Genomic DNA, 144,179 nt, shown 5'->3' with positions numbered 1-144,179 from the left:
ATATTGGAGTGTTAATAATTCACTGCAGGTGATAGATTCTTTAACAATGGTTTCAGCTAAAAGAATTGAGTCTTTCGATTTTGCGACAATGTATACTAATTTATCACTTAATGTAGTGTTTGATAATTTAAAAACTGTTATCAAGAAATCTTTCCTCTTATCTAGTAAAAGGTTCTTAAAAATAGACACTTATAATAAAAAAGCTATATGGACAAAGTGCTTTAATACTACAGTTAACTTGAGATGTTACAGCTTGGATTTGATTTTTGAGTTATTAGAATTGGTTTTATACAATACTTATATAAGATTTGGTGGTGATTTGTACAGGCAAATTGTGGGAATTCCCATGGGGGGGGGGAATGCCAGCCCATTTATAGCTGACTTGTTCTTAAGTCAACTAGAATATAAATATATGATGGATAAGAATAATCCAATTAATTTAAAACATGTTTTGTCAAATAATAAAAGATATTTAGATGATATTTTGGTCTTAAATTGTAAGGATTTCATTGATATTTCTAAAAATATATATCCATCAGAGCTTATTCTTGAACCTAGTCATGGTGCTGGTCATAAAGATCATTTCTTAGATTTAAATATTAATATTTGTGATAATAATAAATTAAGTTTTAAAATGTATAATAAAACGGATGATTTTGATTTTGAAGTGATTAGTTTCCCATTCCCTGAAAGTAATATACACTCAAATATCACATATTCAGCGCTTTTCTCACAGTTACTTCGTTATGCAAGGATTTGTAGTAATTATATTGATTTTAAAAATAGATGTAAAATCTTAAGCCAAAAATTGATATCAAGAGGTTTTTCTGCAAATAAATTAACTTGGAAATTTAAAACATTTAGTTTTCATTATAACGAACTTTTAAATAAATATCAAAAGAATTATCTAGAAATACTTAAAGAAATTTTCAACTAATTTCGGAGGTTCGAGAAATGTTGTTGCAGCGCCATTTATTTTGAATTGTGTTTCTAATTGAGCGGATTTTTTTTTTTAAATTAGCCACATGGTAAAGATGAATTCTAAAATTGTTTAGTTCATTCAGGTTTTTTGCAATGTGTTAATATTTGTGATTTGGTAAAATTTATTATATTTAGTTTACCTATTATTGCTAAAAAGAGGGATATATTAACAGGATAAGCTTGTTTTGGTGTTACTTGGTTGTTTTACATTTTCTGTTTTTTTTTCTTTCATAGGCATGTATTTTGGGGGTGATACCTGACACGGGGATGCCATGGATATTCTGTGGTAGCCACAACACTTGGCTGGGTAGAGAATTTAAAGTGGCGAAACCCTATATAGGCCAGTGTATTCTCCTGATGAGCCCTTGTGTTGGGTTGTTGCCTCTGAATTATTTGTCTTTATTATTTTTTCTATTGTTTGGTAAATGACGACTTATACTTATTGACGACATGACTGCCTGTCCATGGATTATTCTTTATGGTTGATTGTGTATGGCTATGCTGTTTGACCTATGTGATTGTATGGATGAGTAGGGTTAAGGCCTCATTCAAGTGCTGGTCTATACACTAATTTAGGAAAACAGTCTTCCTTTTCTCCTTCTGTCTCTCTTTCTTTTTTTTTGCCATGGATATTCTGTGGTAGCCACAACACTTGGCTTGGTAGAGAATTTAAAGTGGCAAAACCCTATATAGGCCAGTATATTCTCCTGATGAGCCCTTGTGTTGGGTTGTTGCCTCTGAATTATTTGTCTTTATTATTTTTTCTATTGTTTGGTAAATGATGACTTATACTTATTGACGACATGACTGCCTGTCCATGGATTATTCTTTATGGTTGATTGTGTATGGCTATGCTGTTTGACCTATGTGATTGTATGGATGAGTAGGGTTAAGGCCTCATTCAAGTGCTCGTCTATATTAATCACTAATTTAGGAAAACAGTCTTCCTTTTCTCCTTCTATCTCTCTTTTTTTTTTTTTTTTATGTATGTGCTATTGCATTGGTGATTTCTCTTTTCATGATATATATATATATATATATATATATATATATATATATATATATATATATGCTTGAATTGAATAAATCTCAGCTTGCAAATAATTAGTTTCATTACTCTTCTACCGCACCTCGTATATATTTTCGTTACTTAGTAGCTTGGTATATTTTCCGAGCCTGGAGATCTCATTTAAATGAATTTGGAATATTTCCAAATCATCAATTGGCAACCTTGGAGATTATGAACAGACACGTCCATATCATTATGTTAAGCCAGGGCTTATTAAACTATGGGTCATGACCCCATTTAGGGTCGCCTAGCAAAATTATGGGATCGCAAGTGATAAAACTACAATTTAACAAAAAATGTTTTTAACTTGTAAAAGTATTGTTATAGAAAAAATATCAACCATCGTAGATAAATAGATAATAAAATCTTCTGGTTCGGAAAGACTGTTTATGCAAGCATTTCTATTCCGATCATTATACTATCTTGTATAAATTTAGTATGAGTCAGAAGATGTTATAGAAATTTATAAAAAAATGTAAATTTATCTTTTTCAATCTCTTAAAACCGAAATAATCCTGATAAATATTATCAATAAAATTTCTAAGTGTTATTTCGAAGAAACTATAGAAATATTTCGTGTTATTTTCATTTAGCCATTGTATGATTGCGAACGAAGTGCTTGTTATTCCGAATTAGTCAATTTAACCCTTTCGCGACCGACGGGACCATACAGTCCCGGCATGTAAAAATCCTTTGGGTGCTTCTTAATTGATTGATAGCACCAGAATTGAACGATGTGTTCAGGATGCTGTTAAGGTCATAACTTTTATTAAGAGCCATGCCCTTAGCAGTCGCTTATTTTCAAATCTGTAAGGATGCAGATTCCAACTACACAACTTTGTTATTATATGCAAAAGTAAGATGGTTGTCAAGAGGTCAAAGTTCAAAAAGATTATCAAACAGTCCGTGGTAACGAACTGTAGTAAGGAGCGACCCGGCTCAATAGTAAACGAAACTCCAAAAATGGAATTTTGATGCTAAAAGATACATCAAAAGAATCGGCTTTTAATGTTGATTTTAAATATATAAGTCTCGTCAAATTTAGTCTTTGTCATCAAAAGTTACGAGCCTGAGAAAATTTGCCATATTTCGGAAAATACGGGGTAAACACCCACTAAAAGTCACAGGATCTTAACAAAAATCACACCGTCGCATTCAGAATATCAGAGAACCCTATAGCGAAAATTTCTAGCTCCTATCTACAAAAACGTGGAATTTCATATTTTTTGCCAGAAGACAGATCACGGGTGCGTGTTTATTTGTTTGTTTTTTGTTTTTTTTCCCCAGGGGTCATATTATCGACCAAGCGGTACTAGAATGTCGAAAGATGGCTTATTCTAACAGAATTGAAAAGTTCTAGTGCCCTTTTTAAGTGACCAAAAAAAAAATTTGAGGGCACCTAGGCCACCCCCACGCTCATTTTCCCCCCCAAAGTCAACGAATCAAAATTTTGAGATAGCCATTTTGTTACGCATAATCGAAAACCATAATAACTATGTCTTTAGGGATGACTTACTCCCTCACATCTCCCTGGGGGAAGGGCTGCAAGTTACAAGCTTTAACCGGTGTTTAGATACAGTAATGGTTATTGGGAAGTGTACAGACGTTTTCAGGGGGTTTTTTTGGTTTGGGGGGTGAGCGTAGGGGGCTATGTAGGAGGATCTTTCCTTGGAGGAATATGCCATGGGGGAAGAGAAATTGAATGAAAAGGGCGCAGGATTTTCTAGCATTACTATAATCTTTTGTTATCTTTCTTTCTTCATTAACAACATTAACTTCATTTAACAACATTATTTAAAAAACGATCAGTTGTTTCAGAAAAATATAGTTTTTTCTTAACTTTACTTAAGGAGTAACATTAAAACTTAATACTAACAGTTAATAATACGTATTTAAAAGGGCTACCTCTCCTCAATAGCTCGCTTATACACTATTTCTTTTTTATATTTAAAGATAGTCATTTTATTATTGGAAGAGGTGAATTAGTTATTTAGGACTTGATAATCTTTCTTCAAAATGCAAAATCATGCGTCAGGTCCTGCATGAATTCGACTTGAGAGTTGGGGTTACGTGGGGGGATCTTTCTATGGGGGAATTTTGTACGAGGGAAGAGAATTTCCATGAAGGGGGGAAGCGTATTTTCTAGTGATATTTTATAAAAAAAAGTGAGAATTTTTTTTTTTCAACTGAAAATCATGAGGAGCATTAAAACTTGGATGAACATAAAAGATTACGTATAAAAGGGGGTTCGTCTCCTCAACACTACCTTGCTCTTTACGCTAAAGTATTTTTTTGTTGTTTCGACTAGTTTTGGTACATTTGGTACAAACATTTGGTACAAAATTCAAGCTTTAGTGTAAAGAGAGAAATATTGACGAATGGGGTGAACCGCGTCATATAGTAAATAAACATATAACACATATAGAAGTTCGTTACATAAGTTAATTCGTAATTTACGTATATTTATTACTTACAATTAATAATTAATTGTTCATGAATTAATTATTGCGGAGAGACAAAATAAAACATGCATTAATTCAAAAATTCTTAAAGGGAAAGTAAGGAACAACATTAGAACTTAAAACGAACAAAATTACTCCGTAGATGAAAGAGGTTGTCCCCTGCGCAACTCCTCGCTCTTTACACTAAAGTTTTTTTTTATTGTTTCAAAAAGTAGAGCTGGAAAATAAAAACATGCATTAATTCAAAAACAATCAGAAATTAAATTAAAAAAAACAAGTTTTTTATACTGCAAGTAAGGAGCGACGGTAAAACTTAAAACGAACAGAAATTACTTCGTACATGAAAGGGGCTGCTCCCTCCTCAACGTCCTGCTCTTTACGCTAAAGTTTTTTACTGTTTTAAAAAGTTGAATTGGGAGAAAGAGTCAAGCTTTAGCGTAAAGAGCGGGGCGTTGAGGAGGGAGCAGCCCCTTTCATATACGAAGTAATTTCTGTTCGTTTTAAGTTTTACGGTCGCTCCTTACTAGCAGTTTAAAAAACTTGTTTTTTTTTATTTAATTGTTATTAAAGGACGAGATTGAAATATATTTAACTGAACGAAAATGTGCATTTGCTTTTTTTTCAAAATGTCTTGTGACTATCTAAGCTCTGTTATTTGTCAGATATTTTTGCGAAATTAAACGATCTTAACTTGTCTCTTCAAAGAAAAAAATTGCGATATATTTACTTCAAACGATAAAATTGAAAGTTTTATTAAAAAGATCAGCATTTGGAAAAGTAGGGTCGAAAAAAATTCGTTTGAAATGTTTTCCAGTGTCGACAATTTTGTAAATGAGAAAATTCATTGCAAAACTTTTATTGCAAAAACTATTTTAGATCACTTAAAAGCGCTAGAAATACAGTTCCGGACATATTTTATATCCAATATTGACTTACAAAAAATAGTTTGGATTCAAAAGCCGATTTGAATTGGTTTAAGTGACCACTTAAAGCTCAAAAGCAATTTGCTGAGGTTCCGTGTGACTCAGACTTAAACTACAATTCCAAATAAAGCCCCTGACTGAATTCTAGATCAGAACTAGAACTGAATTTCCCACAATCGCTGATATGGCGTTAAATTTACTTCCGCCATTCAACACCACATATTTATATGGAGTTACTTTCTCAGCTTTAACACACATTAAATCCCAATATCGTTCAGTGATAAAGAATGTTCAAAAGATCTTACGTCCAGCAGTTTCAAACATTACACCAAGATTTGATTTGTTATGCACTAAAAAACAGGCACATCCATCTCATTAAATTTTTAACGTAAACTTTAATTTAATATTTACCACGCAACTACTTGGATATATTGGAGAGAATCAAGACGGTCAGAATCTACTTTTGTTTTTGAAACTGTAGTAAAAACATTTCTATAACATTTTGTGCAAATTTCAATTTTAGATTTTTATATGTTTCAAAACGAATTCTAAATTTATATATTTTTATATGCATAAGTATATTGTTACCTAATAAACATATCGTCAAAAACTATTAATTTATTTTCTTTTATATTTATTGGGGTCTTTAAGAAACTCGCAATCATAAATGGGGTTGGGAATTGCAAAATTTTAAGAAGCTCTGCGTTAAACCCTTGGTTTTACGGAATCAGTATATGTATACTTTCATACTATAGTACAACAGCCAGAATTTTAGGAGGGTGAAACTCTATATCAAAAGAAGCAAAGGTTTTCAGGGTTTTAGACTTCATCCCCCCAATTTTTTTCTAGCAAATATGTTGTGGATGCAATTTTTTACGAGTCTTGTCATATTGCCCAATGTTTTAACTTGCCTATTTTGTAAGTCTTTTTATTATTTTTGGTTAATTTTTAACTATTTGTAAACATGTTCTCATTTGGTTGCGGGCCCAACAAGATTATCAACAAAAAATTTGACCAAGACTGTATCTATTAATGTTCCCAAGTCTCCTGCCAATAGCAATATTTACAGAATACTTTTTCATTTTTATATATTTCAAAGAGTAATCTGTACGAAAAATATGGTTCTACTCTACTTTCTAGTGGTTTCTATCTGGTTTCTCTGCTTTCTGCTACTCTACTTTCTGCTGCGTTCTACTCTGCTTTCTTAATATTAAGAGAAAGGCTGAGATGGCTAGGACACGTTCTATTGATGAAGGATGGCATATTGGCAAAGATCATCCTTTTCGGCCAACCATCTAAGGCCAAACGAAATAAGGTAATTCCCGCATTGGGTGGGAGGACATTGTTAGGAACGATTTAAGGGAATTGAATATTATTGGAAAGGTATAAAGAGGAAGGCTTTAAATAGATTGTGGTGGAGAAGGAGTATGTGTAGCTGTGGTGGCCTCAGGCGGCTTTGTGCTGCAGCGAGTATTTAACAGTAGTATTAGCAGCTTTTTCCATATTATCTTTTTCAATTCTTGTGTTCCTACCAGTTCTTCCTTATTATCTGGTCCCCAGTATTTAACAGCTACTGAGATTTCTAGTCTTACTTTGCCTACTCATATAAATGAAAGTTGACAATTTAAAATCTCAACAAAAAATTGTTTTAAGTACAAAAATGGTTTGCCAATGAATGTAAAGCTTTGAATAGATTGGAATAGAGAAGAAGTATGCGTGGCCTTGTTGGCTTAGTTGGCTTTGTGCTGCAACTAGTATTTATTTGCAGTAGTTTTTCCACATTATACCAGAGCATATTATTGAGCAACAAAGTCACTAACAATAAATGTATTGAGAGAGAAATTGAGAATGTCCTATGGACGTTTTTCTTGAGTTAAAGGTTAATTTGACAAAAAAAACAAAAACAAAAAAAAACGCTTGGTTGGCTTTATAACTCGTTCTTTGCTACCCATGTATATTTTCTGGTGTCATTATAGAAGTTCTTACCACGTCAGAACGTCAACAAATTCGGTCTGTTTTTTTTTTTTAATTTTGTAAGTATTTTCTTCGTGTTTCTATTTGATTTCAGGACAGTTACCGAACGTTACGGAGTTTTTGAGGCATGTGATAGGATGGATGTTTGACTACCCATGCGATTGCATAATTATTGTCATACTACAATGGGATTCAAACACGTAGTAGAGTCTTTCAATGGCCAGTAAATTCACAACTGGCAGGCCATCGTGTGACGGTTTGTCCATAAAAATATGGTCTTAATGTTTACTAAAATAACTTTAATGAATTCTAAATTACAAGCTAGCCTTCTCATCTGATAATTTACTGCAGGAATAGATGAAAACACAAACTTTAAAGTACCAACGAAACATACATATTTACATAAGGTGTACAAGCAGTTTTGTCAATTAATATAATGTCATAGTGTCAGATAACATAATTTAAATATATTCCAAATTACATGCAAACCTTTTATTGGGACAATTCACAGTTAGAATGACGAAAGTGTAAAGTTCAATAAATATAAACAAGACCATATTAGCATTAACTTGATCATGGGCTTGGTCAATTAATATAATATCCTAATGTCAAATAATTTTAATATTTTCTTAATTACAAACTAGCTTTTTCATCTGACAATTCTCTGCCAAGACTATTAATTGACAAAACCGTTGATGTACCTAATCCAAATATTTAGTTTTCTTTGGTGTTTTATCTTTGGCCTGTTACAAAGAAAACTATATATTTGGATTAAGTGCATCAACGGTTTTGTCAATTAATAGTATTTAATTAAGAATTATCTATTTGGTTTCACCAGATGTCTCACTCCTAGAAAAATACATGGGCCGAAGTGTTGCTCAATTACACTTACAATCAAACAAAACTAACCCCTTTTCATATACGGAGTAATTTCTGATCGTTTTAAGTTTTAATATCGCTCCTTACTTTCATTTAAAAAAACTTTTTTTTTTATCTGATTTATGGACGTTTTTTAATTAATGCATGTTTTGATCTTGGCTCTCTGCACATAAATAATTAAAACGAAATTTGCATATTTATGTTTTTTTCATTTTTCTATAACATTAGACCAATATGTATTTCCGTCCTATATATTTTTTTTTGTAAATTGGATTGAGTCTTTCCAAAATGTCTAAAAAAGGCACACAAATAGCATAATATTGTAACACAGTTGAGCCTATTGCATAATACCTTAATGAATTCTAAAATATTTCAAAATGTTGACTGTACAAAATTTTCAAATTGGTAAAACTTGAAAAGCTTTTCTTTACCTTAAATTTCTTTAAAGCAGAGGGGTTCATTCAGTAACAGTCTTAAGCCTCATCAACTGGAGGCAAGGTGTACAAAAATTACAGTTGCGACAATTTGTTTAGTCAATTAAGGACCTTAGGAGTGTAAAAACAAAAAATAAAGTAAATATAATTTCAGATGTAAGAAAAGCTGGAGGGGTAGCTGTTCCTCCTCCCTTCCCAGGCCTTAAAACTCATACTCAGTTCACCACCTTTCTTGGAATTTTACCCCTTTGAGTTTCATAACACGGTATAGTATCCCCTTTTTGAAATTTTAAATCATTTCAAGAAATGCTAAGTTTTCTAAATTACTAGCTTAACTGTTTATTTAAAAAGAGGTACTTCTATAGTATTTTTTTTCTTCTAATAATAAAGTGCCTTTGAGAGTAAGTTTTTTTCAACCATTACGGAAACCATTCAACTAACCTCTAATTTCAACATGATTTTTATTTTTGAATTTTAAAATGCATTAGTGGTCAAATAATTTTTTAAAGAACAAAATCTTTAAAACTGGAAAAGTATGTTTCGCTTTTCTTTTCAAACTCTAAAGGACAGTTTATTCCGCTGAAACAGTAAACGATACTATATCTTTCAAACAGTTCGTAGTAACGAACTGTAAGTAAAGAAAGACCCGACTCAATAGTAATCGAAACTCTAAAAAACAGAATGCTGATACATTAGATACATCAAAAACTCAGATTCTTTTTCTGGTTTTAAATATATAAGTTTCATCAAGTTTAGTCCTACCCATCAAAAGTTACGAGCCTGAGAAAATTTGACTTATTTTCGAGAAAAGGGGAAATACCACTTAAAAGCTATAGAATCTCAATGAAAATCACACCATCAGATTCAGTGTATTAGAAAAACCTACTGCAGAGGTTTCAAACTCCTATCTGCACAAGGAATTTTGTATTTTTTGCCAGAAAAACGATTATGTATACGTATCATTTTACTTTTTTGTTGTTGTTTTTTTTTCCAAGAGGGAATCTTATCGATCCATTGGTCCTAGAATTTTGCGAGAGGGTTCATTCAACAAAAATTAAAAGTTCTATGCTCTTTTTAAGTGACCAAAAAAATTAGAGGGCAAAAACGTCCCCTCCCAAACTCATTTTTTTCCCAAAGTCGCCGGATCAAAGTTTTGAGATAGATATTTTATTCAGCATAGTCAAAATACCTAATAACTATGTTTCTGAGGATGACTTAATCCCCCATAGTCCCTAGGGGAAGGACTGCAACCTATAAACTTTGCCCATTGTTTACGTATATTATTGGCTATTGGGAATTGATAAAGACATTTTCACGGTAATCTCTACTGGTGGGGGGGAGTAGGGGAGGGCTTTACGTGGGATAATTTTTCCAGGGAGGATTTTTTCATAGGGGGAGGGAAATTTCTACGAAGGGGGTGCTGGATATCCCAGCATTATTTAAAAACAATGAGAAATTAAATTTAAAAAACAAGTTTTTTCAACTGAAAGTAAGGAGTAACATTAAAACTTAAAACGAACAGAAATTATTACGTATGTGGAGGGGTTCATCCCTTCGTCAATACTTCCCTGTTTACGCTAAAGTATTTTAATAATTTCAAAAGAGCTCTTTATTCTAATAAAACGGCCTTTGTGATTCAGTGGTCATTCTTAAAGAATTGGAACAAAATTCGAACTTTAGCGTAAAGAGCGAGGTATTGACGAGGGGGTAAACCCCCCATGTTGCGTATTTTGAGGAAGTTCACAACCTCATCAATGCCTCGCGCTTTACGCTAAAGTTCGAATTTTGCAAAATAATGTCCGATATAAGCAATAACTTGTTTGTGTATTTTGTTTGTGTATTTGAACCTCATCACTTAATTTTACCTTAAGCAGCTAAATATATATGATTTTAATGTGATAATAAATCAAAGATAGCGTATGTCTTCGGCTTGTGGTTGTTATTAAATAATAAAAAAAAAACAATTTTCTCCTACTGAAAGTAAGGAGTAACATTAAAACGAACATAAATTATCAAGTATATCTTTTAAGGATCTTTTCTTTCATTCATTTTCGTCATTTGAGAATTGCTTAATTTTTGACTCTTATTTTCATTAAAAATAGTTGCGACCTCTTTGACCGTTCTATCACTATGCAATATAAAATTAGTTCCGCAAATATCGCTAATTTAAGTTACCTGGGAGAAACTTTCCATGGAGAAATTTCTCGTAGGGGAAAGGAATTTTCAATGGAGTGGATTTTTGATTTCCCGAACTCATTTGAAAAACGATCAGTAGTTAAATAAAAAGAAGTTTTTTTCAACTGAAAGCAAAAAGCAACATTAAAATTGAAAAGGAACAGAAAATATTACGTATATGAGATGGGTTGCCTCGCCTTAGTAGCTGCCTCTTACGCTAATTTTCTTTTGAACTTTTAGAAAAGGTTGTTATTCTACTTAAATAGCCTTTATGATTCAGGAGTCATTTTTAAACAACTGAAGCAAAAAACAAAATTTAGGTTATTATAAGGTTATTATTAGTTTAAAAACAGTGAAATCAATATGCCAAATTTGTTTCAATTATTCGTGTGCGGTGAGCCAATTTCAAAACCTTTGTTAAGTCAAAAATTTTCAGAAATTTTACTGAACAGCAAGTTTTTTTAAGTGAAAGTAAGGAGGACCATTAAAGTCAAAACGAATATAAATTATTCCGTATATGAAAAGGACTGTCCCCTCCTAAACGCACCGCTCTTTACGCTAAAGTATTTATTGATTTATAAGGAAGAGTTGTGAAAAAGAGTCAAATTTTAGCGTAAAGTGCGGGGAGTAGAGGATGGGATAACCCCTTTCATATATGGAATAATTTCCATTTCTTTTAAGTTTTAATGTCGCTTTTTACTTTCAGCTTAAAAAAAAACTTGTTTATTTACTTAATCACTCTTAAAATCGATTTTTCCTTCTGATATGGTGAAGTTGTTAAATCAAACAACAGACAAACGCATCCTTTCAGTAAAGTAAAATATAATTTTACCTCAATAAAAGTAGGGGGGTCTCCATAATCTCCATAGTTTTTCTGTGGAAAATTATCTTGTCAGAAAATTCTAAGTTGTTGTTCGCAACTTAAAATATAATTAAGAAACGAAAATTTCCGGTTTGTCTATGAGCAGTGATGCTTTTTTTTTTTATCCAGCGTCAAAACAAGATTTTGGGGCGCTTCTTTCTCAGCTTTGGAGTGATTCAACCGCCTGTGAAGAAGGCAACAGTGTACCCAGTTACGCTATACGTAAACTATTATGAGTACTCTGTTTTATTTGTCAGTTTTTTCTGCAACGAAAGTGGAAACCTCACGCTATTTTATAGACAAAAAGATAATTAAGAACATTCTAGCTAAGAAATTTTTATCAGTGTAATGCGATTCAAAAAAGACAACTAATGCATTCAGTAATGTTATGCTCTGAGGAACGAAAGCCTTGCAGATTTTTTTTTTCAGATAGTAAAGAGCAAACAGTTGATGGGAGTGGTATCCCTTTCATATTTAGGATTTGTCTGAATGCTACGTTAGAAACGAAAAGAAATTAAATATGAAAAACAGATTTTTAAATGAAAGAAAGGGTTACATCAGGTAAAGAAAGCAAACAAAAATTATCCTGCATATGCACCCCAGCCCTCTTTTCAGTTAAATTGGATTTTTTTTTTTTTCACCTCATACTTTCGTTTGAAAAATGCTCTAGTAAAAAAGCTTGAAGCAAAATGGTTGAGCAAAACAAAACGTGTATCTTTCAACAATAAAATTTTCAGTTCAGATGTTTGTAAGAGAATAAGATAATTTGTGGTAATGAACCTCAAGTAAGGAGCGACTCGACAAACAGTAACCAAAACTCTAAGAATTGAAATTTTGATAACAATTGATGCTTCAAAAGAATAGGCTTTAATTGTTTTCTAAATATGTGAAACTCATTAAGTTTAGCGTTGTCCGTCAAAAGCTACGAGCCTGAGAAAATTTCAATAGTTTTCGAAAAAAAAGAAGGATCATCCCAAAGAAATCAACGAATCTTATTGGAAATTGAATCATCAGATTCAGCGCATCAGAGAACCCTACTTTAAAGGTGTCAGGCTCTCATCAGCAAAAAAGTGAAATTTTGCAATTTTGTTTTTGCCAGAAGAAAGTTCGTGGATGCTAGTTTATTTATTTATTTTTTGGGTTTTTCCTGAGGGTAAGTATATCGAAACAATGGTCCTAAAACGTCGTGAGAGGGCTCATTGGAACGAAAATTAAGGGCTCTAGGGCCTTTTTTAACTGATCGATAAAAGTGGAGGGGAGCTAGTTCTTCTCTTACACCCCTTTTCCCAAAAGCCATCCAATCAAAATTTTTGAAATAGCCATTTTTTCAGCATAGTTAAAATAGTCAATAACCTCTGGGAATGACATGACACACCACAGCCTCTGGAGAATTGGTTGTAAGTTATGAAATTCGTCCATTGTCTGCGTATAGTATTTGTTATTGGGATGTGTACAAATATTTTTTGGGGAGGGGGAATTATCTGCAGGGCTCCATGAGAAAATTTTCCAAGGGGAGGGAAGTTTTAAGGGCCAGAATCGGCCAGAATGTCTATTACGCGCGTGGGGGGCTTGGAAGGGCAAAGCGCCCCCACAAACTAGGTGTTGGTGTGGCGCGAAGCGCCACATCAACAGATAGTAAACAATAAAACATAGAAAAGGATCCTTTTCTAATTTAGGCGAAGATACTTAGAAAGAGGTCAGCAACATTTTTTTTTAAGGGGCTTTAAATATAGGTTTTATTTCACACTTTCTTCTATAGATCTGCAATTTTGTCAAGGTTGTAGCATCTACCGCAACTTAGTAAAGAGCCAGATCTGTGATGTATTACATAAAGAGTCCAAGGGGCGTATTATCTTTCATATCGTTCATATCCTCTATTAAATATTGAGAAATTTTGGAACGCTAAAGGATATTAAAAGAATTTAGATGTGTGGTTTTTTTAATTTTTCGAACGTCGTGTTATTATTGCAATTTCTGCCTCAATGCTGCAAAACATTTCGAACACCTCATAATTGTGTTGCAAGACCTCAGGCAAAGTGTGGAAAGTGTGGACCTCAGGCAAGATAGATGAATATGACATTGCATTTTGAAAAGCTCCGCAGAACTCTTTCCTGGGGCCAAAAAGGAGGGTTTCTGCTTGTCCACGAGCAAGAGCCTATGGTGTGCTAAGTGAAGTGGTATTATATAGCCTAGGTCAGAGAGGAGTATCTGAAGTTTTGCAGCCAAGATTTTGTTTCATCAAACCATTTTTCTACTTTCGAGAGGAAAGCTCCGTTCTAGCAGGCAGGCACCACTTTCAAATTGAAGATGGACTAAAATCTATAAGTGTTAAGTATGTGCGGCAGTTACCCGACCCCACAACCAATATATCTTCTTTGAGTGATAAATAGAAAAATTTGCAGAAGCAAAATTGTGGCATTTTCCCACGGGTCCGAAAATGCTGCCTTCTATTGTTTCTACCCATTTCTGTTCGCGATTTCAGCTGAGTTCATCATTCAGTTTTTCGGACTTTGGATTGCGGTAGAGAAATGTTATCAAATTTGCCTAATAAACCTTAGAAGTTCTCTCATTGCTAAGGAAATTGGAGCTTATCCTTTGCTCCTTTCTAAGTGGTGACGTTAGAAAGTTGGCCAACGGAAAAAAAGAGCTAAGAGCTAATATGGCACTTGTGACGAGGCATGAAGAGCTAAAAGCCAAGAGATCATATGGTATGAGCTGTAACAAAATTCTATGAATCAATAGGTTGATTTGAAAGGAAAATAAGAAAATTTATGCCGGTCAGGATTTAAAAAAAAAGCTCTGAGTCACGATGTCCTTCTAAATATCAAAATTCATTAAGATCCAATCACCCAATTATATGTTATAAATAACTAATTTCTTCTAATTTTTCCTCTTCCTTTAGCCCCCCAGATGGTCGAATCTGGGAAAAAGACTTTACAAAGTCAATTTGTGCAGCTCCCTGACACGCCTACAAATATTTTATCGTACTAGCACGTCCAGAAGCACCAAACTCGCCAAATCACTGAACCCCTCCCCCTAACTCCCCAAAAGAGAGTGAATCCAGTACGGTTCCGTGAATCACATATCAAGAACATTTGTTTTTTCTATCCACCAAGCTTCATCCCAATTCCTCCACTCAAAGTGTTTGCCAAGATTTCCCCCTCCAACTCCCCCCAATGTCAAAAAATCTGGTCGGAACTTAAAATAAGAGCTCTGAGACATGAATTCCTTCCAAATAGGAAGTTTCATTAAGGTCCGATCACCTATTCGTAAGATAAAAATTCCCCAATTTTCACGTTTTCCAAGAATTCCAGTTTCCCCCTCCAATCCCCCCAATGTCACAGTATCTGGTCGGAATTTTTAATTAGAGCTTTAAAGCCCAAGATCCTTCTAACTATCAAACTTCATTAAGATCTGGTCACCCTTTCGTAAGTTACAAATACATAAATTTTCAAAATTACCCCCCCCCAACTCCACCAAAGAGAGCAGATCCGGTCCGGTTATGTCAGTCACGTATCTTAGACAGGTTTTTAATCTTCCCATCCGGTTTCATCCTGATTTCACCGCTCTAAGTATTTTCAAAGATTCCCTGTACCCCCCAACTGCCCCCCCCCAATGACGCTAGATCTGGTAGAGATTTAAAATAAGAGATACGAGTTACGAGGTACTTCTAAATATGAAATTTCATTAAGTTCCGATCACTCCTTCGTAAGTTGAAAATACGTCATTTTTTCTAATTTTTCAGAATTAACCCCCCTCCTCCAATGGAGCAGATCCATTCCAATTATGAAAATCACGTATCTAAGACTTCTACCAGATTTCCCAACCAGATCACGATTTTCATCGTGATCCCTCCAACCTAAGCATTTTCCATCATTTTAGGTCCTTCCACCCCAAACTCCCCCCAATGTCACCACATCCAGTCGAAACTTAAAATAAAAGCTTTGACGCACGATGTCCATCTAAATATCAAATTTTATTGAGATCCCATCACCTGTTCGTAAGTTAACGATACCTCTTTTTTTAATTTTTCAGAATTAACCCCCCCCCCCCAACTACCCCAAAGAGAGCGGATCCGTTCCGGTTATGTCAGTCATGTATCTAGGACTTGTGCTTATTTTTCCCACCAAGTCTCATCCTGATCCCTCGACTTTAAGTGTTTTCCAAGTTTTAGGTTTCCCCCTCCCAACTCCCCCCCCCAATGTCACCAGATCCAGTTGGGATTTAAAAAAAGAGCTCTGAGACACGATATCCTTCTAAATATCAAATTTTATTGAGATCCGATCACCCGTTCGTAAGTTAAAAATACCTCATTTTTCTAATTTTTCAAAATTACCCCCCCCCCCCAACTACCCCAAAGAGAGCGAATCCATTCCGGTTATTTCAATCACATATCTAGGATTTGTGCTTATTTTTCCCACCAAGTTTCATTCCGATCCCTCCACTCTAAGTGTTTTCCAAGTTTTAGGTTTCCCCTCCCATATCCCCCCCCCCGAATGTCACCAGATCTGGTCGGGATTTAAAATATGAGCTCTGAGACAAGATATCCTTCTATATATCAAATTTCATTGAGATCCAATCGCCCGTTCGTAAGTTAAAAATACCTCTTTTTTTAAATTTTCAGAATTACCCCCCCCCCCCCCTCCCAACTATCCCCAAAGAAAGCGGATCCATTTCGGTTATGTCAGTCATGTATCTAGGACTTGTGCTTATTTTTCCCACCGAGTGTCATCCCGATCCCTCCGCTCTAAGTATGTTCCAAGTTTTAGGTTCCCCCTCTCTACACCCCCCTCCCCCCCCTCCAAAAGTCACCAGATCCAGTCGGGATTTAAAATAAGAGCTCTGAGACACGATATCCTTCTAAGTATCAAATTTCATTGAGATCCAATCACCTGTTCGTAAGTTAAAAATACCTCTTTTTTTAAATTTTCAGAATTACCCCCCCCCCCTCCCAACTACCCCAAAGAGAGCGGATCCGTTCCGATTATGTCAATCATGTATCTAAGACTTGTTCTTATTTTTCCCACCAAGCTTCATCCCGATCCCACCACTCTAACTGTTTTCCAAGTTTTAGGTTTCCCCCTCCCAACTTCTCCACCCCCATGTCACCAGATCTGGTCGGAATTTATAATAAGAGCTCTTAGACACGATATCCTTTTCTTATCAAGAAAATCCTTCCAAATATCAAGTTTCATTGAGATCCGATCACCCGTTCGTAAGTTAAAAATACTTCATTTTTTAATTTTTCAGAAATTTTTCAGAATATAAGAATATAAAAGTTTGTTACGTAAGTTAATTCTTAAGTTACGTATATTTTTTACTAATAAAAAAATTCGTTAAAAATTAAAATTTATAGTTGCCTTTTTATGTAACTGAAAAATTACATGGCAACTAGGCCTCCTTCCCCATCCCTTATTATTCAAAATTGTCTGATCAATACTAAGAGAAAGCCATTTAGCCAAAAAAGGAATTAATATGCAAATTTCATTTTAATAGTTTATGTGTGAAGAGCCAAAATCAAACTTGCATTAATTCAAAAACGTTCAGAAATTACATAAAAAACTAGTTTTTTTTAACTGAAAGTAAAAAGCAACATTAAAACTTAAAACGAACAGAAATTACTCTGTATATGAAATGGGTTGTCCCCTCCGCAATCCCTCGCTCTTTACGCTAAAGTTTGACTATTTGCCACAATTCTGCTTTTAAAACAGTTAGAAGCTTTAGCGTAAAGAGCGAGGGATTGCGTAGGGGACAACCCATCACAAATACGGAGTAATTTCTGTTCGTTTTAAGTTTTAATGTTGCTCCTTACTTTCAGTTAAAAAAAACTAGTTTTTTTTATGTAATAATTATCTAAGGGTATATCTAAAATCCTTTTAGGTTTTGTACTTTAAGGCTGTAGTTTTCCTTAAAGAACTTCCTTTTTCCCAAATATTTTCTGAAACTTATTTTTTCTGTTTATAATTAAAATCCTTTTACTTCTGGTTAACATTGGGAAAATTTGAAAGTTTTATTTCAGTTTTTCTGCCTTAATATCAAAATGATGGATTGCAATAAAAGTTTTGATATAAATTGATTATTCAGTCAAAGTTTTTCGATCAATATTAGTTTAGCGTAATGGAATTTATTAAAAGCCTTAGCAATAAAATTATGGGTGCTTAGAAAAGAGTATCATTAGTAATCTAAACTGAAAATCTGTGTAATTTTTAGTCCTTTACATGGCTGAAGGCATCCTAATCCCCATCCTGTTGACATCCGTAAATATATGCTTAATTTAATCTACTATTTCATGAAAAGAAACTTTATATTATATTCTGTGATTGAAAAGAAATTTTGAACTAAAAAAACTTTCATTTATTGAAAATAAATCTGTTTCATTATCTAAAAAAGACGTAACAAATCCATTCAACTAGAATCCCTTAAGGTTTTTTTTTTCCAGAAGCAACCCAGATTCCATTAGGGTTCCCTTATCCCAGAAGCTATATTTGGGATGAATAGAAATCCTGAAACTTTAAAGCAGAATAGCTTGAAAAAAAAATTTCAGTTTTCTGCGCTAAAAATGTACTAAAATTTCAAAAATTCATTATTCTCGGCAAGTTCTCTATGGTCTGGTCTACTTACAATGAAATTATCATATCGATTGGAGAAAAATAATGTTTGGTACATATTTATGGCTTCAAGAATCGATTCTGGCCACTCTAGTTTTAAGTATAGTTTTTTTCGTTTAGGTTTAATTATTTAGTATACATGTCTAAGAAAATGGTAGCTGATCGGAGGAAAACAAATTTGACTAATTTTGGGCATTACGATTCGATACAATAAGTTTATCGAATAGCTTTGATGTTCATTGTCATTAGGAAATATTTTTTTTGTCTTTGATGTTTTTTTGTTTTTATCTCAATGCCATGTGAGCCTAAGCAACCCGGGGAAAAAACCGGGTTTCAGCTGTCAGATATGAATAGAGCATGTCTTCAAAATATTGTTTTCAGTAAGGTTTAACTGACCCTGTCTACATGCCTCTTAAACTACAAACCTATCAGAGACTTACAAAATTCTGGCCACTTTTGGGGTATCACAAACCATTGCCTTACCTTAGACCTTAGATCCTCCTGTGCCACCAGAGGCACCCAGGGCATCCACGAAGAGCCGCCAGTCATCCCGCATGTGCGCCGCTGCCCAAACATCTTTCCACTGGGGCTGGATCGTCGTGTGGATGTTAAACAAATCCCGTTGGTAGGTGCGACGCAGCGTGTTCCTGGGTCGACCTCTCCTGGGAGTTCCCTGGGGTTGCCACTCTAGGATCTGCCTAGGGATCCTGTCTTCCTTCATACGGATCACGTGCCCAAGGTAACGCCATCTACGTTGCCGGATGACGTCTGTGACCCTGGGCTGGCCTGAGATAGAGCGGACTATCTGGTTTGTGACTTAATCCCTCCAGTCGATGTTCAGGATCCTCCGAAGGCAATTGTTTTCGAAGGCTATGATCCGTCTTTCTTGTTGCTGATTCAACTTCCAGCACTCACTGATGTAGAGAAGTCCAGAAAGGATGTTGCTGTTAAATAGCCTCAATTTCAGCTTCAGGGAATACTTTTTTGATCGCCATACTGGCTTTAGTAGGTTAAAAGCTCCTGTGGCTTGCCCAATCCTCTGCTGCACTTCTCGCTCACTTGATCCTGAATTCTCCACAGTATTGCCGAGGTACCTGAACTCCACGACCTGCTCGATGGTTGAACCTCTGCATTTCATGTCCAGAGGGGAATCTGTTGTTGCCATACTCTTTGTCTTCTCCGTGTTGATCTTGAGTCCAAGTCGGCTAGCATTTTCACGGATAGTATTAAGAAGATCCTGGATTTTGGCCTTGTTCCTCTCCATCAAGGCAATATCGTCAGCAAAATCCAGGTTGGCTAGCTTTTTGGCTTCTCCAATTTGGATGCCAAATCCTGTACAATCATGAAGTACGTAATCAATAACGAGGACAAAGAGTAACGGAGAAAGGACACAACCCTGTTTTACGCCGGACATGATACGGAAATATATAGTGTTCCCATCTTGGGCTCGAACACAACATTCTGTGTTTTCATACAATGCAACAATTAGAGACACTATTTTTCGGGGATTCCATAGTACCGCAGTATTTTCCAAAGCGAGTCTCGGTCGATGGAGTCGAACGCTTTTTCGAAGTTCACGAAAATCAGGTACATTTTTGTCTCCATTCATTGGACTCCTCGATCATCATTCGTAGCACATAGATGAGGTCAGTGCAGGAAGGGGACGGCCGGAAGCCATGCTGTTCCTCACGCAAGTGACTATCAAGGGCTGTCTGAATGCGCCGGAGAATAATCTGTGCGAAGAGTTTACCCGGAGTCGAAATGAGACTAATGCCCCTCCAGTTGTCACATTTTGTAGCGTCACCTTTCTTAAAAAGTTTGATGAGCGTACTTTTTGTCCAATCATCAGGTACTTTCTCAGACTTCCAAATGCTAGCAAAGAGTGTCAGCCACACAGTCATACATATGCTAAGTGATGCTTTTATCATCTCAACTGATATCCTGTCTGTACCTGCAGCTCTACCATTTTTCAGCTTGCAGGCTGCTTGACTGATTTCTAGATCAGACGGTTCTTCGGTGCTGATTTGGAGGTTCAAACAGGGGGTTACGGGGATGTCAGGCGGATCCAGAGGGTGGGGTCTGTTCAGAACCTTTTCGAAATGCGAGGCCCATACTTCGGCGATTTCCGATGGGTCTGTAACAGTTTTGCCACTCGCATCCTTGACTGGTCCGTTTACGTTTCGGCTTTTCCCCACGATTTCGTTAGTAATCTTGTATACGGCTCTGGAGTCACCTCGTTTTGCCGCTTCCTCCGCCATGGCAGCTTTTTCCTCCAGAAGGTTGCGCTTGCCCCCCCTTGCACTTCTTTTGACTAGTTTATCCAGATCTATGTACAGTTGATTCTTTAGGACTGTGTCGTTGTATTCACCACCATTAAGAAGCTGCTGTTTTAGGTTGCGTCGGTCACCAATCAGGTTCCATGTCCTCTCGGATAGCCATTGGTCTTTGGGCCTCTTGACATACCCAACCGTAGCAGCAGCCGTTTGGCTGTAAACCTCCTTGATGGTGTTCCAGGTCGACTCCAGGCTGGCGTCAGTGTCATCATCTAGGGCGAGGGCTTTGAACATGTTAGAGAGTGTAAGGGCAAACACAGTTCGTATTACCGGAGTGGAAAGCTTTGCGGAGTCGAAGGCGGGGTTTGTCTTGGGACTGGTCTTCGGTGCAGCCTTTAACTTCAATGATATCCTTGCTATCATTAGGGCGTGATCGGATGCCACGTCAGCTCCTCTAAAGGCTCTCACATCTTGTAGACTAGGCTTCCATTTTCTATTTATCAGAAGGTGGTCGATTTGGTTGTGCGTTCTCCCGTCTGGGGAGTTCCAGGAATATTTGTGGATTGTTTTGTGTGCAAACATAGTACCCCCAATTATTAGGTCATTTGTCAGTGCAAAGTCCACTAGTAGCGTTCCGTTCTCGTTTATTTCGCCGAGTCCTTCGCTTCCCAGGACCTCTGGGCAGTAAGACTTATCATTCCCCACTTTGGCGTTGAAGTCACCGGCGAAGCAGATTAAGTCATGACTAGGAATGTCTTTTGCCACAGCTTGAAGGGTGTTGTAAAAGCTGTCCTTCGTCACGTCATCTGCGTCGTTAGTCGGTGCATAGCTCGCTACTAGGGTTAGTTTTGCGTTGTTACCAGTGAATCGGGCTGTGATGATCCTTTCGTTAATGGGGGTCCATTTCGTCAGCGCTTTTGAGGCTGGTTTGGAGAGGATTATGGCTACACCTGCTTCTTGATTTTTCTCAAGGCCACTGTGCAGGATAGTATACCCCATATTCAGGTTCTGTCTTCCTGCTCCAGTCCAACGGACCTCAGAGAGGGCTAGAATATCCAAGCCATAATTATCCATTTCTTTCAGAACCTGTTCAGTTTTTGATAGTTGGGTCATGGTTCTTACATTCCAGAAACCGAGTTTAATAGGACAATTGGGTTTCAAAAGCGTGTCCGGGGGCGGTCCAAGGTCGTCGTCGTAGGGGTGTCCGGGGATGGTCCATCGTCGGTATCACGTTGGGCAATCATATCACACAAATTGGGAAAAAAACTTTGGCTCACTTTGGATGTTTCTGTAGCATAACTTTTTTCTAGGGGCAGGCTGCTAGGCCACCGCCAAACCCTCCTCCTTTATTCAGGCTTGGGACTGGCTGTAACTTCTTACAGGCAGCGAAAATTAATTTCAAATATATATCTTCTATGCAGGGTCCATCTATCCAAGAAACTTATGAGCATCCTTTTAAAGCTAATTGGAGAGAAAAAATTTAAGGCTCAATATCTGTGCATCCCAAATCTTTTAGTATTTTGGTACGGAATAATCAAAGGAATTCAAAGTAGGGTAACTGGGTTGAATAAGAGGTATCAAGGATCTTAGATTATCGGAATAAGAGCTTTGAGCCTACTTCTGAGTGAAACAGTTATTTAAAAAAAAATAGTTTTCTGCAAGCAAAAGTTTCTTTTACCCACTAGCTTAGGGATATAAGTTTTAAACTTTCAAGAATGACCATTGGTCATTTTTCGTACGAACGAAAAGGAGACAAAATAATTTGCACCATTATCGCTTTCTCCGGTCATGAAGTTTTGAGGCCTCATATCCTCCGAAAGTCTTAGCTCGATTGTTCTAGCAGTTTCTAGGATATTAAACATACGTTATTTTGATAGTCTCGGTGAATGTGCTTTCTTTTGATTTACTTCACTACTTCACCGTATGTAGATTTGGCGTTTAACTTGGGCCATTAATACTATGTTTCTTTGGTAGATTGGAAATAAAATTCCCTTGCTCCACATCTACTCCCACTAAAAAAGCAAGAAAGCCCCTTGTATTCTTCCTCTGTGACACTACAAAAGTTTTAGCTCAAGGCTCATCTATCTTTCCCAAGATGTCCCATATATGTCATTTTGATGGCCCACATACATAGTTTATTTTTATATACATTCGACCCTTCTGGAGTCAAAATTTGAGATTCACATGGTATCCTAATATTCTTCACAAATTTCTAATCAATCCACCAAGATTTGAGGTTTACACAACCGCTAAACATTCTATGATATTTTTTAGCTTTATCTCTACAGTTTTCCCCAGGATATTATATTTACACTGTTTTTTTTTCACCTCGCAAAACATAACGTCTTTTGATTTACCTTGTCTGATTTACCCATTGAATATCACAGTGAAAAAACGTTTAGGTGGATTGAGAAAATGCATTTTTACTGCAAAAAATATTTGATGGATGAGAGACAAAAATAGTTTAGATGCCTTCAATCTTATGTTTTGGGGAAGGGGGGAAGCCTACCTCCCTCCCAAAAAGTTTTGAAATCTCTTGGCTCCGGCCTCTTGTCTCGTTCTCCCCAACAGTGCTTGAAAGTTTCAACCTCATCCCCCAGACCGCTGCCAATATAATGTCGATATGCTATTTCGATGACCTGGATACACATAGAGTTTTTTATCAACTTCTTTCCCTCCCCAGGTTGAAATTTGAAATATACTTTGCCCTTCCCTTTATATATACACTGCCTGGAAGTTTCATCTGAATCCCCAAAGCTACTCACGAGACGTTGCAGATAGTTTGAAAATTCGGGTGCACCTAGAGCCTTTTGATTTCTCGTATCTACCCGTGTCGACTACCAATAATGTTTCCAGATAATGCTCTTATTAGACTCTTAGAATCTTGGCCCTAGCGAACGTTCTCTAACAGTGCTGTGAACAATGGTAAAATTACTTATTTAGGGTCAATGCCCCCCCCCCCTAGAGCAGTGGAGTTGTTTTGACGCCAGAGGCATGCTAATTGAACCTTTCAACGTTTCAGAACAAAATAACTATATCATGAATTGGATCTAATTTGACTAGATTTACGTGTAGGCCGAGCAGCCAATACAAGTATGGAAGGTTGACTGATTCCCCTCAAACCACTTTTGACCCTATAATAGAGCAATTTCCAATCAAATAATTTCTGGACGTTTTTTAATTAATGCATTTTTTTTTATCTTGGCTCTCCACGCATAAATAATTAAAACAAAATTTGCATTTTTTTGGGGGGGGGGGCTAAATGGCTTTTTCATAGCTTTAATCGTAAGATTTTGAAAAAAAGGAGCGAGAGAGGAGGTCTAGTTGCCCTCCGATTTTTTGATTACTTAAAAAGGCAACTATAACTTTTAATTTTTTACGAACGTTTTCATAAGTAAAAAATATACATAACTTACGAATTAACTTACTTAGCGAACTTCTATATTCGTATGCTTTTATTGCGTATATGAGGGGGCTCACCCCTCGTCGATACCTCGCTCTTTACACTAAAGCTTAAATTTTGTCCCAATTCCTTAAGAATTACCCCTGAATCACAAAGGCCGTAGAATAAATAGTTGAAATTACTAAAAATACTTTAGCGTAAAGAGCGAGGTATTACGAGGAGGTAAACCCCTCATATGCGTAATAATTTCTTTTCGTTTTAAGTTTTAATGCTGCTCCTCACTTTCAGTAGAAAAAAATTTTTATATTTATTTTTTCATTGTTTTTATTTTAAATAATGCTTGAAAATCCTGCGTCCCCTCCATTGAAAGTCTCCTCCCCAATAAAACGTTCCTCCATTGAAAGATCCTCCCACGTAACCACCCTTCAACTCTCCCCCCAAACCAAAAAAATCTCCCAGAAAACGTCTTTACACTTCTCAGTAACCATTACTATATGTAAACACAGGTCAAAGTTTGTAACTTGCAGCCCCTCCCATGGCGACTGTGGGGGAGTAAGTCGTCCCCAACGACATAGTTATTAGGTTATTCGACTATGGTGAATAAAATGGCTATCTCAGAATTTTGATTCGGTGACTTTGGGGGAAAAATGAGCGTGGGAGGGGGGCCTAGGTGCCCTCCAATTTTTTTGGTCACTTAAAAAGGGCACTAGAACTTATAATTTCCGTTAGAATGAGCCCTTTTGCGACATTCTAGGACCACTGAGTCGATACGATGACCCATGGGAAAAAAAACAAAAAAAAAACAAAAAAAAAAAACAAATAAACACGCATCCGTGATTTGTCTTCCGGCAAAAAATGCTAAATTCCACATTTTTGTAGATAGGGGCTTGAAACTTCTACAGTAAGGTTCTCTGATACGCTGAATCTGATGGTGTGATTTTCGTTAAGATCGTATGACGTTTATGGGGTATTTCTCCCTATTTTATAAAAAGGGGCAAATCTTCTCAGGGTCGTAACTTTTGATGGGTAAGACTAATTTTGATGAAAATTATATATTTAAAATCAGCATTAAAATGTGATTCTTTTGATGTAACTATTGGCATAAAAATTCCATTTTTTAGAGTTTTGGTTACTATTGAGCCGGGTCGCTCCTTACTACAGTTCGTTACCACGAACTGTTTGATACTGCTTAAATTTAACGTCATTTTAATTAACTACGCCATAAAAACATGACAAAGTACAATCTTTGAAAGTAATTAGTATCCATTAGCGCCTGCTGTACAAACGATGCCAGGAATAAGAGGGCGTGCTAAGGAAAGCATTTTTGCGTATCTTTATGATTTACAATACTTCCGCTGCGACCTAACCTTCCATTAGTGTTATCCTGTTTAAAGCAAAGTTGAAACCATAAAAAAATGACATTTTAAATTATTTATTTGCTGGTCTCCAATGAATAGAAATGCATGATTTTTAAGACTTATATCGAAAAATTGCTTAACTATATGAGAATAAGTGAATAGGTTTAAGCATTAGTATATCATATGATACTATAGCCTAACTTCAAAATGATCATAACATTGTTTTAAGTCATTAAAATTTATTCTGCTTTTTTGTTTGAATTATGTACACTTTATTTTGAATAGCGATATAATAGTAACTTTTGCATGAGAAAGTTTTATTCCAATTTCTTTCAGGACAGTAGCAAGGCTGAAATCTTTCACTTAAGGAGATACAAACAATCATCAATGTGTCTTAATCTAAACAACAATACTAATAACAATAGCAGTCAAAAGGAGTGGCGCGTGCTAATAGCAGGTCAACAGTAACTTTAAGAAAAGAGTAAGTTTTAATAAAAATATTTAAATCACAAGAACTGGCTTTTTATGGCAATTCCAAATATATAAAATTAGTTAAATTTAAAGTTACCCAGAAAATTTACAAGCTTGAGAAAATGAAAATGATTATCCAAACAGGAGGAAAACATGCCCATAACGGTGAGCAATCTTGGTGGTAATTACACTATAAAATGCGGCACATCAGAGAGCCATATTGCAATGATTATAAACCCTTGCCTACAGGAAATTGATTTTCTTTTCTCGAGAAGGAATACCTGCACGTGTCTTCATTTCTTCGAATGTTTTTTCTCTCTAGATTTTCATCTTGAAAATCTGGGAATTGATGAGCCTATGACTCATTCTAGAATTTCAATCCTCTGTCCTAATCAATATTTGGAGGAGTACACTTTTTTCAGGAGTATTATCAGAACTCTAAAAAGGGAGTTTCAATTACAATTCATACAAAAACAAAATCTACCATTTAAGCTGATTTCATATTCAGTATAAATGATATATTCTGCAAATGACAGATATACAAAATATATCAAATTTTAAGGTTGTTTTCTTCCTCAACAGTTATTAGTTCAGCAAGATTTGTATAACTTTAGATATAAGAGTACGGCTTCTGCCGTCTAAACCTTCTAAAGTCAAAGCATCATTTACGCTTTACTGAAAGCAAGTTGTATTTTGGGCAGTGTTTTTAATAATCATAACGTCAGGAACAACATAAAAATAAGAAAGGATCAGAGTGTGTTTTGATTTAGCTCAACATCCCCCTAAACATTCCCAGAAAGTTTTACCTTTAGCCTCAGTAGTAGTATTCGTAGTAATTGTAGTAATAGTAGCGGAAGTAGCAGCAGTAGTAGAAGTAACAGCATGCAAGAAATACTTTTTGGTTAGTTCAACATCCTTCTCAACAACCCCTGAAAGTTTCAACTCAATACTCTGAGATTTTCCTGAGAAATTGCCCGTTCATTCTTTTGTTAACCTAAATACACACGATTTGTTTTGATTTAGCTCGTTATACCTCCAAATATCCCCTGAAAATCTCATCTTTATACCCTTGGCTTCAGTAGGAGTACTAGCCGGAGCAGTCGTAATAGTGGCAAAGGTGGTAACTACGATATAGTGCCTTTAATTTATAGCTGAATATCTCCCTCAACCTGCCTTGAAATCCTCAACTTAATACTCTGAGCCGTTCCTAAGATATTGCTTCTATGGCCTTTTGAAAACCTGCATTCATATAATATGTTTTGATTTAGTTGGAACTCCTTCTAAACTTTGCCTAAAAGTATCATTAAAATTTTATTAGCCACACTAGTTGGATTAATCGTCGCAGTAGCAGTAATGTACACTTAGCACCTTTTGTTAAGTTCAAAGTTTTCTTCAGCATACCCTGAAAGTTTCAACTTAATAATCTAAGCCGTTACTGAGATATTACAGGTACATCTTTTAGACAATCCGCTTGCTCATTGTGTGCTTTGATTTGGTTCAGCATCCCCCTAAGCATCCCTGAAAGGTTCACATAAATATCTTTACCTTCAATAATAGCAATGGTCGACGCAGTAGAAGCAGCAAAATTTGCAGTAGTATGCACTTTTTTTATATCCCCCTGGGCACATACTGAAACACTCAACTTATTTTCGTTGTCACTTACTAGGACTTGGCTAATACACACTTTTGTTAACAGTAGTGTAGCCATAAAGCTTCCTAACAGACCCATAGGTGCTACTCTTTTCTTCTTTAATTGTTTAACGGCAGAGGTATTTCTTCCAGTTGCCACAGTAGCTTCTCAAGTCTCCATGAACGTACAGTCCTGATAGAGGGTGTAATTTTCTTCAAACTGGTCTTAGTAGTCCCTTAAAGCCATGAGGCTTTCTACGGCCAAAATAGGGCCACTGTTCAGCGACCAGCATAGGGGGTATCCTTCTCATCAAAATTAATCATAGAAAGACCCACAAATACATAGAGTTTCTATATGATTATTTAAAATATTTGTCTAAGGAATTACAGGTCCGACGGTTTAAACATAAGGGAAATAGTTCAAATCAATATGTTGATTATCGATGAGTGATCGAATCCCTCATCCTATGGCTTCCATTTAGTCCAGAAGGTGCATACCTTTTGCTAAAGAAACTCAAAGTCGTTGTTAAATGCATTAGGGAATTTAGAATTACGAACGATCATTGCTCGTTTAGAGTTTACCTTTGCCAAGCCCTTGACAAAGTGCAATCATTTTGAAACCTACTAATATATCACCCCAGACGGTATTATTCTACTAGACTTGGCACGATAGACCCAAATTAAATAATCAATGTATTTAAGTCAGATTTAAACATATCCAAATACACAGCCTATTGCATATCCTCGGATTTCCTTGCTCATATTACAAGCGTTAGTAATATTATTGTCATGCATTCTACACTGTACATATCGAACAATTATTAAAGTCAATGGGAAATCTATTACTCATAACCAAAATGGAATGCATGATTTGCCGACCAAAAACTGTAGCTTTCATGAACTGTTGTATCTTGTTTTCCAATGTCATGGTAATACTCACAATAAATTTTGCAGCATTTACGTGGACAAACCTTGACTGAATGACTTCATTGTGGAAAATATACATTCTTACCTGCATAATATAGATTTCAGTGCCCTATGAATAAAGTGTTCTAATAATGTTTGTAAATTTCTTTATTAATAAAAATGTATGTTAAAAATAGCTTTTTTTATTTTCTTTAGATTCCTTTTTCTACATGTAGGTGGTCATCATATTCGGCAATAGCTAGTAGTGGTATATTATTTAGATTCACATTTTACTGATATTGTAGAGAAAATTCAGGAACAACGTTGTAGTCTATGATATTTTGTCCATTTACAATGTAAAATTCACTTGTATCAATTTGCTTATTCGAAGCAATGTCACGCACCAAATTCTCAAATGAAGAGTCACACTCCGTAACTGCCAAATAATACAGCTTATAATCATAATAGCCATTGTCATCACAACGATGACGTTGAAACCACACTCTCTTGTTGTTCTAACAATCGAAGCTTAGACCAGGCTCTTCCTCCCAAAACAGTTCAAAGCCACGGCGATACCAGTCTTTTAGAAGGAAACTAAAATCTCTTTTAGATTTTTTTTCCTTTCACAACAGTGCATATATTTCCCCACTGATAGCACTTATCATAGTGACAGTCTTTTATATAGTCTTTTACATAGTGACTTTCTTTTTGCTGCAATAATTTATTAGTGTTGTCATTTTTATTTATGTTTGTATTGTGGATAAAATAAAACTTACCTTCCTACCACATACTTTTTAATACAGGAATTCCGATCCTTAACTTGAACTGCATATCCTCTATGTAACCTACACGGATTGCATAATCTAAATTTTCATAATATTTATCATAATATTTCTCACAGGGTGACCAGCAGCCTAATGTATATAAGCATACAGGAGTTGTTTAGAACATTTTTCGCTGTTGACTCTCACATTGCTGATCAGAAACTGACTGGTCTCCAAGAAAGAATGTTCCTACATCAACTAGTCTACTGAATATGATGCTACTTGTTCCCTAGAGAAAGAGAGAGGGAAGCAAATAAAAGTCTAGGCAATTCTCAAAACACATTTACAATGTAAGTTTGTTCTGTTTTGATCAGCAAATCAATGAATTAATTGAATGCCTCTTGATCTCCGGCACGTAAGTCTCAGACAATAATCCAAGGCTGGAGGGTCCTAATTCAGAATATCATCGATCATACTTTTACTGTAGATTCTGTTTAGTGATGACAACCTTTGAAAATGATCATTTAGATTCAACAATTTTTCCAAAGTGTCAAGATTCCGTATGATCTTCTGTTCGTCCACTTCATTCATTCTAGTGACACACATTAGAAGCTAACTAACACTCTGAAATATTCTTTTACATCAAGAACTCTTTTAAGATGATCACCCATTATCTCCCTAGATGGGGGATGAGTGGACGAGCGATAACCATCTAAAATACCTAACAAGAAAAAACAATATCGATGTAGAAGCATTTTTATTTTTAAATTGTAACCATAAAATAATGTGTACATCTCACTCCTTTTTCACATGCTGATTCAAGTCATTGTCGTCAATATATTTCAAATTACGTTTAAAATATCTTGTAGCTTAGGCATATGTGCTATATTAACTTTTGCCGCAAAATATAATTGTTTCTCCAACTTGTATTTGCTCAATCATATCACATATCTTGCAAACATCTCATCTTATTCCAGGGTTAGCCCTTGCAATTTCTAGCGTAATATTGGGGGGTTCTTGCCGTAGTAGCACTACTGCCAAACCCGCCATCAGCTTCGAATTGTGTAAAACCACTCATTGTCAATTGTAAATTATATCTTTCAAATAAAGCTTGAAGAAAAATATAATCACACTGTTATCGCTCCGAAGTTTATTTCCTTACTATTATAAGATACATGTAAAATTATACCTTATGTTTACAAAGATTCCGCAATGAAAATCATTATATCGATCAAACCTATGAAACCGATCGGAACACATCAAAGCATAACAAAAGGATTTACATTAGCATACGACATTGCCATAGAGCTTAAAGGTCATCCCATCGACAATCAATATAACGTCCGGCTGTATTTTCTTAGTCACTTGTATTCATGGAGACATGAGGTCTTTTAAATCCCCTCAAACCTGTTCCAGTAATATTTGCCAGAAATGACCAATTGAGCCATGGAGCGACTGTAGTACCTATATCGGCTGTAGATAGGGGGTGTTTGGAAGTATAGAGGTCCCGCAGGAGGACGATCGTAAATGTTACGACTATAGGGAATAGATGGCAGCAGTAGGAGGTCCGTAATTCCTGTTGACCCATTACTACTTTCGGTTAGCCCTTCCTTAGATATTACAGAAATGTCCTTTTGACAATCTGTGGGCATATAGTGTTTTTTGATTTAGTTCAATTTTCCCTCTAAAGTTTGCTCAATTCGACGTTTACTGCAATTTCTTCAGATTAAAAGTAGTCACTACGGAAGCAGCAGCTGAAATAGCAGAAGTACTAATGATATAAGCAGTGGAAGTAGCAGGAGTTGTACTACTAGTAGCAGTAGTGTTCAACACTTCCCTCAATACTCTCTGAAATTTTCACCTGAAGCCACTTGGTTTTTTTGAACAATAAAGGTCAAATACCCTTTTTCCCAATAACAAATAATATAGATAAACAAAGTGCAAATTTCACAACTTACAGTTCTTGTCCTGAGGGCCGTGGGGGGGGGGGGGTTGACATCCCCATAGACATGGTTGTTGGACCTTAAAACTATGCTAAACAAAATGACTTGCTCAGGATATGGGTTGGATTTGTATTGGGAATTAATGGGCGTTAAGGCCTGGTTTCCCTTCAATTCCTTTTATCTTTTAAAAAAGGCATAAGAACTTTCAATTTTCGATCAAATCAGCTCTTTCCAAAGTTTCTAGGACAATTTTTTTTTATACGAAGCGCTTTGGTAAAAAAAATATAATTGTGCACACATCGCTCTTTACCTAGGCAGTGCTATTGCGCTACCTATGCTTGAAGGACTTAAAATTTGTCTACTTTAGTGATGTCGTAAAAAGCATATTTCTGTTAATACCACGAAGATACTCATTACTTAAAACAAAAAATCTCCTGCTGGACTCCTTAAAACAAAACAAAAACCTGGGGTAACGGTAAACCAACCAAAAATGTGGTTGCACGTCAACCTAACCGTGAAAATTGAAGTTAGGATGCTAATTATCCGTTAAAAGTTCAAACAAACAAACAGTGTCTACGATAGCTCTATACTTTTTATTTTTATCAAATTCTTAATCTTGTCTCTTATTGAAAGTAATGTATGCTTAAAAAATAAACAGCAAGATTTCTAAGGACGGCCGATGAATTGGCTTTGCAACTCCGTTTTAGTGTCAAGAAAGAAAGAACAGACTTTTAAGATGTATTAGGGAAATTACAAATGGTGGCACAATTTTTGAGTTTTGTAGGTGATGTTTGAGGAATCTCTAATCCTAAGGTAGAACTGGTGCTTCCCGGATATTACTATTACCGTCAACCTTACATGTTGGACATTTAAAAAATGCAGAATTATCACAACAATTGATCGTTTACGCTTGTCAGGAATGATGAAAACACGAGAGTGGAAATACAGCTGAAATATTCACTTTATTCCCATAAATTTAAGATCCAAAAGGGTAGCTAATTTTTATATTTCAACTTTTTTTCTCCGTCTTAAATTTTGTCGATTTGTTTAGTTTTTTGCTGGGTTGAAAAATTTGTGTGAAACTGGCATGTGGTTAATATTCCAGAAATAGGAAAAACGTCATAACGTTTCACGAGACACGTGATTTGAGGTAAAAACTCATATGTTGCCCTTGAGCAAATCTCTAGCTTATAGCTATTAGGTAGATAGGTAAACCTTGATATATAATTCTATATGAGGTCAATTAATCTTCATTCGAAATCCCCATTCTCCTCTGAAAGATATATAAGCTCCCCCTTGAGGTCAATAACGCTTACTTTGGGAACATTTGATTTCTCAGATTGAATTTATCCAAGTAAAGAGAACAACACTGCATATAGGGAACTAAGTTCTACAGTTCATAGGATGGGCTGGAATGGCCACTGGATAGTAAAGGGCAACAGAAAACAAGCAAATATATATATATATATTTATATAATACGTCCCGACCGACATATTGGCCAGCCCATATTATCGGGCCCATATGGGGGTCAGTGTCATTTTCGGATATTGGGATCAATATCGGATACCAGCCTTTTTTTTTGTGCGCAACCTATCCTGAAGATGGCGCCAGATTCCCTCAAATATATTTTGCCTGTCCAGTCCTTAGGGGCAGAACACCTGGAAAGTCTGACCATGGTGGAGAAAGCAGCAGAAGTGAAGCAAATGGAGTCAAGGCATATTTGCTGTCATTAATTGTCAATGCATACCTGGTGCTGGAATGTTCAAAATATGGTGAGTTCAAGAACGCACAACTTCTACCAAAACAACTAAAAAGAATACAATATACCGTATATTTTCTGTTTAATGAATGTTCACTTGTGTGGGTAAAAGATCCAAGATTTAATCCGTTAAAACTATGATTTCCTGTCAGGGGCGCAGCTAAGGGGGGAGGGGTGTCGTAAGGTGGGAGGGAAGGCGGAGTTCCATGGTTTTGGCGTCACGTGCCTATACCTATACTCCCCTACTTATATTGCAAATTAAGCTTATGTGTCCGTATTTGTCAGCATAGTGGACGATTTTGTCGATACACTCTTTAAATCCCTTCTCCAAACAGAGTCAGATCCAGCATCTTCTTTAGGGGGGGGGGCATAATAGGTTCCTCGGAAAAACATGAAAACAAAGAAATGCCTAAAATTTAAAGGGAACCTTGGCAACTATGCGTCGTAAGTATGTAGTGGAAATGGTCGTAAATCTAATCCAAAACCTTGAGAGGGTTAAAGTTCTAATAAATCTGTTGAAATTGAAATGGTATAAATTTATTGATGCAAAAATAGTAAGTTATAGAAACCATCCCGCCATGAAAAAAAGCTGTTCACCGTCTATAAAAAAATGATATATAATATTTTCTGCATAATTTTTGTCTTTACAGTTCTGACCACTATTAAATAAAAAAAATAAGTTTTTTCAACTGAAAGTAAGGAGCGACATTAAAACTTAAAACGAACAGAAATTAATTCGTATATGATAGGGCTGCTTCCTCATCAACACCCCGCTCTTTACGCTAAAGTTTTACTCTTTCTCTTAATTCTATTTTTAAAACAGTAAGAAACTTTAGCGTAATGAGCGGGGTGTTGATGAAACGATGAAATTTCTGTTCGTTTTAAGTTTTAATGTCGCTCCTTACTTTCAGTTGAAAAAACTAGTTTTTTTATATTTAATTTCTGAACGTTTTTGAATCAATGCATGTTTTTTTTTTGGCTAAATGGCTTTCTCATAATTTTGATCGAATGATTTTGAGAAAAAAAGAGCGGGGGAGGAAGCCTAGTTGCCCTCCAATATTTTGGTTAATTAAAAAGGCAACTAGAACTTTTAATTTTTTACGAATCTTTTTATTAGTAAAAGATATACGTAACTTATAAATTAGCTTACGTAAAGAAATTTTATTCTCATGTTTTTATTACATATATGAGAGGGTTCGCTTCCTCGTCAGTACCTTTCTCTTTACACTAAATCTTAAATTTTGTCCCAATTCGTTAAGAATGACCCCTGAATCACAAAAGCCGTAGAATAAATAGTTGACATTACTAAAAAAAACTTTAGCGTAAAGAGCGAGGTATTAGGAGGGGGTGAGCCCCTCATATGGGTAATGATTTCTGTTCGTTTTAAGTTTTAATGTCGCTCCTTACTTTCAGTTGAAAAAACTAGTTTTTTTATATTTAATTTCTGAACGTTTTTGAATCAATGCATGTTTTTTTTTTGGCTAAATGGCTTTCTCATAATTTTGATCGAATGATTTTGAGAAAAAAAGAGCGGGGGAGGAAGCCTAGTTGCCCTCCAATATTTTGGTTAATTAAAAAGGCAACTAGAACTTTTAATTTTTTACGAATCTTTTTATTAGTAAAAGATATACGTAACTTATAAATTAGCTTACGTAAAGAAATTTTATTCTCATGTTTTTATTACATATATGAGAGGGTTCGCTTCCTCGTCAGTACCTTTCTCTTTACACTAAATCTTAAATTTTGTCCCAATTCGTTAAGAATGACCCCTGAATCACAAAAGCCGTAGAATAAATAGTTGACATTACTAAAAAAAACTTTAGCGTAAAGAGCGAGGTATTAGGAGGGGGTGAGCCCCTCATATGGGTAATGATTTCTGTTCGTTTTAAGTTTTAATGCTGCTCCTTACTTCCAGCTGAAAAAAAATTTCATATTTATTTTTTCATTGTTTTTTTTTTAGTAATGCTAGTAAATCTTGCGCTCCCTTCATGGAAATTTTCTTCCCCCATGACAAATTCCTCGATGTAAAGCTCCCCCAGCATATCTCCCTCTTCTCAAAACCTCCTCCAACCAAAATATCCTCCTGAAAACGCCTGTACACTTCCCAATAACCATTACTATATGTAAGTACTGGTCAAAGTTTGTAACTTGTAGCCCCTCCCACGGGGACTGTGGGGGAGTAAGTCGTCCCCAAAGACATAGTTATAAGGTTTTTCGACTACGCTGAATAAAATGGCAATCTCAGAATTTTGATCCGTTGACTTTGGAAAAATAATTAGCGTGGGAGGGGGCCTAGGTGCCCTCCAATTTTTTGGTCACTTAAAAAGAGCACTAAAACTTTTCATTTCCGTTGGAATGAGCTCTATTGCAATATTCTAGGACAACTGGGTCAATACGATCACCCCTGGAAAAAAAACAAAAAAACAAAAGAACAAACAAATAAACACAAACAAAAACATACAAAATCCCATAATTTTTGTAGATAGGAGCTTGAAACTTCTACAGTAAGGTTCTCTGATACGCTGAATTCTGATGGTGAATCGTTAAGATTCTATGACTTTTAGGGGGTGTTTCCCCCTGTTTTCTAGAATAACTCAAATTTTCTCAGGCTCGTAACTTTTGATGGGTATAACTAAACTTAATTAAACTTATATATTTAAAATCAGAATTGAAATGCAATTCTTTTGATGTAGCTGTTGGTATCAAAATTCCATTTTTTAGAGTTTCGGTTACTATTGAGCCGGGTCGCTCCTTACTACAGTTGGTTACCACAAACTGTTTGATAGTGAGTGAGTTAATCTTTTTATTGTCAAAAAAAAAATTATCTTGAACAATTTTTTATCGTCATGAACTCTTTGTGATTATTTGTATAGGTCAAGCCACCTAGCATATCGCCTAACTTTGTGGCATCGCTTAGTAACTATGGTAGTAATGGAGATTAGGGAATGATGACAAAGATACAACTTGTATATTCGTAAAAGATGTATTAACCGTTAAATACTAGTTCTTTTAAGAATGTAACAAGAAAAACAAGAATTTTTTTTGTTATAATGTAACCGATATAAATGCATAGAAAACATTTAAAACGAGGCTTTTAAGTATAGGCAATAAAGTATTAACTAATCACTGTTTCTTTTGAAAATAGTGTTTTAACAAACAGTGTCAACTTTGGCGAAATCTCAAAAATTTACTAATCAAAATTCTACGTTTCATACCAATATAGCTATTCTTACCATGTTTTAAAGTTCGATATATTTCGCTTAAATTACAGAATTCACAAAAAAGTCGATTTCTCAATTTCACTCCCACCATATCTAGTTATTACACGGTCGTTTTCTACCTTAATATTTAGGTGAATGTTTATGATGGCTAGTCCTGTCAGTTTAGAGTCATCTCAGTTTAGAGGTCTTCGTTAGTAGTTCCTCTTCTATTCATCCAAAAATAATAATCGTGGAAGTATGATTGGATGGAATGTATCAAAGCAAGTATAAAAATCCTCAGCCGTATATAAAACAGTTTATGCAATTTTATGGACAAATATATACAACCCCTATACAAGAACATAACTATATTTTGTGATTGGTTGATATTGAGAAGCCGAGAAATTCTGTAGTAATATTTTAGCTGCATTCCACTTCCGTGGTTAACTCGAGTTGTATGAATATCCAATTGTTATTGTCATTTTATTAGTAAACGTTTGGAAAAAAAATCGATGCCATTCTTTTTATTCAAAATCAGGATTCAGAGACCGATCTATACCAGCTAGATAAAAAAATAAACACATAGTTATTTGCCTTCTTTTATAAACCATTTTTCGAAAATTTGTTTTTCTTAAATGATTACTCCGACCTTGGAAGGAGTATTTCGACTCATATGCTTAGTCTTAAGAATATACTTATACGAACTTTTACTAAAGTTTTAAGGAGTTTGGCCTTTATTTTAATTTTTTAGGATGAGCAGAGGAGGTGATATTTCATATAATACAAGGCTTTAATTAGATGAAAATAGGCAGTAAAGTGGCCACCACTTCTTCATCAAAATCCAAAACTTAAATTTTTTTGCACTTCTCATTCATTTACTTTCCATTATATAAATCCCCTAAAAAACAACATTGTTGAAAAAAACCACCCTGCTTTGTAAAAAAAAAAAAAAAACCAAAAACCCGAAACAGACAGCCAAAAAAGTAAGAATATCAATTTCTTCCCGTCAGTGTCATAGCAAGGCTGGAAAAAAAATTGACAGTAAAATGAAGTGGATATTTTGCTTTTCAGTCCTGTTGTGACTACACAATCCTGAAGTATCCTTTCGACAGCCTACATTGTTAATGCGAAATGAAGATTTTTGCCTCCCCTTTGGCTTTTGTGGTAATACGGACAGATTCCCTTGATAAACCTAAATTTAAATAAGTAATTTTTGGCGGTATGCGATATTAGTAAAATCTAACAGAGACCGCACAAAGTGACAAAAAATTACTTCAAACTTGTTTGCAAATAGAAACAGTCTTAATAATTAGAAACCTATTAAAACCTCAACTACTAAAAATAATTTACAAAAGAAAATAACTTTCATCCCAACCCAAACCAGAGCAAACAGTTCCAACCACAAATCCATTGCCTCTTTAGGGGGCGTGCGCCCCCACGCACCCCCTGGATCCGCCACTGCCTCCGAACTTAAAACCCTAACTGCATCCCTGTTCCCAGCGTGCCTAGCATCGACTCGTTAGTAAGAGACCATATCATATGAATATAAAGTTTTCACATTAATATGTGAATGATTAAAATAAGAACACCCGCTATTGAAATTTGGGTTTCAATTGATCAATTTCAATAATCATCTTGCACTTCTTTCTATCAGTTTTTCATGTATTTGTGTTTATGTAGCTTAACCGGCTTAAAATAATTTTACTGTGTCTAAACACCATATCATCTAAGAATTGTCTTGCTTTGATTTAATTTTTTTTTGTCACCTGCAAAATATCCGTCATTTCGTATACACACTTATACGTAAACGTTAAAGTAGATATTTTATTTAGAAGGATCAACAATTTTTTTCATGTTGATTCTATATATTTTTTTTATATATGGTGTTGGAAATTATTTTGACTTCTACCAAAGAGAAATAAAAGTACGCTTCAAAAGGCTGGCTTCTACATTTACATGTAGGGTTTTGCTGGTCTTAGGCAGGTCTTACAGAATCTTCTGGGAGGAGGACTCTTCAAGAAAAATGCCCTTATCTTGTATACTAACAAGTATTAAAGCTCAAACATAACATCTAAGTATTTAAAACCTAGTAAGCTAAACCCCACTTTTCTTAGCAATTTGGCCCCACATCATTGGATGCAAAGGGAAACTGCTTATGGCCACAGTGTGAGTGGTGAGGGAGAACAAACCAAAACAAAACCTCCACTGTTGGTTGAAAACTGCTGAAAATATTCATTGGTGCCGTAAAGCTTGCTAAACTTTTCGGTAGCTACATCAGCAGCACTGTCCATGTGAAGTCATCTTCTTCACAAGTGTATTCAACAAAAAGACTGGACATCTTAAACAAAGCACTGAACGTTTTAGCATCATATTTTTACAGACTTCTAAAAGTAACATTGTAGGTTACGATCAATAAGTCTACATAATGTAATTAGATTATTAGAGAAAAATCTACATATTGAGTTTGAATGAATATATTTGAGAAGGATTTAAGTAGAATTAAGGAATTCACGGTATGAGTAAGGAATTCATTGGACTAGGGTGGAGAGGGAAGGTGCTCACTGGTGTTGGCATCAGGCATCTTAGTTCTACAACAAGTTGTTGGTAGTAGTAATAGTAGTATTTGATAATTAGCCTTACTGGAATAAATCTTTGGTTATGATCCAAATTTAAAAATAAATACTAAAAAATAAAACTAAATGTAGGCCAAACCAAAAAGCGCCTTAGGTTATTAAAAAAATTGAGATAAACAAAGCAGAACAGGATAAGATAGTTCCTGTACAGTAAAAATTTATACTAAGGAAAACACCGTGCCTCAAACTAAAAATTTGAACTTACTATACTGAATACCTTAAGAATATTTGAATCCTAATGTTCAAATAAATAAAAGCTGATCTGTCTACAAGAGTGCTAAAGGAGCAAGGAGACAAATAAATTTACACGGAAAAAAAAAAAAAAAACTGACTTCAGCTAATGATGCAATATGGTTCATACACCCTATCGTATTGGTTTACACGTGGTCGCCCATTCATAAAACCGCAAAAGACCATCAAGCTCCAAAATATTTAACTGTCTCTTCAGTTCTTTATATACTGGTCAGCTTGTCATGAGTTGTTATATTGGCTTTTATGTTGGGGCAAAATGAAAGGATGCACCTGTAATCAAGTCGCATAAAAACGTAAATTTTAAACTTCTATAGGTTATTTTGACAATATTTGAGTTGCTATTTTCCCCTTTGAGAGAAACTTTGCAAATTTCGAGAAACAAAATTGGTTCAGATTATGATAGATTATGACTTATAATTTGGTTATGATTTTACCCATTAGCTCTATTGTTAAAATTGCAAGTTTTCCAATATACTGATGAAATAATTAAGAGAGGTAGGGTAGCCATGTCAGCTATATTTAGAAACCCGACGATAATGGGGATCAAAAACCTAAAAATGCATAAAAGAATATTTAACACAAAAATTTTACCCGTGATAGAATATGGAGCAGAGATATGGGGTGGAGAAACGGTGCAGCACCTGGAGTCCCTTCAGCTCCAGTATTATAAAAGAGTGTTTGGTCTACATCAGACAACTCATTCACAGATTCTGAAAGGTGATATGGGCCTGTTTTCTTTAAAGCTACGTAGGTATATTTTAATGCTTAGATTCTGGCTGAAGTTAACTAAGAGTAATGAAGATAGACTAGTAAGAGCGGCATATGAAGAGATGTTGAAATGTGGTTTAAAAACCTCGTGGCCATCCCAAATTAAATCATTACTAGAAAAAGTAAGAATGCCTTATTTATGGAATAATGGTCTTTGCCCTCGTGATGTACCAACAAATTTAGAAAGCCAGGTACGATTTATATTAGAGTGTCAGGAAATTCAGTATTGGCAAGGGCTGGTTTTTGATTCTACAACCCTGCAACATTATAATCAGGCAAAACCTAGTTTTGGGGAGGAACTTTATTTTAAATTTAACTTACCGGCTATGATTCTACGTCGTTGGATTCAGCTTAGGGCCAATTGTCTTCCAATCCAGAACAGGCAAAAAACGTTCGACAAAAATAAAATGATAGTTGGTCCTGATAGGCGGTATGTTTGTCCCCTTTGTAAAGATGATGATGAAGACTTGGATCATTTTCTCCGGAAATGCCCGGTGCTCTTGGATTTACGGGAAATTTATTTGCATGGGGTTAATTTGATGCTTCCGGATATTCTACAAAATAGTAACCCAACCACAATATTTCGAGTGGGAGTATATATAGATAAATCTTTAATAAGAAGAAAAAGTTTTATATGATTAATTTATTTTGTAGTTAGATTAGGTACTTTTTGCGTTGAATTCTGTTTTTTGTGCGTGTTCGTACAGTTGTTAATTTCCTTGGTTGTTTGTTATTTATTTATATTTTTGTGTATATGGCCCACGGGTTTTTGAAATACACTTATCTATCTATCTGTCTATACTGTTGAAATAAAACGAATTCTAAATTCCTATTGCAGCAAGAACCGTGTACAAAAATTCATTTTGCCAGGGGAGACCAACATTTTTGGGAGGCCGTAGTTCAGAAAGTGACAAATACGGTGAATTAAGCAATCTATATACATACAGGGGCATAACCAAAATAGAGGGGTAAGAGGTTTAGGCCCTCTTCCACAGAGTTCTCCAGGGGGAACGCATATCCTTAATACTAAACAAAATTAGGTACTTTGACAAACTGGATTGTCTAGTTTGAATTTTTGTCACATAATTGATGAAAAGTCATAGATTTGCTGGTTTAAAATGCGGGTTTGAATCATTTCTGAGACCATAAAAGTCTTTTTTCTTCCTTTTTTGGCTTGACCTATTTTTGTAAATCAGCTAGCTCCACCTCCGGTAAAATAATAAACTTTCAGATTTCGTTTTTGATCTATATAGTTTGAATTTTTCTTGACTTAATCAGAGGCGGAGTGGAGGGGCAGGTCCATCCTAGAAAGCAATTGAACCCTTCCTCCTACAAAATGTTTCAGCAAATTACTAAGAATTAATAACACAATGAAGCTAATTCTACCTTTCGCTGTTAAGGATAAATTATGAGAGAGAGAATAATTGCAATGTCCTTTTTCAAAATTTTCGAAGTTCAAAAATAATAGGCAACTCTCGTTAAGCTACCAAGAAAACTATGACACGCTGCAAAAGAAAACTCAAAATTCTTTTCTGAAAAATTCATTTACGAAAAACAAATTTTTTGCTTGTTTGGTAAAAAAAAATTATGATTGGCTTGCATATTCATCAATTGAAGATAATGTAGTTGCAAAGATCATGCTTCAAATATTAGGTTAGGGTAAATTCCTTGGTATTCATCCAAACAAATGCACTGTACGATAAAGAGAGGAAAATAGAGGGGGCTGTAAAATAGAGGGAAGAGGACTAAGACTTAAAAAAAAGTTATGTGAACGTGCCTGCTTGCAAGTGACTATCTGCAAAATCATGGCTTTTCTCTGAGAAAGTGGACTGTTTTCCTGAGTGTATAAAACCAGAAACTTGATTATTGTTCGTTTTCTTCTTTTTTTTTTCACTGCCAAAAAGCCTGTGAAATATCTTCACACTCAAAAACAAAGGACGAATCTTCCATTGGAAACAAAAATAAATTTTTTAAGCTATTCGTAGGAACCGTTTACCTTTAAGATTTGGGTAAATAAATGGCTTTAAAGTTAAGGTTTGTTCCTGATTAGCTTTATTAATTTGGAATGAAGAGAAGGATATTAGTTAAGTACTCATTGGGTATAAGGCTCTTGAGATATATTATGTCATATTGACGTCTTTTCTCCCTAATGCCTATAAAGTAAATGCGTCTTTGTAAAGACGAGAGTGAATAGCTTACTCCCACGATGTCATGCGTACTAGGACTCTTAAAAGCCTGGGAAGTAATTTTCAAAGAAATCGTGACGGACCCCTCTTTGTTTATGGCATGATTATGTGTCTACAATCACTTGTAACCTTAATATTTTTCTTTTATAGCTAATAATTAGGTTTTCTTTTTTTACTTCTCGACAGTCATAAGCCAATCACAACTATTTGTACTGTAACCCCTTTTCTTATTGCTTAAGTCGAATAGAAAACAATTACAATCACAAATACAATGTCGTTTGCAAACATGGTTAAATTATCTAACTAATTAATGTCATTTCAGGGAGGACTCAGCAGTTTGTTTCCTAACTTATTCATACAGAACATGCACCTGCACGGAGTCGGCGCTTAGAGCAAATCGCAGGTCCAGCATTTTCCGGAAAAGTAATTTCCAGAGTAATACCAGCAATGGATTAGAACGCACAACACAGCGTAAACTAAGGATACAAATGAAATTAGGATTAGTATGATTCTTAAAAAGTTATCTGAAAATGGGTAGTGTGGTGAAATGGTTAATTGTATATACAATGATGGCAATGGGTAGTGCATGCCCAGATGTTTGTGTTTGTAAATGGAAAGGTGGAAAGCAAACCGTTGAATGTGTTAACAAAAACTTGCTTGCAATACCAAGTGGGATGGATTCTGGATCACAAGTGTTAGACATGTCTGGAAATACATTGCAAATGCTGCAAAGATCTCTGTTTATGAAACTTGGATTAATAAATCTGCAGAAGATATATTTGGCAAGATCAAGAATTGGCCACTTAGATGATTTGACTTTTCAGGTAAGAAGTCCATGATGACAAATTTTAAGTTTAAGTACACAATTTTTTGTGCAATTAGCCTGAGCATTGTTGGTATTTTGGTAAATCTTGTTATGTGTTTAAAGATGTAGCTCGCGGATGGCTAAGCCGCTAATAGATTTAGCATAGGTATTACTTTGAACCTTGAAAGAGATGGCTAAACTTTTAAACTTTCTGAATATTTCGATAGTGGATCAACTAAAACTTGAGTTTATGTTAGAGAGTGACCTAGTGAAACCAGCTAGGCATACGCACTTTTTATACAAGGGTTTTTATTTGTAATCTATACCCCAGATTGCAGATGAAAATGTATTTATTTTTTTTTTGTGAGGGTCTGATTATTAAGAGAGTTCAGGCGCAAATTATGACGTTTTAAATTGTCTATGGTAACTGGCCTATTTAGAAAAAACGAAAGTTTGATATAAAGTTTGACATAAGCTATGCCAATGGTTTTAGTACTCAAAATACCACGTTTTGTATCACTTATATGTATTTTTAATGCACATAAAATTAAAAACAGAACACAGAAGATAACTGGTCTGCACACATGTAATTTTCAGGTGTGTTTTTGTTTATTGCTGTTTCAACATAAACAGTGTATTTTGGAATGATCTTACTACTCGTTTTAGCCCTTTGTACTACCGAGTTCAATTTATTATCTGATTAAATAAAAAACACAAGTTTATTTTAGCGGAAAGTAAGGAGCGACATTAAAACTTAAAACGACCAGAAATTACTCCGTATATGAAAGGGGCTGTTCCCTCCTCAGCGGCCCGCTCCTTAGGCTAAAGTTTGACTCTTTATCTCAACTCTACTTTTTAAAACAGTAAAAAACTTTAGCGTAAAGACCGGGTTGCTGAGGAGAGAACAGCCCCTTTCATATACGGAGTAATTTCTGTTCGTTTTAAGTTTTAATGTCGCTCCTTACTTTCAGTTAAAAAAATTGTTTTTTTTTATTTTATTTCTGAATGTTTTTTAATCATTGCCTGTTTTGATTTTGGCTTTCCGCACATAAATAATCAAAATCCGCATAATTAATCAAATTTTAATTTAAAAATTAAATTTCTTTTGGCTAAATGGCTTTCTCATAGTTTTGATAGGACGATTTTGAGAAAAACAGGAGCGGGGGAGTAGGCATAGTTATCTTCTAATTTTTCGGTTACTTAAAAAGGAAACTAGAACTTTTGATTTCAAGGACATTTTTATCAGTAAAAATATACATAACTTACGAATTAACTTACGTAACGAACTTTTATATTCGTATGTTTTTATTACGTATATGAGGGCGCTCTCCCCTCGTCAATACCTCACTCTTTACGCTAAAGCTTAAAGGTTGTCCCAATTCCTAAAGAATGACCCCTGAATCAGAAAGGTGGTAGAATAAATAGTTGAAATTAATAAAATTACTTTAGTGTAAAGAGCGAGGTATTAGGAGGAGGTGAACCTCTCATATGAGAAATGATTTCTGTTCGTTTTAAGTTTTAATGCTGCTCCTTACTTTCAATTGAAAAACTTTTTCGTATCTATTTTTCATTGGTTTTTGTAAATGCTAAGAAATCCTGTTTTAATGTCGCTCCTTACTTGATGGAAATTCTCTTCCCCCATGACAAATTCCTCCATGGAAACTCCCCCCGCATAACCCTTACCCTCAACCCCTCCCCTCAACCAAAAAATCCCCCTGAAAGTGTCTGTGCACTTCCCAGTAACCATAACTATATGTAAACACTGGTCAAAGTTTGTAGCTTGCAGCCCTCCCACGGGGACTGTGGGGCAGTAAGTCGTCCCCAAAGACAAAGTAATTAGGTTTTTCGACTATGCTGAATAAAATGGCTATCTCAGAATTTTGATCCGGTGAATTTAGAAAAACTTAGCATGAGAGGGGGCCTAGGTACCCTCCAATTTTGTTGGTCACTTGAAAAGGGCACTAAAACTTTTAATTTCCGTTAGAATGAGCCCTCTCGCGATATTCTATGACCACTTGGTCGATACGATTACCCCTGGGAAAAAGAAAAGAAAAAAAAAACAAAACAAAACCAATAAACACACATCCGTGATCTGTCTTTGGCAAAAAATACACAATTCCACATTTTTGTAGATAGGAGATGGAAACTTCTATTGTAGGGTTCTCTGAACTTCTATTGTAGGGTCCTCAAAAAAATTTCAGAATTAAATAAATTACTATGTAGTTTTCTTATATTAGTTATAATAAACATTGTACAAATTAAGTATTATATCATATAAATTTGTTCGTTTTGTGGAGTTAGGGGTGGTCTCAATACTTAATTTATATGTTAATTAAGTAATAACACACTGATAATTTAAATTAAGTACTAAGTATAGATGATAAACATGCTGGTATTTAGAATGGTGAAATATATATTCATTTTCAAACCTCTGGCTGTATGAGAACAAAAATAAATGTTAAGTCTCCTTTACGTTAGTGTGTCGTAGCGATGCGTTGCAATCGTGTGCCGTAAGTAGTTTCTCACACCAATGCGAGAAACTTTCCTTTTGGACGCTTCGAACATACTTCTTTTCTACTTCTTCTACTAAATCTTTGTCGCTTTTTTCTTTATCAATGCTTCCAAAGTGTATAAAATACTTGACCGAGACGAAGATTTTGTTTGAATTTTTGCTTCATTACTTGCTCTAGAGCAGGAAGTCAGAAAAAGAAGAAAACATAAGATCAAAGAGCTATTGGGCCGGACCAATATTCAGAGAAGACAGCCACATATCCACGGGTTATATAACTCTGGTTGCTGAGATGCTGGAAACAGATGAAGAAAATAAGTTATTCTCTTTTACTCAGTTCACATGAGCTGAATTATGACCTAGCTTTGCGTTAACCTGCACCTAGGATGTCAATGACATCTTTGCGCTCACATTTCTACGCTATGTGGAGTGTTAACTTATATTCTGAAAGCTATTTATATATGTTTGTCCTTATGATACCTAAAATGTTCAACTGGTGAAGAACTGGAGGTGATAATAGCTCAGTTTCTATCTAAATGTCATATGCCTAAGTGTGTGATTGCCGTAGACGGGAAAAATATCGGAATTTAGTCACCATATATGTCTGCAATGACATCTAAAACTGCAACTGCAAATTCCAAATACAAAAATCTTAACATGTACTTGCTAACAGAACGCAAGAATTAATGTTGGTTCTATTCGTTGGCAGTGTTAGGCCTTTTTCACATTGACACTTTGACTTTCCAAACTGGGCTCCGCAAGTTTTGTTTTACACTTGTAACAGTTTAACTAAATGCTTCAGTAGGGAAATAAAACGCTACGGAGAATATAATCAAGCCTTTTTCTTGTGTTCCATTAGCTCATATACATCAAGAACATTTTGTTTGAATTATTTACTATGGAAGTTTTGAAAAATCGATTGGCAAATTTAATACAAGAGCAATCTGGATTGAATAATAAAAAGCACCCTTATTATCACAATAAGAACTGTCAAATAAAGCACGAGGGTTAATCTATGATTTTATCAAAAAGGAATTCAGCAAAAGTGAGGCTGGTGAGACTAACTACAAAATTAGTTATCTTTTAGTTTTCAGCTTACTTTTAACTGCAGCCTTTCACATGATTGACAGCGACACAACTCATAAACAATATAATTTATCGAATGAAGCTAATAAAGAGAGAACACCACAATCAAGTTGAACCACTCATATCTAGCTAAATCCAAAGCGTTCAAGGTAATATAATCTCCACAATAATGTATCTAGTTAAACAAACTCGCCCTTGAATTCTTGGATGGGCTAAAATGTCAAAGAAAATTACCCATCCAATTCACCTATAAATAAAGATATTTGGCAGTTTCACAGTTTACCTGGAAAACACCTATACCTACAGTATGTCCTCAATGCTGGATCTGCCCTCTATCCTCCAGTAGTCTTGAATTCATGGTCCTTATATTCTTAACAGGAACCTCTAATTCAGAAGAACGTTCTTCATTCTTCTCCGAACACCCGTTTAACCTTACTGTAAAAACAAAGACTACAAAAGAAACCTAGCAGAGTCTCTTGACCATCTAGTCTAAAAACACGCTTGATTAATTCGTATTAACCATGCTTTATACACTCACTTTTTGCAACAGACTTTAGTTGACAGCAATTGCGAGAAACGACTGTATGCCAGAAGTGAGATTGTTTGATAAGATTAACTCTGATTTTTTGGAAAACAGTTTAAATTCATTGGGCAAAGGAAACGATCTATTCTTCATCCATTGAGATTCACATATGTAGGCTACTAATTCAAGTACTAGTCCAAGAGATCCTGAAAGTTTATCCACTAATTTGTTGAGTTAGGGGTAAAGCTAAAAACTTGGAAGACTTTCTCGGGGAGATCACAGCAGAGGCGCCATTTGGAAGGGGGGGGGGGGGGGTCGGGGGGGGCAATTGCCCACCACAGATTTTTCAGGGGGGCCAAGCTTCCACCACAAAGGGCCCTTTGCCGGCCATAATAATCCATTATGTCCAACATAATCCATTCTGTCCAATTGATTTGAAATTACTGCACGCCTATTACTTTCACCGACGTATTGTTTACTTAAATAAGAAAGTTTCTCACTGAGGAGGGCCAGCCTTTAGTCTGGTTGAATTTTACACTTTCAGTTTAATCACTTAACCTCGTTGATTATGATCTTTGACGTTATAATTAATCTTAGAGGTCAGTGTGGCTGAGTTCCACATTGGGTTACAGTACGTTTCCATGCAACACACGGGTGCTGAAAATGAGTTTTTACTTGGAATATTGAATTGATATAATTCCAAAACTCGCATTTTTTCTTATGTGAAAGTTGAGGGGGGCCCAAAATGGAATTCATGCCCACCCCAAGATTTGGCCCAAATGGCGCCTCTGGACCACAGATGAACTTGTGGATGTTTCATTATTTTGCTCGGCCACTTTTTGAGTTAACAAAAAGCTGTCGTTCTATAACTTCACCATAAACTTGGTAGTGAAATGAGTAAGGTAAATTTTGGCAAGTAGTAGACACAATAAGCTAAATTACGTTAGTGTTTCAGCTGAAGCTAATTAGCCTCTACTTTGTCTTCTTATAACTAACTTGAAACTTCACCAAATGAACTAAGCTGCAGGAGTGTTCAGTTTCTTAGCTTCTCTTTTATTATTCCTCTATACGCGCTAAATATTTATTTAGCCGAGATAAGAAGCTATTTCTCGCTTAAATTCCATCATTTCAAGTTATGTTCTATCAGTTAGTTGAGCTATTGAAGCACATAGTTTTGCCTTGTCATGCTCAGCCTACCTGACAGGTCTCTTATGGAAAGTGGAGCCTATTTAGAAAAGTTTTATAACACTGTATCCGAGGACACATTTTTTTTCTTATATATATATATATATATATATATATATATATATATATATATATATATATATATATATATATATATATATATATATATATATATATATATATATATGTATATATATATATATGTATATATATATATATATATATAAATATATATATATATATATATATATATATATATATATATATATATATATATATATATATATATATATATATATATATATATATATATATATATATATATATATATGTTTGCTTGAAAAAAAAATGGTCACGAATGAGTGTTTATTTGTTCAAGTCAGTTTTTGCTCCTCTTTTTTTTTTGGGGGGGGGGGGGTTATACTATTGAAACAGTGATCGTAAAATCTTTAAATAGGGCTCATTTGAACTATCATTTGAAGCATTTTTCAGTGAAAACACACAAAAAAAGAAAATTTTATACATAGGGGGGAGGTGAAAATCTAGGGGACAAATGACTGCTAGATTGGCGGCAATACCTACCAAGGGTCATCAAACAGTACGTGGTAACGAATTGTAGTAAGGAGCGATCCTGCTCAATAGTAACCGAAACTCTAAAAAATGGAATTTTGATACCAATAATTACATAAAAAGAATCGCATTTTAATGCTGATTTTAGATATATAAGTTTCATCAAGTTTAGTTTTACCCATCAAAAGTAATGAGCCTGAGAAAATTTCACTTATTTTAGAAAATAGGAGGAAACACCCACTAAAAGTCATAGAATCTTAACGAAAATCACACCATCAGATTTAACGTATCAGCGAACCCTACTGTAGAAGTTTCAAGCTCTTATCTACAAAAATGTGAAATTCTGTATTTTTTCCCAGAAGACAGATCACTGATGTGTGTTAGTTTGTTTGTTGTTTTTTCCCCCAAGGGTGATCGTGTCGACCCACCCTCCTAGTTTTTTATTGTTTTAAAAAGTAGAGTTGCCAGAAAGTCAAACTTTAGCGTAAAGAGCGAGGTGTTGAGGAGGGGACAGCCCCTTTCATATACGGAATAATTTCCGTTCTTTTTTAGTTTTAATGTCGCTCCTTACTTGCAGTAAAAAAAAATGTTTTTTTCTATTTAATATTAACATAAGACAAAACCTAGAAAATTGCCAGCCTATTTAAATAAAATTAGAGCCAATCCCTTCAATCACTAACGCTAAATTTCCAGTATTGGTCTATTTAAATTTGTTGTTTAGCTTAATAAATTAATTAGTTAAGTGATTTACATTAGCTAATGAATTCAAGTGTCAAAGAAGTAAAAGAAAAATTACATTTAGCAAGAGTGATAAAAGTACATAAAATTCTGGTGGGAATTATTTTTCGCTCTGATAATTAAGATTAATAATATTTATGGTAAAAAATCATATCAAAACGCTTATGACAAATAGATAATTTAGAAATTAACAGAATTTACCAGCAGAGCCTAATTATTTCATTAATTACTGAGTAGTGTATAACTATTAATTTACTGTAAGATTTTAGTTGAATGTTTCTATTTAAATTGATTGGAATATATAAGTTAATGAACAAAATGTCTCTCGTATATAAGGTCTAACTTCTCTAGAACCTACTACGTTCCCTTGTCCGTGGGATTGAAACAAGAAACTAAGATAAGTATCAACTATTAGTTAAGATATATCTTATTCTCTTAATTGGGACATAAAACAACGAACTCAATTAAATTAGGGACATCTTAATGTTTTGTCAATTCTCTCCTATCCTCCGAGTGGTAGTCCAAGTTAACTAATTGAACTGAATGCCATTCGACAAGAAAAATGGATACTATTAGAAAAACTTCCTTTCGAAAACCGGGATCTTTAGGAACGCCTTCGACAATATAAATATTAGGATTCTGGGATGATGACAATTTTCTTATTTTCCAAAGGAAAATCAGAGTATGCTCTTTTAGCGTGTCACAAATCATTAAGTTTTTTTTTAAAGCAACTACACACTTGAATAAAAAAAACGAATCATTTCCGAAAGAATAACTTAACATTCCTGAAGGAAAGCAGTCGAAAAGGAATTCAAAGCATTTTCAGAGCCACTCCCCCTAGGAAACAGAACATCCATAAAAAGTGCTATAATTTGGGAATTAAAAAAAGCGGTTTATGACTAACAACAAGAAATTTGGTAAAAGATATTTTTCTGAATAATTACAAAGTCAATTGTAACTTGAATCATAGATCTAACTCTGGAGTTTAAAGGGGATGTAGCCCCATGGTAGAAAAAATCCTCTGAATCTAGCTTTATTTGTTCTCTCTGAAATATTTTTTATATTCAAGGTTAACTTAAGGGCAAAGAGTAACAATTAAATGAATATCGTGTGTTTGTTCTGTATCCTATACAGTATGTTTTTATTATAAATTATATTGGTTGATATGTTGCCTTATCTACTACCACTTAATTACTTCAAAGACAATATCAAACAGCTCATGGTAACGAACTGTAAGTAAGGAGCGATGCGGCTCAATAGTAACCAAAACTCTAACAAACACAGCCTTGGTAATAATGGATGCGTCAAAAGATTCGAGTCATTTTTGATTTCTCTTTTGAACTTAAAAACAAACTTTTTATTCTAATTAAACGACCCTTGTGTTTCATTAGTAATTCTTAAATAATTGAAATAAAAAGCTTAACTGTAGCGAAAAGAGGGAGATATGGAGGAAGGGGCATACCCTTCATATTTGTAATTAATTCTACTCGCTTTATGTTTTAATGTTCCTCCCTACTTTCAATTGAAAACACTTTTTTTTTATTTAATAAAAAAAGGAACAACCAAACCGTCAAGTGGAATTATACTAATATTTTACTAGTTTTATCTTTGATTTTGACATAGAGATAATGATGGCAATGAAATACGTTTCATGTTTATTGCCATGTTTTCTCTTCCTAATTATTGTTATTTTCGCCTCATACGTTAGCAATTTCACTAATCAGTATTTGCTTTGCAATTTAAATTGCTCTTCAGTATAAGTAGTGCACAAATTGCCCACATCCTACACCATCAGTTATTTTACCTTTTTTTCAAGTTTCACTTTCGAAAATGTTACTATACATACTGTGGACCTTTGCCTAATTATAAAATGGACCCCATGGCGTTGCAAGGTCTTGTGATACTCGGGGTGGGATTTTAAATTGTCACCCCCAAAAAAAACATCTAAACATTGTTGAGTCATATTGTTTACGGTGGAAACATACCATTAAAAGAAGCTATTTGAAGTGTTTAAATTAAGGAGCGAAAGGAAAAGTAAATTGCGTGCTGTACAATATTGGTATGTAAACATTTTAATGTAAATAAGTTACATAAATTTAAGAGAAATACAACATTTATATACATATTAATATTATTATTAAAGTATCAAACAACACCATTTTAATTCGTGGCTTACATTAAGTAAGGCAAAATGGGCAGGGGCTTTTATTATAAACATTTTAAGAGGAACTACAAGAATAGCTCTACCTTTCGTATTTTACTATAGGCCTATCCATGTTTTTTTATATTTTGACTTAAACATCCAGGTGATTGAATGATATATACCTATATATATATATATATATATATATATATATATATATATATATATATATATATATATATATATATATATATATATATATATATATATATATATATATAATATATATATATATATATATATATATATATATATATATATATATATATATATATATGTATATATATATATATATATATATATATATATATATATATATATATATATATATATATATATATATATATATATATATATATATATATGTATTATCTGAACAAATTTAACAAAATGTTCTGTATTTAAAACCTATGTTTTTATGCAGAAGTTCTATTTTCTAACTTTACTTTTCTGCTAACTTAGGAATAGCCTCATCAAACTCTATTTTATTACTGTCTTCAATAGATAGCATGACTAAGCTCGATAGTCGAGCTTGGCTTACTGTAGATCTGAAATAACTTTTAATAAGCTTAAGTTTAGAAAAGCTCCTCTCGCAAGAAGCAACAGAGATACACAATGTCAGGTAAAATCTTAATGCTAAAATTAGATTAGGAATAGTCTTGAAGCTCATATTCAAGTATAAACTACAGTGGTCTCAAAGAAATCCACTTCAGAGCAACTTCTTTAGGAACGTTTGCCACTTGTAAAAATCTCCTCAGACGTGGGATTTCGTTTAACATGTCTCCTGGAGACATCTCTTCATAATTCTCAACTAAATAGCCCACTAAGTTTAGCCCTTCAGTTAATAAATTCTTTAGCAAGTTCCTGGTCTCCAAGATAGCAAATCAAAGTGATATCTTTTCCATGCTTTGGCAACGCGTGTTGATTTCTCGTTTAAACGTATCAATGCACTCTAATATCGATATTTTTAGTTCTTCTTCCAAAGTTAGAGGCTCGCGTGCAGCTTTTTCTCCGGGCATCAGTTTCTTTCTTTTAATATTTCTTCGTTTGGCTAGGGGAATGCCCACCTCATCACAAATAGCTTTCGCAAATTTCATTGCCTTTTCCGCAAGACCATCTCTACTATCATTCAAAAAGGCCTTCTTCTAGGACCTAAAAGGAACAAAAATAAGAAATCCCACATTGAAGTCAACAAATTTTGAGCTGATCCTCTAGTGTCGAGAGTTTCTGAAGATTCAAAAAGTTTCTCAATGCGATCGATAATCTACTTAAAGCATGTAAACACTGGCTTAACAGCTTCATAGTGAGCACTTCACCTGGTTTCTGCAAGTCATTTGACCGTAACTTCCACATTTGCCAAAAGGACATTCTATCTGAGTATTGAGCATGAGAAAAAAACATACAATCTTTCCAAAGTACCGAAAAACATCACATAGGAAGGAAATGTAGTAAAAGAGCACACTCCGCAAAGATTTAGTGAATGGTTGGCACAAGGTACAAACAATGCTTTAGGATTAATCTCACGAATCCTAGCTTGTACTCCTGAATTTACTCCAGTTATTGTTGGAGCCTTGTCGTAGCCCTGCCCTCAGCACATTGCTATATGCAAACCAGTTTCTTCAATTGCTTTTAAAATATCCTATGTAGTGGCCATGGCTCTTTTTCCTGTAGGCTGATTATAGCCTAGAAAATTGCTCCTTTACTTCAACTTTCTTGTTCTCAACGTAACAAATTACACAGGATATAGTAAAAAATAGCCTAAAATTACTCCTTTACTTCAACTTTCTTGTACTCAACGAATTACTTCACTCATTTGATAAATATGCGAGGCATCGTGTGTGCTGTCAAACATTATACTAAAATACTTTGTCTTTTGAAATCATTTCATATGTTTTCCCTTACCATACCAATAAGAAGTAAGATGAACTCATTTTAAGAAATAGGGGACAAATAGCTTGTCAATACCTTTTGTGTGTTTGACTGCTTTGAAAGTTCTAGTTAGGTCAAGTGCTCTCTGGGTACAGGATCATGCTTTGATATCGGTTAAATCAGCTCTAAGAAATGACCTTTGTTTTCTTATATCACATTTTTCCTGTGTCCGCGAAATGGGAGATTTTGACCAGCTAAGAACAAAGTGGAATCTAACAGTCCTTTTAAAATGACTCCATTTTCGTTTTTCTGTTTGAGGAGCTGCGTGGTTTGTTGTACCAATTTTTTTTATTGGCATTTAGATTTAGATACAAGGTTTTCCACTTTCTATTGCAACTGTCATGTTGATCAGAGGTTTCATGATTCCAAACTTTTGGATTAAGTTTCCACCAAACTTTAAAACAAGTTACAAATCTAGATGTGTTTGGGTTATTCAAACTTTCGTTTGTAGCAAATAGTCTACAACGAAAGCAGAACACGGTGTGGGTTGTGGTGGAATATGTCATTCAGGTTCTCCTAATCTTCTCACCGTTTGGTTGGTTTGTATAGAACCAATCGGGACTAAATATTCTGTTTGTACCCATTGTATGTGTTCTATCTAGTAAGTGAAACAAAAGATCCATTTTCGTTATGTAACGTTTCACTCCCTCTTTTAGCTAAGTCAACTCTTAGTTCATCCGGAACATGTAAAGGCCAGTCGGATATGTCTGAGTACAAAACGTCACAGCTACACACTTCTTCATTTTCAACGGCTTCTGCCTCAGCATCATTATCATCTGCGTTCTCTTTGCCTGAATCTGCATCTTCGTTTATTTTTGCTCCTCTTTCGTCTTCTCTTAATTCTTTTCCTCCATCCTTAAAAGCAATGTCAGTTAGTTCGTTAATCCCAACTCCATCTCCAATCTCGGGTTTAGATAGTTTAGCAGTAGCAGTATATGCTTCACTATCGTCTAAAACTTCAATATTAATTGTTGATGTAGGTTGCACGAACCTTAGTGTCGAGCTGGGCACAGACAGATTTTCCAAAATTTCGGACTCTTGCTTTTTCCTCCGCTCGGACGATTAAGTCGCTTAATTTTGCATCCGAAATATGAAATATTGTGTCATATACTCATGTACACACTTAACGGGTCGTGAGAGACGTTAGGATAGATACGTACATCTCGTGAAAAGAGCTGTTTTATAAGAGATACATCACCTGGTAAAAAAAAAAAATATCAAAAACAAAAACTGCTCCTTTTGGTTTTGTACTTGTTCTTTTTTAGTTTTGGTTCCTGTTGGGTCGAGTTACTTAAAGTTTATTACGTCGAACTGTTTGATCAATCATCAAACACAGATATCAGGTAGCAGAGTAAGAAATAAAGACCAGCCGTTTGGGAAAAAAATAAGTCTGAAAATAATATAAAACTTTACAAGAAAGCAATCTGGAAATAATAGCCAATTTTTTACCTCCGGCTATAACATACAATTTTTTATGAATCATGTTTTTGGATCGCTTCCGTTTTAATTAAACTATTCCTTGAATTTGAATATAATCTATAGATAAATTTTGTCTCATTAAGAGGGGCAGAGGGGAGGGGCTGCGATTTTTGCGGTAAGAAGATACTATTTAGGAAAAATTTGAGTGACAAATCCAATTCTACCACAATTTTTTTTTCTGTCGTTTTTGTCTCAAGATTAGCCTTCATACAGGGTTAATAATTGCTCAAGCATTAGAAGTTATGGAGGTGGGCTTATGTATCTAAAAAATTTCCAATGCCCTAATTTGAGCATAATATCTATTTGGTAAAATTTCATTTACTTACATAACAACTTTCCTAGACCGTAAAAAGATCCTACACTGCAGTTGAATCTCTTAATCAAGCATGGACGCTCGCCAAAAATATTGCAGGGGAGAGGGCATCAGAATAGCAATGGTGAGGGGAGGAGGAGGGGATTACTTTTGAAGATAAAAGTTTATTGGTAATATAGGATTCTCAAGGAAAAAAGAAAAGCACTTAATTTTTACATACCAAATAAAGCAAAATTTAACAAATTTTTAAATGGTGAAGAGTCCTGGCAAAATGATTAATTCCTTTACTCAGTACTAATGTATTATACCGCCAACATTCAAGAAGTGTAGTTTGGTTAATCCTAATGAAAAATACCAAAATATCATGAAAATATAATACTTTGGAAACACGTTTGGGCAATATAATTGTACATTAGGGGTGGGTGGGTGTTCACCAAAACTTTAACCCTCAGCCCCCCTCCTAATTAATGTGCAAATATATAGCCCAAATTATATATTTCCAATGTTTTCTGTCACCCGCCACTGAACATAAGATAATTGTTTCTTAATACAGACAGATAAAACCGGTTGGATCTCGAGTTTTACACAGCGAGAACTTGAGTGTTGACAGTATAATACATAAGTTCCCTTTAATCTATCATGCATTCAATTATTATATTAATTTTAGGATTAATATATTATGCCCAAAACCTAGAGTAAAAGAAAATAAGGCTTAAACTAAATTGTAGAAAATAAAAGAAAAAGGTATCTTCTTAAATGGTCCATTCAACTTCTGCGTAACACGACTGTTATATTTTGAAAGAGAATAAAAAGGTCTCGAGTAGTATGTTTATCTAATTTATAGCTCGATAATGAAAGAATCTCCAAATTAATCATGAAACCCTCTCCCCCTCTTTGCATAGGTACCATAATTTCCCTTCTTCATTGTAGAATAATTTTTTCAATCTAACTCTCTTATATTTTCAGACCTTTGAAAATTAAACAGAATAGCAAAAGAAAGTAAAATTTACACTCACTGTCCAGCTGTCTAAAATAACTCTCTTTGCATCGATGCTCAGAATTACACTGAGCGTTAACGTGTTCAAATGAAATTCTTTACCACGAGTCACAACAGAATTTTGATGAAATGAAATAATCTTATAAACATTGTTCGTTTACTAGCATAGGAAGAAAGGTCAATAATTCAATGACCTATGTCTGGTTTTTGATGTGTAGTAAATAATTGATACAAAAACTTTGGAAAGCAGTGAAAAAATTATGTCAAGCTAAGTGAAATTGATAGTTACTAGGTTTTGATTGTCACTAGTGATAAATCACTTGGAGTGGCAACCCTGAAAGAAAGGGGATTTTTGGAGAACTAATCTTTTTCGAGAAGACAGATATTTGGGGAAATTCCAAAAAACTTGGGATAGTGGAAGCACTGGTATTTTAAGACAAAATCTGCCAACAAATTTTACTAGACCATGCAAACTGTCAAGTAGCATTACTACTACGCTACCCCACTTTTTGCACGGCAAAGCACAACTTGTGTTTTGACAGTTTTTCTTTGAGACAAAATTATTTTTCTATATGAAAATGGTGTTTTCAGACAAATCTGCCAACAAATTTGAAAACTGCCAAGTAGGTACTAGTTACTACTTTGCTTTGGGTAACTAAAAGATTGATCAGATGGACAGCTTCACTTACCTTGGTAGTATTATTAGTAAAGACTGTGGGAGCAGTGACGATGCTAAAAGTAGTATATCCAAGGCTCAGGGTGTTTTTTTACAGTTGAAAAAAGTTTGGGTAAATAGGAAGATAAGTCTGCAAACCAAGATTAAAATATTGGAAACTACAGTGATGACAGTTGCCAAATATGGCTCTAAAGCATGGGTGCTCTGAAAAGTGGATGAAGAAATGCTATACGTTCCCCTGGGAAATTGTCCACGGATAGTTCTGGGTAACCGGTTAACTGACCGTATTTCAAACAGTAGGCTGTAAGATAAGCGTGGTTCACTCCCGCTTTTTAGGGTTAAATTGAGATAAAGGTTGGGATGGCTAGGGCACGTTCTGCGGACGAAGGATGATAGAATGCCGAAGATTACCATTTTTGGCCAACCGTCTTGGGCCAAACGGAAAGCAGGACGTCCGCGGTTGGGGTGGGAGGAGGTCATAAAGAAAGATGTAAAGGAAATGGGAACTTCTTGGGAGGATGTAAAGAAGGGGTTTTTGAATATTTTGGGATGGAAGACGAGCTTACGTCACTGTGTTGGTCTCGGTCGGCTTGGTGCTGCGGTGAGTTGTTAGTAGTGTTATTAGTAGAATCAAAACATGAATAACAAAGGAAGCAAGATAATCCAATTGATAGAAAATGCGGCATATCATAAAACAAGAAATTAATTGTTCTAGTGCTTTCTTTTCGCTTTGTATATATTCTAGGGTTATAAACGAGACCATTTGGGGGGAATGGTATGGCGTAGTGTCATAAACGCCTAAAAATATATTAAGAAAGAGTATAAAATAAGGAACGTAATGGTATTGATTTTATTTTATTGCAATGTTTCCTTCTGTGTGGCCACCCAACTGGAATATTACCCCATTTGATTCTGACTAAGTACCGTCAAAAGTATAAAGAATACAAATAAAAAAATCATCAAAAAGGATAAAAATAACAATATTTCACAGCCAAAGTTAATTTTAATTTTTCGTTTATAGTTCTTCAATTAATATCATTTTTTCTCGCACGCCATGACTTTGTTCAAAATTAAATCCAAGCGCAAAATTTACATTAAATTGTTTCAAAAATTAAAATTGTGGCTTACGATTGTGCAGTTTTCTTCCACCTGTTTGCAATGACCTATATTCATGACTGCGTTTTTGTGAGAAATAAAAACAAAAGTTTTTTTAAATGAAAGTAAGGAGCAACATTAAAACTTAAAACGAACAGAAATTACCCCGTATATGAAAGGGGATTTTCCCCCTCAACGCCCCACTCTTTACGCTAAAGTTCGACTCTTTCTCTTAACTCTATTTTTAAAACAGTAAGAAACTTTAGCGTAAAGAGCGGGGCGTTGAGGAGGAAAATCCCCTTTCATATACGGAGTAATTTCTATTCGTTTTAAGTTTTAATGTTGCTCCTTACTTTCATTTAAAAAAAACATTTTTTTATTTAATTTCTGGACGTTTTTGAATTAATGCATGTTTTGATTTTGATCTTCGCACATACTTAATTAAAACGAAATTTGCATATTAATTAATTGCAATTAATCGGAAGATTTTGAGAAAAAAGGAGCGAGGGATGAGGCCTAGTTGCCCTCCAATTTTTTGATTACTTAAAAAAGCAACTAAAACTTTTAATTTTTTACAAGTTTTTTCATTGGTAAAAAAATATACGTAACTTACGAATTAACTTACGTAACGAACTTCTATATTCGTATGTTTTTATTTCGTATATGAGGGGGGTTCAACCCTCTTCGATACCTCGCTCTTTACACTAAAGTTTAAATTTTGTCCCAATTCCTCAAGAATGACCTCTGAATCACAAAGGCCGTAGAATAAATAGTTGAAATTACTAAAAATATTTTAGCGTAAAGAGTGAGGTATAACAAGGAGGTAAACCCCTTATATGTGTAATAATTTTTGTTCTTTTTAAGTTTTAATGCTGCTCCTTACTTTCAGTAGAAACAAACTTTTCATATTTATTTTTTCATTGTTTTTTTCAAATAATGCTAAAAAATCCTACGCCCCCTTCATTGAAGTTCTCTTCCCGCATGAGAAGTTTCTCCAGGGAAATATCCTCCAAAGTACCCCCCTCCCTCAACTCTCCCCCCTAAAACAAAAAATTCCCCCTGAAAACGTCTATACACTTCCTAGTAACCATTACGATATGTAAACACATGTCAAAGCTTGTAACTTGCAGCCCCTCCCACGGGGACTGTGGGGGAGTAAGTCGTCCCTAAAGACATAGTTATTAGGTTTTTCGACTATGGTGAATAAAATGACTATCTCAGAATTTTGATCCGGCGACTTTTGGGAAAAATGAGCGTGGAAGGGGCCTAGGTGCCCTCCAATTTTGTGGTCACTTAAAAAGGGCACTAGAAATTTTATTTTCTGTTAGAATGAGCTCTATCGTGACATTTTAGGACCATTCAGTCGATACGATCACCCCTGGGAAAAAAAAACAAATAAACACGCATCCGTGATCTGTCTTCTGGCAAAAAATGCGAAATTCCACATTTTGTAGATAGGAGCTTGAAACTTCTACAAAAAGGTTCTCTAATACGCTAAATCTGATGGTTTGATTTTCTTTAAGATTGTATCACTTTTAGGGGGTGTTTCTTCCTATTTTCTAAAATGAGGCAAATTTTCTCAGGCTCTTAACTTTAGATGGGTATAACTGATCTTGATGAAACTTATATATCTTAAATCAGCAATTAAATGCGATTCTTTTGATGTAAATATTGGTATCAAAATTTTATTTTTTAGAGTTTCGGTTACTATTGAGCCGGGTCGCTCCTTACTACAGTCCGTTACCACGAACTGTTTGATAAAGAGAATATTGAAAGAATGCTTTTTTAATTTTTTTGTAGCATGTTTTTTCTTTTTTCATGGTTATTTATTATGTTATATTTTGGTTTATTTAGAAAATACTTAATTTTTACTACCGCACGCCAACAAAAACGTATGTTTTTCCATCAGTGCAGTAGAAGTATAAAGTAAAGAGTTTTATTCTGTTTATTAATAAAGTATCGTATCGTAAAACTGAAAGTGTCTATTGAGCAAAAGTCATTTAAACTATCCAATATGTCAAGCCGTGACTTTTCGACAAAATTTTGATCTTACAAAAACGGAAAATCTAGAAAATTGACCTTGAATTCTGAGTATTTCTTTGTTTAAAATGGCTGAATATAACTTTGGTGTTATATGTATTTGAACTCTAGAAATCTCTCCAACATAATCATAATTTACAAGAAAAAAACGTTGAACAACTTTTTTCTTCGAAGAGGGAAATGAGACAGTTTGCCTAAAAAGGGACCTAATGAAAGAATTTAATTGTATTTTTTCATTATTCCTTACGTAGTAGCTTTAATTATACTTTACTATTAAAATGTAGTTTTATTTCAATAATTATCGGCAAAATTGCACAATAATAATTCTAACTCAATCCGTAGTTAAATTAATCCTCTAGAACTGTAAAAGTGGTACCAAGTTTTATGGAGTTTGTTTCTAGTGATGGAAAACCTGTACTTCAAAGGTTAATTTCTGCGGGACACAAAAGTATCAAAGTTCACTTCCCATTAAAAGTTTGCCAGGCTGGTCTCATCCACAATTAAAAAAACTGTTAGCATTTAAGTGTCTGGCATAAAAAGAACCTGTACTAGTAACCTGAAAGGTCTTATAAAAGTTTATCTTTTTGCTTTTGAAAGGCTATTCCACTTTGATTTCTACCGGAATCGACGATGTTTCCATCTTAAGTCTAGTAACAAACTGAAGGTCTCTATATCCGTTTCTTGATAAAGCAGCGGCTATTCTGGAGTTTATAGAGAACTAACATCGTCAGGACGGAAATTGCCTGCCATGGAGAATCCATGGAAAGCTTATCTTAATTCAAATTGACTAAAATTTATTTAGGCTCTAGTCTTCCATTCTACGGAAATAAAGAAAAGAATTTTTTATTGATACCTGGGATTAAAACTATAACACATTCTATGGTGGTAGAGCAGGAATGTGTTCAAAGGAGTTTAAGGACAAGGACTTAATGTGTCTCGAAAAGTGGAATTTCAAAAAGGCTGATATTAGCACTATGTGCTCAAAAATTCTTTCAATTATTAATGAAAGATTATAATCAAAATAGAGCCATTGAGGCGAGATTGAATATTCTAGCCCTCCAGATTAAAAGAAATTGATGCTTAATTTATTGTCTTTAACGATAAAACCTAATCTTTGATGATTACTGAAACCCTTCAAAATTATGCATCTGTCAATTATGATCGTGTGATCAAAAAAATTAGCTGAACTTTCAAAGCTGGAAAGAGGAAAATTTATGAACAAACATTTAGAAATTTTTGAACCATGATACAGTAATAGACTATACGCATCCAAAAAAAAAAGAGACAAAAATAACAAAAACAAAACGTAAAATTGGAAATTTTGTGTCATGATAACAAGTGTATGAAGGTCAAAGATGTGAACTCCAAGCCTTACCGAAAATAGTGGTTGAAGAGAAAAGACCTTAGACTGTATCTACAAGGAGTGAGGACCTCTGCGAGTGGAGGGAAGTTAAAACGAAATTTGGGTTATTATTTTATTTTTATTTTTTAAAATTAATAATAACCTTATAATAACCTAGGTTTGATTTTTTTTCGAGTTATTTAAAAATGACTTCTGAAGCACAAAGGCTGTTTAATTAGAATAATAACCTTTTTAAAAGTTAAAAAAAACTGTAGGATAAGAGAAAGCTATTGAGGAGGGGTAGCCCCCCCCTAATATACGTAATATTTTCTGTTCGTTTTCAGTTTTAATGTCGCTCCTTACTTTCAGTAAAAAAAAAACCTATTTTTTTATTTAATTTATGATCGTTTTTTAAATAATGCAAGGAAATCCGGTGCCCCTTCATTAAAAATTCTCTTCCCCATGAAATATTTTTCCATGGAAAGATCTTCTCACGTAACCATCTCCCCCCAACCCCACACCAGAAAAATTCTCCCGAGAAAATGTCTGTATATTTCCCAATAACCAATACTATATGTAAACAATGGGCAAAGTTCAAAACTTGCGGCCCTCTCCCCGGGGACTGTGGGGGATTTAGTCTTCCTCAAAGACATAGTTATTAGATTTTTCGACAATGCTGAACGAAATGGCTATGTCAAAATTTTGATCGAATGACTTTGGGAAAAAATGAGCATGGGAGGGGCCTAGTTGCCCTCCAATAGTTTGATCACTCAGAAAGTGCACTTGAGCTTTTAATTTCCGTTCTACTGGATAGAACGGATCGACTGGATTGATTGAATAGGACTACTGGATTGATGCGATCACCCCCGGAAAAAAATAATTAAACGCTTATCAGTGAACTTTCTACTGGTAAAAAAACATTAAATTCAACATTTTTACAGATTGGAGCCTGAAACCTCTGCAGTATATTTTCTCTGATATGCTGAATCTGATTGTGTGATTTTCATTAGGGTTTTATGACTTTTAGAGGGCGTTTCTCCCTTTTTTCAAAAATTTGGCAAATATTCTCAAGCTCGTAACCTTTGAAGACTAGGATTAAACTTGATGAAACTTATATATTTGAAGTAAGCATAAAAATTCGATTCTTTCGATGTATCTAATAGTATCAAAACTCTGTTTTTTAGAGCTTCAGTTGAGCCGGGTCGCACCTTACTTAAAGTCCGTTGCCACGAACTGTTTGATTATAAATACAGCTGGGAAACCGTTCACGGCTAAGCATAGTAAAATGTCCGCTTCTGTCATTAACAGAAGGGAAAAGATTCATGGTCCAGTGGCTAGTCAAAAGAATCATTATTGGGATCATTATTTTTCTAGTGTGCTAGTTTATACGGTCTCTGACTAAGCTGCTGATGATCTAGGATTGTTTTAATAGTGTTTGTACGATATTAACTAAAAAAAATCCTGATAGTAAAGAACAAACTCCTTATTTAAAACGAACGTCAATTAATACCTGGCCGCAGCCTAACCTACATTTATCTACAGAAATAGTGCGAATAAATCGACTGGTGATATTTTCCTGAGTTAGTACAATTAAGTAACACTAGAGCTTTACTGGTAACATTAAACTCATGGATAAAAAACAAAACAAAACAAGAACACTACAATCTTAAAGCCATAAAAAAATTATCCCAAAGTGCTTTGAGTTTCTACTGTTGCATAAAACCTTGTATTGTCTTGTCTCTCCCGTAAATAAAAGGAAAAAAATAATATTTTAAAAATCTGGGCCCTGATGACTGACTATTCTGTTTCTTAGAAAATATCATAGCGTTAAGCCCCATGACACTGAGATGTCGAAGACGACTTCTCTTCAATCGTACCCCCCATGGTTTAAACTTTAAATCCTCAACCCTTTCAATCTAAAAAAAAATCTCCAGACTCTGACATTTTTGTAAGCTCTTCCAAGGCTAATCTGGTGCATCTGGTCTTCCCATAGCCCCCCTGAGTCAAACAATTCTGGTTTTCTGACACCTAAAAGTTTACTAGGTAATTGATTTCTGCAGATTTTCTTGCTTCCCTTAAGATTTTTCAGAACGACACGTTTAGTTTATTGAATGACGGATGATCTTGCAGCTAGGGTGTTTCTAGAACAGAAAAGCCGCTAAACATGTCAGAAAAAAAAAGGAGTTTAACGAGTAAGATTTACAGGTCTTAAAAACTTTCATTCTAATAATAAATTCTTGGGAAGTTTCCCAGAATTTTACCAAATTTGAATCGTACCGCCTGCCTCATGTTTACGTGTCCAAACATTGAAATCCATCATAATAGTATCAAATCTTGTAGAAACGCCGTATCAATCTGAATTTAATCTTCTTATTTGTATAGAAAATTTGAGTTCATTAGACCATGTATAATGTAAATACTTCAACTCCCCCAGGTTTTCTCCAGGAAATCCGTAAGAGTGCGCGTGCCCAGACATCTGGCGTATTACTGGGGGGTGAGGGAACCAGATGGTTGAGATGTTTTCCGTGAAAGCGTAGACCGTATAGACAAGTATTTAAATAATTGGAAAGATGGGAGGGCGAAAGAGCTTTAATTGAGAAACGTGTTGTTCTTACGGAAGTTGGCACGGGTGAAATGTGTTATATATCAAGATGTGAAATTTGACTTTGATACATGATACGTAAACATGGGGTGGATGATAGCACTCTAGACTTAAAGGCACCGTTTCACAAAGCCGCTTGAAACAAGAAATATAGAGGAGCAATACACTCTTACCAATTCTGATGCTATGGTAAGATGTCTAGAATTTTAAAAGTGTTGTTACATATAACTGATGCTGAGCAACGTAATTAAAGAGATGATCCAGGCTCGGGAACGTACGCTGGAATTCTTTTTAGGACCCATAGTTAAGGGGGGGGGAGTTCGAAAGAGTGGAATGGAAAATTTGTGAAAAAATAAGCAAATAAAGTTATTTGAGTTTCAAGGACTTTAGGGGCGGTTAAAGGCTACAAGTGTAGTTGGACTCGAAAGCGTTTCAAAGATAGAAAAAAAATCGGTTTGTTCTTCTTCTGTACAATTTTTCTTGCTGCTTTGCGAGTAAAAAGCATTTCTCCATTTCTTTGCAGTGTTTTTCTTTAATTTGGAGAAATCTGAAACCGAAAATCCTCCCTGCGTTGAAAATTTTCCTGGAACGGAAAGCTTCTCCCGTTGAAAACTCCCTCAAGGAGAACTTCTCTCGTAGAAAATTCCCCAGCTGAGAATTTCTGTCACAGGAAATCCTCCTCCAAAGAACACACCCGGAAAATTCTAGCCCCAATAGATATTTCCAACGGACAATTTTGACGGAATATCTCCAAATGTAAAATTGAGTCAGATAAGAGAAAGTAAGACATAAAAAGAATTTCGTATAGGCATTCTGGCCAATTCCCCATGTAAAATTTCCCCTGGAAATTCCATCCCTTAAAACTTCCCTTCCCTTGGAAAATTTTCTCATGGAAAATACCCCTGCAAATAATTCCCTCTCCCTCCAAAAAATATCTGTACACATCCCAATAACACATACTACACGCAGACAATGGACAACTTTCATAACTTACAGCCATTTCTCCAGAGGTTTTGGCGTGTCATGTCATCCCCAGAGGCTATTGGGTATTTCAACTATGCTGAAAAAATGGCTATTTCAAAAATTTTGATCGGATGATTTTGGGAAAAGGGATGTAAGAGAAGAACTAGCTCCCCTCCACTTTTATCGATCAGCTAAAAAGGGCCCTAGAGCCCTTAATTTTCGTTCGAATGAGCCCTGTCACGACGTTCTAGGACCATTGTTTCGATATACTTACCCTCAGGAAAGACACACAAAAAATAAATAAATAAACTAGCATCCACGAACTTTCTTCTGGCAAAAACAAAATAGCAAAATTTCACTTTTTTGCATATGAGAGCCTGAAACCTCTAAGGTAGGGTTCTCTGATGCGCTGAATCTGATGATTCAATTTCCAATAAGATTCATTGACTTTTTTGGGATGATCCTTCTCTTTTTCGAAAATCATGTAAGTTTTCTCAGGCTCCTAGCTTTTGACGGACAACACTAAACTATACGAGTTTCATATATTTAGAAAAAAATTAAAAGCCTATTCTTTTGAAGTATCTACTGTTATCAAAATTCCAATTCTTAGAGTTTCGGTTACTGTTTGTCGAGTCGCTCCTTACTTGAAGCTCAATACCACAAATTATCTGATTATCTTGCAAACATTTGAACAGAAAATTTTATTATTGAAAGATGGGTGTTTTGTTTTGCTTAACCATTTTGCTTCATGCTGTTTTAGTAGAGCATTTTTCTGACGAAAGTATAAGGTGAAAAAAAAAAAATCATATTTAACCGAAAAAAGGGCTGGGGTGCATATGCAGGATAATTTGTGTTTGTTTTTCTGCTAGATGTAGCCCTTCTTTCGTTTGAAAATCTGTTTTTCATATTTAATTTCTGTTCGTTTTGTAACATAGCATTCAGACAAATCCTAAGTATGAAAGGGATACCACCCCCATGAACTGTTTGCACTTTACTATCTGAAAAAAATCTGCAAGTCTTTCGTTCCTCGGAGCATAACATTACTGAATGCAGTAGCTGTCTTTTTTGAATCGCATTACTCTGATAAAAATTTCTTAGCTCGAATGGTCGGGATTATCTTTTTGTCAATAAAATAGTGTGAGGTTTCCGCTTTCGTTGGAGAAAAAAAAAATGACAAATACAACAGAGTATTCTTAATAGTTTAAGTATAGCGTAACTGGGTACAATGTTGCCTTCTTTACAGGCGGTTGAATCACTCCAGAGCTGAGATAAAAGCGCCCCAAATTCTTGTTTTGACGCTGGATAAAAAAAGCATCACTGCTCATAGACAAACCGAAAAGTTTCGTTTCTTAATTATATTTTAAGTTGCGAACAACAACTTAAAATTTTCTGACAAAATAATTTTCTGCTGAAAAACTATGGAGATTATGGAGACCCCCTACCTTTATTGAGATAAAACTATATTTTACTTTACTGATAGGATGTGTTTGTCTTTTGTTTACTTTAACGACTTCACCGTATCAGAAGGAAATATTGATTTTAAGAGTGATTAAATAAATAAACAAGTTTTTTTAAACTGAAAGTAAGGAGCGACATTAAAACTTAAAACAAATAAAAATTATTCCGTATATGAAAGGGGCTATCCCATCCTCAACTCCCCGCTCTTTACGCTAAAATTTGACTATTTCTTACAACTCTTCTTTATAAAACAATAAAAACTTAAGCGTAAAGAGCGGTGCGTTTAGGAGGGGACAGCCCCTTTCATATACGGAATAATTTCATAATAATAATTTCATAATTCAAAATAATAATTTCGGAACAAACTTAAAAAAAAACTTATTGTTTTATTCGATTTCTGAATATTTTTGAGTTAGTACAGGTTTTGAATTTGGCTCACCGTACACGAATAGTTAAAACGAAATTGGCATGTTAATTTTACTGTTTTTAAACTAATAATAACCTTATAATAACCTAAGTTTTATTTTTTGCTTCAGTTGTTTAAGAATGATATTTTAAGTAGAATAATAACCTTTTCTAAAATTTCAAAAAAAAATTAGCGTAAGAGGGAGCTACTAAGGCGAGGTAACCCATCTAATATACGTAATATTTTCTGTTCGTTTTCAATTTTAATGTTGCATCTTACTTTCAATTGAAAAAACTTGTTTTTTTTTAGAAATTGAAAATTCCCATCCCCCACGAGAAATTTCTCCATGAATAGATTCTCCCACGTAAATTAAATTAGCGAAATTTGCGGGACTAATTTTCTAAGGAATGGTAACAAAACGGCTAAAGAGGTCGAAACTATTTTTACTGTAAATGAGAGTCACAAGTTAAGCAATTCTCAAATGACGAAAATGAATGAAAAAAAAGATCTTTAAAAGATATAATTGATAATTTATGTTCGTTTTAATGTTGCTCCTTACTTTCAGTAGGAAAAAACTTGCTTTTTTTATTATTTAATCAAACAGTTCGTGGTAACGAACTGTAGTAAGGAGCCACCCGGCTCAATAGTAACCAAAACTCTAATAAATGGAATTTTTATACCAATAGCTACATCAAAAGAATTCCATTTTAATGCTGACTTTAAATATATAAGTTCCATCAAGTTTAACCTCACCCATCAAAAGTTACGAGCCTGAGAAATTTTCCTTATTTTAGAAAATAGGGGGAAACAACCCCTAAAAGTCAAAGAATCTTAATGAAAATCGCACCATCAGATTCAGCGTATCAGAGAACCCTATTGTAGAAGTTTCAAGCTCCTATATACAAAAATGTGGAATTTTGTATTTTTTGCCAGAAGGCAGATCACGGATGCCTGTTTATTTGTTTGTTTTTTTGTTTTGTTTTTTTTTCCCCAGGGGTTATCGTATCGACCAAGTGGTCCTAGAATCTTGAAAGAGGGCTCATTCTAACGGAAATGAAAATTTCTAATGCCCTTTTAAAGTGACCAAAAAATTGGAGGGCACCTAGGCCCCCTCCCACGCTAATTATTTTCCCAAAGTCACCGGATCAAAATTCTGAGATAGCCATTTTATTCAGCGTAGTCAAAAAACCTTATAAATATGTCTTTGGGGACGACTTACTCCCCCACAGTCCCCGTGGGAGGGGCCACAATTTACAAACTTTGACCAGTGCTTACATATAGTAATGGTTATTTGGAAGAGTACAGACGTTTTCTGGGGGATTTTTAGGTTGAGGGGGGTCTAGAAGAGAGGGTTATGTTGGGGAACTTTTCTTGGAGGAATTACATGTATGATGGGCTCAGCTCCTCCTAATACCTCGCTCTTTATGCTAAAGCGTTTAGCATAAAACGTTTAAATTTTAATTAATAAAATTAAAATTTTAACTATTTATTCTACGGCTTTTGTGATTCAGGGGTCATTCTTTAAAATATGGGACAAGATTTAAGCTTTAGTGTAAAGAGCGAGGTACTGACGAGGGGTTGAATCCCTTCATATACGTAATAAAAACATGAGAATACAGAAGTTCATTACGTAAGCTAATTTGTAAGTTACGTATATCTTGTAAGTTACGTATATCTGTAAGATACGTAATAAACATTTGTAAAATTTAAAAGTTCTAGTTGCCTTTTTAAGTAACCAAAAAATCGGAGGGCAACTAGGCCTCCTCCCCCGCTCCTTCTTTTCGCAAAATCAACTTCCTCATCAACGCCCCGCTCTTTACGCTAAAGTTTCTTACTGTTTTAAAAAGTAGAATCAATGGAAAGAGTCAAACTTTAGCGTAAATAGCGGGGTGTTGATGAAGAAACAGCCCTTTCATATGCGAAGTAATTTCTGTTCGTTTTAAGTTTTAATGTCGCTCCTTACTTCCCGTTAAAAAACTTGTTTTTTTTTATTTAATAACAACCACAAGCCGAAGACGTACGCTATCTTTGGTTTATTATCACATTAAAATCATATATATGAAGCTGCTTAAGGTAAGATTAAATGATGAGATTCAAATACACAAACAAAATACACAAACAAGTTATTGCTTATATCTGACATTATTTTGCAAAATTCAAACTTTAGCGTAAAGTGCGAGGTATTGACGAGGTGGTGAACTTCCTCAAAATACGTAAAATGGGGGGGGGGTGTGTGCCCCCTCGTCAATACATCGCTCTTTACGCTAAAGTTCGAATTTTTTTTCAATTCTTTAAGAATGACCGCTGAATCGCAAAGGCGGTTTTATTAGAATAAAGAGGTCTTTTGAAATTATTAAAATACTTTAGCGTAAACAGGGGGGTATTGACGAGGGGATTAACCCCTCCACATACGTAATAATTTCTCTTCGTTTTAAGTTCTAATGTTACTCCTTACTTTCAGTTGAAAAAACTTGTTTTTTAAATTTAATTTCTGATCATTTTTAAACAATGCTGGGATATCCAGCACCCCCTTCGTAGACATTTCCATCCCTCGATGAAAAAATCCTCCCTGAAAGGATTCTCCCACGTAAACCCTTCCCCTGCGCCCCCACAAGAAGAGATTACCCTGAATATGTCTTTATAATTCCCAATAACCAATAATATGCGTAAACAATAGTAAAAGTACATTGGTTGCAGCCCTTCCCCTGCAGATTATGGGGGACTTAGTCATCCTCACAGACATAGTTATTAGGTGTTTTGACTATGCTGAACAAAATATCTATCTCAAAACTTTGATCCGGTGACTTCCGTAAAAAATGAGCGTGGGAGGGGGCGTTTTTGCCCTCTATTTTTTTTGGTCACTTAAAAAGGGCATAGAACTTTTAATTTCTGTTTGAATGAACTCTCTCGCAAAATTCTAGGACAAATGGGTCAATACGATTACCTCTTGGAAAAAAAATAATAATAATAAACACGTATCCATGATCGTTTTTCTGGCAAAAAATTACGAAATTCCTTGTGCAGATAGGAGTTTGAAACCTCTACAGTAGGTTCTTCTGGTACGCTGAATCTGATGGTGTGGTTTTCATTAAGATTCTATAACTTTTAAGTGGTATTTCCCCTTTTCTCGAAAATAAGTCAAGTTTTCTCAGTCTCGTAACTTTTGATGGGTATGACTAAACTTGATGAAACTTATATATTTAAAATCAGCATAAAAATCTGAGTTTTTGATGGATCTATTGTATCAAAATTCTGTTTTTAGAGTTTCAGTTACTATTGAGTCGGGTCTTTCCTTACTTCCAGTTCGTTACTACAAACTTTCAATGGAACAAACTCTCCTTTAGAGTTTGAAAAGAAAAGCGAAACATACTTTTCCAGTTTTAAATATTTTGTTCTTTAAAAAATTCTTTAATAAAATTCAAAAATAAAAATTATGTTGAAATTTGAGGTTAGTTGAATGGTTTCCGTAATGGTTAAAAAAAACTTACTCTCAAAGGCACTTTGTTGTTAGAAAAAAAAATACCGTAAAAGTACCTCTTTTTAAACGAACAATTAAGGTAGTAATTTAGAAAATTAAGCATTTCATGAAATGATTTAACATTTCAAAAAGGGGATACTATATCGTGTTATGAAATTCAAAGGGGTAAAAATCCAAGAAAGGTGGTGAACTGAATATCAGTTTTAAGGCCTGGGAAGGGGGGGGGGCAGCTGTCCCTCCAGCTTTTCTCATATATGAAATTAAATTTCTTTTATTTTTTTACTTTTACACTCCTAAGGCAAATAATTGACTAAACAAATCGTCGCAACTGTAATTTTTGTACACCTTGCCCCCAGCTGATGAGTTTTAAGACTGTTGCTGGGTGAACCCCTCTGCTTTAAAGCAATTTAAGGTAAAGAAAAGCGTTTCAAGCCTTACCAATTTGAAAATTTTGTACAGTCAACGTTTTGAAATATTTTAGAATTCATTATGATATTATGCAATAGGCTCAAGTGCATTACATGATTCTGTTATTTGTGTGCCTTCCTTAGACTTTTTAGAATGACAACAATTTTCCTGCTTGCCAAGATTCAATCCAATTTACAGAAAAATTATATATGACGGAGATACATATTCAACTTGGAAAAGAAGCGTCTAAGTTTGTTCGTCATATTACTTGAACCCCCTTCAATTGTCAAACTTTGAGCAGTATTATAACAGACATGAAAAAAAAAGGATCTTCCAGTCTCCTTTCTTTTCTAATACTCTTAATGGAATGATAAAAAAATCAGATTAGAAAATGAAAAATTACTATAGAATCAAGAGGGAGGGTCTCTATAATGGATGACATTCGGCAGTAGTTAAAAAAATTTTAAGTTATTCCTGTCAGGATAGAAAAATATCAACGTTCATATTTTGCTTCGTTGCAGATTCCACGTGTCTTTTAAAATATTATTAGTTTAAAATAAAAATATGAAAATTTTACAGACAGCAAGTTGTGCTCATCTGTCGCTCCACCAGAAAAAGAAGGAACAAATCAAGAAGTAGGACAGCGGTCAGAATTTTTCCTGTTTCTGTTAAATAAGGCTGTTTTTCAAGACAGTCTGGAAACAAAAAAATAGCAACAGAGTTTGACTCTTTGATAAAGCTCTACTTTTTAAAGTAACAAAAAACTTTAGCGTAAAGAGCGGGGCGTTGAGAAGGGGACACCCCCTTTCATATACGGAATAATTTCTATTCGTTTAAAGTTTTAATGTCACTCCTTACTTTCAGTTAAAAAAAAACTTTTTTTATTTATTTGCTGCAAGAGTTCATTTAGATTTCTGTTTCTGGTGCTACTTTACGGTGACCTTCCTTTTGCTTTAGCTATGCTTGGAAAAGGCGAAGAAAATTCATTCACCTCTGTAGCGTGATTAAATAAAAAAAAACAAGTGTTTTTAACTGAAAGTGAGGAGCAAAATTAAAACTTAAAACGAACAGAAATTACTTCGTATATGAAAGGGGCTGCTTCCTCATCAACGCCCCGCTCTTGACGCTAAAGTTTGACTCTTTCTCTCAACTCTTCTTTTTAAAACAGTAAAAAACTTTAGCGTAAAGAGCGGGGCGTTGGTGAGGAAGCAGCCCCTTTCATATACGAAGTAATTTCTGTTCGTTTTAAGTTTTAATTTTGCTCCTTAGTTTCAGTTAAAAAAACTTGTTTTTTTTTAATTTAATTTCTGAACGTTTTTCAATCAATGCATGTTTTGATTTTGGCTCTCCGCAGAGGAATAATTAAAACGAAATTTGCATATTTATTATTTTTTTTTGCTAAATGGCTTTCTCATAATTTTGATTGAATGATTTTGAGAAAAAAGAGCGGGGGAGAAAGCCTAGTTGCCCTCCGATTTTTTGGTTAATTAAGATAAAAGGCAACTAGAACTTTTAATTTTTTACGAATCTTTTTTTTAGTAAAAGATATACGTAACTTATAAATTAGCTTACGTAAAGAAGTTTTGTATTCTCATGTTTTATTACATATATGAGGGGGTTCGCCCCCTCGTCAGTACCTTGCTCTTTACACTAAAGCTTAAATTTTGTCCCAATTCATTAAGAATGACCCCTGAATCACCAAAGCCGTAAAATAAATAGTTGAAATTACTAAAAATACTTTAGCGTAAAGAGCAGGGTATTAGGAGGAGGTGAGCCCCTCATATGGGTAATAATTTCTGTTCGTTTTAAGTTTTAATGCTGCTCTTTACTTCCAGCTGAAAAAAACTTTTTCTTATTTCTTTTTTCATTGTTTTTTTTTTAATAATGCTAGTAAATCCTGCGCCCCCTTCATGGAAATTTTCTTCCACCATGACCAATTCCTCGATGGAAAGCTCCCCCAGCCTATCTCCCTATTCTCAACCCCTCCCCCCAACCAAAAAATCCCACTGAAAACACCTGCACACTTCCCAATAACCATTACTATATGTAAGCACTGGTCAAAGTTTGTAACTTGTAGCCCCTCCCACGGGGACTCTGGGCGAGTAAGTCGTCCCCAAAGACACAGTTATAAGGTTTTTCGACTACGCTAAATAAAATGGCTATCTCAGAATTTTGATCCGTTGACTTTGGGAAAATAATTAGCGTGGGAGGGGGCCTAGGTGCCCTCCAATTTTTTTGTTCACTTAAAAAGGGCACTAGAACTTTTCATTTCCGTTAAAATGAGCCCTGTCGCAACATTCTAGGACAACTATGTGGATACGATCACCCCTGGAAAAAAAACAAAACAAACAAACAAACAAACAAACAAATAAACACGCATCCGTGATCTGCCTTCTAGCAAAAAATACAAAATTCCACATTTTTGTAGATAGGAGCTTGAAACCTCTACAGTAGGGTTCTCTGATACGCTGAATCTGATGGTGCGATTTTCGTTAAGATTCTATGACTTTTAGGGGGTGTTTCCCCCTATTTTCTAAAATAATGCAAATTTCCTCAGGCTCGTAACTTTTGATGGTTAAGACTAAAATTGATGAAACTTATATATTTAAAATCAGCATTAAAATACAATTCTTTTGATGTAGCTATTGGTATCAAAATTCTATTTTTTAGAGTTTTGATTACTATTGAGCCGGGTCGCTCCTTACTACAGTTCGTTACCACGAACTGTTTGATCCTATTTACCCTAAGGAACATTTAATACCGAATCTATCTTCATCAAGCGATATCTTTATTTCATTGCTTATAGGCGTTTTTAAAACTAAAACTAAAACCTTTAAAACTAAAACATTTTTAAAACTAAGAAGTTTTGTACAACGGTATGAGTAAAATAAGAAACTTTCATAGCTTAGTAACTCCAGTTAGATTTCAAGCAGGGTCAAAATTCATTCCAATCCCAACTTCTACTTTAACAATTTCCTATTTCTATTTGGCAACTGAGAAATTTAGATTTATGTCAAGTCAGGGCTTGACGGAGGCAAAGTTATAGCCCAATTTATGTATAAGAGCTTTCTAAAGCCGGCTTTCTTAATGTGTTCAAATCGACAATTACAGGATAGGACAATTTTTTAATGCTGTTCCCAGCAGGGAATTAAGGATTTTTTAAAAATATAATATTTTGCTGATGGAAGCAATCAGCCAGCTGGAATGATTTTAACTAGTTGTGATTATAAATCGTAGTGACTTTAATTCTCTGCCTTAAGGAGCTTGTATAGCATTTATTTGTCTTTTTATTAAATAGATTTATTGCCAAAATTTAAGCGGCTGTATTTATCAGATTAAAAAAGCAACCAACAGGGTACAATAACAAAAAAGGCAGGCTGCATTACTCTTTGTGACCAAGTAAGGGCAATTTCTTAATATAAGAAAGAGTAGTTACAACACGGTGTGTATTTTTCGTCATTACATAATTTCAAAGGGTGGTCCACTTCTCCTTCAACATCCACCATTTGTTGCACCACTCGTGGTAAGCCGTGTACCACGCAGAGGTGCACTTCAGTCACGTCCCATCTCCTCATTCAATACTTGTTACACTTCCACCACTTGCAACTAATTGCACACGACTTTTGAAAGTCGATCACCCCTCAAATAAATTAGTCACGAATCTGCTAAGTTAAGAGTCAATCACGTTCGTTGACGCACCAGCAGAGTCATAATAATATAGCAAAGTGAATTTAATCGACTCCCAAGGGATCTTTGTTAAGATTTCAGTCTGATTTCTAATTTGAAAATTTTAACTACTAGCAGTAATACCCACCTATAAGATAGTTACATAAAACAGATGAAAAAATTTGGATGTCAAAATGAAAACTAAAAATGAAAAACACCAAGGAAAACCTACCATTTGATTTTGGGGCCGGGGCTCCGGTTAAGTGAAATTCCCTTTTTATGTGTTTTTATCAATTGCAGGTGAAAAAGCGCATATTTTTTATTTTTTTATATTTCATGTTTTGGGAGGGAGGGAAGATCAAACCCAGGCCCTCTCCACTCCCTCGGATAAGACAACCATATATAACGGCAATTTTAGATTAGGGCGTATGTGAATACAGTATAAAAGACAAATACACAGCTGTTATTTATTGGCTTGGGCTGAAGATTGTTTGACAAATTAATAAAAAAAAATCACATATTAAAATAATGGAATCTTCCAATTTGTGTTGTTGGAGACATGACAAGCTTATCATTCAGCACGGCTATGCCACTTGACAGCATACTAAAAGAAAACTTGTGATCCCTAGTGATTTCAATTAGCCAAAGAAAACAGCGTCATTCCTGTGTCATCGATTCACCAGAGCTTATCATTCTTGATAAACTTTTCTAAGCCGAGGGATGAAGCACTGAACATGGAAGGTGTAGACGACACTGCGTCTTTGTATCCAAGATTGTTGCCTGTGCCTCAGAAAATTCCAACGCTCTAGCTCCCTGCTCCTATGCCTTTGGTGACTAGTGGTCTTATGGGTCTCAAACTGCATCTGAAATGTTTGTTCCTTTTTGTTTTTTTCGATCTATGTCAAGAGGATAAATACTTCATATCCTTCAAGAATTTAATAACTATTATTTGATAAAAATGTCTATACTATATTGTGTACTTTACATGCTATATGCTACATAAACAACGCAGCCGATGGTGTAGTCACTTGTTCTAAACACTGCTTACTTAATATGAACGTGGAAGCCTTTCAAATTGAGAACGAATGGATTTTGTAAAGTAAAATGTTTTTAGGAACTTGAAACTTACAGAGTAAGAAATAAGCTGAGTTTCATTCCACAACTCATTTAAAAGCAGAACCAAAAACTAACAGAAGGAATGACACTTTACCCTAAAGTAAATGATGCTTAAGGCTATTTTTTTTTATCAACAGTTGCTGTTGAATAAAAGTATTTAATTGTCAAAATGATGTGCAGAATTCAGTTTCAGGGGAGAGGTAAAATTTTGAAAAAGGGCCAAAAATAGGCCAATTATACGTGAAGTATGAGAAAAGACAGAAAGGCTTCTAGAAGTCCTGGAAAGTTTATTGTGGCATTGGTCCTAAGACCCCTCCTCCTTTGGCAAGGGTCTGATAGTCAAAACTTTGTTGGAAACGATACATTATGCTTATATTTAGATTATTACCCGCAAAGTAGCCCTGACTAGCCAATGGGAGGATTCGCGGCGTTTGAGAAACACCGATTACGCCAAATATTGATTATATAATGGCTAATTAAGACTTATGGCAGTCAGGTTATGGCAGTAGTAGACCTACACCTGGCAAGACAAATCAAGAGATTTGTCGCCATGCTCATGACCATTGACAGTTTCAAACAACCTGACTAACCAAAAAGTTTGAATGAATACTTCATTCAAACTTTTGCAAGACATCAGTGGGGAAAAAGGTGCTCCAAGGACATCTGGGTTCCTCTGATAACCTAAAATACTCACAATATGTGATTGGAATAGCCCTTTCCTTACTTTCTACGATGATCGGTTCTATATGATGAGGCTAGGAAAATTATCAAACAGTTCGTGGTAACGAACTGTAGTAAGGAGCGATCCGGCTCAATAGTAACCAAAACTCTAAAAAATTGAATTTTGATATAAATAGCTACATCAAAAGAATCGCATTTTAATGCTGATTTTAAATATATAAGTTTCATCAAGTTTAGTCTTAGCCATCAAAAGTTACGAGCCTGGGAAAATTTGCCTTATTTAGGAAAATAGGGGGAAACACCCCCTAAAAGACGTAGGATCTTAACGAAAATGACACCATCAGATTCAGCGTATCAGAGAACCCTATTGTAGAAGTTTCAAGCTCCTATCTACAAAAATGTGGAATTTTGTATTTTTTGCCAGAAGACAAATAACGGGTGCGTGTTTATTTGTTTTTTTTGTTTTTTTTTTTTTTTTTTTTTCCCCAGGGGTCATCGTATCGACCAAGTGGTCCTAGAATGTCGCAAGAGGGCTCATTCTAACGGAAATGAAAAGTTCTAGTGCCCTTTTTAAGTGACTAAAAAAATTGGAGGGCATCTAGGCCCCCTCCCACGCTCATTTTTTTCCCAAAGTCAACGGATCAAAATTTTGAGATAGCCATTTTGTTTGGCATAGTCGAAAATCTTAATAACTATGTTTTTGGGGATGACTTACTCCCCCACAGTCCCTGGGGGAGGGGTTGCAAGTTACAAACTTCAACCAGTGTTTACATATAATAATGGTTATTGGGAAGTGTACAGACGTTTTCAGGGGGATTTTTTTGGTTTTGGGGGTAGGGTTGAGGGAGGGGGCTATGTGGGAGGATCTTTCCTTGGAGAAATATGCCATGGGGGAAAAAAATTCAATGAAAAGGGCGCAGGATTTTCTAGCATTACTATAAAAAAAAACAATGAAAAAATAAACATGAAAACGTTTTTTCAAATGAAAGTAAGGAATAGCATTGAAATTTAAAACAAACAGAGATTATTACGCATATGAAGGGTTCTAAAAATACTTTAGCATAAAGAGCGAGGTATTTAGGAGGAGATAAATACCTCGCTCTTTATGCTAAAATATTTTTAGTGATTTCAACTATTTATTCTACGGCCTATTTGATTCAGGGGTCATTCTTAAAGAATTGGAACAAAACTTACGATTTAGTGTAAAGAGTGAGGTATTAACGAGGGTACAAACCCCCTCGTACACATAATAAAAACATAAAAATATAAAAGTTTGTTACGTAAGTTAATTCTTAAGTTACGTATATTTTTTACTAATAAAAACGTTCGTTGAATATTAAAAGTTCTAGTAGCCTTTTTAAGTAACCGAAAAATTGGAGGGCAGCTAGGCCTCCTTCCCCACCCCTTATTTCTCAAAATCGTCTGATCAAAACTAAGAGAAAGCCATTTAGCCAAAAAAAAAAATTAATATACTAATTTCATTTCAATAATTTATGTGCGGAGAGCCAAAATCAAACATGCATTAATTCAAAAACGTTCAGAAATTAAATAAAAAAAAACTAGTTTTTTTAACTGAAAGTAAGGAGCGACATTAAAACTTAAAACGAACAGAAATTACTCCGTATATGAAATGGGTTGTCCCCTCCGCAGTCCCACGCTCTTTACGCTGAAGTTTTTAGTTGTTTTAAAAAGTAGAATTGTGGCAAAGAGTTAAACTTTAGCGTAAAGAGCGTGGGACTGCGGAGGGGACAACCCATTTCATATACGGAGTAATTTCTGTTCGTTTTAAGTTTTAATGTCGCTCCTTACTTTCAGTTAAAAAAACTAGTTTTTTTTTATTTAATTACACGGAAGACACGTTTTGACCTTTACTTAGTTCATATTTGTGCGTAGACTCTTATTTCTTTTTTATATTTGTAAATCTGGTGAATGGGGGAAAGAAAATATGACGACAGAGAATAAAACCGGAAAACGGATGTTACAACTTGTTTTATCTTTATTCACTATTTTTTAAAACTCAGGAAAAAAATGAATACCTCTTAGGCACACTCGAATCAGGCTTGTCGACAATATGGTGGAATGCAACCGACCAGAAACCACAGTTTGGTTAAAAAAAGAAGAAGAAAAAGGAGCCTTTGTTATAAAACCTGAGTCACCTGTACAGTTGAGGAAATAAAATAATTTCTGTCTTCGGATATTAATTTAACTTTGGCATATTGAATTGGTTCATATACTCTCTGAAGATAGCCTGCTAATAAGTATTTTTCTGGCTAAAGCCGAAAAAAATATTATTTGCTCACTTTGAACAAGATTTTATACGGCTCGAGGTACATAACAGCCCCTTCGTGCCGGAGTAGTCCAGAAGAGAGATGTCCTTTAAAGTGAAAAAAAAAATTGAACTAAAAGTAAACAGCAACATTAATACGTAAAACAAAGAGAAATGTGTACGTATATTTGGGGGTTGCCCCCATCTCAATATCTCGCTGTTTACGCAAAAGTTCGACTTTTTTTCCAATCATTTAGGATAATAATTTTTTTTTAAAGTTCTAGAAAAAACTTTTGCGCAAAGAATGAGACCCCCCTCACGGTCATATACGTAATATTTTCGGTTTGTGTTAAGTTTTAATGTTGCCCCTTACTTTTGGTTGAAAAAACTTGTTTTTTTTTTATTTGTTTTCTGGTCATTTTTAAATTATTCCGGGAAATGGGGATCCCCCTCCATGGAAAATTCCCTCCCCCCACAAAGATTCCTCAAGATCCTCCTACAATATCTCCCTACCGGAAAAATTCCCCCTCTGAAAAACAATCTGTATACATCCCAATAACCAATACTATACGTAGACAATGGGCAAAGTTCATATCTTGCAGCCCGTCCCTGGGGACTCTGGGGGGTCGAGTCATCCTTGGGGGCGTGGAAAGGGGGCCAGGTACCCTCCAATGTTTTTGTTCACTTGAAAAGGACACTACAATTTTTTATTTTCAATCAAATGAGGCCTCTCCCAACCTTCCAGGATCACTGGTTCAATATGATCAACCTTGGGAAAAAAAGAACAAACAAACAAATAAACACGTAGGCCTATCCGTGATCATTCTTCTGACAAAAAATGTAATATTCCACAGTTTTGTATATAGGAGCTTGTAACCTCTACAGTAAGGTTCTCTAATATGCCGAGTCTAATGGTGTGATTTTCATTAGGGTTCTATGACTCTTAGAGGTGTTTTAATGAGGTCATTAGAGTTTTGAAGGTGTTTGCCCCTTTTTCAAAAATTGAGCAACTTTTTTCAGGCTCGTAACTTTTGGTGGGTAACATTAAACTTAATGAGTTTTGTGTATTTCGAGTAAGTATCAGAATTTATGGATGCATCTATTGTTATCAGACTCAGTTTCTTAGAGTTTCGGTTACTATTGAACCGCATCGCTCCTTACTTACAGTTAATCCGTTCGGGAGTTTTGATAAGTCATAAGCAGGTATTTTGTGTAACTTTTATCTTAAAAATCAAATCACATTATCATAAAACTCCATTTGAGCGTGGAGTATTAAGCGAATGGTTGCAGGAAATATGATGCTGTATTTGTGTTTTGTTTGTACAGAGGTTTATGTTAAGTGTTTTTTGTGTGTGTGTGTTTTGTTTGGTTATCCCTTCTCCATATCATGCTGTGGCAGTTGGGGGTATGTGTTTATGTTAAGTTTTTTCAATAATTGTTATTAAATAAATATAAAAACTAAGGTTCAACACCAAATGATTCTTAATCAATTTAGAATTAGAAACTCCATTCAGCCTCATTAGCATGAAAGCCAGAGCAATATGTTTGAGATTTATAAAAGGTTTTTGAAGCAATACTTCAGTCGTTTCAAAACTTTCACAATGAAATTCTAAGAAATATAAAGTATTTAAAGCTTTAAAAATTCAATCCACAGTCAAAATTTAATCTTATTCGTGTTCTTATGCACAATTCTTTACGTCCAAAGAGCAAAGTTATGTATGACTGCTAATGTAAGAAAAGGCTTTAAATATATCAGACTTCGCATTCAAATCTCCATACCGGAACATATAAGAACTAGATGAATTCAGTTTAAGCAGTTCCATCACGATAAATATTATTATGAATAGTTCAGCTAAGTTAAATATAATTTATTGTCTTAGTTTAATATTGAACTTTTTAAGATGTGTTGAAACCCCTGCTAACTATTCCCTCGTCAAAATGAATTCTATTGAGCGCGTTAGTCGTGTAGGGATTGCTAGAAATATCAGATATATCAATTAAGAAACAGATTTGTTGGTTTTGGAGATTCAGAGGGATTTTCCTGCAATTTCTCAACTTTTCCATACAAATTGCTTATATTTGTTTTCGTTTACAAATTTATGCACCCCGCAGTGGTGGTTCTGGCTTCTCTTGCCCCGAGCCCCACCTGTCTACCACAAATTATCAGGCCAAATTTAAACATAATTGTCTTTCGTTAACAAGTATTTTAATTTAATAATAAGTTAATAATTTATGTTTTAATTATTTTTTGTTTAATATTTTAATTGTTTATTTATTTTAATTATTGTTGTTTAATATTTTAATTGTTTATTTATTTTAATTATAGTTGTTTAATTATTTACAATTCATCTTTATTTTATTAATTGAAAATATTTTATTAATGATCTTCATTTGTTAAATGCGCCCTCTGCTTTATCTTATTAAAAACAAAATTTCATAACTCACAAAATAATTATAGCCGTTAGATTGTTTAGTTGAAATGTTGTGCCCCAAAATTTCTGCGCTTGGGACAAGTGCCCCCTCTGTCCCTCCCCTAAAACCGCCTCTGGCACCCTTTCTCCTCTTTTCAGGATACTTCATCATAAATATCTGCGCGTGTGCCTGGATTATTACATCCCAAAACTTTGTTTCTGACCCAGATTTTCTTGACATACAAAGAATTTCAAAAAAAGGAATCCTAATCGATCATTATGCTAATTACACTTTAATATCTTCCCTTACCATTCAACCATTGCAAACAAAACCAAATTTTCAGACAAACTAATTGAAGTGAGAAATAATCATAATTACGAGTGTTAAATACCGTTTAGTCAGATACCGAAAAATTATTGGCCATCTGCCTCGTAACAGCTGGCTCGTTGGAGCCAAATTTCTGGTCGGACACTCCATTATCCATTTTATAAAGAACATTTGTCAAGTACTATACAACCGAGTAAGTGATGACATTCATTAATCAGCTGGTGGGCTGAGGGAGGAATAAAGTAAGAATTATGGTTATAAGAATAGGCATTAGACCAATCAATAAATCGTAGTCGTAAACACAGAAGTTTCAGTCATAAATTAAAAAAGCGTCGCTTGTTAGTCCAAATGACACTTCGGAAAGCCCTAGATATTAAGAAACTGGAGAGAGAGAGAGAAGCTAATTAAAGAGCCAATTTGTTTTGAGTATTTTAACGTGAACTTTTTCCCCTCAAGTGTCTTATCTTTTCCTCAATTCTCCTTCTATTTTGCTACTAGTTGTACCATAATAATTGAAGCTTGCCATGGCTGGCAAAAAAAAGATGAATCGAAGCCCATTTCCATTTATTGAATGAGCCAAATTAAGATTTGAAGGATAAAATGCATGATGCATATTACTTTTTTTACTGAAAAAAAGTCTTAAATTAATGGACATTCAAAAAAACTTTATATGGGGAGGGGGAGACAATCTAATAATAATTTACAAGTAAATACTTAAAAGCAACCTTTTAGCGTAAGGAAAGTTTAACATTTTAAGGAGTTTGCAGTATCTGTGTGCATTTGTTTGGCTTCCAAGTCTAAGCAAATCACCAGCCTATCCCTTTGGATACCATAGTTTATGAGAACTAGAATCCATAGAATAAACCTTCCGACTATTGGTCGGGCGTAATAAAGATTTTCGGTAGAGTTAATATGAAAATAGCCACCCCATCCTAGCCTCATTGGTGTCATTGCACGAACATGCTAGAGGAAGGGGCAAAATGTATTGAAGGAAGGGGGGACAATCTTTTTTCCACTTTTTCGAATGAAAATACCAGCAGAACATATTTCGAAATCTTTGCAGAATTAAAAGTGGTTAAATGACAACACTGTATTGATTGACAAAAAAAGCAAAAAACTGCGTGATATGGTTACACAAGACTGTCAAACCACTCCAAATTGGGTACTGGCTCACCTTTGTGTTATTTAATCTATGCCATTGTTTTCCGCAAAGGGTAAAGTTTTTCTGATTGGCCCTATCCTTTATATGGGTGAAAACTAAAAAAAAAACTTTTAGAAATTATTGACTGTTAAAAATGAATATTTTTTAACACAAGCGAGGGTTCAATACGCATCCATAACCTAATTTTGATATAAAAAAAATCCAATTTAAATTACATGCGCTTCAGTTTGACTATTTCAGAATGACAACAATTGCTGTAATTTACAAAAATGACAAATTTAGGAAAGAGCAGAAACTTCTAAATATTCTTATAAGACAATAGGACGTAGAAAAAAACGAACGGTTCAAAGGAGTAAACTATAAATCTCAGTTTGATAAAATGTCACATAGGGTCTTCTGAATCACCATAAGTGATATTCCACAAGTGGCTCCACCTTCTACTTGGATTTATGTTATTTTAATGCATTTTTATCTAAGTCTTTGATATTTGTGCTTGATTAATGATCTTAAAATCTGTCATCAACTGTTTTACATATGATTTTGTTGATTCTTGACCTCTTAATCTCGGACTTGTACCTCCATGTGAGGTTTCACCTACGGATATCATTTCTATTCTTTTGAGAAGACCAAAGAATACATCCTCTCCTCCTTTCTCCCAATTAATGTCCACATTTTAGAATACGTCCGTTAAATTCTCAACTTAAAGCGGAGAGAGGGAGATATAGCAGCTTATTTTCTCCAGATGAAGCTTCTAACCTTGTTTTTTCTTTCTATCCTATTAGTTTCTGCCGTTTCATTATGATTGTCTTTTTAAAATGTTGAATTTTAGCACGAACCGGCAGTTTTAATAACTTAATTTTGAATAGAGTGAATAATTTCAATAAGTCGAACAAAAAGCAAAATAATAAAAGAAAAATCTGTCAATTTTTTAATCCGGTCGTTAGAAACAACGGCTTTACTGATTCAAAGCAATGTGACGTGATGTTTATGATTGCCATGTTTTAAAACGAAACCAACGCAAATAAAAAAAACAAAAAAAACGAACCGATGATTAACTAAAATCCATTAGTCTCTTTCGCTCGATATAAAACATTTTGAACGTGACGCCAATTAGCCCTAATACATGTGTTACTGAGTACTCAAGTTTCTGAAGAAAGCATACACTTCCTCTAGATTTTACTAATATGACCTGAAAATATAAGCTTTCAAAAACTGCCAAAATTTTAACCATTTTTTTTGCATTTAGCATACTCAAACTTCACTCACTCCTCCAAAGCCATTAATGGCGCATTGGGTGTCAATAGGTTATTGACAGTACTCAGTTGCTAGGTCTTTTAAAAGGGCAGGTAGTGAACATGTCACCCAACCTCCCGGATAGTTGCAATCTAACCCCAGCCCCTGTACTCCCAAAAAGAGCAGCAATACACTGTGTTACCACAGGTAAAAGAAGATAAAACAAAACGAAAATTATTTTCTTGAAGAATATTCCTTTTTCCAGAAAAAAATACCGTTTATTTGCTTCGCTGTTTGTACAAAAAAGTTGTTTTTTCCTAAGCATCATTACTTAAGGTTGCTTTTTAAAAATAAGATCCACTTTGTGAACGGGTTTGTCCATAAGAATATAGATGTTAGTTTACTTTTTTTGAATGGGTGTGACGAGTTTTTTTTTTTTTTCAGGGTCTGACCAATCTAATTGAACTGGACTTGGGTGACAATCTTCTGACATCCGTGCCAACAGGAGTTCTAGCAAATCTCCCAGCACTGATGAGGCTGATACTTTCCAGGAATACTATCCAGCGAATACAGTCAGGTGCATTCAAGGCACTAAAAGACCTAACTACACTAGAACTGAGTCAGTGTGAAATTCTAGAAATAGAAGACGGTGCATTCCTAGGAATGAAAAATTTAGAATGGCTTAAGCTAGATGGCAATCATATAAAGACTCTGAACGGGCAGAAAGTTTTACCTCGCTCACTTCACGGCATTGATTTACACGGAAATCCTTGGAACTGTGACTGTAAATTAAGTGGGTTAAGGAACTGGCTGGTGGAGTCGAATGTCCCAAACGCCATAGAATCAAAATGCTCATCTCCAGAAAGACTGGAAGGTAAACTTATTCGGAGCATTAATAACATCGATTTTGCTTGTTATCCAGAAATAACGCCTTCTAGTATGTTTTTGGAAGTTGCTGCTGGAAGAAACGTGTCTCTGACTTGTAAAGCGCACGGTGACCCAATACCACGTTTACTCTGGTATTTTAAAGGAGAGAAACTTATTAATACAACAAATGAATATGGCCATTCTTGGCATTTATTAAACTATAGTGATGATTTTGAAGCTAAAAGTGAACTGTTTTTGAGTGAATCAACAGATGCTGAAAATGGCACATTTACCTGTGTTGCAATTAACAGAGCAGGCTCAGCAGAGTCGAACTTTACTCTCAGAATTATTACTAAATTTGAAGAGCCGGTAACGCTTCCTTCCTCATTTAATTATGTATACGTTGCAGTAGGTGCAGCAATTGCGTTTACTCTCATAGCAGTGTTAATACTAGTTGTGATTTTTTGGCGATGCTGTTGTCACAAAGATAGACGAAAAGGTGTTAAAAATAAAAATTTGATTGCAAACGAGAGTAGGGATTCTACTTTAAGTAATTTATCTTCAGAAAAACCAGTGCATATTGAACTAAAACCTAATCCTGATTTAATCAACGATACAACGAGTGACTCTAATTGGACCGTTCATAATATTTCAATAAATGATATTAGGTGGACTCCAAGTGGGAGCTCCATCCCAGCTCAATCTCAAGCATATTTCAAGCCGTTAGATTTATCAAGTAGTGATTCTGGAGGAGCTTATGGTGCAAGAGCATGCTCTTCAGTGAGTGAGGAAAAACATTTAGACCGAGAAGGATATCCTGTAGATTATGGACTCCCACGTCCTGCAAAACTTGATTCAAGGAATCCTTATACTATCCAATCTGTATCAAACTACCCACCAGAAGCAATGTACAGCTGCAGCTATGGCCAAGTTTGTCTTCCGGATCAGAAGTATTTTCAAACTTTGAGCCGCATGAATGTAGGGAGTGATGTCAGCAGTGACTCAAAATACAAACAGGAAATACCTCTTCGAGAAGAATACGTGGTGTATAATCAAGATGTATATCCATCTCCTCCTGAAGGGTACAAAACAATTTATCCTAGTCAAACTCTAGTTAGACAAGGTACACCTCAAAAAGTGTCAAAATCTCATGAGCATCCAGGTGAAAGACCTCCACATGAAAGTCCAGATGAAGGATATGATGAGTCAGGAGACGGGACCGAAATTTGATTAAAAGTTACTTTTATTAAAAACTCTAAACGATGATGACATATTTTAGAAAAGAATATAATATATTTTGTTTATCTGTGATAAGTGGTTTGAAACGATTAACGAAAATATTAAAAAATCATGCATGACACAAGTTACGATTCTTCTAACTCCTCAATAAAAAGTTTTTGGTTTCACGATTTGTTTTTTGTTTTAATGTTTTATTCTGTTTTGAGTTATTTTTTTTTTACTTAACAAACTGCTTTTGAAGACAAAAGTATATCATCGAGGTCTTTGGATAATTGAGTATTTGTTTGCAGCTTTTTTTATATTGTTCACCCCCCCCCCAATTCCCCTTAGCTCATTCTTGTCTCCTTTTCAATATGTGGGCCTGGACTTGGTATCATGGTGACATGGAAAATAAAGAAAGAACAAATTAAATTTTCTATTTCAATCAAACAAGACTTCCGAACCTAAGTAATAATCAAATTTTGCTTCAAAGTAAGTCAGAGCAAAAAGCAAAATAAAATTATATTATAGAAGAGCTGTTGAATATGTAAAGAAAAATTGCATCAGATTTGATAACCTTTGATGACAGAAAAATAAATGATTTTGTGCATCAGAAAGTAAAAGTACTTCTTCGATCTGTTCGTCTGTTTTCGAATAATTACCTGTTAAGCTAGCTAGATACTCTTGCCCAGCATAAAAATTAAACAAATACACTTTTTTTGCGTAATTTATCTCTCTTTCACGATGAGAATATTTGAACACTTGGAAAACGTAGCACATAAACTTAGCATTAAGCCGTAGAGTTAATGGAATGGAGTCCTGTTTATAACAGATTGCTAGCTGCTATTCGTCAAGATATTGCCAGCTGGTGGAACAATTAAATTCAGTTTAACTTCCAGATTTTGCTTCGTTGAGACAGATATGGAGCGAGACAGAGATCCAGATAATAAAATATGGATGTGCTGATGATCAAATCCTCAGTAGAACATGACGGCCCTATCTTTCGAAATTCGGTTATCGCAAAAAAATGAATGCAACTCAATACCAAATAGAAAGCCTACATGGTTTCATAGAAACCATGGGATCCGGATAATAAAATATGGATGTGCAGATGATCAAATCCTCAGTAGAACATGACAGCCCTATCTTTTGAAATTCGGTTATTGCAAAAAAATGAATGCCACTCAATACCAAATAGAAAACCTACATGGTTTCGTAAAAAAGCCAAGAGGTGACGTACTAGGCAAGGTTGTGTACACCAAACGCTCCAAGTCAAGATTATAGACACAATCCTGGAAGTGCAAGCTGAGTCCTGGGGACGTGAGGCTTTCTTTTTATTGGAGAACTAAGAGCCAATATGTTTTTTTGGGATAAGGCAAAATTGCAGAATGACAGTATTTTCACTATAGAAGGAGTATTGCTTTTCTTGAATTTTTTAACCTTAGGGAGTTGTCATTTTTCTGGCCCTGCTTCGAAAGGTCTTCCTGCGTTTAAGGAAATAATACCCTGAACAACAGCAACAGAGAATCAGTGTTGCCAGAATGAGTGCAATTGTGCTATTTGGATGCCTCTTGCAGTGGCTTTGTTTGAAATCCTTAAATCGGTAATTTTTCAAAATGATTTTTTAATGGTGGCCTCGGCATGTTTTTGCTTAAAAAATGATTGCTCTGACGCATTTTTCGCTTTTACAGCTACATTACTTCATGCCATGCATCGAGTACCACTGGATAGAATTCTTATCCTGTTCGGAATAATATTCCTAATTTTCACAACTAATTTTAATAAAAGGCATCAAAGAGCATTTTTCAGGGTTCGCATGATTAGTGGAACAAAAGGAGTTCTGGTATTTTTGCCATAAGATGGGATTTTAATAAGATCATCGTGTTAATTTATGGGGGGCTGATAAGTGAAAATCACAAACTTAAATTAATAAAAAAAATATATAATAAAACAAAAAACTGCATTTTTCACGATATTATTTCTAAATACAATAAAAATTAAAGATAAATTACTTAGCTGCCCCCGCCCAGTTTTTCTGACATATGATATTAAATTCTTTTTTTTTTATGTTTTTAAACTCCTATGGTATACTCTCCCCCCCCAATTATGAGGCCTGAAACCGCTAGTATGACTAGTCTCACTAATGCAACTGTTAGCAAACTTCATTTTAGTGTAACGGCAACCCCTATACACTGATTTGCGTTAGCTTTTTTCAAAGTGTTTTCCTATTCTGGTTACCATGCACAAGGGATAAAAAAAAAGTCTTTTTGAACTTGATTTTTTCAAAAAGGGGCTTAGTGTTCTAACCTTTCACAATGTCTCGCGACCAAATCATGTGACAATTTAAAGATTTACATTTGAGAACTTATAGATATCAGTCTTATAAATATGCTACTCTTCAACAGTTCAATATTGTTACACAGTTAAATGGTTGAAAATAATTGGTTAGATTGTTTTTACGAGGCTAAACACAAATCTACAATAGAATTCATTTAAATGTCAAAATTGAAATGATTCATCAAAATAGTTGGGCCCAGGAAAATAATTTGTTAACTTGAATCTAAAAATCAAGTGGCTCACCTTTAAATTTCAGTACGAGAAAAATTTTCGAACTTGGGATAAAGGAAGTATGGCGAATGGTAGCTGTGAAAAAAACATTGATTTCACAGACTGAATACTTATTTGAACATGGGACCCAGGGGATGGCCCCATTTCCATCCCTTAGGTGAATCGTGCCTACAACACAAGCTCCTTTAATATATTGTAGAGAAGCTTTGAAATTGGTTATTACATTTTTAAGAACAAAAGAAATGCCATTTTTTTATTTTCCACTTTTAAATGGGTGCATGAACAATTCTTCTCTTTATTTTATACATTACTCATTTTTTGGTCGAAAATTTACATAAGAATAAGCGACAACTCCACAAAAGTAAGTGACAGTCAAATATGGAACAGAGGTTGTGTTTTTAGCCATCCTACCTTTCACTCTCCTTCAGATATGATTGTCAGGTACCCTTTATTTCTTGTGAATCGAATTATTGTCCTCTTTGTAGGGGGTTTTAAATAAAGGAAGTACCGGGTCAGAATCTTCAAACAGAAGGTAAAAAAGTAGACTATTTTTTAATATAAATGACCTTCATTTTGAAAAATATATTAGAACTACAAGAGCTATTATAATTACAGACACCGCCTTCTCTTGACATATTCAAAACCTCAAATTGTTTTACTTTGAATAGGCTATGGTAATTTTTTAAGTCACTTTGGGTTAGTGTTGAAGAGTATATTTTCTGTAAATTGGGAGGTAATACTAGTTTTCTTTGCGGAATAAATGAAAACATGCCGTAAAAACAAGCATTATAGTTATTTGGCAGAACATTAATGGAAGCCTGAATATTTTATATTCCAGATAGGCTTAGTTACTATAAAGCTTATCATTGACATAACCTACTGGACACTACAAAAAAACATTAACCTTTACATATTACAGTACGCATCACAGTGTGTTGTCGGGCTTATTTGCTGTTAACACAGCTCAAGAAGATCCTATTATAAGATTGTAATATTTCATCATCGGTATGAATGATACAAACGATACATCAGTGTAAATTAGATTTTTTTTTTTTCATATTCATTGTCTCAATTTGAAGCATTAGCTATGCGGTAATAGTTACTTGAATCGAGGGTTTATTGTTTAATGCGAAATAACGTAAACTTACAAGTAACCACCTTGTCATCCCCTAATATTCATTTGAATAATTACGACTGGGTTTAATTTTCTACATAAAATGATAATATTACTCGAATCGCTATTTATTCATCACTTTAAAACATGTTGTTTATAAGTAAAAACAAAAATGTACTTAAAGCCCAAGCTCAGTTTCAGACCCAGGATAATACATACTTTTGTTTCGATAGCTTGACTTTTCGAGGACAATTTGGAAAGAAAATCTTTATAAATATTTAAAGTTTATTTTGCGCTATCAATTAAGTTGAAAACTAAATGTGAACTCAGAACTTCTCGAAACAGTTTCAACCTTCCTTAAATAACTAAAATAAAGCTAAAACAAAATGCGATGGTAAATATATCTTCAAAAAATAACGATTTTGAGTTTTAATGTTCCAAAAGCTTTCTATACACAAAATAATGAACAGTAATTGATTTCAGTTCAGCTATTTTGCTTTTTCTGATTTCTTCTGACTAAAATTTGATTTGCTTCGTATCAATGCAACCCTTTTTCAATAACTGTAACCCAACTTTTACCCAAACAGTCTAGCATATTTCTTCTTTAAAAAAAGTTCTTGCTACCATATAATGCTTGACTTGTATCGAGAAAACGACCTCAATGAGCCCTCAAGGAATCCTAAAAAAGATTGTTTTACAATTACAAATACAGATGTTTCTAGTAGAAACTGATCAATTTAACCCAAACAGGAAGGCAAGGCAAACCTTGGTGCTTCACTAGGAGTGCAGTTGAAATTGGAAACTACTAGCCTCGCTGGTAATACAGAGCTGCTCATCAGACCTAAACATTAAAAGCAAGTTCAGTTTAATCCGTCAGAATATGGATTTTCACTCTATGTTTGTTTGAATCTAACCCAAAATTTTCTGAAAGTTAGAAGGTTGTTTGGTTTTTAAACCTTTTTTTTCGATTTTAGACTATTCAAACCTTGGCTAGTATGCAGAATATAAGTCAGCTAAATTTATATAACATTACTACTCTCAGCTCTAATATAAATATACCTACTAGGCCCTTTTGTGTTAAGTGGTTCTTTTATATCTGGCACAACGGAAAGTAAAATTAGTAAAAGAGGAAAAACCACCAAGATTTTATTGGAATTCACATATTAACTAAATTATTTCGATGGGTCGAGGTAGGTAGTGCGGATCAGTTTTTCTCCGAAGATTGACTAGAGTTTGCTCTCGTCCAAAAGTTGGGTTAGGGTCCAAAAGTTCGGTTAGGGTCCAAAATTTGGGTTAGGGTCCAAAAGTTGGGTTAGGGTTGTTGTTCAATTTGGTCGTCATTTCAATTTTGTTGGTTTTTATCTTGGTTTATTTTCGTCTCTAATATTGGATGTTGTTGATTTTTTCCGCTCTTGTTTATTTTAGTTTCTTTGTTTTGAATTGAGCATGATTGCCAAAGTATTGGTCTGATTCAATTTCTTTCGTTTCTATTGTTCCCACTTTGGTGATTTAGACATCAGAATAATGTCTTTATTTCATTGTGCATATTACCTAAAATTTGTTCTTCTGTATTTCCTTTGTTGCTGGAACAACATTTCCATTAATTATAAATAAATTTTTTGATCTATTTTTGTAATAGCAAGAAAACTAAAAAAAAAACTAGTCCAGGGTCGCTATGATATAATGGATGACAAAATGATCTTAGTTTGATTAGTTTTTAAGTCGTCAAAGTCTTTTGAAAATATGTAACAACACCAGATAAACTTGTCTTGGGTTATTAATGCTAGACAATTGATAATATATGATTTCAAATCATCGTAGGAAACAGTAGTTTGAGTTCTGTTAAGTTGTCCACCAGAGGCTGACATGCTATTTTTAATACTACAGAAGATTACTTGGTGGCTCATACTTTATTGAAAGTGAGCTTTGTTCGTTTGTCAATTGGGATTATAAAAGCAAACCCTCTTAACTGCTTCAAGCTGAACTATTTTAGCATATTTTGTGTGATATCCTGATCAGGCTTTTGGTTTTCCAGGGGGGTGTGATATTTGGGGCGCCTTTGCATTTCAAATACAAAAACCAATATCCCAGTGTAATTAGGCTCTAAAAATAAAGGTTTAACAAGTGTAATTTTTATTCAGAAAGGAATTTATTAAAATCACTAAACCTACTCAAAACTTGAGTATTCTAGCGACATTGAAGCATTCCCAAAGATTAACCTTACGCTGCCTTAAAACAGATTACTATGGTAGGTAGGTCTTTAAAAAAACACCTATAATTTGTATTATATTTTGAATTCAAAACTGTTGAGTTATTGAATTCGGAACTATGTTACTCTTGCAAAATGATTCAATTTATGTAATTAAGTAAGTAAGTAAGACGGCACTAGATCCTTAAGGTCCGAACTGGCGGTGCTGATATCTGTCTCATGGCCCTTCAGCCAGGAAGTGCAATGGGGGATTGGGGGCCAACCATCCTGTGCTTTCACACACCCTTCCTGCTTACCTTCCCCAGATTTCTCCAGGTACCCATTTAGAGCTGGGTCGACTCTGGTTGAGCTTACAGAGTCGCGCCACTGACCCCCGTCCCAAACTAAATAACTGGTCACAGCTGGGATTGAACCCGTGCCCGTGCCCCTTGGACAAAGAATTCCCACGCCAGTGCGACAACCACTTAGCCAGGACGGCGTTCTTGACCAGGACGGCTTTTCAATTTATGGCTTGCATTTTACAAACCTCAACAAAATAACTTGAATATAATAAAACATTTTTACTTAAACAGAAAACATTCTGTTAGTAACATATTTAGGCATACAATTGCCTAAAATACACATCGAATTAAGAATAAGTATCGAAATGTTCAGAAAAGCACATAAGCACATAAGTTGAGCTGCTATTGAAAAACTTAGCTCGTTACAACCAGGATTTGGAAGTTGGTTTAGAAAGAACCGGACAGAAACTCTATGTTATTTACTAATTTTTACCCCTATTATGAATTCTTTAAGATTATCGATCTATCCAAGTTACATACAGCTAGTACTATTTCACATAACCTACACTTTTGATACCACAAAATGGATAAATTTTCTAATCCATTTTCACCATTGTAAAAGACTGCAAATTTCACTTTAAATTGATAGTACTAATTACGGCTACTCCAACTTCCGAATTCAACATCACGAACCCATTTAAGCCTTTATTCAAATTTTTATTCCCACTATGCCACCAAAAGTTTGTGCTTTAAAAGTTATACTAGAGGTTTTGTGTTCAGAAGTTTTTGTGCGTGACTTTGACAAGAAAATGAGAGGAAAAATAAACGTGAAAAGTTTGGAAGTAAGTATAAAAATAATTAAACGTAGAACCAATTAAAAAGTTCGTACAAGCCTTTTACTGGATTGTGACCTGATAACATCGTTTAACCTTTGGCAATATTTATCAAAAGAAAAACGACTAAAAAATTAAATGTTGTGTTCCTCTCAGATCCTGAAGGATATATTTTGTCAGCTCCAGCGAGCCTGTTTTTACAAAGGTCTGAAAATCAGCTATTAAAAAATTGAATTTGGAACTAAAGAAACCGTCAATGCAACAACAAAAAAAGTAAACACCATTTATTTTTTTACTTTTATTCACCAATTGAAGGCGGAAATAAATAGTGGTTTAACTTTAATCGGTAAAGTCTTCGCTTCCTAAACATAAGCAGCGCTGTTTGTCGTCATTGGTTAGAACAATCTGCAGTGAATAGAAATGTCGGTCAGTGTGTTTGAACTGTTTTGAGGTAACTCTTACCAGTCAGTTAAGCATTCTTGAATTTGGCAATCTAATCTAATTTTCTAATCTATTTGGCAATATAATATAATATAATCTTCTTCTCTCTCTCACACCAGGCTTCGCAGCGCTGTAGATAAGCAATATGTTGCTAGTTCTGGCAATTATGTTGCTTTATTATTATTAATTATACTTGTAAGCAACTAAGAGTACATTCCTTTGAAACAATTTCTTCTGAAAGGTCATTGCATATGGCAAAAATAGGTCAAACAAAGCTTTCCCTGTTGTGCTTCTGGCAGGGAGTTGTTCACTGTAGGTAATCCTGACAAGAAGTACTATGGTGAGAGTTCTAATTAGCTTAGCTCTGGAAGTTCTGAGTTCACACAGCTCTTTACTTGGAAGAGTGTATATATCTTTCATGACATATGGTAAACATGGAACCTTTCATATCTTAACATAAGTGAAACACTGACATACACTCCACTTAAAGGACTCCTTTAACAATTGATGTTTGTTGGCAAAATGTTTATTCCATGTTGTTGCTCTAACTGGTCAATTTTGGTTTCGTTCATAACTTATCCCAACGTGATTTATGTTCGATCTGTCGAGTGTGACTCTCTGGGAAATTTTTTGGTGCCCAAAAGGCCTTCTTGATAATTTTCACAGTCATCCAAGGAACAAAGAAAGCAATTAGTAGGATAGTTGTCAAAAACAGAGTCACTCTCTTCAACCCAGGTATACCAAACCGGGATTAAATCAAACTTGGCCTCGTCCTACTTTTTTGTAAGCCACTTGGTAGGTTACTTGAAAACATAAACTGACTGAAATATCAAAGGTTTTTTTTGGAATACGGCACAATCTTTTAATTCTAGAATAGATCTGAAGGGGGTTCCCAAGAAAAGTTAAAGATTGGGACTTTAGAAGAACATTTTCTCACTGTTCTGAAAGATCCCTGCTTATATTTCCTCCAAGAATCTCATCAGTTTTCATCTACTTTAATGGCGACTTAGATTTTATTTTTGATGAGGTGTTTTTATTTTTAAATGGTCAAAGGATTTACGTAAAAGAATAAAGCCTTATAAGATACGCAACAAATGCTTCTAATCCTGCTTCTTTTTGCAGTGAAAAAAATTACTTGAGACGCGAAAAGAATATTGTGAGCGTGTAATATTCGAATTACCAAAGTTAAATGTTTTGGGATGAGCAAAGAGTGTGCCGAGCCAAGGCGTAATATTTATAATAGCATAGAGTAGAGGTTCCCAACTGATTTGGGGCTTTATCCCACCTAGGAATTTCTAAAATGCTGATCCCTCCCCCCTCGTGACATTTAAATTTTGTTATTAAAGATATTATTTTTATTCGGCTGAAGGAAGCTTAAAAGGTCATTAAATTGGTATCTTTTTTGTCGTGGTCCTTTAGGCATAGTTTACACTAATGAAAAATATCACCTTAATGCGGCACCTTTTATACAATGTATAGCATAATTGCAGTACTATTATGTATCTTTTTAGCTCTTTAAATGCATTTGAATGTGACATCATTCAAATGATTTTTTTTTAATTAAAGCTCGAAAGCATAGTTACCCGAAGGATGAGGTCCTGTTCATGACCATCAGAATATTATCATGCCCTAATGATGGGGTCTCAAACCCACGTTTGGGATCACTGGGAAAGAGGGGTGAGGAATTCTGAATGAATTCATTAAGTAATTAAGCTAAAAAAAGAGGAATGTTTTGCTAAAACAAACAAGCTATAAAAATAAAACAAGATAAACAGCTATAAAATTTTTTTTGAATAAAACAACAAGACATAAAAATGAACGAGAAAACAAAACCGAATAATAGAAAAAATAAACAAGAAACGTCTTTGTAGTGTATTATTTTTACAGTGTAATTTATTAGTCAGAAAAACAATTGCAAACGTTACTAATATAAATATATAATAATTTAAGTAGGCTTTGCTTTATACAGTCCAATAGTAACTAAAGGGGTTTTGTTCCTGCCACCCTTCGCAACAGAAAATGTCGTAAAGGCCGTTGATTATGATCCGCTATTCCGAATTTCTAATATTACTGTGCTGTAGTCAAACTGAAAACCTGCTCATTTGAAGCAAAGAAGAAACGCTTATAAATAAATTTCCACAACATGGACGAAGCTCAAAAAAAGAAAAAAACGGAGAAAATTATTAGTTATATGGCATATATGCTTGTCCAGCAAGAACTAGTTTGAACAACCAGTTTTTTTTTAACCAAAGATATAACTTTTAAGTTATTTGTCGTAATAATTTTGTCTTAGTTACGTTTGGTGTTTTTATTTTCGTTCTGATTTTAAACCCAAGGGGGTGCCTACTTTCCGGTAGCTGGTGTATATCTCAAAACTCCATGTGTGCTGCGTAGCTCCCCACACTTGGCAAAGTTTTCACCACGCTTAGTATGCGTCACGTGATGTGCGTGATTTCGGAAAGTCGACACCCCTGGTTCAGACCATTTGTGAGTGCATATTTAAGTAAGATAACGGTACCAAATCATACACTAAATATTATGTGAATGCTAGCTAGACTTTGTTATGTAATAAACGGTATTTCTTATAACCATTGTTACATCTCTTCAGTTTTGTCTTATATTCATGTTTGTGTCCAGTAGAGCACATGAAACTTAAGCCACCAATTTACGAGCTTAGAGCAGTTAGAAAGATAATCACTTGATAGTCGATTGGCCCTCCTACCCAAATTTCAAAAATTAAATTAGATGCTCAGTTTCCAACATTTAGCAGAGGAACGAAGGTCTTTTCAAGAGTTTTTCCCTTCCAATGAGTACCAGTGAGTCTGACGGTTACTGAACCAGAGTTCTACCTATACCCATTCTCTTTAATTATGCTTTGAACACATACGGGCTAGCATACGCTAAATAGAATATCCTTTTTCCCAAACTTTTTCATACTCTTCATCTTCCTTAAGATTTACGAGAATCATTGGTCACTATAGCCAACAAGGACGGTAGATGACATTTAAGGACGGGAGAAGAAAACCCACATACAATTCCAACTAAAGGTAGTGGCGAGTTTGGAACCAGGATTTTAACAACAGTTTCACATCTAACACCGTATAATATTTCTTTTGGCTGTCTTTTTGACTTGTTCTAAGGGGAGGACAGTTGATTTCTGAGCAGCCCACTACTCTAGTCCTATTGTGAGTTGTCATGACAGCCAAAAAACTCAAGGACATAAGAACATGCTTCCTCTGATCTTAGCAATTTGATAGTTAAAAGTATGTCTTTTCCCTATCGTTATTATTAGCATTGGAAATACATTAATAAAAATTACCGTGGCTAGTAATTAGTGCTATTAACAAAGGTAAATTTGTTGCATATAAGCTGGTAAGCGACGCAAGTAGTTTGTTCGATTTGTACCTTGGAGTTAATTTAGCTTTTCACTTTATATGCCTTTTTGGGTGAATTCCTAAGTAAAATTGTTGGTAAAATGAGGGAATTTATGTAGATAGTTAGAGTTCTGGGTACGAGAGGAGGTTTGAAAAATAAAGTTGAGTAGACTAAGTTGCTATACATAGAGATTAAAGGTGATACAAAGGTTATGTTATGGACTGAAACTTTTACCCATTCTATAAGATAACTAATCTACGTAGCACTATTAATAAAATAGCAGTGGGAATGTCTTTCAAGGATAATTGTCAAGGAGCATAATTAGGTATTCATTCGAGGGGCTCTGCGTCTCACGAATAGACTCTTTTGAGTGACTGTACATGGAGTTGAGAATTTTGGCAATCCACTTTGAGTCAAACAAAGAACATATTACCCTAAAATAGGTTGTGAAGGAGTTTTAAAAATACCGTCAGTTGACGGGGAAAAAAAACAGAGCTTCTACTGGGGTAGGATCGAGGAGAATCTTACAACAGTCAACTCACCTCAGACGGTTTGGTATGACAATGAGTTGCTTGTAGTAAGAGTGATCCAGAGTCTCAAAATTCATGTAGGCAAATTTGACTTATTTTAGAGAATAATCACACAGGATTTTTTAAGCCTACGATAATGTTAGCACATTTTCTTTCAGCCCTAACTTTTAGTTCGCAACAAAACTTTTTTCATTAGCATCTATAGCGTGGTAATGCATATATATTTTTTTGGCCTTTTTGATTAAATTTTCCTAGTAGGAGGCAATCTTGCAATATTTTGACTGCTACTGTTTTTTCAATAACTGAGCCTATGAAAACATATCAAGTATAAAAATCATGTTTATGCCTCCTGAGTTATGACCTTAACTTTTAGTTACCTTGTGCAGGTGGTATCTAAACATCAAACCACAGGACACGAGCTTCAAAGCATAGGAAATCCGCATTGGTCACACAACTTTAGAATCAAATCAGCTTGCTAACTGGAGAAACGTATCCTGATAGTACCCATAGTGATTAAACATATTTCTTTTTTTTAACATAGGTAGGTATTAGCAATTTTTTATTATGCTGTTTTTTCTTATTAAAATTAAAATTTCCTTAATATTCAAACCATGATATAGCTGTGAAACTTAAAAGAAACCTGATTAACCGAAACAGACATGGAAATCACTCCATCAAATGGGGGGTGGTATAAGTTGGCCCACTTGTGCCAAATTATGGGCCTATCTAAGGGGTTATCAAGTAAGGGTAATTAAGAGCATTAGAAAATAAAACAGACTCGTCTTGTTCAATGTTTTTTAATGCAATATCTGACAATTTTATAAAATATTATTTTTTCACAAAAAAAAGTGTTTTCTTAAATATTTTAGAACCTTGAACTTCAGTTTTTTTATCCTTGAATTATAAAACCGAACTTTTCAAAACCTTGAATTTCAGTTTGCAAAGACACTGTTGAAACTTGTAAGCACTTCCTGCGATTTTTTACAAGGAAAAGGTTGCTAGGAATTAATCCTACCCCCCCCCCACCCTTGTTCTCAAAGCCTAAAATGGCTCAAGTATCGTTTTTGTTCTATTGAACATGATATGAATTAACCAGTAAACAGTCTAGTTGTAATTTGTCGAAACATCATCAAAACGACTATAATAACCAAACAGACTTTTTGCTAATTTACAGTAATATTAATTCCTGGAAGTCCGAGTGATTCTGAACTTTCCACTGTATAAAGAAAAAACTGTAGAATATATATGGTTTTAAAGTAATTCGCAAATAACACCTAGGCCATTAGATGGTTTAGGGAGCAGTACCCCTATTCCTGTTTTTTCGCAATGTCAGTAATTTAAAGTTTGGCTTGACTGTTTGTCTTAATTTCTATTCGTTCTACGATTCGTTTATTCGTCGGCATTTGTTATTTTTATAATTGGCATGATTATTAATTTTAATTTTTCTTTGTTTTGGAGTATTATTGATTCGCTCATATACTAATACTTTCTGCTCGTCATAGGTTTTAATAAGGGTCTTTCTTTTTTCTAAGATTTTTTTTTTTGAAAAACGTAATTTCAATTTATTTTCTGTTGTCATACTCATCTATTTATATAAAAATAAGTTGTTTGTCTGTGTACTGACGTCATGTTTGTGTGTCGACTGATGTCATGTTTGTCGTGTGACGTCATTATAAGGATTGAGCTGTATGTCGTCATGAAGTTGTTTGTCGACTGACGTCATGTTTGTCAACTGATGAAATTACAGACCGGGACACCAGGACACAAATGACGACCGGGACACAGGGAATATAAATGACGACCGGGACGCTCAAAGAGAAATTACAGACTGTGACACCGGGACACAAATAACGACGGGGACACAGGAACACAACTACAACGGGGACGCCGGGGGCACAGGGGGGGATATATAAATGACGACCGGGACACAGGGAATGTTCGAAGAGAAATTACAGATCGGGACACCGGGACACAAATCACGACCGGGACACCGGGACACAGGGAATATAAATGACGACCGGGACACTCAAAAAGAAACTACAGACTGGGACACCGGGACACAAATGACGAGCGGGACACAGGGAATATAAATGACGACCGGGACACAGGGACACAACTACAACGGGGACGCCGGGGGGCACAGGGGGATATATAAATGACGACGGGGACACAGGGAATGTTCGATTAGCAATCACCATCAACAAAGCTCAAGGGCAATCATTAGAATAATGAGGTAAAGATCTGAATACGGATTGTTTTTCCCATGGGCAATTATATGTTGCATGTTTAAGAGTTGGTAAACCTGACAATATATTTATAAGCATAGACAATGGGACAGCGAAGAATGTTGTATATTTGCAAGTTTTACGTAGTTAAAAACATATATATATCTATCTATATTCACAGGTGGGACACAGGGACACAACTACAATGGCGCGTAACTAATATGGCGCGTAACGACTTACGTGCACAGGGGGGGTCTTTGGGGGGTGCGAAGCGCCCCCATCAACTAGGTGTTGGGGTGGCGCGAAGCGCCACCCCAACAGCTAGTAGTATATAAGAGACTAATATTACGATTTGTACTAAGCTTTTTTCTGTTACTAACCTTAATAATTAAAATTCGAGATTTTAATTCAACATCTTGGACAAAATCAGAATAATCAGTTAAAATTTTTGATCCCAAGTAGTTTTGTGAGATCTTTTTTTATAGTATTTTACTATAGAGCTTTAGAAAGATGGGATGGAGGAATATTATTCCTTTGCACTGAAAATATGTGTTATTTCTAGTGAACAATAGTGCTAAAGCCATCATGATCCCCATTTTGTGGACGCTATTTAAGATATACGCATCATAATTCATTATTGTACTAAATTAGGCTTTTACGTTGTATTTTTATGTAACTGTTTTTTTCTTATAAGCATATGTGAAGAATAACTTTTAACTCTGAAATTAACTGTTAATATTTCAGATCACCTCCGTCCTCTCCTAATAATTGCTTGGAGAGCTGTATTTTTCAAGGATGATTGTTATTCCTGAATAACTGTTTTATGAATATTAGAATTGAATGTAAAAAACAGGGATTGAAGAAGAGAGAAGTAACCTTAATTCACATTTAAGAGGGCATTACCTTAAATTACTTGTAATAACAAACTCCAAGTAAAGAGCAATGCTTGTCTCTAGAAAACAAAACTGTTAAAAGCAAATTTTACAGCAAAACAAACGCAACAAGAAAATTCATTATTTATATTAACTCTAGGTCTGCAAATGCATTAACTTTAAAATTGATCATTAAAATATATTAGCACAAAAAAAATTTTATGCTTCTAAAAAGATTTTTTAGTTAAAAAAAGTTTGGAAAAATAGGAAGATAAGTCCTCAAACTAAGATTAGAATACTGGAAGCTATAGTGATGACAGTTATCAAATATGGTTCTGAAGCCCGTCAAAAGAGACAATTAAAAACACAAGTTTGTGGACAAACTGAAAAGTGCCCCTGCAAAGTGGTGGTGAAGGGTCGTCAAAGAAGCTCTACCGTCATCTAAATCAACTTCATGTCGAAGGGACGATGATCCAGTCAGGACAAGAAAAGGCAGATACTCTTGCACAAGCCTTTTTAAAGGTCTCTAAACTTGATGAAGACGGAGTCTCCCCTCCTTCTTTTCACCACAAAACGATGCAAAAAAAACCAGCGTTAACGTAACTATTAGTAAGGTACTCACAACGATAAGCCAGCTGGATGTCACCAAAGCTTCAGGACCTGGCACGATTCCCAATCTTATCCTTAATAGATGTGGCCCTGAACTTGCTGGTCCTCTCGCCTCTCTGTATAGGAAATGCTTTGCTTTGGGATCATTCCCAAAAGCCTGGAAAACTGGTCATGTGGTCCCTCTTTCAAAAGTAGAGTATAAACTTACTAATGTAGGATCATATCGTCCAATAAGTCTGCTGTTCGACGTAGGTAAAGTTTATGAAAGCGTCATTAGTAAGACTCTTTATAATACCTTGAGTCACATCTGGTGTTTGCAGACATGCAACACGGTTTTCATAGAAAATGGTGTATATTAGACTGTATGAATGTACAGTATCAAGAGTGGGCTGAGCTCCTTTTTCAAGGACATGATATTAGCCATCTTTTTTGACATCGTAAAAGCCTTTGATTGTGTATGGCACAAGGGACTTCTTTGTAGACTGAAACCCTATGGAATTGATGGTCGACTATTTGAGGTGATTGCTGACTTTCTTGTCAACGATCGTTGCAAATTGTTCACGGCCACTTCATATCAAAAGAACACCCAGTCTTGTCAGGAATATCCCAAGGAAGTATTCTTAGGCTAACTCTTTTCTTTGTGTTCATAGATGACCTAGAAGACATCCTTGTGAAGAAACCTCACCAATTTACTGATGAAAAGACAACAAAAACATCCATTGCAAATGACTAATATTCCAGTGGATCCAACTAGGAGCATCAGGCTAACCTGGAGAGATTTGAGGCGTAGGCAGATGCATGGCTTATAAGTTTTAACGCAATGAAAATGAAAGAGCTCCTAATTTCTAACACGAGTAATATGAAGGCTCATCCTGATTTTGTCTTCAAAGGAAAGGCAATAAGGCGAGTTGATACACTGCACCTACCTGGAGTCAAAGTCTCTTTGGAACTCTCATGGACTGAGCATCTCATTAAAGTTAGATTTTCTTGCTCCAAGAAGTTAGGGATTATCCTAAGATGCAAAAGTCTTGTCTCTGATGAGTCTATTCTGCCACTTGTCATTTCTTGCATCAGACTTGTCATGGAATATGCATGTCCTCTCCTCGCTGGTGCACTAAAAAGCCATATCGCTTCACTCCAATAAATTTAATATAGAGGAATTCGTGCACCCACCTCTGGCAAAATGAAAGCCAAAACCCTAAAGTTGATCCAGGAACGCCTCGACGTGGCGTCCATGTCGGTTCTCTAAAAGTACATGTATAATCCCCCATCAGAGGAGTTATCGAAGCTCGTTGCTGATAGAGCAAAGCCCTTGCAACCAATTCAGCGAAGTACAGTTCGTCCAAACTACCTCGAGCAGGGTACTCCCTGCCAAGACTATCTGAAAACGAGTTTTGCCCGGCGGTCAGTTGCCACGTGCAATAGATTGCCGGCTGACATAAGCCCGGAAAATCCTTCCCCTGACGGGTTCAAGAGAAGGCATAACAAACACCTGAGTGTGTGGTAAAATGAGGTAATTACCAGGACTAGCGGCATCATCATCTATGATGGAACCCTGAAGCCTGTAATAAAAAAAAATTGCCGCTCCAAAAACCGATTGTAGATTTGCTAGATATTTTTCAGAGAAATTGCCTACGGATTATTCTAGGTACCCGTCTGACTGACCGTATTTCCAACAAAAGGCTGTGCCAAAGGTGTGGTCGAACCCTTCTTTCTAGGGCTATAATAAGAGAAAGGTTAAGATGGCTAAGGGACGTTCTGCGGATGAAGTATAGTAATAGACAGTAGTAGACAGGTTTAATAGCAAAAATTTGACAGCTATCGCTGATTTGTGTTTCTTTAAAACATATACAAAATCAAACTACACTTGTAAATATAACTCAAACTATAAATATTAACTCTTATTATACATTTTGACGAAAACCGGTACGAAAGAATTACCAGATCGGTTTGTTCTTGCTTTAACGGGAACTAACTTATCTTGCTTTCTCGTTCTTGATGGTAGAGGTTGATCAGGTAGAATGTCACGGTGCTGAGATTTAGAAAGCAAGAACTTTCCAAAACTCATTATCAGAGTTTCGTGCCGGTTTTGGAGTGACGGCAGTCCTAGCACTTCCAGAGCCTTTTCGTAGGGGATGTCACGGCTGCCCAAGATGGTCGATACCGCTCGCTTCTGAACCGATTCAAGCTCCTGACAAAGATAGACTGCTCTAAGTGCTGAGGGCACCCAAACAGGGCACGCATATTCCAGAATGGGGCGGACATACGCTATGTATGCATACTTAATACTCTCTGTGTTTGCAGTGAACCTGCACATACCATTTAAAGTCTGTAGACTAGTGTTTGCACTTTTAACCACGTTTTCAATATGTGCGGCAAAGCTGAAGTCATTGGAGAAAGTAACTCCAAGAATCTTGATACTGTTTGTTAGAAGGAATGAAACATTTGGCTCCATAACATCACTTTTTAGCGGGTTGACAGATTGTCGAAGATTGTCCTTTTGGCCAACGGTCTAGGGTTAAATGGAAAGCAGACCGTCCTTGCTTGGGGTGGGAGGATATAATAAAGAAATATTCAAAAGAAATCAGAACTTCTGGGTAGGGTGTAAAGAGGGAGGCTTTGAATAGATTGGGATGGAAGAGGAGCATGCGTAGCTGTGTTGGACTCAGGCGGCTTGGTGCTGCCATTAATTTTTAGCGGTAGTAATCTAGGGGACATGAATTAGGTGGTGGCTTCTTAACTCGCATTTAGGGTAACCTTGGGTTTTCTGTTAAAGCGATAAAATATTAATAAAAAGGTTTTTTCAAAAAGTTTGTGGTAGCGAACTGTAAGTAAGGAGCGACTTGAGCAACCGAAACTTTAAAAACAGAATTTTGATACCTATAGGTATATCAAAAGAATCGGCTTATTAGGCTGATTTCAAATATACAAGTTACATTAAGTATGGCTACGAGCTTAGGAAAATTTGCCTGATTTGCGAAAAAGGGGCATTACCCCCTAAGAGACATATAATCTTAATGAAAATCACACGATCAGTTTCAGCGTATCAGAAAACCCTTCTATAGAGGCTTCCAGCTCCTTTATGTCAAAAATGTGGAATATTGAATATTTTGCCAGAAGTAAGATCACTGATGCGTGTTTATTTGTTTTTTTTTTCAGGGTAATCGTATTGACCCAGCGGTCCTAAAACATCGTGATGGTCTGATTCGAACAAAAATAAGATTTATCGTTCCGTTTTTAGGTGACAATAAAGATTGGAGCGCAACTAGGCCTCCTCCCCCACCCCCTTTTTCCCCAAAATTCTCGAATCGAAATTTTGATATAATCATTTTGTTCATCAAGGTTGAAAGGACCAAAACTGTGCATTTGGATCCCCCACACACAGCGCCAGGAGCACCACAGCACCAGGGGAAAGGTCTTTAATTTACCCATTTTTCACGCGTAATATTTTTTATTGGGAAACTAGCATAAATTTTAGGGCGGGAGGGACGAATTTTCTGCTGGGAGTTTTTCCAGGGGGAATTTTCCGTGGGGGGGGGGAGAAGTATCCAGGGGGTGAAATTGTAAGGGGAAATTATACAGTGGGAGAATTTGCAAGAATTCGTATACAAAATTCTTTTTATACGTCTTGCTTTCTCTTTTCCGCATCATTTCTACGCATGGAGTTGTTTAGGGTAATTGTGTTGGGTGAGTTTTTACCGAATTGAATTTTCTAGAGGATATTTTCGCGGAGAGGGTATTTTTCAGTGGATATAGGGCCAGATTTCCTGGGATTATATAAAAAACGATAAGAAAATAAATAAAAAAGCAAGCTTTTTCAACTGAAAGTAAGGGGCAACACCAAAACCCAAAATGAACAGAAATTATTACGGATATAAAGTGGATTGCCTCTTTCTCAGCACCTTGCTCCTTACGCTAAATTTTGAATTTTGCTCCCAATTCTTTAATAACGACTCCTGAAGCACAAGGGTCGTTGATTTAAAAACAATAAGAAGATTTTTTTAAAACTGCTAAAAAACATTAGCGTAACGAAATAGCGGGGTGAGTGGGAGGCGACCCCCATCATATACGTAATAATTTCTGTTCGTTTTAAATTTTAATGTTGCTCCTTACTTTCAGTTCAAAAAACTTTTTTTTAGTTAATCAAATAAAAGTAAAGAATGACATTGAGACTGAAAACAAATAAAATTTGTTCGTATATTACGAGGGATGTCCCCTAATCAAATCCTTGCTCTTTATGCTAATTTTTTTCTCCCTCATTCTTGATTACGGCTGCTTAAATACAAGAACCGCTCAACACAAACACAGGAAGCCCGCGTATAGAGCAGGGACTGAGGAACGGGCAACTCCCCTTCATATACGAAATAATTTCTGTGGTTTTAAGTTGTAATGTTGCTTTTTACTTTCATTGGAAAAAAAAACTGTTTCTTTTATTTGGTATCTTATGGGGACCATATATCCAATACAGAACAAGAGCTAAGAGCTCATATGGCACTTGTGACGAGGTCAGAAGAGCCAAGAGCCAAGAGCTCATATGATAAGAGCTCTACCAAAATTCCGAGAATCAATAGATTGCTTTAAAAGGAAAATCAGAGGCTCAATGCCGGTCGGGGTTTAAAACAAGAACTCTGAGTCACGAGGTCCTTCTAAATATCAAAATTCATTAAGATCCGATCAACCGTTCGCAAGATAAAAATACCTCAATTTTTCTAATTTTTCCTCTCCCTTCAGCCCCCCAGATGGTCGAATCGGGGTAAAAGACTTTATCAAGTCAATTTGTGCAGCTCTCTGACACGCCTACCAATTTTTATCGTCCTAGCACGTCCAGAAGCACCAAACTCGCCAAAGCACTGAACACCACCCCTTAACTCCCCCAAAGAGAGCGGATCCAGTTTGGTTACGTCACGAATCTACGACATTTATAAGTATGTTCCAAGATTTCCTGTTTCCCCCTCCAACTCCCCCCAATGTCAACGGATCTAGCCGAGATTTGAGATGAGAGCTCTGAGACATCAGTTGCTTCTAAATATCAAATTTCAATAAGATCTGGTCACCCAATTTTAAGTTAAAAATACCTCAATTTTTGTTTGTACCTCAAACAAAATACCTCAAACAAGCAAAGCTTGTTTGGGCTTACAACCCCAGTACACATACAAATAAAAACAATAAGAAAAGGAGAGGAACATAAAAAAGAAAAGAAAAGGAAAAGAAAAGGAAAAAACTGAAATGAAAAGAAAATAATCAATTACCTGCATTTCGATCGATACGGGATTGCACTTTAAAAAAGAGAAAACAAAAAGAAACTAAAACCACTTGACCAGTATCACCTAAAACAAAACCAACATCTTGGCTCCCTTTGAGGTCCACTCGACTATCAAAACCATAAATATTAAGGCAAAATAGCTAATTCCTGCCGAAATTCACGAAAATTTTCCATGTTTCTTAAAGTCGTAGGTAAACAATTCCGTGCATGCCGAATAGATAATTGAGATCTACGGGTAATAGCAAGCAGACGATGAATTATATTGGACTATCTCGTAAAATGTGTTTGAATATAACTTCCTAATTCAAACATACTTTTAAAACATATTGGTAAACAATTTTGAAAATATTAATATATAAACAGGCTTTGATAAAAAGTAACAAGTCCTGCTAAAGAAAATATTTTGCAATCTGTATATCACTTTTGTACCGAATCTTTAAAACCAACACCCCAAAACACTCGAAGTACTTTATTCTGCAAAACTCGAATATGATGGAGATGAGAAGAAAATTTACTACCCCATTGCAAGATTTTGCAATACATATACCTCATTATTACCGAGTCTTTAAAAGCAGCACCGCATAACACTCGAAGCGCTTTATTCTGCGATTAAATAAAAAAAACAAGTTTTTTCAAATGAAAGTAAGGAGCAACATTAAAACTTAAAACGAATAGAGTTTACCCCGTATATGAAAGGGGCTTTTCCTCCTCAACGCTCCGCTCTTTACGCTAAAGTTGGACTCTTTCTCTTAACTCTATTTTTAAAACAGTAAGAAACTTTAGCGTAAAGAGCGGGGCGTTGAGGAGGAAAAGCCCTTTTCATATACGGAGTAATTTGTGCTCGTTTTAAGTTTTAATGTTGCTCCTTACTTTCATTTTAAAAAACTTATTTTTTTTTTATTTAATTTCTGGGTGTTTTTGAATTAAATCATGTTTTGATCTTGGCTCTCCGCACATAAATAATTAAAACAAAATTTCGTATTAATTAATTGCAATTAATCTGAAGGTTTTGAGAAAAAAGGAGCGAGGGAGGAGGCCTAGTTCCCCTCCAAGTTTTTGATAACTCAAAAAATCAATTAGAACTTTTAATTTTTACAAAAGTTTTGATTGGTAAGAAATACGTAACTTACGAATTAACTTACGTAACGACCTTCTATATTCGTATATTTTTATTGCGTATATGATGAGGTTCAACCCTCGTCGATACCTCGCTCTTTACACTAAAGCTTAGATTTTGCCTAATTCCTTAAGAATGACCTATAACTCACAAAGCCCGTAGAATAAATGGTTGAAATTACTCAAAATACTTTAGCGTAAAGAGTGAGGTATAACGAGGAGGTAAACCCCTCATATGCGTAATAAGTTTTGTTCGTTTTAAATTTTAATGCTGCTCCTTACTTTCAGTAGAAAAACTTTTCATATTTATTTTTTTCATTGTTTTTTCAAATAATGCTAAAAAATCCTGCGCTCCCCTTCATTGAAATTCTCTTCACCATGAGAAGTTTCTCAATGGAACTATCCTTCCGCTTGGCCCCCCTCAACTCTCCCCCCTAAACTCAAAAAATCCCCCCAAAAACGTCTGTACACTTCCCAGTAACCATTACTATATGTAAACACAGGTCAAAGTTTGTAACTTGCAGCCCCTCCCACTGGGACTGCGGGGGAGTAATTTGTCCCTAAAGACATAGTTATTAGTTTTTTTGACTATGGTGAATAAAATGGCTATCTCAGAATTTTAATCTGGTGACTTTTGGGAAAAAAGAGCGTGGGAGGGGACCTAGGTGCCCTCCAATTTTTTTGGTCACTTAAAAAGGGCACTAGAACTTTTAATTTCCGTTAGAATGAGCCCTCTCGCAACATTCTAGGACCACTCAGTCGATACGATTACCCGTGGGGGAAAAAAACAAAACAAAAAAACAAACAAATAAACACGCATCCGTGATCTGTCTTCTGGCAAAAAGTGCGAAATTCCACATTTTTGTAGATAGGAGCTTGAAACTTCTACAATAAGGCTCTCTGATACGCTGAATCAGATAGTGTGATTTTCGTTAAGATTGTATGACTTTTAGAAGGTGTTTCCCCCTATTTTCTAAAATGAGGCAAAGTTTCTCAGGCTCGTAACTTTTAATGGGTATAACTGATCTTGACGAAACTTACATATTTAAAATCAGCATTAAAATGCAGTTCTTTTGATGTAAATATTGGTGTCAAAATTCCATTTTTTAGAGTTTCGGTTATTATTGAGCCGGGTCGCTCCTTACTACAGTTTGTTACTGTATGATTCAGTTTGAAGCACTTGTAACTTCGAAGCAGTTTGAAGTACTTGAAGCATTTCGTTACCACGAACTGTTTGAAACTCAAATATGCCGGAGATGAGAAGGAAATGTACTACCCCAAACAGTACAGCAATATAGCAGATGAGGAACAATTAAGGAATAATATAATGTTCTTAAAATATCTCTCGGGAAAATATACTTCAGGTTTCTTAAAATGCAAAATTCCTAGCGAGTTTAAGACTAATATAACCTATATTTTTTCTAAAAATAAGACATTCTTCAATTAAAACTCCTTGATATTTTGTACAATTTATTCTGAAAATACTCATATCAACAAAATTAGGTTTGTCTATCCAAGGATAATAATTTGAGTTCCTACCATAATTCAGACTTAACCTATTCAGCTTCATCTACTTGTCTACAAACTCCAGACATGAAGTAATACGACTCAACAGCTGAATTCCTGTTTGTACAGCCACGGTTAAATGAATAGTTAAAAAAAAGCTTAAATAAATCAGATAAAAAAGTTAAAAAAGTAATTAAATAAATAAGCGGTCAAATAAAAAAGTTAAAAAAGCTCTGCGTAAATCATTTATAAAAACTAAAAATAACAGGGGACCAAAAACAGATCCTTGAGATACTCCAAATTTAACATTAATGACTGAAGAAAAATTTTTCTTTAGTTGTACTTATTGAGTTTTTTCTTTTAAAAACGAGGACAGTAATTCAAGAAACGGTCCTCTAAAGCCGCAATTTTGTAATTTGGCAATGAGTATAAAATAATCAACGCAATCAAAAGCTTTTACATTATCAAGAAAAACAAAAGTGACTTTCATGCCATTATTCAAGGCATCACTCCCAAAAGCTGTCAAAAATAAAACAGCATGCTCAGTAGATAAACCCCTCCAAAAACCAAATCGATTTGGATTAAAAAATGACTTTCTTTCCAAAGACTCAACCATTCTTTTACAATTTATCAAATAATCTGAATACTACTGGTAATAAAGAAATGGGCCTATAATTTCGCACATTTTTATCCCCACCTTTATATACAGGAATAGATTTTGCAATTTCAAAACAACTTGGAATCACTCGAGTCCTAAGACATTTATTCAATAAATAGACTAAATGACCGGAAATTAAAGGGTAAATATACTTTAAAGTTTCAACTGTTACAAAATCAGAGCCTGAAACTCCAATTTTTATATTTTTCAATGTTTCAGAAGTTCAGCAGCATTGATTGGCTTCAAATATGCTAAAACATCACTTGCATTCAATAAATATTTTTTTAAACTACCTTCATGCTTAGAATCAGAAATAACTATACTTTGAACCAAATCCTTCCCACATTAGCAAAATGACGGAACATTCTATAAGCAATTGTATTATCATTATGTATACCGTCAGGAAATATACAATCATAATTAAGACTTACGACGGATTTTACAATTTGCCATGTTTTTCTAGGTTACCTTCACAAGATTGAAACTGATTACGATAGTAATCAGCTTTAGCTTTACGAAGTAGTGTATTTAACTGGTTACTATAAATCTTACATTCTGTTTAATCACTTACACTATTACTAGCCACACATATTTTGACCAAATACCTTCTTCTAATAATAGCCTTTAAAGAAGCTCGAGTAAGCAGATTTTTTATAGTTCTAAGTACTTAAATAAATACTTAAAGAAATTTTTTGAAGAGTAATTTAAAAACATACTTAAATGCATTTTTCGTGTACTTATTGGTACTTAAGTATCAAGCATATTTTGTCTTGAACTTTTCTAAAGTCGTCTAGAAATTGCGAAAATTTCAAAATGTTGCGCTTATTATAAATGAACAACAGGACTTTTGTGTAGAATTGCAAAGCGGCTATATTTCAGGCGGCAAACTTAAGAGTCAATCAATGCCGATATTTAGTCCAAATACAAAATACCTCATAAAATTTATGAGATTGGAAATTGGAGTTGTCATTGGGTCAATGTCGAGTCGGGATCAGGCCCCAAATTGGGCTGATATGCAAATAGCAGATTTATTTGGTAAAGGGAGTAGTTTTACGCTCCCAAATATAGCTGATTGTTTTGATGAAAGGAGTGGTGTTAAACTACCAAACATTTCAACTGGGGGTTCTGCTAAATCAACTGCCTTCAAATCCCGAAGTGTAACAGAGGATTCTTTGGCTTCGACTGATCACCTCTCTTGACTCACTCGAGGGCATGTTGAGTGAGCTGGGGGATTTCAAACCGCGCAACATCCCTACCGTTTGCAATGAAGGTGAACAAATTGGCATGGGATATGATATTTCCGTAACGCCTCCTGTTTAACCCCTGATCAGGATATTTTTTAGACAAATTTGTAAGTTGGAGAAGCATTTAGGGGGGGCGAGGTTCAAAGCAGGTAACACCCCATAGATACGGCCCTGGTGGTATTAATTTGGAGTCCCTTTTCACTTCTCCACTGGAAATAATGGAACAACTAATGTCAGTTTCTCTCCTGACGACCTAACCATATTCTTTACCATACAAAAAAGACTTCAAGCCATGTACTTCCGTATTTAAGTATGTGCATAAATACTATGCGCTTAAGTACAATCCACTTAGAGTACTTAGTGGGACAAAACATTTAGAGTCTTAAATGGGACAAAACATCAAAGTGTTGCGTAAAGAATGGGATATTGAGGAGGGAGCCTCTTCAACATAAGAAATAATTTCTGTTCGTTTTAAGTTTTACCATTGCTTCTTTCTTTCAGTTGAAAAAGCTTGTTTTTTCAATTTCCAATCGTTTTTCAAATAATTCAGGGATACTAGCCTCCCTCCACGGAAAATCCCCCCTAAAAAATCTAAGTGGAAAGTTCCTCCCAAACATCCAAAACATGATTAACAATAGGGAGTTGTTCAGTCCTTCAGGAAACAATAGACATTGGAAATCTAATAAGAATGAATATTTCGGCCCTATGCCCAAGGGCCGTCCTCAGCAAAACATAAATATATAGAAGAAGAAATACTTACTACAAGCTACAACCAATATAACTAAAATAATTTTTTTTTAAACAATCCCAGAATCTTTACTTTAGCGAAGCTCAACCAGGACTGATAAATAAATTGAGATGAAACGAGGCAATTCATTGAAATGAAAGAGAATGATTCAAAGCAAGTTTTTAGTGCTAATCTTGTTTTTTTGGCAGCTGATCCCAAAGGTCTATTTGTGACAGGTTCTGTGTTAATATCTGTTGGTTTTTTTATAATATTTAGTAAGATCGTTTTTAATTAAATGTGTGCATAGTTCATTTAGTGAATATTCCCCCATGTCCATATTTAAGAAAATATTATTATTAATATTAAGTCAGCTTTAAATTGCTTCTAGAACTAACTGCTTTATGCCTAAGTCATAGCTAATAAGAGCGGATTCTTCAAAAAGTATTTTGTGGCTAGGATTTTCAAACATATTGCTGCTTAATGCAGAATCAAAAGAAACAAACAGCAATATTATAATTTAGAGCTTTGGTGATATCATCTTTATACTGTTGTAGGTGTTTCTCTAAATTCTGGTGAATTCTACCAACACAAAATTTGCCACATTCGCATGGTATTTGATAGACTCCTCTTTGGCGAGTAACTGGAGATCTTTACCAGAATTTAGGAGATTTATGATTTTCAAAATATTGGTAAATACAACATACAGATTATTTTGTGTGTGGAGTTTTTTTACGATTCGTGATGATTTTTGGGATATATGGGAGGTAAATTATGTTTGAGGGTTTATTGGGAATCTCATATGGTAAACTACCATTGATTATACGGGAGTGTCTTTTCAGTCTACGGCAAATTGTATTATTAATAAATAAAATAGGAAACCCATTTCCAAAAAGTATGTTCCTGATAAAGTCTAGTTCTACTCTGATGTAGGAATCAGAACAAATGTTTAGGGTACGATCAACGATAGGGATTACAACAGCTCTTTTAACTTGTGGGGGATGGTTGGATTTTAAATGTCAATATCTTTTGTTTTGTGTCGGTTTTCTGTAAATAATAAAACTTAGTTTATCTTAGCTACGAGTAATTGGAACATCTAGGAATGAGATTTTATTAACAATTTAAATTTCTAAGGAAGACTGTAAATTCCTATTATGCGTATTAAGGTGATCTAAATAGCCCCTAAGTTCATTTCCCCCACAATTCCAAAGTGAAATTACGTCATCCATGTATCGTCCCCAAAAGACATGTTTCAAGAAACACGAATTAAATGCCCAATTTCCAATATCCTCTATATAAAAATTCGCCAGTAACCCGGAAAGGGGTGCACCCATGGGTAAGCCATTGATTTGCAGGTAAAAAAATTACGGAATTTAAAATATATTGAATACTTGTTACAAAGTTTATCCAAGGTCATTAAGACATCACAAACTAATCCTGCTGCTGAAACTTCTAGTGAGTAATAATTTTCGTTTGTTCTTTTTTCTAATAATTATTCAGATAAGATACATCAATATTTGTATTTATAGAAACAATGTCAAAAATACTGATTATTGTATTTTCTAAGTTTTTTTTTTATTAAATCTACAGAATTATATACTTAAGATTTTTGAGAATAAAGCAAAGATTTGAATGGTGTACATAACCATTTTCCAATATTAGAGGCAGGGGCTAGGGAATAAGCTACGATGGGCCTTAAAGGAGAGCCCTGCTTATTTAATTTTGGTAGATCATAAAATTTTGGAAAAAAGCTGCCCTGGGGGAAAAATTTATTGTATAATTGTGGAGTAATTTTACCATTTTTTTCTTAGATCTTTTAATTCATTTATAATGTTGTTGTAGTTTTGTCATTTAGAGGTGAATAGATTTTTGTGTCGTAATCTTTCGTATCCATGACAACAAAAGAATTGCTTTTATTTGCTTTAGTTATAGTAATTCACGGGTCTTTGTGGAGATTAAATAGAATTCTTAGGTCGCAGAAATTATTTGGTTTTATATTGGCGGGAGAATTAGCCTTTTTTTGATTATTGTAAAGGGTATCAATAAGACTAGCCCTAACTTTGTCTGGGTTTGAAATAGATGCATAAAATTTGTCCAAAGAAGACTCTAGAGAGGAAATTAAATCCGCCAAAAGATCTTGCTCTGGAAGAAAAGAGAATTTGGGACCTTTTTTGAGAGTTTGAACTTCCATTGTTCAAGCGATCTAGAGGACAGATTAACAACAGTAGGTCCAGGAATGAATCTTAGAGCATGAGTAGGGCTATTCATCGAAGATTCATATCGTAGCTTTTCCGATTGTTTAATAAGTCGTTCTCTTGGCAAGCAGAAAATCATGACTAAATAAATTTCTTTCCAATCTAGCAACCCGGTTAAAATCAGCACAAGACAAATTTTCAAATAAGAAATTTTCTAGAGATTTTCTTTCAGAGGAAATAACGTATCTTTTTTTTTGTTGTTTGCCTTTAATAATGTGTATTAATGTTTGAATTGTAGTGTGTGAGAAAATTGCTCTTTTTTCCGGGTATTTAAGCGTATTCTGAATCCGAAAGACTTGGGAATAAGATTTTCAAATTCTCAAGATTCCAAAAGTTTTTGTTGGTTAATAATATTAGCGTAACAAACATCAAACACAAGAAGAACAATAGGGAATTCTTTTCACGAGACAGTGGAAAGCTAATTAGGATGAATTTTTCCACCTAAAATTACCTCCCCCCTGGAAATCACTCCGGTGAATTCAATCCTCGCTGCAAAGTGCCCACAGAAAATTTGTTGCCGACGATTCTGCCAGAAAAATGCTCGCTAGCATACTTTCTTTTGAATAATGACTAGTTTTTATTCTATTTCTTGTAATATTTTGAGTCCTGTCAACCCCATCCCCCCTATAAAGAATAGTTTCCCAGAATTTTTTCCCCTCCTACGGAAAGTTTTCCCGCGGATAATTTTCCTGTCGGGAATTTCTCCCGTGGAATCCTCCACCCCCCAACGGAAAAACACCCACGTAATTCCAATCTGTTCTATAAGAAAATCCGGACAATTCTCCCTGAACGTCTCCTGAACATGTACAAATAACTCGCCAAAGGAAATTTAAGACAAATTAAATGAATTGTATATATGAATACTGGCAAATTCTCCCATACAAGATTTCCCTCAAAAAGTTCAACACCGGAAACTTCCTCCTAGTGGTAAATTCTCCTAGTAGAAAATTTGGTTCTTCAGAAAACTCCCTCCTCCGAATCTCTGTATACTTCCCATTAAGAAATATTATATGTAAAAAATGGGCAAATTCATAATGTACAGCCTTTCTCCACAGGGGCTCGGGAGGGGGCATGTCATCCACAAAGGCATAATTATTGGACCTTTCAACTATGCTGAACAAAATGGCTAATACAAAATTTTCATCAGACAACTTTGGGGAAAAAGGGCAATTTTTAATTTCAATTCAAAAAAGCCCTCTCTCAATCAGCAAGGACTACTGATTCGATACGATGACCCCTGGGAAGAACAAAAAAAAAAATCAAAAACAAACTAAATTCCACATCTTGAAGATGAGGCCTTGAAAACTCTGCAGTAGTGTTTTCTGAGACACTGAACCTGATTGTGCCATTTTTAGTAGAATTTCAGGACTTTTAGGGGATTTTCACCCCTTTCTTTAAAGATTGGCAAACTTGTCACAGGCTCGTAGCTTTTGATGGGTAATATTAAGCTTAATGAATCTTATATATTTGGAGTTACCATAAAAAAAACCAATTTTTTATGTATCTATTATTATCAAAATCCCGTATTTTAGAGTTTTGGTTACTATTGGGTCGATTCGCTCCTTACTTGCAGTTAGTTACCATTAACTGTTTGAAGAGTTAGCTTCAAAAGTGTGTATGAAGTGCTCTGAATTCATGCTTACATTTCGGTTTTCCTTAACATCTATTCAGATACGTTTGTTTTCTAGCCTCGTTTGTTTATTTTATTGGTTTTTGTACTTTTATAAGCAAAAACACACCAGTCTAGCAACTGAAGTGTGAAAGGAATTATCTTCTTGCGCCTCAATTTGTTCGGAAATCTAAGTGGCTTTCCACATCGCTAGCCAAGATTTGTATAGGATTTTTATTGAATGCTGACAGTTGCTGTAGTTTCTTTCTCCTTGTGCAGTTCTCTATTTATTTGTGATATCTCGTCTCTGTCAACTTTCAATGCTGAAACCAAAATGACAAATTTAAGAGCTGTAAGTTCAAAAGCATTGGCAAGGGAGACAAAGAAAAGTCACAAAAGTATTAGTACACACGGTAAGATTTTAAGGGAGATCAACGCTTTTATTCTGCCTAAGAGGGCATGGTAAAGAATTTATACAGTGAATAGTAGGGTCAAATCAAAGCCAATGCTCTAGCGTTGTTTGTAGTAAAGAGTCATAAGCCTCCGCTATGTTTTTTTCTCTTTGAACAGCTTTGTATGAAACTGTGGTCGTACAAAATTCGGAAGACGTTCGTTCAGCTACAAGTTATGGGATTTACCCATCGTCTATATACGGGATTTATTATTGAAAAAGGGGGGATACATGATCCCGAGTTTTTGTAGAATAGCTAAGAGTATCAAGATGAAACTTCATGGAATGTTTTTTGCGATGTTGAACTAAATCAAAAGACACTATGCGCATCCAGGTTATCAAAAGTGTGTACTTCCAATAGCCTAGTAGCTGCTAAAGGTATTGACTTGAAGCTTTCAGACCTAACTTTACAAATACTCTCACTACTGCAGCTACTGCAACTGACTGTCGGTACTTGCAACTGTGACTACTTGCAACTGTGACTCCTTGTGACTGTGACTGACTATTTGCAACTATGCCTGCACCTTTGACGATTTGTGAAATCTACTACTCTTGCTCCGATTGTAACTGCGATTGGGACTGCTATTGCTACTGCTACTGCAACAACAACTTCTACTAGCCTTCTGCTAACACCACCACTACTACTGTTACTGCTTCACTGCTGTTACTACTACTACTTACTATTACTTCTCCTATTTCTTCTGTTACTATTGAACTAAATCAAGAAATTAAGCGCATCCAGGTTGTCAAAAGGGCTTATCTACAATATATCCGGAATGACTAAGGTTATTAGACTAAAAATTTCAGTTTGAGAGGAAATGAAAATTTGAGAGGAATCTTAAACTAAATCAAAAGACGCTATGTACATCCAAGTTGTCAAAAGGGCACTTTTGCAATATCTCAGGAACTGTTAAAGCCTTGAATTGAAATATTATGTGAATTTTGAGGGAGATATTAAACAGAATCAAAAGGTACTACGTGTATCCAGGCTGTTAAAAGAGCCTAAGTAAAATATCCCAAGAGCGGTTAAAAGTTAATTTTGATCTTGGATACTGAACTGAATAAAAATACATTATTTACATCCAGTTTGTCAAAATAACATCTTTTCCACACCACACCAGGCAATCGTTCTTGTTAAAGTCACAAACAAAAGAACTTTAAAAGTTAGAAAAAAGACAGCTGGGTGATGCCTCTGAAATAAATTTAGCTTCATATTCCATTTACAATCACATGTAATCTTTTGAACGGTAAGAATGCCTTATTATTATGCTTAATAAACTTACTTCTTTTTCGTAACTCGATTTTTTGGGTAAAAATTGAAATCCCCTTTGTTCCAATAAATCAGATGTAAACCGGCTTTCCGACCGGCTAATTTCAAATTAGCTTAGTTTGAAAATACTTTTGCATTTTACATTGGCTGTAATAAGTTGTCAAATCGTAAAATCTACTAACATCTCTTTGTTTCAGAGAATAGAAACTATTTAAACATTTAAACTGTAGTAAATAAACGAAGAACCAATTTAGTCCAGTTTCGTAAAACACTAATTTCAATATAGTTAGGTGTTGTGACATTACAAGTTTTTAGAAGGAAGTCCAAAAATACTAGAAAAATAACCTCTTATTTAACAAGAGGCTAGAAATTGGCTAAAATCTGGAGAGGGCAGAGAACAAAACCTGCCTCTAAACACATCAAGATTAAGCGCTAAACAAATAAAGTATAGTGAAAAAGAAGAGATTGGGGTTGTCTGTGAGGAGATGAGATCAGAAAGGCGAGGAACTTTGGTAAGTAACCTTTCTTTCACTAATTACGGTAAAGAGACGCAAAAGACGCTATGCATATCCAAGTTGTCAAAAGGTTACTTTTGCAGTACCTCAGGAACTGTTAGAGCATTAAATTTACATTTTATGTGGATTTTGAGGAAGATATTAAACTGAATCAAAAGACACTATGTGTATCCAGGTTGTTAAAAGGGCATAAGTAAAATATCCCAAGCGTGGTTAGAATTTTAATTTTGATCTTGGATATTGAACTGAATAAAAAGATATTATTTACACCTAGGTTGCCAGAACAACATCTTTTTCACATCACACCAGGTAATCGTTCTTGATACAGTCACAAACAAAAGAACTTTAAGAGTCAGAAAAAAAGACAACTGGGTGGTGCCTCTGAAATAAATTTAGTCTCTTCAAGTGTAATTTTTTGAAATATTCAGTAGTCCCAAACTTAACCATTAACAGTTTTTTTTCTTGGTGAACACATATGGTTAGCAGAGACAACCTCCTTGTATAACTGCAGTACACAACATACCACACTAATCAATTCCGACTAAAACCATTGGTGAATATCTATGCAACGACACGGAATTCAACATTTTCTCCTCTTTTTATTCTTATCAAATTTAACACTAAAATCAACTTGTCACCAAATTTTGAGTACCGATACTAACTAACTTTTTCCGCGAAGAGTGCTACCAATTCATTGATTGTTTCTTTAAGAGCTTTGGGTAACTAATTTTATAAATAGAAAGCAATAAGCTAAGAGGGAGCGATTTAATATCGCACGTTACCCAAAGTCTACTTAAGGCAACAACCAGACTCAGACTCTGGTCCTCAAATGAAGGTAACCTTTCAGAACATTCTCCCGGGTAGTCCTTTTCGAGTAGTTCAAGACTCATCCCAAACCTCGATTTAAAGTCGAGCGAAATTTGTGAAATAGTTACATTGATTACAATCAAAGACAATGCTCATATTACCTTAACTAACTAAAGATTTTAAACTCGGATCCAACATTTTAGTTATTATGCCAAAAACCAGAAAAACTGGACAATTTTTCTTGATAGTAACCAATCATCAAACTTTGGCAATCAAAATCGATAAGAATTAATTTAAAAAAGGAACTTTTTATAAAAGTTTTGAAAGAAAAGTAAAGGGCCATATTAAAGCTTACGAGCAGAAATTACAATCAAAAAATAAATGAAACCCAAAATGAAAAGAAACTAAGGTAAATAATCACATGAAGACGTTAGAAAAGCCCCTAGAACATGGTCTGCGTCTAAGTTAATCCTGTCTACTAATACCGAATATAGTACTCTTACTCACAATTTCGTGTTTGAGCCCTGGGATCTCCAAGTAACTTTTCTGCGGCATTTATAATGAAACATACTATTGTAACATTAAGTTCGTGATGAGGATAAATAATCTATTTGCATTTCAAACCTATTGCTTTGGCACTCAATAGGTCTTCAAAGCCTACTTTTGACTGTCCCATGATGATATTAAAGTCCCCAATTACAAACAGAACATCTTTCTTTGGTACTTAATCCATGGCGTGATGGATCTTGGCGTATAGCTATTCCACTTCTTGGTCACTCTGTTAGGAGCCTGGGGTACATGCTTGGAGGAAAAACATGTTAACAATGGATCCTGGTTAGAAACTAGCATCTTGGGGAAGAACACCATTGCTTAGTACTGAGGTGGCTGTGATGTCCATGGTTTCTATCCAATACAAGGGAAGGTGCATCCCCAATAGCTACATAACACCCCTGTGGTAGCGGTTGATTTAATTTAAAGTAAATTTCTATTTCTGGTTTAGCTATCACACGGATGTTGAGCGTTCCGATTGATAGTGATATTTTTGGAGTCAATAATAGGTATCTTCACCTACAGAAGAGTCTTCAAATCGGATATATGATTACTAAATGTCTCAGAAACGGTAACAAAATAATTATTATTATCATCCTCAGCAACACAAATTATTTCAAAATTATCTAACCTGTATCTCAGACTGTCGGTTAAACCTGATGTCGTAGCACAAGTTTTTGTTCTGTTATTTGCTTTTCCATCCTCATCTGAAACATAAAGAGTTCTATGGCCATTTTGTTGGGGTACGGAAAGCCACTTCTCTTCAAACTTTGCAGAAACCATTGTACAGGATTTTAAATCATCTGCTCTTTATAGTTGTCCTTCTAAGAAGAGAGCATCCCGTTTGAGATGATCTGTGACGCAGATCAATTTTACTCTTCGCTAGGGAAAGGTGTATCACCACCGGGACTTATTTACACGCAATGGGCTCTATGCAGTCTGTAGGACATTCATCCGTCCACCAGCTGGGGACGCACTAACTGGTCAGCGGGAAGCCCCAACTGTGGAGTTTGAATTACTACAGCACTTTGTTTCTGCTTGCCTCATTTTTTCATATGGCACTTGAGTTTTTCGTAACACTTCCTTTTCGAAACTCTTTCTTAGATTTTCACATATCCAACTATTTAATTTGGAAATTTCAAATGTCCCAAAAATTAAGGCCCAAAAGATATTTTAGGGGGCTTTATTTTTGCAAGTTAAAGATGATAATTTCACATGTTTAGGGTGCATCTAATCCTTCTTAAATTGAACTAATAGATTTAGTGGTCAGCTGGATATTTTGCATCCCAGCTTCCTTTGAGCTGAATAACCAGTCCCTAGTACTTCTTCACCTTCAGGCTCTCTTGGTTAACATTCCTTGTATCAAAATGATAAAATTTCAAAACAAGTAAAGCATCACATTTTGAAAATACATTTTTCTGTAAAAGAACAATTTAGAAAAACTGATGCGTCACACTCGTAAATATATGAAAAAAAACTATGTTTTGATGTTCATGGGAGAGGACGACTCACTATTGTTCATAGAGTTGCACTACTACAGGGGAGTAGTTCAGTTGCTTCATTTAGAGGACGTTACTCCAACTACAGACATATTTCACAAACTAAGAAAACTTAAATCTGAAAAGGCATTACAATAAATAGCAAAATACACTTATTAATGATTTAGTAAGACGTACTTAGTAAGACGTGATTTAGTTTATCTTTAAATGACGTACGAATTAAGTATTGAATTCAGAAATCGATCATGTTTTCAATTTTCATATCAATTAATAGATTCACGAACTCTTTTATTTTAAATTGCAATCCAGAAGACATGCAATACAAATAATTGTATTGATTCTTTGTCAATATAGACTGTGATTCTTCCCGTCCAGAATAGGAAAACAAAATCTTTGATGCTGATATCCGTCTAAGCTCATAGAGACTGTTTAGAATTCTAATCAAATCATTGAGACTTAGATATCCGTGAAAGTTCTTTTCTTAACAGCCAAAGCAAAATTCAGGAATAGATTTTTCTGAAAGGTCAATTGTTCAAGAGAAAATAGGAATTGTTGAACTGGGAAAAAAGTATTGTCGTATAGAAGAAGGAAATGGGATAAGTTGGTACTGTTATTAATTTAACCTTACTCAAAAATAAGCCCAATAAAGTCAAATATGAGCCATTCAGAAGCCGAATCCAAGACCTCCTCTCGTTTAATTTGTTTCAGTTTTGACAAAGTCCTTGATTTACTTTTAACTTCGTTATTTGTAAGGAAGTTTTCTAAGAATTTATACCCCAAATTGGCCAAACTTGGCAATTGAATACTTTTAAAAAATATTGAAAGCACGCTAATTGCCTAAATCCATTTAAATATTCTGCATAATACATTACATATAACTATCAAACTCAGCGATGAATCTTTTTGTAGAACTTCTCCATTGCTTTTGCTACAATGTTGAATAATTAAAATCGGTTCTTTGCAACCTGATTGGCAGTGTTTCTATGTTTTCATTCAAAATTCCCCGTTTTAGTGCTAATTTTCCCTAAGATTTCATATGTTTAGGTCTGAATTCTCCATGGAGAAAATGAAATTTTACCCAAGATTTACTCAGAATTTACATGAAAGTACAGCGTAGTATCATATTGTTATTATTTTTATTATTATTATTAATTTAGTTCAGATAACGAAAATACATAATATATTTTACACTGTGGTAAAACAAGGGGCATTTCCAGTATTTCATCACAAGTAGCTTTTGTCCTCGTCTTGAAGCCAGCAACAGTTTTCGGTATGCTGACAGTTAATAAATCGTGAACATCATTTTTTCGCCAGTAATTGATTCAAATAGGTGATACTAGGGTAAAATCGTCGAGACTATTGCTGATTTTTTGTTTTGATCGCTTCCAAGAGGCTGAACAAATACTCAGCTGGAATATTGTTCAAAGACAACAAGATGATCACTAATATTTACTTCCACAGTTCTGGTCACTTGATTTCGCCACTGCAAACCTAAAGACCAAAGTTTTTTTCTAGCACTGCTCAGTTCACAGGTCTTAAACTTAGGCACGACTTCATTCAATCTCAGTAACGTCAGTTATCAACTGTTACCTCCATTATAAATCTGTTTTCTGGAGGTAGCTGCAAATTCCATGCAATTTTTGGTTGATAATATCATAAATAAATTGGTTGATAAAGTCATTTTTTGGTTGATAATGTCATAAATGCCAAAATGCCGTAAATTTTGTCTCTGAACTTAAACTAGTCTACTGGTCTTCTGGATTACTGGGTTAAAACTGGTAGAAGAGATCAAAGTGGTTTTTGTGCTGTCCTATTAGATTTATGATTTATCTATCTACATTTATGTTTATATTTATATTTATCTATATTTTATTCATCTATATTTATTAGATTTTCGGCATTCTATTAGATTTTTGTTCTAGTCTATAAGAAACTTTGGTCACTGGTAAGCCTATTAGACCTGGTATATTACCTTATTTAATAAGTAATTATCTAATAAGAAATTTTATACCTTATGAGTCGGATTAAATAATAAGAAATAGTTTTTACTAGGCAACAATTGACTGACATTTACAAACCAATTTTTTTCATTTTAACCCATGCAGTTGAGTTTGAAGGCTAGCATCCCAAGCTTTGGTTAGTGGATCCTCCTTTTCTGTAATATTGATCTAGTATTTTAACAGGATTAACACAGGTCATCTTAATTTTTTTTCTTTTAAAAACTGAAAGATTCAAGCAAATGTTCATTTAAAGTAATAGGCTTACTAAGTTTTGTTAGCTTTCACCATAAGAAATTTGATCTTTGCAAGCAATGGAAAAGGAGTGGAACCGTTTTGTTTCAAAAACAAGAGCTAAGAGCTCATATGGCACTTGTGACGAGGCAAGAAGAGTTACGAGCAAGAGCTCATATGGTATGAGATCTAACGAAATTCTAAGAATCAATATATTGATTTAAAAGGAAAGTCAGAGGCTTAATGCCGGTAAGGATTTAAAATAAGAGCTCTGAGTCACGATGTCCTTCTATATATCAAAATTCATTAAGATCCGATCACCCACTCGTAAGTTATAAATACTTAATTTTTTCTAATTTTTCCTCTCCCTTTAGCCCCCAGATGGTTGAATCTGGGAAAACGACTTTATCAAGTCAAATTGTGCAGCTCCCTGACACGCCTACCGATTTTCATCGTTCTAGCAAGTCCAGAAACACCAATCTTGCCAAATCACTGAACCCCTCCCTCCAACTCCCCCAAAGAGAGCGAATCCAGTACGGATACGTCAATCACGTATCAAGGACATTTGGTTATTCTATCCACCAAGTTTCATCCCGATTCCTCCACTCCAAGTGTTTTCCAAGATCCCCCCCAACTCCCCCAATGTCAAAAGATCTGATCGGGATTTGAAATAAGAGCTCTGAGACACGAATTCCTTCTAAATATCAAATTTCTATTAAGATCCAATCACCTATTCGTAAGATAAAAATACCCTGATTTTCACGTTTTCCAAGAATTCTAGTTTCCCCCTCCAATGTCACAATGTCACTCCATCCAATGTCACAGGATCTGATCGGAATTTAAAATTAGAGCTTTAAAGCACAGGATCCTTCTAAATATCAAATTTCATTAAGATCTGGTCACCCTTTCGCAAGTTACAAATACCTCAATTTTCAAAATTACCCCCCCTCCAACTCCACCAAAGAGAGCAGATCCGGTCCGGTTATGTCAGTCACATATCTTAGACAGGTTTTTATTCTTCCCATCCAGTTTCATCCTGATCTCTCCGCTTTAAGTATTTTCTAAGATTTCTGGTCCCCCCAACTGCCCCCCCAAATGACGCTGGATGCGGTTGAGATTTCAAATAAGAGTTACGAGGTCCTTCTAAATATGAAGTTTCATGAAGATCATTTTGATCACTCCTTTCATCCGATCACTCCTTCGTAACTTAAAAATACGTCATTTTTTCTAATTTTCCATAATTAACCCCCCCCCCCTCAATAGAGCGGATCCTTTCCAATTATTTAAATCACGTATCTAAGACTTCTGCTTTTTTTCCCACAATAGTTCATCCTGCTCCCTCCAATCTAAGTGTTTTCCATGATTTTAGGTTCCCCCACCCGAAACTCCCCCAATATCACCAGATCCGGTCTGGACTTAAAATAAGAGCTTTAAGACACGATATCCTTCTAAATATTAAACCTCATTCAGATCCGATAACCTACTCGTAAGTTAATAGTACCTCATTTTCCCTAAGTTTTTAGAATTAACACCCTCCCAACTACCCCAAAAAGAGTGGATCCGTTCCGGTTTTGTCAATCATGTATCTAGGATTTCTGCTTATTTTTCCCGCCAAGTTTCATCCCGATCCCTCCACTCTGAGTGTTTTCCAGGATTTTAGGTTTCCCCCTCCCAACTCCCCTTAATGTCACCAGGTCCGGTCGGGATTTAAAATAAGAGCTCTGAGACACGATGTCCTTCTAAATATCAAGTTTCATTGAGATCCAATCACCCGTTCGTAAGTTTAAAATGCCTCATTTTTTCTAATTTTTCAGAATTAACCCCCCCCCCCAAATGCTCCAAATAGAGCGGATCCGTTCCGGTTATGTCAATCATGTATCAAGGACTTGTGCTTATTTTTCCCGCCAAGTTTCATCCCGATCCCTCCACTCTAAGTGTTTTCCAATATTTTAGGTTTCCCCCTCCCAACCTCCCCCCCCCAATGTCACCAGGTCCGGTCGGGATTTACAGTAACAGCTCTGAAACACGATATCTTTTTAAATATCAAGTTTCATTGAGATCCAATCTCCCGTTCGTAAGTTTAAAATGCCTCATTTTTTCTAATTTTTCAGAATTAGCCCCCCCCTACTACTCCAAATAGAGTGGATCCGTTCCGGCTATGTCAATCATGTATCTAGGACTTGTGATTATTCTTCCCACCAGGTTTCATCCCGATCCCTCCACTCTAAGTGTTTTCCAATATTTTAGGTTTCCCCCTCCTAACTCCCCCCCCCCAATGTCACCAGGTCGGGTCGGGATTTACAGTAACAGCTCTGAAACACGATATCCTTCCAAACATCAAGTTTCATTAAGATCTGATCAACCGTTCGTAAGTTAAATATGCTTCAGTTTTTCTATTTTTTCCGAATTAACGGGCCACCACTCCCCCCCCCCCCGGATGGTCAAATGGAAAAACGATTATTTCTAATTTAAGCTGGTCCGGTCCCAAATACGCCTGCCAAATTTCATCGTCCTAGCTTACCTAGAAGTGCCTAAAGTAGCAAAAACGGGACCGACAGACCGACAGATTTTGCCATTGCTATATGTCACTTGGTTAATACCAAGTACCATAAAAAGGAAGAGCAGAAGAATCGACGTCCGACTGTGGCAGGGCGAAGGACCTTCATGTGTGAAGTTTCAACTTCTTTGCCTGGTGACTTGAGCGATACAGCCCCTTCTTATTTATATTCGACTTGTATGCTGGTTTCCCTGGAGAGGCTTGAGCAAACGTCTATTGGAAAGTATTTGTCGGTTTTCAAAAAATATTTCCAAATTAAATTGAATTGTGTTAAGTAGCGTTGGCACTGTGATAAAAACTAGTTATAATATGATAGATGGATAAAGATAGAGAGTCAAAAGCTTGATTATTACAAAAGACACGCAAGTACTGATTTCCATCTCCTTTCTTCTTTGAAATTTGGAGTTTTACATCCTCCTTTTCGCTACTCGTACCCTAGTATTAAAGAGAAAATGGATAGTCACAAATTTGTTTGTTATTAGAGATGGTTTAGTTTTTCCCCCATAGAAACCAGATTATGGAAAATGGCTGGAAACGTACATTCGATTTTTAAGAGGGTCGTGATAAAAAAAGGCCAAAATAAATATTCTTCTCCATAAAACTTAAATGGCACTTTAGGTTTTATTGGGGTCTGGGGAACGGAGCAGCCCAGTTTCTAAATTTTAACTTTGTAATCCAGTATAATTTCTGCTCGTTTTAGGTTTATTTATTCATTCTTAGTAAGTTTTGCCGGTTTAAAATTTAACCAGTTATATGACGATTTCTGTTCGTTTCAGGTTTTATCAAAGCCGTTCAGGTTTCGTAAATAAACTTCCATTTAAAGAATTTTTTCTTACAAATTAATTTGCCACACAATGATATTATATTAGATGCCATACTCTGGAAAAAATATGTGCTTAAATGATTTCAGGTCTTCTTAAAATCTTTATATCTTGGGGTGGGTTGTGTCAAGAATTTTTATGTTAAGCAATTACTGCACGTAAGTATTTGGAACCCTCCTCGTCCACCCATCCATGGAATAACCACTGTGTTCAGAACTGTTTTGAAAATGATTTTCCTCTAATTTTAAGTATTTTCTACTTTCTAATTTTGTCTGTATTTATTTCTTTTTGTTCTATTTTGGCTTTTTTTTTCATCTGACAGTGAAAAAGTGAAAAGAAAGATAATTTACATAGCTTTCAATTTAACATATAAACAGAAAATCTCGTGCTAAAAAGACCTTTGAATCTTTCTTCTAAGAAAATAAACAGTAACATGTAAATGCTTGTCAAACTGAAGACAGATTTTTTTTTTACTGATGAAATTAAAGTACTAACAAAGGAATGTTTACTCTAACATCTCTTTGTATTGCTAGACCCATACAAAATATAGGTTTATGCTGGAAAATTGGTAAGAGTAACTTTGATTTACAGTTCAAATGTTAACCTTAGACTAATAATAAAATACGCTTCATTGCCAAACGCTGGCTATTTGAAACATTTCCGGAATGAACAATCTCGGGTGTTCATTTTGACTTGAACATTTTTACAGCAAACATCTTTGCTGCAATTACTTAACTATTTCTATCACCAAAAAAAGAAGAAAATAGATGTAAAATTGGGCGTAAAAACAGCTTAATTTTAATGGTTGGAAGACACTTCGTGCTGCAGAAAAAATTAGTAAAAAAAACAACAACCAACTAGGTGAATTAAATGTAAAATACAAAAAAAAAAGAAAAAAATGTTTTCTGCATCAATGTTGGTCAGTTTGATTTTAGATGCTCTAAAAGTTTTATCTAATAAGAGTAAAGAGCATTATCAAAACTTGAAACGAGCAAAAACATTCTGTGTGCTTAGCTGCTGAAAATTTTGGATCAGCTCAAAATATTTTTGAACTTAGTAAAAGAAACTACTATAGATTTGCATTATCTTTTACTTAGATATGTCTACTTCGTTACAATTATCAGGTTTTGACGCACTGAATAATCATTTATATTAGAAAGTTGCTATTTTCCAAAATTCTATATACAGGCCAAATTTACTGGCCAATAAACTATGTAACTAGACTGTTGAATTTGGTAAAGTTTCAGATTAAATACCACGGTTGTGCAGGTTGTAGATGCTCTACCAATAGAAACTGAATACACAGTAACATGTGAATTGTTTATTTCCTATTTCTACTGGACAGTACCTGTGCATCTTTATAGACCAATTGATTTAATAATAGGCAATTAGAAATAATTTTTTTATTAGGGTTGCTAATCTGTATCTTTATCAACTATTTTCATAAGAGCAAGAAACAAGAAATTAGGATTTGAAATCTTCGAAGTTAAAAAGCACTGAAAAATCAATCTTAATCATTATATTTGCATGGAGCCTTATAAAGCAACATGAATACTATACTTTGTTTATTTTTAGCTATCTCATTGTAGCCATATGCTAAAGTGTAACTGTTATCCTATATCACCTAGAGCATCTCTGCACCTTTACCAAGTAATCTTCTCCAGTCCAGGATAACTTGTTCCAGTATGATATATAAAGAGCATCCTAAGTAGCCAAAGCTAAATAGTTTGTTCAGGCACTGCTAAAATAATTCTTTAGGAAAGAAGCTAGTATTTGGCCATATAGCAGTCTGTACTATTTTTTCTACATTTGCCCTCTGCAAGTCTTTTGGATGAATTTGATCTGAACTTCTTCCAGATGATGATAAATGTGAGCTGATGCGTGACTTCTATTCTGTGTTAGTAAATTTTCTGATAATAATGAGAAATTAGACAGAAATTAGCAGTCTGTGTTTCTTGTCGAGAAAAATTGAAAATGACTGAAAATTTCCCATCTAAGGACAATCCGTTTTAAAACTTGCATATTAAATTTGAAAGATAGTGAGAAACCTTGGTGAAAAGGACTCGACCAAATTTGAAACATAGCAAATTCTTTACTACAAAATTTACTACAGTATCGAAAACTTTAGCGAAAAACTAGAAATATGTGCTTATGTTTGACAAAATTTGAAAAACAGCGAAAAGCCTTGGAGAAAACTTGGCAAATTGTGCTTTATTCGACAAAAATTGGAAATCTTTGAAATACCTTACAACCAAAATTGAAAATCTTTAAAAATTTTAACACAAAGCTAAACTGCCGGAGAAAATTTGGACAAAAATTGATTATTATTGTAACTTTAAAACGGCAAAAAACCCCGAGAAAAGCTATGAATCCGCATTTTCACTCGTCAAAATTTTAAAATGGCAAACATTTTTCAGTCTAAAGACAATACAAAAAATAACTTTATGACAAAATTAAACGACAGACTTTGATGAGAAGTTTGAAATTTGATTTTGTTCGATGGAATTTGAAATATGGCAAAATCAAAAATGAATAAGATAACTTTCCTTGAAAAAAATTTGAAAAGGACCAGATTAAGCGAATAAAATATGGAAATTTCTATTTACGCTCAGTAGATTAGAAAAATAGGAAAATTTAGGGAGAACCCGGGTTAATTTTGACAAGTAGTGAGTGGCGCGCTACTATACATTCTTTTGAATTAACCAAAGTTTATTCAGAAACTACAATTTCCTATATTCCCGATCTGTTGATCGTGAAAAGACTATTCTGGCTTTCATATGAAAAGACTATTCTGGCATTCAATTATCCTGCTCGTATCCAACTTCTTTTAGGCTTCCTAATTCAAGTCGTTGTCTGACGCTTTTTGTCTTTACCAGTATACTTTAGTCCCATCCAGCATTTCTGCATCCCTCCAACTTCTCTTAGTTCAATCAAACTTCTATAACCTTTTTTTTACTCTTTTTGTAAATTCTCTTTGCTATTTCAACTTTTTTGGTCAAGTTCCAATTTGTTTTTGGAATCCATCACCTTTCTTTAGTCCCATCCGATGTACCTGCTCTCCTCCAGCACCCTTAGGCAATTGTAATGTTCATTGTCCCTTTTTAAGACAATTTTAGTCTCTTTTAGCTTTCTTTAGTCTTATCTAGCGTTTCTGATCTCCTTGGGCTATTTCAACTTTCATACTCATTTTCCAACTTTTAGATCTCTTCCAGCCTCTCATATTCTTATGTACTAGTATTTTTCTAAATTAATTATCTTTTTAAATAGTATTGAATGTTTTTTCTTGTCCTATTTTTCTTGTTTGGAAAGTATTACAGCATAGAAACCAAAATTTAAAGAGAGTAATTTATTTTTTGTTTTCTAAACAGCTTACAACGAAGGATCATATCAATTTATTACAACTGTATTGGTAAAAGGGTGGGAATTCTTGTTTTAGTATCTTTAATCATAATAAACGCACTCTTATCTAGGTCCTCAGCGTGTTGATTACAGTGAAAACATGGCTTATCAGGTAAGTATAGGTGCATCTATCAAACAGATCGTGGTAACGAACTGTAGTGAGGAGCGACCCGGCTCAATAGTAACCAAAACTCTAAAAAATTGAACTTTGATATCAATAGCTACATCAAAAGAATCGCATTTTAATGCTGATTTTAAATGTATAAGTTTCATCAAGTTTAGTCTTACCCATCAAAAGTTACGAGCCTGAGAAAATTTGCCTTATTTAGGAAAATAGGGGGAAACACCCCCTAAAAGTGGTAGGATCTTAACGAAAATGGCACCATGAGATTCAGCGTATCAGAGAACCATACTGTAGAAGTTTCAAGCTCCTACCTACAAAAATGTGGAATTTTGTATTTTTTGCCAGAAGACAAATCACGGGTGCGTGTTTATTTGTTTGTTTTTTTTTGTTTTTTTTTTTCTTCTTTTCCCCAGGGGTCATCGTATCGACCAAGTGGTCCTAGAATGTCGCAAGAGGGCTCATTCTAACGGAAATGAAAAGTTCTAGTGCCCTTTTTAAGTGACCAAAAAAATTGGAGGGCATCTAGGCCCCCTCCCACGCTCATTTTTTCCCCAAATTCAACGGATCAAAATTTTGAGATAGCCATTTTGTTCAGCATAGTCGAAAACCATAATAACTATGTCTTTGGGGATGACTTACTCCCCCACAGTCCCTGGGGGAGGGGCTGCAAGTTACAAACTTTGACCAGTGTTTACATATAGTAATGGTTATTGGGAAATGTACAGACGTTTTTAGGGGGATTTTATTTTGTTTGGGGGTGGGGCTGGGGGGGGGGGCTATGTTGGAGGATCTTTCCTTGGAGGAATCTGTCATGGGGGAAGAAAAATTTAATGACAAGGGCGCAGGATTCTCTAGCATTACTATAAGAAAACAATGAAAAACAAACATGAAAACGTTTTTTTCAAATGAAAGGAAGAAGTAGTATTGAAACTTAAAACGAACAGAGATTATTACGCATATGAGGGGTTCTAAAAATACTTTAGCATAAAGAGCGAGGTATTTAGGAGGAGATAAATACCTTGCTCTTTATGCTAAAGTATTTTTAGTAATTTCAACTATTTATTCTACGGCCTTTCTGATTCAGGGGTCATTCTTAAAGAATTGGGACAAAACTTAAGATTTAGTGTAAAGAGCGAGGTATTAACGAGGGTACAAACCCCCTCGTATACATAATAAAAATATAAGGTTATGAAAGTTTGTTACGTAAGTTAATTCTTAAGTTACGTATATTTTTTACTAATAAAAACGTTCATTAAAAATTAAAAGTTCTAGTTGCCTTTTTAAGTAACCGAAAAATTGGAGGGCAACTAGGCCTCCTTCTCCACCCCTTATTTCTCAAAATCGTCTGATCAAAACTAAGAGAAAGCCATTTAGCCAAAAAAAGAATTAATATACAAATTTCATTTTAATACTTTATGTGCGGAGAGCCAAAACCAAACATGCATTAATTCAAAAATGTTCAGAAATTAAATAAAAAAAAACTTATTTTTTTAGCTGAAAGTAAGGAGCGACATTAAAACTTAAAACGAACAGAAATTACTCCGTATATGAAATGAGTTGTCCCCTCCACAATCCCTCGCTCTTTACGCTAAAGTTTGACTCTTTGCCACAATTCTACTTTTTAAAACAATTAAAAGCTTTAGCGTAAAGAGCGAGGGATTGTGGAGGGGACAACTCATTTCATATACGGAGTAATTTCTGTTCGTTTTAAGTTTTAATGTCGCTCCTTACTTTCAGCTAAAAAAATTAGTTTTTTTTTTATTTAATCTGTCATGAAAACACGGAGACAACAAATTGTCATGAACGCCCATTCCAGCCTGTAGTAACTTGCTTGGAACTTACAGATTTTGTTGCATTTTATTCTAGTAAGTTTTGGAAGTTTTGCTTTTGTCTGTTTCTAAATACTACCTTTTTACCAACGTTTCTACGAACTTTTGCAGAAATTTTGTGTCGGCTCCTCTAAAAAAATGTTCAGCAGCCACCCTTTGGCTTCATATAATAAGCCCTATGTCCCGAGATATTTTCTATCGTGACAAATTCCCTAAAGATAGTTTAAAAATACCCTTTTCTGCTATCTGTCGCCACCTAGTCAATATTGTTACTTTAACAAAGCAACATGAATTTCAGCTGATTGCTTTCTTGCTTAATCTTTCTTGTTGTTAAAAAACAACAAAAACAACACGTGTAAGAATAGATTGTGCTATTCTAGCCCAAAAATTAATGTTCCTTATTTGTTTGCAATGTATTTCTTGGCAAGAGTATTTATATAATGCATTACACCGAGTGATTATGCTAAATAAGTCGTAATTGCAAAAATACGTTACCGTGTTACGTTATCATACATAATGGTTCCGTTGCCATTTGCTCCTAGACAAAAATGAATAGGAAAAAATAAATAAAAGGCAAACCAATTGGCACATTTAAGTGGCCTATACCCCTGAGGATGAACATGCTCAATGATTCTTTCTTATGAGTTACTCTCCTGACAGAGAAAAATACCCAAATTGTGATTGTAAATTTCCTGAAAATAAATTTCAATGTTCTATTTCACCAACTTTCTATTCCATAAAATTCCAGGCGATCGGTGACAAACCAGCAGGCCGATCGTTTTCCGAAAAAATTTTGGTAGGAGAGAGGTACCGGAAACATGCATATTATGTGCTTACAGCCATATAATATCACAACATGTTTTTGATATAAACAAGGAGGAATATAGAAGCTTCTCTTTTAAAAAAAATTGTGCAGATACGATGGAATATTGTAAGTGGAAATCTTTGCATGATTCTGGCTCAAATAAAGTCAAAAATACCTACCTTTTTACTAAGAAGCTGGTAGGGGGTATTGGAGGGACCAGTGGATCGCTATGGTTCTTGACCCATAGAGGTTGAAAAACCTTGGGTGATTTCAGTTGAGACCCTGACCTGGCATATATACTTTCCCCTTAGACACTTGGCCTGGGCAATGGTTAGGGGATGTTATAAGTGCCATCGGCTCACTCTGTACATCAAATGAAACATATTTCTTTTAAGTAACGTGCAAAATTCCTGCCTTTCATAAGAAAAGAAAAGAAGACGGGAAAAGGGGATATTGTATGAAAGGTCTGAGATACTACTTTATTTCCCCAATCATACAGAATGAAATTCATTCATTAATATCAGTTAAATGACAGTATAACATGACCAACCTTTTACAGAGATGTTGGTAGCTCCTACGGCGATTGGTGTTTTCCCAATCATACCAATTGAAAATCTCAAATGGTCCCAGTTTGAACAGCATTTAATGTGTTCACTTTTTTGGAAAAAATGAAGCACAGCGAGAAGAGCTGGTTTTTTGGATGGACTACAGCCCCACTCCCTACCTGGACTTGAAATTCTTTGGTTGAATATGGTTTAACGAAGGGGTTTGGAGAGGCTTTGCATCAAATTTGAGCCTCATTCGTGCTGGTCGAAAATCCTTAAAACTTTTTGGTTCAGCTAAGGGGCAAATTTCTACTTAAAGGTTGGTTCTAAAGGTTGGCAAGCGGATGGTGGTTGCGTCACGGGCCCTAATTCGGAATTTGATAAAATAAAATGGAAATGTTTTTGTAGCTTTGATTCAAACTAGATGCTCTATACTCGTTTTGTATCCCACCAAAGCCGTATCCAGGGGGGCTAGGGGGTTTGAACCCCAACAAAATATTTGTCCGACTCGTAAAAAACACAACAAACATGAATACAAACAATAATTTGCTGTTTTTTCTGATATTTTCTTTTATCCCCCCCCCCCAAAAAAAAAAAATTGGTAATGCTCAGCCCCCCCCCCCCGAAAAAAAAGGAAAGGAGAGAGGGTATTCGCAGGATGACATTTCTGCCTTATGCGTCCAGAAGGGCTGGTAAGATGAAGTACGGCTAGAAGGGCTGGTGTGTTGGATGGACTACAGTCACACCCTGTGCCTCCCATTGAAATTCTTTGGTTGAATACGTTTAACGAGATGCTGAGTATCCACCTTTTTCTTAAACAATTTGGCTGAGGAGGGGGATGTGATAAAAGTCAGGTTGGCTTTTCATCCGCAAAAAGCCTGACTATTCCATTAATTCTTTTGTTATAAGAATTCATCTATAAATGAAAAAACTTATGCTTCTTTGAGGCTTGACAATTCATTCTTGGTATGTCCTGATGACCCAAAATTTAAAAACAAAAACCTTTGGACAAAGGTCAAAGACGAATCCCATCCCCACGTGGCACAAGAAAGACATTAGATTCGACTTCGACCAAAGTTTAGTTGAGATTGCAAATCTCAAGGTTCCCGATAACGCCCTACCTGTGATTCACAAGTTACTACTGCAAGTAGTAACCTAGGTTTAACTTAACGGGTTTCAAACAGATTGACAATTAATAAGAGTGAGTTCTCACCAAAACAAAACATCATATAATTTAGCACATTATGTTTACTAGTGTTCTACACGAAGGAGAAAAGTTAGGATTGTTTTGGGTAAGAAATTAGGAGTGTTGGACCTTTGGTGAGTGTTTTACATACCTAATTTTATCTAGAGACTAGCTTCTATTCTTCAAATTTTCAAGTCTCTTCTGAAAGTAATATTAGTTATACTTTCGATTCAAAAAAATTCTAGTTTATAAGCAAATTAACAAAGCTGTGACTTTTGTCAATAAATAAATTTCAGTTTGTCCCCCAAACAGTGATAAGATTTAAAATATTATTTTCTTTTCCAATGAAAAAGTCTAATTAGGGCTGAAGCCCCCCATCCTTTTTGAATTCAAGAACATAAATTGCACTTCAATGAAAAAAAAGTTATTTCTACTTCATTTTTCTACCTCTCATAAAATTGATAAGAATAATTACAATCATAATCAATACTACTGAAAAAAAACAAACAAATGAATGTTTAGTGAACAGTTTAGTCAATATACACTAATACTTATGCCTTAAATTCTTAGTAATTTTTGATTTACTAATTTTGAACAAGTAAAAGTATTAAAAATGCATTTTTTTTTTCAGTAAAGTAAGTACAACCTAGGTCACAAAGCTTATTTTGGTTTTGTTTTATCCCCCCTTAATATTCTCTGAAAGCTTCACTTGAATGCATTTTGTCTTTTTGCAAAAAAACGCTCAAGCATGCCCTCTTTGCCAATAACAAATACTACGTATAAACAATGAACAAATTGCATAGCTTATAGTGAACAAATTACGACATAATTATGACGGCTATGACATAATTAATTATGGGTGGACATAATTAAACTTCCAAATGACACATTAGGCTTCACCTTAATACTCTTAACTTCAGTAATAGTAATAGTTGTAGTAGTAGCAGTAGCAATAGTATCAACATGTACATAACACCTTTCGTTTTCATACATCATTCTTAACATACGTTGAAAATTTAAACTTAACACAATAAACATTTCCTGAGGTATTGCTGAAACATCTTCTTGACAAATTGTATAGGCATGATATATTTTGATTTGGTTCAGCACTGCTCCAACATTCTCCAAATTTTTGCCTTGATGCCCATAGCTATATTAGCAGTAGTAGTAGTACCAGCAGTAACAGTAGTAGCAGTAGTACCCATAGCTATAGTAGCAGTAGTAGTAGTACCAGCAGTAACAGTAGTAGCAGATCTATCTAACGATGTTGAAATTCCGCTTTTTATAGTTTCGGGTACAATTTAGCTGAGTTGCTCCTTACTTACAGTTACCCCGAACTATTCGAACTGTTACCCCGAACTATTCAATTAATTGATCAGACTCATAATCCACTCTCAGAAAGGACAATGGTGGCGGGAATGGACAGTAATTTAATGACAACTTTGTATAGGTGTTTCTGAGCCCCATATTACAAGACTTCCACGACTTCAGTGGATCAGTTTGTTTTGGAACTAAAGACTGCCTACTGAAAATCTGGAGAGCCGTGACAGATGCAGCTGCTGACAAGCTTGCTTTGCATTGACTACTGAAACTTCTTCGTGTGATCCCCATAAACTGGCTTGATTCTGTAGTGGCTGATTCACAAGGATTTTCGCGGCAGTCCTTGTGAATCAGCGTTTTAATATTTTCCAAATCCACGCGTCTTGATATTTTACTCTTAACTTGGTGAAGATTCTCAGGGGTATCTACAATTTTTTGAAACGTTGATTGAGGTATCTAGCAATCATGACGAGTGAGATCTAAGCAATTCCTATTAGTCTAGATGGTGTTTTATCAAGCCAAGCCTTTTGGAGGTCACTAAACGTAGTTTAAGACTGACTATGCCAACTTATGGATACACTTGTCGATGCTGTGTATCAGCATATATAATTCAATGATTTTAACACATTATTTTTTTTTTCTTGGCCATTTGTGGAACAATTTTCTATGTTGAAGCTTTTCTGCTGGACGTTCAACCGTCGATGCAAGAAAAAGTCGAACCGTTATCATTTTCGATATCGATATCTACGTTTTGATGCTTTATATCGATATTTAGTGCGATGTATCAATATATCATATATATTGGCAATATTCGATATTGCCCAGCCCTACTAAAGATTCACTATTACTTTTAAGTTGTAAACTTTTACCAGAAATATTCACTTCGGTATATAGGACACAAAAATTATGCTTTGTAGCCTTTTAGCTGGAAAAACTTAAATAATTATTTTATCTATCATGACTTGTCTACCAATCCTCCTATGAAGTAAAATGGCTTTGCGGTAGAAGTTTAAGGTTTCGTTTTCGCAGTTTTGGTTTCGAACATCTTTAAATACATCGAAAAGATAAAAACATCTTTTTAAAATATGAAATTAACTAACCACTGGAAAATTGGTTGAAAACCATTTGCAAAAATCACATATATATAAAAATTTGTTTCAGTCCAATGCAATAAAAAAAATCTTAATACTTTCTACTTTCCAGACAAAAAATACTGCAATTTAGCAATAAAAAAAATTAAGTGGTAGGACCATATCCAGGATTTTTTAGGGGAGGAGGGTACAAAAGGATTTTATTTTGGCGGAAGTGGGGGTACGAAAAATTAACAACCCATCAAAGATTTGTTTTATATTCATTTTTTTACGTTTTTTACGAGTCGGATAAACATTTCAAGAGGGCGGAGGGGTTCCAACTCCCTAGCCCCTTTCCCCCAGGACACGGTCTTTTCAAGCAGACACAGTTAAAAAGTCTGAGAATGATCAATGTCTCATACTATTTTACACGAGAAGAGGGTTAAAAACGCATATTCTTTCCTTAAAACTATGAATTCATAATGCTTCACGCTTTTTTGATAAAATATTTCTTGGATAAAGGGTTTTTCGGGGTTTCAAAGAGAGACCTTCCTCCCACTTATTTCTTTTTTTACTGATTTAAAAAAATGTTTATTCATATAACACATGGCAATACTCATTGTGAAAATATGTGCATTTTTTTCTATACTGTAGAGCATCGTATCAAAATGGCTTAGTCGTATACGATTTTGTTTCTCGCTTTTTGTCTCCTTTTTAACCTTTTGTCTGGGCTAGAATTCTTTCTACAATAGAAAGAAGTTTCTCCCTTTTTATTACTTTTCTTCTGTTCTAACTGATAAAATCAACTGTCATCCTATTTGACAAAAAAACATCTTTCCAAATTAGGATCAAAATACTGCATAGAACAAATTCCCTCGGAAGAAAAAATGCTGAGTTGTGAATTCATTACTTTCTTATCGGCCAACAGAAAATGGTAACAATATCTTACGTTCCCAAAAAGCCGAGCCATTTTGTTAAATATATCTATCGTTTTTGGTTCTAAAAATGTTTTCATTCTAAGAGGCTGTAGGATGTATCTCCTTATAAATCTATCGGACATTTCGAAGGTAACAGATGCGGTTCACGGAATCTTGGAAATAATTCACCAGATTTTAAAGTTGGCGTTTTTATTACACTAATAACTTTCCATGGAGAGTTGTTAAGAGAGCGATCTCATTGAACGTGGATTCTTTTAACTTTCTCTTCTTTCTTAGATAGCCATAAACATAATGACTTTAAAGTTTTTCATCCATCTTCTAGATCACAGACAAACTTTTTCCCTGCTTCTTAGAAATCAAATATAATAATACTTTTAATTTAATGAGTGGAAACAAAGTTTTTTCTTTCAGTATAAATTTGAAAAGGTAGTATCATTCAATCTACAAATGGGACGAATGTTATATTATGTCTTAGTTTCACCAAACGCCTTTTAGGCTATATTATTGTGTCCGCCAGTAGGAGTGCTAGTAGCAAAGATACGGAAAATAGCGTATCTTAATACGCTTTGTATGTGAATACGGTGCAGATTTATTTGGAAAGAAAGTTTGCCAAATGCATACGTACAAGCACAATGCTACCATTCTGGACGAAAATAGTGACACGCTGAAAAGTGACCCAAATGCCGTGTAGAATTTCCCTAAAAGGAAAAAAGAAGTGATTGCGACGGTCCCAGCCTCTGTCCCACAGAAGAATAGGGAAATAGTTACTACAAGTTAGAATTTGCAGCACCCGACACTCAGCTTGTGTCGAAATATGAAGATAAACTTGATCTCGTGTTAAGTGAAGCATCGCCATCACGCGGGTTTGTTGTACCTGTTTCTGAAGTTTGGGCGGCAATAGTTAAGGCAAAGAAGAAGTTCTCGCGAGGCATTGACGAAGTTTGTGGCGTACATTTAGCTCATGGCAGCCAAAGGGTCCTTGAGCATCTTACTCTGTTACATCAATGACCTTCACTTGCAGTTTGGTGCCAGATTTCTTTTGTGTTGGGGTTGTCACCTCGGTATTAAAGAAAGGAAAAGACCTTGCTCACTGCGGTTCTCACCGCCTAATAACAGTTGCCCCAGTTTTTTGCAAAATTTTTGAGCTTCTTTTTATTGATGATTTATGTAGACTTTGTGAAAGCCCTGATAGCCAGTTTAGTTTTAAACAATCAGCTAGTGAGGAACATGTTCACCGTATCATTTGTAATGTACTTTTAGAGTGTGACCATACGGGGGAAAGGGTTGTAGCAGCTAGTCATGATGTACGCCGAGTGTTTGATTCTGGCGTCCATGCTCGGATACTATCGTGTGTGCTTAAACCTGGCCTTGACAGATCAATCGTCCAACCGCTCCGAAATTTGTATAAAAGACTGAGGGTTAGAAATAAAGCCCCGACAATTGATGGTCCACAAAATTCGGCTGTAGTAGTTCTTGTAGAAAAAGGTATACGGCAAGGGACAGTTTCTTCCCCTTCCCTTTACAATAATACTGTTATAGAATTACAAAAATATGTTGAGATGAGTCTTGTGCTTAGAGGTAGAGACATATCACTATTAAATTATGCCGATGATATACTGAATTTAAGCCGTTCTTTTTGGATGATAGAGAAGAACTATGATGTTCTAAGCAACGCTTATTTCGAAATAAACCTGTCTTTTAACGAAAGTAAGAGCGAAAATTGTTGTTTTCAACCGCCAAAGCTCAGGTGACGCTCCTGATATCCGACTTGGAAATAGTGTCGTGAGACCAGCACCTAGTTTAGTTTGCCTCGGGCTCCAAATCGGTTGTGATGTGAAATCTACAAGATCACTGCTAGTTGAACATTTGACCAGCAAGATCCACATATTTTATGGTATATACTCATATCTGCCAAGATACATATTACTCATATCTGCCAAGACAAATTTTAATAGACATATCAGAGCAAGGCTTTTCAATGCGCTGGTTCATCCACACGTTATTGGTTTTTCCCCGTTTCGGGCTCTATTAACCGATCAGAATAAACGTACCATCCGGTCATGCCTTTATCGTTTTTGTAAGTTCTTGTTTGGCCTACCACCCTGGACTAGAAACTCTTTGATTAGTGAAAGATATGGCATTGTTGATCCATACTTGGCCGTCCAAATTGGCTTTTTCGCTATGTCCGATCCCTCTACAAGAATAATTCCCTGTACGGAGCGATTGTGCCATAATATTCTTCTTCTTATAAGTTATCTTTCTAGTTTAGTCATATTTTCTCTTGTTATTTATGTATTATGTAGGATAAGCGTTTCGTTTTTTGGTCGTTTATTAATTTTGTTGGCTTTTTCTTTTCTGCATAGGGTTATCTTTGTGGGTTAATAATAAATTATGAACATGATGAATGCAAAACATGATGAATGCAAAACATGAGCGACGGTCTATACTGTGTTTGCGAATATTTCTAGTTATCAATGCAGCTTTACTTCGTCTGTTCTACTGATCTGTTGGTCTATTTTATTATACTGTTTTTTTGTTATATTAGCTTTGTTGTGCTTGCCATTGTTGAGTTATGTGTACTTTTGTTTTTGCTTTGTTTATTTATTTTTCTCTGTGCTCCACTGTTTATGCTTTTGTATTTATGTGGGTAATAAATATTAATATTATTATTACCTCTGGGTTCTTTGCTAGACCCATCATGAATGCCAAGCACAGGCACTTGGCTCAACTTATCCAGGGTCTTATCAACTTTCTTGTACATTTTTTGAATTTCTCATACTACATACACTCCAGTCAATTCTGAGGGAACTGAAACCTCTTGGGGATCGTAAATCACAAACTTAAGCAAGATTTTTCGGTCATTCGGACATCTTTTCAGCATTTTTCCTATGTCAATAACATTATCCTCCTCTTTTACATGTCAATCACATCGCTCATCATATCTGGATTCATCATACAGCATCTTTTTGATTCCAAAATCACATCTTTCTCAAAGAACATAAAGCACGATTTAATTAGCGAGTCAGATTTTTACCATCTGTATCGAGCATTATAAATAGTTGAGCACTGCGTTATGCATTAATTTCCACTCCATCATACAGCTGAGAGAATATCCGTTTCTAGTCTCTAGTCGCTATCATAAGAACCGAATACCAACAAGCGAGGGAAGTGTAGTTTCTTACGACCTGATCCCCCCAGTTTAAGGGAGAAAACCACTCCGGGCAGGTACAGCGGGCCTTGCGAGAAAAACTCCCCGCTTCTGCTCTCTTATTAGTAAAATTGAAATATATTCAAGCTATTTAGTCTTTGTACAAAAATCTTTGTACTTAATTAATCATTAAGTCACAAGGAAATTTGCACTCAAATATCAAAACTATCAATTTGCCAACAAATGAAAATAATCCTACTATGAACAAATTTTCAATAAATATTCTTTGGGAAATCACACAAGTTTACTGTAACGTTGCTATTACCAACTCTCGATTTTTCAAAGAATGAAGCGTGAGAAAATATACAACTGTCTAAGGAGAAACCAGGTGGATAGTCAGTGATAATGACATGATCAATGCCAATAGTGCTTCCAGCACTTATACCATTGATTATATTCAGCTTAAAACCAAGAACAACTCTCAGATTATCATTTAGAATGACCTTCCCACTGTCGATGGGGGAAATCATGTAGATCATGCCCTGTTCCTTTGATTAGTTGAATTGAAAGGCACCATTTTCACTAGCAAAGATTGTTCTATTGATAGCACGACATAAATCATTCATACTACCTAATTCCTTGTATGGTAATTTGACGAAGAGATATTCTCCCGAGTTCATTGTTTATATTAAGTACTCGCTAACAAGTGGCCAATCATTAGGTCTAACTTCTACGTCATATGTATAATCTTTTCTCACGATACCATATATATCAAGAATGAAATCGACAAGAACAACTTCATACTCGTCATCGAATTTGATGGTGGTAGATAGTTTTGTCCAAAAAACCCTTGTTTTATCCGACTCATTTTAGAGTGGATCAGAGATATTGGACATGAATAACAAAGAGAAATAATAAATCATTGTTTATACCTTCAACTGCTACCCATGGATCAAAATCAGAATTACATCCTAGCCAGCAAACACGCAACTATCTCTTGCCCTTGTGCGTACGACTTTTTAATATCTTTTCAATTCGATATATCTTACTATTTTTTTAACTTTTTGAAATTCATAGTCATAAAAAACCGTCGAAAATCTTTTCGTCTTTGGTGTCTCGTAGATGATATGTTACAGGGATAGTTTCTAGGGTTTTGGCACTTTAAAAAGTTCAATGGACAATAAATAATCCAGACAGCATCACCAGCATTGAACTTTTTCTTCACATCACTTCACATTTCGCTGGAATACTGTTTAAGAAAAGTGTCGGGTGTATTATGATTTCCTCGATGAGCTTTCTTAGGGCTAACATTATAGAACTAAGACTATGATAGAGCATTTTATTATATAATGAAAAAAGAAATCACCAATACAACAGCACAAACGAATAAATAAATATGAAAAATACAGAAGGAGAAAAGGAAGACTTTTTCCTACTTTAGCAATTAATATAGATCAGTACTTGAATGAGGCCTTAACCCTACTCATCCATCCAATTACATAGGTCAACCAGAATAGCCATACACTATCAACCATAAAGAATATTCCATGAATAGGCAGTCGTGTCGCAATTAAGTATAAGTCGTCATTTACCAAATATTAAAAACAGGAAAAAAAAATCCATTCAGAGGCAGCAACCAAACACAAGGGCTCGTCAAGAAAATACACACTTGCCTATAAGGTTTCAGCACTTTAAATTCCCTACCAAGGCAAGTGGCGTGCCTACCATAAATTCCCTATGGTATCCCCGTGCTAGGTATCACCCCAAAAAATATGCCTATGAAAAAACAAATTTAAAACAACCAACTAACACCACAACTAGCTTATCATACATTGGTTCTGACCCTCGTGTGTTTATGTTATCTATTCACATTCTACATTAATGCTAAAAAATTACTATTGATGTAAATGTGACATAGATAAAATTCATGGAAATTAATGCAAATTAAAACCTTTTGAAAATACAATATATGCAAAATCTTTCGGATATACACTGTCAAAAATTAGGGACACGCCAAACTCAATAACAAGGAAAATCAAAGTCAACCAAAGATTTCGCTAATTATTTCAGGATAATTCTTTCTGTATTTATTTAAAATTTCGTAATAATAAAAACTAAATTTTTTGAAAATGAATAAAAGATTCAAAATAAACGACTTCATTAATACAAATTTTGTTTTTATTACCTGCCTTTGCTAATTTACTTTGTGATACTCAATCAAATTGAAAAAAAAGACAAAAAGATTAAAAAAGGCTAATTTTAAATGAATTTTAGTAAATTTAAGGGTTTCACACTGAAATGTTTTCCTCCAAAATCAAAATTTCTAATTATTTCGAAGGACTAGAATGAATAACTCTATATTATTTTAATGGACTGAGGCTCAAAAATTTCGCAAAAAATTATACAAACTGCGTCCCGGTCGTCATTTGTGTCCCGGTGTCCCAGTCTGTAATTTCTCTTTGAATTTCCCGGTCGTCAATTTATATTCCCTGTGTCCCGGTCGTCATTTGTGGCCCGGTGTCCCAGTCTGTATATACATTCGTTTTTGAATTTGTATATAATGAAATAAATGTTTAGTTTTTTTCCTTTTTTCTTATTAGTTTTTTTTTTGGTTTTTACCTTTTTAGTTTTTTTTGTAGTTTTTACCTTTTTTAGTTTTTTTTTTATTTTATTTATATTTTTTTAGTTTTCTTTTTCTCCTTTATTTTTCAGTTTTTTCCCTTTTTAGTTTTTTTTTCTTTTTAGTTTTATTTTTTTAGTTTTTTAGTTTTTTGCTTTTTTAGTTTTTTTTATTAGCTTTTATTTTTTTTATAGTTTTACCTTTTTTTAAGCCAATGTTCGAACCTGGAACCTCTTGAACCTAGAACCTGGGATATAACGCCTTACCAACTCAGCTACATCGGCTTGAATATATTCGTTTTTGAATTGGTATATGATGAAATAATTCAGACATTATGCGGACAAACATGACGTCACTCGACAAAAAGACAGTCAGTTTTTTTCCTTTTTTTTAGTTTTTTTTTAGTTTTTATTTTTTTAGGTTTTTACTTTTTTTTTGTTTTTTTTAGCTTTTTTAGATTTTTTATTAGTTTTTAGTTTTTTGTAGTTTTTACCTTTTTTTTAAGCCAAGGTTCGTACCTGGAACCTCTTGAACCTAGAAACTGGAACATAACGCCTTACCAACTCAGCTACATCGGCATGAATAAATTCGTTTTTGAATTGCCCCAAGCCCCCCGTGCGCGTAAGTCGTTACGCGCCATATTAGTTACGCGCCATTGAAGTTGTGTCCCTGTGTCCCACCTGTGAATATAGATAGATATATATATTTTTAACTACGTAAAACTTGCAAATATACAACCTTCTTTGCTTTCCCATTGTCTGTCAATATAAATAGATTTTCAAGTTTACCAACTCTTGAACATGCAACATAATAATTGTCCATTGGAAAACATTCCGTATTCAGATCTATACCGCATTTTTCTAACGACTACCCTTGAGCTTTGTTGATGGTGATTGCTAATCAAACATTCCCTGTGTCCCTGTCGTCATTTATATATCCCCCTGTGCTCCCGGCGTCCCCGTTGTAGTTGTGTCTCTGTGTCCCGGTCGTCATTTGTGTTCCGGTATCCCAGTCTATAATTTCCCTTTGAGTGTCCCGGTCGTCATTTATATTCCCTCTGTCCCGGTGTCCCGGTCGTCATTTGTGTCCCGGTCTGTAATTTCTCTTTGAGTGTTCAGGTCGTCATTTATATTCCCTGTGTTCCGGTGTCCCGGTCTGTAGTGTCATCTTATAATGACGTCATATACAAAGCCTTATACACTTATAATGACTTCAAATGCAAACCCACAAACAAACAATTATGCATATATACAACTTATTTATATATATATACTAGCTGTTGGGGTGGCGCTTCGCGCCACCCCAACACCTAGTTGGCAAAACCTAGTTCGCGCCAAACCCCCAAGCCCCCCCGCGCGCGTAAGTCGTTACGCGCCATATTAGTTACGCGCCATTGT

The 144,179-nt window shown here is 35.0% G+C and overlaps 2 protein-coding genes across 2 annotated transcripts; one reads left to right on the top strand and one right to left on the bottom strand.

Moving 5' to 3' along the window:
- Window positions 1-19,950: 19,950 nt before the first annotated feature.
- On the bottom strand, window positions 19,951-21,753 carry LOC136038388 (uncharacterized). The gene has a single exon (XM_065721459.1). It carries the CDS (start codon window positions 21,751-21,753, stop codon window positions 19,951-19,953), a length of 1,803 nt encoding a protein of 600 aa, XP_065577531.1.
- A 17,391-nt stretch (window positions 21,754-39,144) lies between these two features.
- On the top strand, window positions 39,145-95,700 carry LOC136038678 (leucine-rich repeat-containing protein 24-like). Its single transcript, XM_065721957.1, has 3 exons — window positions 39,145-39,252; window positions 42,236-42,737; window positions 84,026-95,700. Exons 2-3 carry the CDS (start codon window positions 42,444-42,446, stop codon window positions 85,676-85,678), a joined length of 1,947 nt encoding a protein of 648 aa, XP_065578029.1. The 5' UTR covers window positions 39,145-39,252; window positions 42,236-42,443; the 3' UTR covers window positions 85,679-95,700.
- The last annotated feature ends 48,479 nt before the right edge of the window (window positions 95,701-144,179 follow it).

Source organism: Artemia franciscana, chromosome 18, assembly GCF_032884065.1.
Source record: "Artemia franciscana chromosome 18, ASM3288406v1, whole genome shotgun sequence".
NCBI lineage: Eukaryota > Metazoa > Arthropoda > Branchiopoda > Anostraca > Artemiidae > Artemia > Artemia franciscana.
Note: the sequence above shows the minus strand (reverse complement) of the source record. Positions and strands in the feature narration are given on the sequence as shown.

Excerpts from the sequence above, each read along its gene's own strand:
- LOC136038388 (XM_065721459.1), bottom strand. The coding sequence starts at position 21,753 with ATGACCCAACTATCAAAAACTGAACAGGTTCTGAAAGAAATGGATAAT.
- LOC136038678 (XM_065721957.1), top strand. The coding sequence starts at position 42,444 with ATGGGTAGTGTGGTGAAATGGTTAATTGTATATACAATGATGGCAATG. Across the intron at positions 42,738-84,025 it reads TAGATGATTTGACTTTTCAG|GGTCTGACCAATCTAATTGA; the intron begins GTAAGAAGTCCA and ends TTTTTTTTTCAG.